This window comes from Pelecanus crispus, chromosome 7, assembly GCF_030463565.1.
Source record: "Pelecanus crispus isolate bPelCri1 chromosome 7, bPelCri1.pri, whole genome shotgun sequence".
Lineage (NCBI taxonomy): Eukaryota > Metazoa > Chordata > Aves > Pelecaniformes > Pelecanidae > Pelecanus > Pelecanus crispus.
Window position 1 is genome coordinate 31,010 of NC_134649.1, and position 121,896 is coordinate 152,905.

The following is a 121,896-nucleotide window of genomic DNA, read 5'->3' on the forward strand; positions in this document are numbered from 1 at the left end:
CAGGGAGCCAGAAAATGGGATACCGTGAACAAGAGAGGGACGGGGAACCGCACAAGAGTGTTGAGAGATAAATGGAGGGCAACGAGGAGGAGATAGAGTAGAGAGCCACAGGAACAGAGAGATGGACCAATAAATAAGAGTGTGGAAGCAAGGGAGAGAGATGGAAGGGACCGAGTGGGACAACAGGAACAGCAGAGAGGGACAAGGAGAATGAGACACGCAGGCAGGACACAGGAGATGGAGACACAGGGGGTTTAAAACAATTGGGAACTGGATAGAGGGAGCCAGAGAGAAAGCTACAAAAGGAGAACAAAGCAGAAAATTAAAAAAAAAAAGGACAGGAAGCTGGATAGAGGCAGTCATACAAAGAGAAATTTTAAAAGTAATGGGGTACAAGGTAGTGCAGAAAAACTAAAAAAATAGGGAGCGGGAGCCAGTTAGAGACACACGTAGAAAAAAATTAAAAGGCAATGAGGTACTGGGCAGAGCTGGCAGAAGAATAACAAGTTTTGGGGAGCCATACAGGTAAGTAGATGGGCAGCAAGGGAGACAGAGGAAGGGAGGCAGACATCTGGAGAAGAGTGGCAGAAATGGGCCAGGATGCAGAGGAGAGAACGTGTGACTCACTGCAGCTCCTGGTGCCAGCAGGAGACCTTCTTCGGTCTCCGAGACCCAGAGAGAAGTCCAGATGCTTCTCTCTCTGCCTCTGCCCTTTCCTCCTCTGCAGGGCCGCCTGCCTGACCCTCACCCATTCAGTAGCACGCAGTGAACACCTCGATGCTCCTCATCCGCAAGACTTCCTCGATACGTGGTAGCTTAGATCAATGGAGGCACCGAGCTCCCAGCACTGTGTGCTGGCATCTGCTCTGTTGGGAATGGCTCAGAGGGATCCTTCCTCACCACAGGGACTGGCTGTTCCTTGCTGGAGGCACCTGCCTGTGGGATTCCCTCCTCAGCCCCTTCCTCTTCATAGCCAGAGCCCCTTCGCACAGAGGGGTGGGCCACATCCTCAGCCTCACTGGCTGCACCTGGGGCAGCCCCAGGTACGGCCCCACCTGGAGGACATTGGAAACAGGTGCTGTTGCCAAAGCCTGTGCACTCCAGCCCCTCCCCTGCACCTGTCCACAGCTCCCTGCCCAGGGACAGAGAGAAGGCAGGAAAAGTTTATTCATTAATGCACCTCAGAAATCCCAGAAGTGAGTTGGCTGCAATGCTCAGTGCCCAAACACAGCAATAAAGATGACCATGATCTTTACCATAGCCTGCCCCTCCTTCTCTGCTGACCTTGGTGTCTGCAGGGCTGTTTCACACATGTTTTCTGTATCACAGCTTCTGTGCAGCACTTTTTACCCCTTCTTATATATTCATTACAGGGGCACGAGCAGCACTGCTGAGGAACTCAGCTTAGACCAGCCACAGACCCATCTTGCAGCTGGAACTGGCTGTGCCCAACACGGAGCAACTAGTGGTATGTTCTCACAGAACCCACCCCTGCAGACCTTACACACACCCCCACCCCATCTAACAAAACCTTGCCATTAAACCCAATACAACAGCCATGGGCTACAGGGCAAAGAATGAGGATGGAAAAAGAGGGACAGGGAACCACAGAGAGAGGGGCATGGGGGCGGGGGAGTAGCAATGGGCTACAGGCCAGAGAAAGAGATGAAGAGAAACAGAGAATAGTGATGGGCCACAGGGCAGAGAGATGATTTTAAAAAGACAACACTGAGGTGGACAGAGAGAAACTGAGAAATCCCAAAAAACATTGATGAGTTGAAGGGGGCGGCAGGGAGAGGAATTAAAGACTCAGCATGAGTAGCCAGACAGAGAGAGAACAGTAAATGCAAAAATGGGCTAAGGGACAGAGAGGGAAGAAATTAAAACATAGGGACAGGGACCTGGAACAAGATAACGTAAGAAAGAAAAACTATATCTAGAGCACTTGGCAGAGTGTCATGGTTTAGCCCCAGCCAGCAGCTCAGCACCACGCAGATGCTCGCTCACTCCCCCTACCCCGATGGAATGGGGGAGAGAATCGGAGGAGTAAGAGTGAGAAACACTCCTGGGGTGAGATAAGAACAGTTTAATAATTGAAATAAAGTAAAATAGTAATGATAATAATATACAAAGCAAGTGATGCACAATGCTATTGCTCACCGCCCGCTGACCGATACCCAGACAGTTCCCGAGCAGTGATCACTGCCCCCCAGCCAACCCCCCCCCCAGTTTATATACTGAGCATGATGTCATATGGTATGGAATAGCCCTTGGGTCAGCTTGGATCAACTATTCTGGATGTGCCCCCTCCCAGTTTTCTTGTGCGCCTGGCAGAGCATGGAAAGCTGAAAAGTCCTTGACTGGCATAAGCAGTACTCAGCAACAACTAAAAACATCAGTGTGTTATCAACATTCTTCTCCTACTAAATCCAAACCACAGCACTATGCCTGCTACTAGGAAGAAAATTAACTCTATCCCAGCCGAAACCAGGACACAGAGAGAGAGGAATTTAAATATAGGAACACAGAGCCAGACAGAAAGACTGGGCATGGGGGGTAATTGTAAGAGGCTAAAGGTCAGACAGGGAGTAATTTTAAAAATTGGCAGAGGAAGACAGATAAACAGAGAAACACAAAAATAGCGATAGGCTGCAAGACAGAGGATGGAAAAAAAAAGGAAGACAGGGAACAGGGCAGAAGCACATAGAGAAAAAGAAAACAGAACACCAGAGAAACAGGGGGACTCAGAGAACAAGAGAAAGAGGTAGAGGGAAGGGGGGGGGCAGGCGGGAACAGAAACACAGCAGTGCTTAGAGAAAAACAAGGGGAAGACAGGGAAGGACCGGGATGCAGAACAGGAATGACACAGTCTCAAGGATCCAGGACTCACCACAGCTCCCGCTCTCAAAGCTGGTGGAAGAATTTGACAGTTCGGACACATGTCTATCTCTGTCTCTCTCCATCTCCCTCAATCTCCCTCTCTCCTGCCCCATGCAGCTCCTGACACTTGACTGTTATCCACTTAAGATAATAGATTGCTGCCTTATAACTCTTACAATATGAGACTTCCCAAATCCATAGTGTAACATGCACCCTTGCTAAAGGGCTGCATTGTGCTTTCCAGTTACACATACAGACCCTGTGGTGCACACTGGACATCAGATCTGCTAGATGACTACACAAAGAGGGATCCTTCCTCGCCTGCAGAGGCAGACTCTCTCTTCCCTGCAGTGGGAGGCAGCTGCCAGCTGGTTCCTCTTTATTTTATTCTTCAGCTGCTTGACCTGTCTCTGGCCCCAGCACCTCCTGTCCACAGCCAGGAAGTGCTCCACCTGTCCCTTTTAGCCCCATGCCACGAGGAGACTATGCCACACTGCATGCAGTCCAGGGCAATTCGGCTGCCCTGCAGCAGTGTCTGCAAAAACTACACCACCCAGCATGCACTGGGAAACACATCATGGCCACCCGGCAGCCGACTGCAGGAACAGTACACCTCCCGGCATCCTCCAGGGACCTAACATGGATGGCCAGAAGCCCCACACCACAGAACTACAGCTGCTGGCATGCTCTGGGAAACAAACATAGATGACTGGAAGCCCTATGCCAGAGAACTACAGCACCCAGCATGCTCTGAGGGACCAACATGGATGCCTGGAAGCTCCTTGCCACAGAACTACCGCTCCCTGCGTGCTCCGAGGAACCAACATGGGCGACCGGAAGTCGTGTGCCGCGGGACTACAGCTCCCGGCATACCACGAGAGGCAGCCTTCCCCGTTTTCTCATCTTGCGGGAACACCGTTCCCCGCAACCGCCGACACGCACGGAAGCCCTACAGAGACCCCAGCACAGCCCCGTGCTCCCCAGGCCCCTCCGCCGCCAGCTCTGACGTGGCACAGCACCCTCCCAAACCCACCGCTCCATGCCTCCAACATGCACCCTGCTGGCCTGGCTGCCCCCCCCCGCAGGCACCGCAGCCCTACTCGGGCTTTGCCAGAGACCCACGAGTCAATCGCCTGTCCCCGACTCACCTTCTCCCTTGGTGCACTCCGCTCCACCCTTGGCTCACACCGGACCCTCCACTGGCAGCCACCCCTTTCCAGGGAGGGGCCCTGGCCATCAGCCTCACTGCCCGCACCTGGGGCTCCTCCAGCCCGGGCCCACAGCTGGAGCCCAGCAGGAAGGAACAGGGGGCCATCGCCTGACCCCCACAGCGTGTCACCTCCTACCCTGGGCCCTGTCACAGCCCCTTGCGTGGTGCAAAGGGAGCGCAGTCGCAGCCAGGAGGGCGAAGAAGATGGCACGTGTTTATTCAGTCACACACACGTAACAGGTCCCGGGAGCAAGTCTGCTCTGCAGCTCGGGACCCCCGACGCTCACCCTGCCCCTGGGACACCTCGGCAGTTGTTCCCAGAGCCATGCTTGCTGGTTTGGCAGGGAACAGACGGACAAGTGACTGGCTCCCAGAGCGATGGGCTGCTGGGCAGAGGTGTACACTGACAAAAATGAGAAGCGGGGCACAGGACACTAAAAGAGAAGCGAAAAGTGGCAGCTGGGGACAGCACAAGGCAGGGAATGGGACAGCAAGAGAACGACGGGGGGGGGGCCATCACCTGACCCCCACAGCGTGTCACCTCCTACCTTGGGCCCCGTCACAGCCCCTTGCCCAGTGCAAAGGGAGCGCAAATGCAGCCAGCGAGTGTTTATTCAGCACTCTTTGGTGATTCCCGCCGCCCTTCGGTGACTCCCGGCACCCTTCGGCAACTCCCCGACTCCCTTCGGCACTGCGCGCCGCCCTTCGGCGATTCCTGGCACTCTTCGGCGATTCCCACCGCCCTTCGGCCATTCCCGCCGCCCTTCGGCACTTCCATCCTGCCTTCGGCACTCTCCACCGCCCTTCGGCACTCGCCGCCGCCCTTCGGCGATTCCCGGCGCCCTTCGGCACTCGCCGGCGCCCTTCGGCACTCGCCGGCGCCCTTCGGCGATTCCCGGCACTCTTCGGCACTCGCCGCCGCCCTTCGGCGACTCCCGGCACTCTTCGGCACTCGCCGCCGCCCTTCGGCGATTCCCGGCACTCTTCGGCACTCGCCGCCGCCCTTCGGCGATTCCCGGCACTCTTCGGCACTCGCCGCCGCCCTTCGGCGATTGCCGCCGCCCTTCGGCGACTCCCGGCACTCTTCGGCGATCGAGCGGGGCTGGGGCTGCAGTACCAAATTTTGGTCACCGGGTGGCAGCACGGAGCCACGGGAAAGAGCCCCAACTGCGCATGCGCGGAACCGGAGCTCCACGACCCCATTTCGCGCGCCATGTGGCAGGACAGAGCGCGGCAAAGCGCATGCGCGGGGCTGCCGCTCCAGGACTCGGATGCGAATGAGCAACACGCTGAGGAGGTCAGGGCTCCGCTGTTCTCTTTGCACCTGTCCCCACCTCTGTGCTATCGGAACTCTGCTCTCCTCATCCCGCCTACACACAAGGAAGGCTTCCTGTGCAGGGCTTGACGATTAGCTGAGAACAGGACGTCGTGTAGTCCGGAACGGCCCTTTAGTCAGCTGGGGTCAGCTGTCCTGCCCGTGTCCCCTCCCAACCCCTCGTGCCCCTCAGCCCGCTCGGCGGCGGGGCGGTACGAGGAGCCGAAAAAGCCTCGACTCTGTGCAAACGCTGCTTGGCAGTCGCTAAAACACCAGCGTGTCATCAACGCTGTTCCCAGCACAAATCCAAAACAGTGGAGGAGGGAGACGGGGGCTGGGAGCGGGGTGCAGGGAAGTGTCTGGGGGGCCGCAAGCAGCGCCCTGAGGGCCCAGAAGCAGAGGGGTTATGGGGGGCGGTGCCCAATATGGTGGGGCAGAGGCGGGGTCACATCCCCGGGAAAAAAGAACTCACCTGGGGGAAAGCCTTATGCAGGGGGATGCTCGGGTGGAAAGCATTCGGGAGGGCAGGGAGACACACAGAGGGGGACGGGGAGGAGGACACGGACGGACAGAGGGGCACGTGCGGGTGAAAAGGTGCAGGGGGGGACACGCGTGGGGATGACCTACGCCAGGGGGTCTGCCCGGGGTAATCCACAGCAGGTAACTCCCCTGGGACAACCCGCAGCAGGCGATCCGTGCCACGTAACTGACCCACACCGGATCCATGCTGGATAACGCTCAGCGGTGCTCCTCAAACTGCCAGCGTTTCACCCCACATTTAGCCCAAATTAGGGGCTGGGGTGTCGTGGTTTAGCCCCAGCCAGCAACTAAGCACCACGCAGCCGCTCGCTCACTCCCCCTACCCCAATGGGATGGGGGAGACAATTGGAGGAGTAAGAGTGAGAAACACTCCTGGGCTGAGATAAGAACAGTTTAATAATTGAAACAAAGTAAAATAGTAATGATAATAATAACGATATCATAATAATAGTAATAATAATATCCAAAGCAAGTGATGCACAATGCAATTGCTCGCCACCCACTGACCGATACCCAGACAGTTCCCGAGCAGCGATCGCTGCTCCCTGGCCAACCCACCCCAGTTTCTATACCGCCCATGATGCCGTATGGTATGGAATAGCCCTTGGGGCAGTTTGGATCAACTTCTCTGGCTGTGCCCCCTCCCAGTTTCTTGTGCACCTGGCAGAGCATGGGAAGCTGAAAAGTCCTTGACTAGCATAAGCAGTACTCAGCAACAACTAAAAACATCAGTGTGTTATCAACATTCTTGTCCTACTAAATCCAAAACACAGCACTATGCCTGCTACTAGGAAGAAAATTAACTCTATCCCAGCCGAAACCAGGACATGGGGTTTGTTTGCGTTTTGTTGTGTTTTTTTCCTTTTTTTCTTTTTGGCATTTCCACAATAGAAAACTGGCATTTGTTTGCTTTTTCCAAACATATTCAATTCTGCGGTTTTTCAGCGCTTTCCCACAACATAAAAATTGGTGATTCTTGCTTTTGGTTTCATTCTTGAGAAAGAGGGGTTCTTTTGGGCTTTTGGTGGGGGTTCTTTTTGGTTGGGTCCCCCCCCCCCTTTCTTTCCAGCTGCACAAATCCAGGTGCCTTTGGCTTTCCCAAAAGCAGCAACAGCTTCACAAATATTTAGACCCAGAACAAGGGAGAAAAATAAAACAGCTTCATCTCACGCACAGGAAAGCGGCAGACAAAGGGTGGGCATTTAGAGCCTTTACAGAAAACAGGCATTCTCCTTCCATTCCTCAACCCATCTGTTAGGTCGAAATATTGCAACACTACTATGGCAGTATTGATCAGGGAACAACGGCCCCGCCACCGCACAGCCTATCCTCTGATGCTAGGGGACCTATTTTTCCACACACGACCCTGGCTTTCCCAAAAAATTTATGCTTACCAAAAATAGCCATTTGGAAAATATTGCCAAACAACAGTTGGCAATAAAACTTCAATGTTTGACACACGCAAATTTTTGGTAATTTGCTATTTGCTTCTTGTTTACTGCTGTTCTTCCTTCAGAAATTCTACCTGTAGCCAAGTGACTCGCTACTGGTTCAAGCATTTACCTTCCTGGTATTACTTGCCTGTGTCCATGTGGTGGTAACTTCACTGCTCTTCTAAAATGATCCAAATTAAAATTAGAGCCATGAACGAGGAGGGAAAGAGAAGAAAAGTAGAGGTCAGGCAGCAACAGAGCCCTGCAGGCTGCCACCGGTCAACACTGCACTCTTTTTAAAACAAATAAACCAACCAACCAACAAAAAACCAAAAACCCCCCAAACATCAAAACCCAACACACCAAAACCAAGCAACAACAAACCAAAACCATGACGATGTATCTTTTTTTCCTTTCGGAGCTCCTCCCTGTCTCACCATGCTGTCTTGTCAGAGCATGAAGCGCAGGCGATCTGTTTCCCCGATGACATTTGCATGTGACGAATACACATTCACAAGTAGCCCAGATCTCTATGACTGGTATCATCCTTATGGTTTTAATAACCATAATTCAGTTTTATTGACTGACGTGTTTGTGAGGACGCTAATTAACTTTCAAACGTAGCCTCTCCTGGGGTGGGGGGGAAGGGGGAACCCAAATGTCTTAGAGACTGAAAAAAAATGACGATTCAGAGCTCCCAACCATGAGGGAGCGGTGAGGAAATTCATGAAAGTGAAGACAAACAGCAGCAACATTAAGTGAAATTTGGATTCAATTCTAATCATGTACTTAAGAGACTCCCCAGGTCTACACCTGAATCCTATGAATGACCAGTCCTTTGTTGGAAGGGCAAACTTTTTTTACTTCAAAGTCCTAGATCGAAGGTTCCATGGAACAGAATGCGGATTGAGCCACAGGACAACACCCCACCAACATTCTAATGAAAGCAAACAAAGAAACAAAAAAAATTATATCAAAATCAAGTTTAAGCACCGGTTTCCATCACGTGTCATTCATTATGCTTCTACTGGCATCTAGCTGCTCAAAAATTAGCTACGGCGACACCACATATTACTAAAAATTTAGCGACGCACAGAAAAATAAAAGGCTATTGCCAACTTGCCCATAAAACTAGTATGAAGAAACAGAAGAGAAGCACTTGACCCTAATGAAAGTTACAGGCAGCTCTTAATTTATCCTAGACGAAAGTTTGTTCTTTTACCTGACAGGAAAACATTCGTGACTCCCAAGGGACCGATGCAGGAACGAGGCATGCTCCGGTAACTGCAATTTTTCATCAGCTTTTCGGCACTGGCAGCAGATTTGCCTTTTCTCTGGGTTTGATCACAGAATCATAGAATGCTTTGGGTTGGAAGGGACCTTTAAGAGGTCATCTAGCCCAACCCCCCTGCAGCGAGCAGGGACAGCTTTAACCAGATCAGGTTGCTCAGAGCCCCGTCCAACCTGACCTTGAATGTTGCCAGGGATGGGGCCTCTACCACCTCTCCGGGCAACCTCTTCCAGCGCTTCACCACCCTCATTGTAAAAAATTTCTTTCTTATGTCTAGTCTAACTCTGTTCTTCTTTAGTTTAAATCCATTATTCCTGGTCCTGTCACAACAGGCCTTGTTAAAAAGATTCTCCCCATTTTTCCTGTAGGCCCCCTTTAAGTACTGGAAGGTCGCGATAAGGTCTCCTCGCAGCCTTCTCTTCTCCAGGCTGAACAACCCCAACTCTCTCAGCCTGGCCTCATAGGAGAGGTGCTCCAGCCCTCGGATCATTTTGGTGGCCCTCTTCTGGACCCGCTCCAGCAGGTCCATGTCCTTCCTGTGCTGAGTACACTTGTGCGGAGTATCTGTAGTGTCCTCAAACTCACAAAGGTTTCTCAGCCCGACTCGCACCAAGAGCAGCAGAGGCCGCCCAGCCCCAGCGAGGAGCAGCCGGGGATGGGATGGGACCGGGCTGCCTCTACTCGCCCCAGCCGGGCAGGGGCTTGGCCCCAAAACCCCTCACCGACCCCGCTGCAGCGTTTGTCCCAGGGCTGCTTCCGCCCCCGCCAGCCCTGCAGAGAGATGGAGCAAGAAAACGTTCAGACCGTGAGCAGGACAGAGGGAGACAGAGATGGGGGGGAGTGGAGGAGAGGAAGAAGAAAGGAGGGACAAAGACAGTGACAGAGAGAAAGAAGCATTGGGGCAAAAGGAGAGACGAAGAAAAAAAGACAGACAGGAAGAAAGCTAGGAGATGGGGAGCGTGGGGAAGAAGGACAAGGAGCAGGACACAGCTTGTCCGAGAAAGACATGGAGCAAGACAAGGTGATCCAGAGAGAGAAAAAAGGGAGAGGAAGGCAGGACAAAGTGCAAGACAGGCAAAAATTAGAGCCAGGAAGCAGGACAGAGATGGAGGGAAAAAAGGCCTAGGATGGGTAGCAGGACAGAGACAGGGAGGGGGGGAAAAAAACCAGCACCGGGCTGCAGGACAGAGATGGAAAAATTAAAAATAGAGACACAGGGAGCACGACAGAATGACAGAGAGAGAAAAAAGGGACAGAGAGCTGGACAGCATTGGAGGGAAAAACACAACTGTGATGAGCAGTGGGACAGAGAGATATGGAGATCCAAAAGAGAGAAAGGAAAGAAGGGACAGCCAGCTGGACAGGGGGACACAGTTAGAAAGAAGGGAAGAGGGAACGGGGCACAGGGAAAGACAGACAGAAAAGATAGTGAGAGAAAGCAGGGCAGAGGGACAGCAAGAGGAAAAAAAGAAAGGGACAGAGCGCTGGACAGAGATGGAGAAAAAAGCAGCAGGGACAGAGGACAAGGTGCAGAAAGAGCAACAGAGAGCAGGGCAGATGGGGGGGGAGGCGGGGGTGGAACCCAGGGCAGCAGCAGGATGGAGATGGAGGAGAAAAAAACACCTGGGATGGTCAACAGGACAGAGATGAACATGAATACGGGCAGGGAGTGGGACAAAGGAAAATAGCGAGAAACGACGGGATAAGCAGCGAGACAGAGCAACAGACAAGAATAATGACAATGAGAGAGAAAGACGAAGACCTTGAGAAGCACAGGGGGTTGGAGAAAGAAAGGGAGGTATTAGGAGCCCTGCAGAGAGACAGAGGACAACAAAAACTAGAACAGGAAGCAGACGGTGAGCTACAGAATGAAAAAAAGCAGCCACAGTGAGCAAGACAAAGGGACAGAGAGAGAGAAGGAGAAGGAAGGAAGGAGGGAGGGAGATAGCAAGGCAGGGACACGGAGCAGCACGTACAGGCGCAGAGAGGAAAAGAACACTAGGGAACAGGTCAGAGCAATTGTGGGGAAAAAGGGATAGATGCAGATCAGGAGAAAGAGATGGAATAGGAAAAAAAAACAGTGGCTGCAGGACAGAGACAGAGGATGAAAAAAAACAGGGAGAGGGAGCAGGAGAGAAGAACAGAGAGGCAAGGAGAGGTAAAAGGACTGGGACATGCAAGAGGGGAGGCTGGGCCCCGAGGGCCCGGACTCACCGCAGCTCTCGCTCTCAACACTGCCGGGAGAATTTGCCCATTCGGACACTTCCCTCTCCTTCTCTCCTCCCTTCCTCTTCTGTAACTCTGGCGGCTCAGCTGTCCTCCAACTAAGAGGATACACAGGTCTCTTACAGCTCTCATGAGGCAAGACTGCCTAGACGCGTAGCCTCGCTCGCTCGTGCGCTCTGCGACTACAAGGAGGGATCCTTCCTTGCCTGGAGAGGCAGAGGCTCTCTTGCCTGCAGCGGGAGGCAGCTGCCGGCTGCACCCTCTTTAGTGTATTCTTCAGCTGCTTTACCTTTTTCTGGCCTCACCAGCTTCAGCCGCGGCAGCTCTCCTCCACAGCCAGCAAGCACTCCGCCCGTCTCCTTTTGCCCCCACACCGCTAGGAGAGCGAGGCCAGGCACAGACAACCCACGCCAGCCTGAAGCTGGGGCAGTCAACGGCATCTCCAGGGGAAGAACGGGCAACCGTGTCCTCAGCGTGGCCTCTGGAAGGGGGAAAGAGCAACCAGTGGCCATTATTACCAGAGCTTGCCCCCGGCCACAGCCCCTCCTTATGCAGGGGCTTCTGCAGACACCGCTCCTTCCCTGCACTGCTGCTATCGGTACCGCATTAAAGGAGAATCCAGCGCGTTCGAGGGCCAGCTTCCAGCCTTCACGACAGGCCTTGGGGGTGATCTAGGGCTACAGGACAGGCTTCAGGGCAGGTGCTGGAGCTGGGGGCAGCTGCATGGGCTCAGTGGGCCCGGGGGGGGGGGGGCCACTCAGGGCGAGCTCTGGCGAGTTGGGGATGTGCCCGGCGCCTGCGGCATGTCCTCCTCCTTCCCTCCTACCGCCGCTCTCTCTCGGGGAACTCCCCGGGGCTGCCCCGACCCCGCTCGCCCCCAGCTGCCCGGCAGCCTGCCGCAGCGGCAGCTTTGGAGCTTCCCCTCCCGACACCCCCGGGTGCCCGGCGGGCAGCAGACACCCCTGCACCCACCAAAGGGGCTCGCTCACATCACATCATATCATATCGCCGCTGCTCCCGGCCCTCGCCCGCCACCGGCAATCGCGCCCGCCGCGCCGCCATGCCGCTCCCGGCCACCGCGCATGCGCCTGACACCGACGGCGCGCCGGAGGGGCCACACCCGGCGCGCGAACGCCGGGACGCAGCACCGCGCTTCGGCCGCCAGGCTGCCGCGTGACTGGGCCGTGCCGCAAAAACTACAGCTCCCGGCATGCCCCGCGCAGGCAACATGGCCGACCGCAAGCTCCGTGCCCAGCACCGAAGCTGCCGGCACGCCGCGAGAGGCAGCCGGCCCCGCTTCCTCCCTTGCGGGGACGCCGCCGTTCCCCCCGCTCGCCGGCGCCCCCGGGAGCCCTGCCGAGCCCTCGGCGCAGCCCCGCGCTCCTCAGGCAGCCCCCGCCTCCCGGCTCCGGCACACGGCGCGGCACTCCCCCTGCGCCCGGGCTCCCCTCGCTGCTACCTCCGACACGACACGGCGCGGCACGGCACGGCAGCCCCGCACTCCCCCGCAGGCACCGTCGCCCTCCCGGTCCATCGCTCGGCCCCTGCTAACCTTCTCCCTCGGTGCAGGTGCAGCCACAGCCCGGCGACCACTCCACTCCTCCCTTGCCTCACACCGGCCCCTCCACGGCCCCCCGGGGCAGGGCAGCACCGGCAGCACCAGCCCCTCCACCAGCAGCCACCCCTTTACAAGGAGGGGCCCTGGCCATCAGCCTCACTGCCCGCACCTGGGGCTCCTCCAGCCCCGGCCCACAGCTGGAGCCCAGCAGGAAGGAACAGGGGGCCATCGCCTGACCCCCACAGCGTGTCACCTCCTACCCTGGGCCCCGTCACAGCCCCTTGCCCGGTGCAAAGGGAGCGCAAATGCAGCTGGCGAGTGTTTATTCAGTCACGCATGTGACAAGTCCCTGGAGCAAGTCTGCTCCGGGGCTCGGGGCCCCTGACACTCCCCCTGCCCCTGGGACACCCTGGCAGTGGTTCCGGGAGCCACGCTCGTCAGTTCGGCGGGGAACAGACAGAGGTGGAGGATGCCAAAAATGAGGAGCGGGGCGCTGGACAGGGGGGTGTAGAGAGAAAGCACGAGGCAGGGAACGGGACAGCGAGAGAAGGACGGGGACAAGGGAGCCCGACAGAAAGAAGCAGCAGGGAGGAAGAGACGCCGCAGAAAGGGGGAGAGGGAGCAGGACAGACACTGACAAAGAGGGACAGGGAGCAGGATGGAGATGCAGGAGAAACCTGGGATGGGCAGCAAGACAGAGAGGGAGGAGAGAAGAACAGGTGCAGGAAGCTGGACCGAGAGACATGGGGAAAGACAAAAAAGCAGCGGCAAGAGCAGGGCAGAGAGGGAGGAATGAAACAACAGGGACAGGGTGCCAGGACAGTGAACAACGGAGGGAAGGGGCCGGTAGGGTGTGTGGGATGACAACACAAACCAAACCCTGCAGCTACACGCTGCAGGGCGGAGAGGGAAGACTAAAGAAATAGGGACAGGGAGCCAGAAAAAAAGAGAGCGGGAGAGCAAAAAGGGTAGCAATGTGTACAGAAAGAAGAGGCAGGGGTGCAATTCTAAAATAGGGTCCTCGGGGAGCCAGAGACAGCAAGATGGACGAAGGACAAAAGCGACAGGCTACAGGGCGGAGAGCGAGGAATTCACGATCAGGGGCAGAGCGATGGCACCAGAGAGAGACGGAGAAAGGCAAGCAAATAGTGTGGAGCTACAGGACAGAAAACGTGGAATGAAAGAACAAAGAGAGGGAGCCCGGCAGAGAGGGACTGAGGGAAAAATCCAGACCGCAACCCCCATTCCCCAGTTCCCCTGCTCCGCTCGGGGGGGAGGAGGTTGAGAAATCGGGAGTGAAGTTGAGCCCGGGAAGAAGGGAGGGGGTGGGGGGAAGGTGTTTTAAGATTTTGTTCTTATTTCTCATTATCCTACCCCAATTTGACTGGTAATCAATTAGACTGGTTTCCCCAAGTCGAGCCTGAGTTTTGCCTGTGACAGTAATTGCTGAGCGATCTCTCCCTGTCCTTATCTCAACCCACGAGCTTTTCATTCTATTTTTTCTCTCCGCTGTCCAGCTGAAGAGGGGAGCGACAGAGCACCCTTGGTGGGCGCCTGGCATCCAGCCGCGGGGGCACCGTGACGGACACAGAGAGATGGAGAAAAGGAAAAAGTGAAGGGCTATGCAGCAGAGAGGAAGGATTTAAAAACCAGGAATGGGAAGCAAAAAAAGAGCGAGATGGAGAAGGGGGTGGGGGGGAGCCAGCGACGGCAAAAATAATGACGGGCTACAGGACACAGAGGGAGGAATGCAAAAGTAGCGGCCGGGTGCCGGGCAGAGAGAGACACAGAAGGAAAAAACTAGCCATGGGCTACAGGGCAGAGAGAGGGAGGACCTAAAAGATGGGGACAGGCAGATGCTCAGAGCGAGATGCAGAAAGGAGGTACAGGGGAGAAGGGGGCGGGGGGGGGGCGGAAATTAACCCCCACAAAAAATTGCAGCGGCGTGGGAAAGTGAGGGGGCCAGGGGCGGGGCAAGGAGGCAACCGGAGGCACGGGAGGGGAGACAGGGCCTCGAGGGCCCAGGACTCACCGCAGCCTTCGCTCTCGGGAGAATTTGCCAGCTCGGACGCTTCCTTCTCCCTTCCTCTTCTGTAACTCCGGTCGCTTGGCTGTCCTCCACCTAAGAGGATACGGGGCTGTCTTACAGCTCTCACGAGACAAGGCTTCCTAGACGTGGCCTTGCTTGCTTCCTTGCTTGCTCGCTCGCTCACGCGCTACACGACTACAAAGCGGGATCCTTCCTCACCCGCAGAGGCAGGCACTCTCTTGCCTGCAGCGGGAGGCAGCTGCCAGTTGCACCCTCTTTATTTTATTCTTCGGCTGCTTTACCTGTCTCCGGCCTCCCCAGATTCAGCCGCGGCAGCTCCCGGCCACAGCCAGGAAGCGCTCCGCCTGCCCCTTTTCACCCGTGCCGCCAGGAGAACGGGGCCAAAGGCGAAAACCACGCAAGTCCGAGCCAGGGGCAGTCAAAAACGTCCCCGGAGACGAACCAACAACTGAGTCCTCAGCACCGCCCCTGCAAGACAGAAAGAAAAAGCCCCCATTTATCCACAGCGATGACTGACCGACTCTAGCTGCACATGGGGATGCGATGGGGAGCAGGACAGAGCAACGGAAAGGAAAAATAAGACGAGGGAGAAAGACAGAGGGGCAGAGAAAGAAAGGCACAGGGAAAAGGACAGCCAGATGCACGCATCACTAAAAAAAAGGCACGAGGAGCCCCGCAGGGACACGGCAGAAGAACAAACAGGGTCGGGGAGCAGGCCAGAGGGAGAGAAAGTGACGAGCGGGGAGCCCAACAGCCAGATCGAGAGAGAACCCGCATGAGAGGAATAAGGGAGGGAGAAAGAGAAAAAGATAGCAAACGAGCCAGAGGGATTGAGGGGGAAAAGAGAGGCGTGGATCAGGACAAAGAGAGGGAGAAAGACAAACCAGCGCTGGGCTGCAGGATGAGAAGAAAGGGAGTGGGACGGGGGGAATAATGGGACGGCAAGCTGGGCAGGGGGATGTAGTGAGAAACAATGGGACAGGCAGCGGTGCGGAGATATACAGGCAAAAAGTTAGGGCGAGGATGGAGGGCAGAGAGAAGAAGAGGGACAGGGAGCGGGGCACAGATGGAGAAAGAAACATTAGAGAGAGGAGAAAAGGCACAGGACCAAGGCAGACAGATGGAGAAGGGAGGAAGGGAGGGACGAAAAAAACAGTGATGGGCAGCGGGCCAGAGGGACAACGAAAGAGAGGATGAAGGACAGAGCAATACAGAAACTAGGTGAGGGACAGGGAGCCAGGAAGCAGGATACTGCGGAAGAAAGAGGGACAGGGAGCAGGATGCCGAGACAGGGAGCAACCAAGAGAATGACGGACAGGTGGAGCACGAGGAAAACACAGGGCACAGAGGCGAATCCGTAAATAACAGGGGCAGGGAGCAGCGCAAAGGCTCAGTGAGAGTAAGAGATGAACAGGAAGGGGAACACGGACAGCAAAATACAGAATGAAAAACCCAGCAACAGCGAGCAAGACAAAGGGATCAAGAGAGAAAGAGAAAGAAGGAAGGAAGGAAGGAAGGAAGGAAGGAAGGAAGGAAGGAAGGAAGGAAGGAAGGAAGGAAGGAAGGAAGGAAGGAAGGAAGGAAGGAAGGAAGGAAGGAAGGAAGGAAGGAAGGAAGGAAGGAGAGCGATAGGAAGGCAGGGACACGGAGCGGCACGTACAGGCGCAGAGAGGAAGAGAACGCCAGGGAACAGGCCAGAGAAAGGCGGGGGGGGGGGGGGGGGGGCGGGGAGCGGATAAAGAGACGGACACAGATCAGGACAAAGAGACGGCAAAGGGAAAAAACAGCGATGGGCTGCAGGACTGAGACGGAGAATGGGGGGGGGGGAAGAGGGAGACGGAGCAGGACAAAAGTGCAGAGAGAAAAAGAAAAGGGAGCAGCAGAACAAGTGAGATGAAGAAGGAAGAGAGGGAGTGGGAGAGAAGAAGAGAAAGGAGAAGAGAGGTGCAGGGTAGGGGCGGGGGGGGGGTGGAAATCGCAGCAGCGTGGGAAAGCGAGGGGGCCAGGGGCGGGGCAGGGAGGCAACCGGACCCTCGGGAGGGGAGACAGGGCCCCGAGGGCCCGGGACTCACCGCAGCTCTCGCCCTCGGGAGAATTTGCCAGCTCGGACGCTGCTTTCAGCCTCTCTCCTCCCTTCCTCCGCTGTAACTCCGCTCGCTCGGCGGCCTCCCCCTGAGAGAACACACGGGGCTCTCCCGGCTCTCCCGAGAGCACGGGGCCAGCGGGCAGGCGACACCCCCGCACCCCCCAAAGGGGCTCGCTCGCCTCACCGGGGCTCCTGCCCGCCACCGCTCATCACGCCCAGCACCCTGCCGCGCTGCAGCGGCAGCCAAGGCTGCGGCGGGGCTGCTGCCGACCCGCGCGGTGCCGGCGCTGCGGGAACCGCGCTCGCCTAGGGGCGGCACCGGCGCTGCTGTTCCGCCTCGTGCGCGCCGAGGGCGGCAGCGGCGTTTCCTTACCGGCGGGCAGCGCCGAGCACGGCGGCACCGCGTGGCTGGTACCGACGGGCGGCCCCCTGGATCCCGTGGCGGCAGCAATGCGCATGGGCGGCTGCCGGGCTGCAGTACCGGAGTTTGGTCACAGGGCGGCAGCAGCGAGCCCGGGGAAAGCGCCCCACGGCACTTTGCGCGGGGCTGGAGCTGCAGTACCGGAGTTTGGTCACACGGTGGCAGCACCGAGCCCGGGAAAGCGAACAACGGAGGGAAGGGGCCGGGGCCGGGGAAAACCACGCAAACCAAACCCCGCAGCTACACGCTGCAGGGCAGAGATGCAGGAATTAAGAAATAGGGACAGGGAGCCGGAAAAAAGAGAGCGGGAGGGCACAAAAGGTAGCAAAGCGTACAGAAAGAAGGGGGGAGGGCAATTCTAAACTAGGGTCCTCGGGGAGCCAGAGACAGCGAGATGGACGAAGGACAAAAGCGACAGGCTACAGGGCGGAGAGCGAGGAATTCACGAACAGGGGCAGAGCGCTGGCCAGAGAGAGACGGAGAAAGGCTGGGGCTGCAGTACCCGTTTTTTGGTCACGGGGTGGCAGCAGCGAGCGCGGCAAAGCTCGCCCCCGCGCATGGAGCGGGGCTGGAGTTGCAGTACCGCATTTTTCTCACCGGGTGGCAGCACTGAGGGCTGGAAAAGAGCCTCGCTGCGCATGCGCGGGGCTGGAGCTGCAGTACCCACTTTTGTTCACCAGGCAGCAGCACTGAGCGCTGGAAAGCGCGCTACTGCGCATGCGCGGAGCCGGAGCTGCAGTGCCCCATTTCGGTCAACAGGGGGCAGCACTGAGCGCGGAAAATCCGCCCCACTACGCATGCGCAGGGCAACAGCGCCGGCTGCCCAGAGCATCTTCAAAATTCTTTTCTGATTATTCCGCAGAATGAGAAATGGCTGCTACCTCAGCCCCGTTTAGACCACCCAAAGGCGGCAACTACTGACTGCGGGGGGGGTCCAAGAGCAGGGCTTGTATTGCTCTGCCCGCTTCCCACTCGCAGCCCATGCGGCACGGTGTACGCTGCTTCCGCTGCCAGAAGGCTCCCAGCGGCTCGACTATGTCGGGGGGGGGGGGGGGCGTACAGCGGCATCACCCTCGCAAAGGGGGGGGGGGGGGTTGGGTGCCCCGCTGGGACCCGGGGGAGCCCCCCTGAGGGACCCATGGGTCTGGGTGGCCCCCGAGGGCAATTCCCGCCTCCCTTCGGCGATTCCCGGCACTCTTCGGCGATTCCCGACTCCCTTCGGCACTTCCCGCCTCCCTTCGTCAATTCCCAGCACTCTTCGGCACTCCCCGCGTCCCTTCGGCGATTGCCGCCTCTCTTCGGCACTCCCCGGCACTCTTCGGCGATTCCCGCCGCCCTTCGGCGATTCCCGCCCTCCTTCGGCGATTCCCGGCGCCCTTCGGCCATTCCCGGGACTCTTCGGCCATTCCCGCCCCCCTTCGGCACTCCCCGCCTCCCTTCGGCACTCCCCGCCCCCCTTCGGCGATTCCCGGCACTCTTCGGCGATTCCCGACTCCCTTCGGCCCTTCCCGACTCCCTTCGGCACTTCCCGCCTCCCTTCGTCAATTCCCGGCACTCTTCGGCAATTCCCGGCACTCTTCGGCACTCCCCGGCACTCTTCGGCGATTCCCGGCGCCCTTCGGCCATTCCCGCCCCCCTTCGGCACTCCCCGCCTCCCTTCGGCACTCCCCGCCCCCCTTCGGCGATTCCCGCCCCCCTTCGGCGATTCCCGCCCCCCTTCGGCGATTCCCGGCGCTCTTCGGCACTCGTAGCCGCCCTTCGGCAATTCCCTGCGCTCTTCGGCAATTCCCGGCACTCTTCGGCACTCCCCGCCTCTCTTCGGCAATTCCCGCCTCCCTTCGGCACTTTCCGGCGCTCTTCGGCACTCCCCGCCCCCCTTCGGCAATTCCCGGCACTCTTCGGCACTCGCCGCCTCCCTTCGGCGATTCCCGGCACTCTTCGGCCATTCCCGACTCCCTTCGGCGGTCGAGCGGGGCTGGGGCTGCAGTACCAAATTTTGGTCACCGGGTGGCAGCACCGAGCCACGGGAAAGAGCCCCACTGCGCATGCGCGGAGCCGGAGCTCCACGACCGCATTCGCACACCACGTGGCAGCACAGAGCGCGGCAAAGCGCATGCGCGGGGCTGCCGCTGCAGGACCCGCTTTGGAGCGCCGGGCGGCCGCAGCGTCTTCAAAATTCTTTTCCGATTATTCCGCAGAATGACACATAGCTGCTACCTCAGCCCCGTTTAGACCACCCAAAGGCGGCAGCTACTGCCTGCGGGGGGGGGTCCAAGAGCAGGGCTTGTATTGCTCTGCCCGCTTCCCACTCGCAGCCCACGCAGCACGGCGTGCGCTGCTTCCGCTGCCAGAAGCATCCCAGGGCTCGACCATGGCAGCCCCGAGCAGCATCCCGCTGCTCCGAAAGCCTGGGTGCTCTTTCTGCCCGTGCCCCCTACACCCCATTACCTTGGAAGCAGAAGCAGCACAAGGAACCGCTAATGGGTTTTCTTTTTTCCCTTTGCAGTAAGCTCCCGGCATCGCTCTATTGCTCTGCATGTACAAGCCGTGTCGCGAGAGCGGCAGCAGCGAGTCAACAAATGCTGCGGAAAGGTTAAAGCAAAACGAAACAAAGCAGCAACACACATGGCATCCTCAAGGCAGGCGAGAAGAGACGAAACCTGCTTTGTGTCAGAGGGGCAGATACGTTCATCAGGAAACAGCACGCCCAAGCAGACCGGATGCGAATGAGCAACATGCTGGGGAGGCCTGGGCTTTGCTGTTGTTTGCACCTGTCCCCACCTCTGCGCTGTCGGAACTCTGCTCTCCTCATCCCGCCTACACACGAGGAAGGCTTCCTGTGCAGGGCTTCTCGATTAGCTGAGAACACGATGTCGTGTAGTCCGGAACGGCCCTTTAGTCAGCTGGGGTCAGCTGTCCCGCCCGTGTCCCCTCCCAACCCCTCGTGCCCCCCAGCCCGCTCAGCAGCGGGGCGGTACGAGGAGCCGGAAAAGCCTCGACTCTGTGCAAACGCTGCTCGGCAGTTGCTAGAACACCAGCGTGTCATCAACGCTGTTCCCAGCACAAATCCAAAACAGTGGAGGAGGGAGACGGGGCTGGGAGCGGGGTGCAGGGAAGTGTCTGGGGGGCCACAAGCAGCGCCCTGAGGGCCCAGAAGCAGAGGGGTTATGGGGGGCGGTGCCCAATATGGTGGGGCAGAGGCGGGGTCACGTCCCCGGGAAAAAAGAACTCACCTGGCAGAAAACCTCGTGCAGGGGGACGCTCGGGTGGAAAGCATTTGGGAGGGCAGGGAGACACACAGAGAGGGACGGGGAGGAGGAGGAGGACACGGACGGACAGAGGGGTATGTGTGGGGGAAAAGGTGCACGGGGGGACACGCGTGGGGATGACCTATGCCAGGGGGTCCGCCCAGGGTAATCCACAGCAGGTAACTCCCCTGGGACAACCTGCAGCAGCCGATCCGCTCCGCAAAACTGACCCACACCGGATACACACTGGATAATGCTCAGCGGTGCTCCTCAAACTGCCAGCGTTTCACCCCACATTTAGCCCAAATTAGGGGTTGGGATTTGTTTGGGTTTTGTTGTGGTTTTTTTCCTTTTTTTCTTTTTGACTTTTCCACAATGGAAAACTGGCATTTGTTTGCTTTTTCCAAACATATTCAATTCTGGGGTTTTTCAGCGCTTTTCCACAACATAAAAAGTGGTGATTCTTGCTTTTGGTTTCGTTCTTTTGGGCTTTTGGTGGGGTTTTTGGGGTGGGGTGTTTTTTTGTTGGGGTTTCCCCCCCTCCCCTTTCTTTCCAGCTGCACAAATCCAGGTGCCTTTGGCTGTCCCGAGAGCAGCAACAGCTTCAGGAATATTTAGACCCGGAACAAGGGAGAAAAATAAACCAGCTTCATCTCACGCACAGGAAAGCAGCAGACAAAGGGTCGGCATTTAGAGCCCTTACAGAAAAGAGGCATTCTCGTTCCATTCCTCAACCCATCTGTTAGGTCAAAATATTGCAACACTACTATGGCAGTATTGGGAGCAGGGAACAACGGCCCCGCCACTGCACAGCCTATCCTCCCATGCTATTTACGTAGCAGGACGCATAGACAGAGGGACCTATTTTTGCACACACGACCCTGGGTTTCCCAAAAAATTTATGCTTACCAAAAATGGCCATTTGCAACATACCGCCAAACAACATTTGGCAATAAAACTTCGATGTCTTTGACACACGCACATTTCTGGTGACTTGCTATTTGCTTCTTGTTACTGCTGTTCTTCCTTCAGAAATTCTACTTGTAGCCAAGTTACTCGCTACTGGTTCAAGCATTTACCTTCCTGGTATTACTACCACATGGACACGGGCAAGTAACTTAACCGCTCTTCTAAAACGATCCAAATTAAAATTGCTACCACAAAAGAGGAAGGAAAGAGAAGAAAAGGAGAGGTCAGGCGGCAACAGAACCCTGCAGCCTGCCACCAGTCAACACTGCACTCTTTTTAAAACAAACCAACCAACCAACAAACAACCCAAAACCCCCCAAACATCAAAACCCAACACACAAAAAACAAGCAACAACAAACCAAAACCACGACGATGTATCTTTTTTTCTTTCAGAGCTCCTCCCTGTCTCACCATGCTGTATTGTCAGAGCATGAGGCGCAGGCGATCTGTGTCCCGATGATGTTTGCATGCAACAAATACACATTCAGAAGTAGCCCAGATCTCTATGACTGGTATCATCCTTATGGTTTTAATAACCATAATTCAGTTTTATTGACTGACGCATTTGTGAGGACACTAATTAACTTTTACACGTAGCCTCTCCTTGGCGGGGGTTGGGGGTGTGTGTGTGTGGGGGGGGGGGGTGTGTGTGTGTGAGACAGGGGATGGGGCACACGACACCCAAATGTGTTACAGACTGAAAAAAAATGACGATTCAGAGCTCCCAACCATGAGGGAGCGGTGAGGAAATTCATGAAAGTGAAGACAAACAGCAGCAACATTAAGTGAAATTTGGATTCAATTCTAATCATGTACTTAAGAGACTCCCCAGGTCTACACCTGAATCCTATGAATGACCAGTCCTTTGTTGGAAGGGCAAACTTTTTTTACTTCAAAGTCCTAGATCGAAGGTTCCATGGAACAGAATGCGGATTGAGCCACAGGACAACACGCCACCAACATTCTAATGAAAGCAAACAAAGAAACAAAAAAAATTATATCAAAATCAAGTTTAAGCATCGGTTTCCATCACGTGTCATTCATTATGCTTCTACTGGCATCTAGCTGCTCAAAAATTAGCTACGGCGACACCACATATTACTAAAAATTTAGCGACGCACAGAAAAATAAAAGGCTATTGCCAACTTGCCCATAAAACTAGTATGAACAAACAGAAGAGAAGCACTTGACCCTAATGAAAGTTACAGGCAGCTCTTAATTTATCCTAGACGAAAGTTTGTTCTTTTACCTGAAAGGAAAACATTCGTGACTCCCAAGGGACCAATGCAGGAACGAGGCATGCTCCGGTAACTGCAATTTTTCATCAGCTTTTCGGCACTGGCAGCAGATTTGCCTTTTCTCGGGGTTTGATGCGGAGTATCTGTAGCGTCCTCGAACTCACAAAGGTTTCTCAGCCCGACTCGCACCAAGAGCAGCAGAGGCCGCCCAGCCCCAGCGAGGAGCAGCCGGGGATGGGATGGGACCGGGCTGCCTCTACTCGCCCCAGCCGGGCAGGGGCTTGGCCCCAAAACCCCTCACCGACCCCGCTGCAGCGTTTGTCCCAGGGCTGCTTCCGCCCCCGCCAGCCCTGCAGAGAGATGGAGCAAGAAAACGTTCAGACCGTGAGCAGGACAGAGGGAGACAGAGATGGGGGGGAGTGGAGGAGAGGAAGAAGAAAGGAGGGACAAAGACAGTGACAGAGAGAAAGAAGCATTGGGGCAGAAGGAGAGACGAAGAAAAAAAGACAGACAGGAAGAAAGCTAGGAGATGGGGAGCGTGGGGAAGAAGGACAAGGAGCAGGACACAGCTTGTCCGAGAAAGACATGGAGCAAGACAAGGTGATCCAGAGAGAGAAAAAAGGGAGAGGAAGGCAGGACAAAGTGCAAGACAGGCAAAAATTAGAGCCAGGAAGCAGGACAGAGATGGAGGGAAAAAAGGCCTAGGATGGGTAGCAGGACAGAGACAGGGAGGGGGGGAAAAAAACCAGCACCGGGCTGCAGGACAGAGATGGAAAAATTAAAAATAGAGACACAGGGAGCACGACAGAATGACAGAGAGAGAAAAAAGGGACAGAGAGCTGGACAGCATTGGAGGGAAAAACACAACTGTGATGAGCAGTGGGACAGAGAGATATGGAGATCCAAAAGAGAGAAAGGAAAGAAGGGACAGCCAGCTGGACAGGGGGACACAGTTAGAAAGAAGGGAAGAGGGAACGGGGCACAGGGAAAGACAGACAGAAAAGATAGTGAGAGAAAGCAGGGCAGAGGGACAGCAAGAGGAAAAAAAGAAAGGGACAGAGCGCTGGACAGAGATGGAGAAAAAAGCAGCAGGGACAGAGGACAAGGTGCAGAAAGAGCAACAGAGAGCAGGGCAGATGGGGGGGGAGGCGGGGGTGGAACCCAGGGCAGCAGCAGGATGGAGATGGAGGAGAAAAAAACACCTGGGATGGTCAACAGGACAGAGATGAACATGAATACGGGCAGGGAGTGGGACAAAGGAAAATAGCGAGAAACGACGGGATAAGCAGCGAGACAGAGCAACAGACAAGAATAATGACAATGAGAGAGAAAGACGAAGACCTTGAGAAGCACAGGGGGTTGGAGAAAGAAAGGGAGGTATTAGGAGCCCTGCAGAGAGACAGAGGACAACAAAAACTAGAACAGGAAGCAGACGGTGAGCTACAGAATGAAAAAAAGCAGCCACAGTGAGCAAGACAAAGGGACAGAGAGAGAGAAGGAGAAGGAAGGAAGGAGGGAGGGAGATAGCAAGGCAGGGACACGGAGCAGCACGTACAGGCGCAGAGAGGAAAAGAACACTAGGGAACAGGTCAGAGCAATTGTGGGGAAAAAGGGATAGATGCAGATCAGGAGAAAGAGATGGAATAGGAAAAAAAAACAGTGGCTGCAGGACAGAGACAGAGGATGAAAAAAAACAGGGAGAGGGAGCAGGAGAGAAGAACAGAGAGGCAAGGAGAGGTAAAAGGACTGGGACATGCAAGAGGGGAGGCTGGGCCCCGAGGGCCCGGACTCACCGCAGCTCTCGCTCTCAACACTGCCGGGAGAATTTGCCCATTCGGACACTTCCCTCTCCTTCTCTCCTCCCTTCCTCTTCTGTAACTCTGGCGGCTCAGCTGTCCTCCAACTAAGAGGATACACAGGTCTCTTACAGCTCTCATGAGGCAAGACTGCCTAGACGCGTAGCCTCGCTCGCTCGTGCGCTCTGCGACTACAAGGAGGGATCCTTCCTTGCCTGGAGAGGCAGAGGCTCTCTTGCCTGCAGCGGGAGGCAGCTGCCGGCTGCACCCTCTTTAGTGTATTCTTCAGCTGCTTTACCTTTTTCTGGCCTCACCAGCTTCAGCCGCGGCAGCTCTCCTCCACAGCCAGCAAGCACTCCGCCCGTCTCCTTTTGCCCCCACACCGCTAGGAGAGCGAGGCCAGGCACAGACAACCCACGCCAGCCTGAAGCTGGGGCAGTCAACGGCATCTCCAGGGGAAGAACGGGCAACCGTGTCCTCAGCGTGGCCTCTGGAAGGGGGAAAGAGCAACCAGTGGCCATTATTACCAGAGCCTGCCCCCGGCCACAGCCCCTCCTTATGCAGGGGCTTCTGCAGACACCGCTCCTTCCCTGCACTGCTGCTATCGGTACCGCATTAAAGGAGAATCCAGCGCGTTCGAGGGCCAGCTTCCAGCCTTCACGACAGGCCTTGGGGGTGATCTAGGGCTACAGGACAGGCTTCAGGGCAGGTGCTGGAGCTGGGGGCAGCTGCATGGGCTCAGTGGGCCCGGGGGGGGCGCTCAGGGCGAGCTCTGGCGAGTTGGGGATGTGCCCGGCGCCTGCGGCATATCCTCCTCCTTCCCTCCTACCGCCGCTCTCTCTCGGGGAACTCCCCGGGGCTGCTCCGACCCCGCTCGCCCCCAGCTGCCCGGCAGCCTGCCGCAGCGGCAGCTTTGGAGCTTCCCCTCCCGACACCCCCGGGTGCCCGGCGGGCAGCAGACACCCCTGCACCCACCAAAGGGGCTCACTCATCCTCGCTGCTCCTGGCCCTCGCCCGCCCCCGGCAATCGCGCCCGCCGCGCCGCCATGCCGCTCCCGGCCACCGCGCGTGCGCCGACCACCGACGGCGCGCCGGAGGGGCCACACCCGGCGCGCGAACGCCGGGACACAGGACCGTGATTCGGCCACCAGGCGGCAGCAGCGAAGCCGGCGGCAGCGCCGCGAAAACCACAGCTCCCGGCATGCCCCGCGCAGCAACATGGCCGACCGCATGCTCCGTGCCCAGCACCGCAGCTGCCGGCACGCCGCCAGAGGCAGCCGGCCCCGCTCTCTCCCTTGCGGGGACGCCGCCGTTCCGCCCGCCCGCCCGCGCCCCCGGGAGCCCTGCCGAGCCCTCGGCGCAGCCCCGCGCTCCTCAGGCAGCCCCCGCCGCCCGGCTCCGGCACACGGCGCGGCACCCCCCCATCCCCGCCGCCCTTCGGCAATCCTCGGCACTCTTCGGCGATTCCCGCCTGCCTTCGGCAATTCCCGCCACTGTTCGGCACTCCCCGCCTCCCTTCGGCGATTCCCGCCGCCCTTCGGCACTGAGGGAGAGGGAGCCGGACGAAAGTGCAGAGAGAAAAAGGGAGCGGTAGAACAAGCGAGATGAAGGAAGAGAGGAAGAGGGAGTGGGAGAGAAGAATAGAAAGGAGAAGAGAGGTGCAGGGAAGGGGCGGAAATCGCAGCAGCGTGGGAAAGTTGTCTTTCCCTGGTGCTGGCGCAGCCTAACCGTGCCCACCCATGGCAGCGCCCGGTGCTGCAACGCTGAGCCGAGGCGCAGCTGCACGCTCAGGACTGCTGCCTGCAGTCAGGAGTTCACACAACACCGTGGGAACAAATAACTTTTTACTTAGATGTGAGTTACAAAGGCAAGTTCTACCAGAAAAGAAAGACAACACGCTCTGTACTTGTAGCTACACCCATGGTAAATACAGTGGTGTAATGCAGTAAGCAAAGCTAACCCACCAGTAAATTATAAAATACATAATAATTAAGTGCTGAGATTAGATCTTTTAATAGAGCTTTTCCTTAAAAAAAAAAACAAAAACCAACCCAACTCTCCACAGTTCCATAGTGTTGCTCAGCTAAAATGAGTAGACTTTCCCCCTTTTTAAGATTATTTTCAGACAACCCATTTGTTGGGTTTTTTGTGGTTTGTTTGTTGGGTGTTGGTTTTTTTTTTTCTCCCAATAGGTGTAGAAGGGTAGTACTGTAAATCACACAGTAAGGATGCTTTCCCCATGGGTACTACACAGGCCTTTAACACCTCATTATCTTGACCCTGAATCCCAGCTGGGTTATAGTTGAAATTTATTTGGCAGACATTGAAAAGTATGAAAAGTATTTATAAAAAAAAAAAAGGGGGGGTGGGGGGTGGGTGATCAATCCCTGTGGCTCGAGAGCTTGCAGAGTACAACTGCATTTTCCTAACAATCATTTTATAATGTTCTACCATTATTCTCATTATCCCCAAATCAAAGGAATTAATTTTTAAAGTCCTTCTACGATACAGCAAATTCAGAGGCAGGGAAAAAAGCAACCAAAACAACACCCAAAAAAACCCCCAAACATAAAAAAACAAGCGAAGACCTGTATCCCAATTCAGACCTCGTTGTCAGATGTCAGTGGAAATCCAGTTCTGAGATATCTCTGTTTCAGATGATCTGGACCATAAAAGATCTTTCTTGGGTTTGACAAGTAATTTTTCTTACTGGGTTGGACCATGCATGCACCAACATTAAACTATGTTTAAATACAGTCTAGACAGCAGCTGGTTGAAATAAATACTTGCTTCTGAGAGGACTGCAGAATCCTCAGGGATGTAGCCATTTCAAATATTACAAGTGTCTTGGGGGGGGTGAGGGGGAGATCTAAGCTGAAATAACTAGCTCAGCATAGATCAGAGACAAAGCGGTTCAATTAAATGCAGTAATCTGAATGAACAACACGAGTGACCTATGAATAACTTGAAATTTGCAAATAAGAGATATGTCCCTCTTTTAAAAAAATAAAAATGTTAAGAAAATTTGGGGGGGAGAGCTGGAGCAACCGATGAATTTAAAGGTCAGATTTTTTTTTTTTTAAGAGTGTTTCTGAATTTTTATTGGATATAGCAGAACAGCCAGCACCACCACCATGGTGAAAAAAAAAAAAACCAAAACCAAACAAACCCCAAAGTAGTAAACAAAACAGGAACTTGAGTATAGCTAGAAAAATTTAACTTTTTAAAAGCTAACCTATTTAAGATAGTCTTCTTCCTTTCACAAGTCTGCAGGTAGAGCCTAACTTTTATTGCATCAGATACAGATATATAGAACATTGCTCTAAACAAACAAAAAGTTATTTTTACATTTCAAATGCTTTGCAAGCAACATTAAAAGTTAACATGTCTCAAGAAATTTTTTAAAGTTTCCCTCCTCTTCCCCAAAAGGCTTCTCTTCATCTGTAAGCACTAGTAAATACATTCCACAGTCCCTCTATTTAAGGGGCCATTTGTAAATTATTACAGTGTGATAAACAGAAACAAATCAAGAAAAATGAGACACTAAAGCTGCTCTATGTCCATTTATGATGCTTACTGATTCCCCAGACCATAGTAGATCTATCTTGGGAATTGGCTGCCGCCACCACTGTAAGCTTGCAAACAAATGGGTAACCTGGACCTTGACCATTTCTTATTTTGGTCATTGCTGTTAGAAAATCATTGGAGTCCAGATACAATCTGCAACTCTTTTTTGCTTTCAGGAAGAGGCAAACCGACCACTGTACAGTGCCAGCTTTCTCTTCACGCAGGCAACAAGAATTCAAGCCTCACGAAGCACACAATTAGGCAAATAAAGCATCCAGATGCCCTAAGTAGACTCTAATATTAGTTTAATCCCCAGCGCCATGTAAAAATACATTCTAAATTAACTGTTTTTCCGGGGACCTTCAAAGTTGAAGATCATAAATAAACAAGAAACCAACTCCCTGCAGACTCAATCAGGGTCATCAATTCATAAGAGGTACTTAGTCCTGCCTTCATGATACATTTGATATATTTTAGCACAGCATGGGCATATACTGATACATAGCTATGTCATTAAACGTTGTACGTGCAGGTTTCTATTCATCTCCCCTTTTACAGGCTTGCTGGCAGAGGTCAGTTACTTCCCATAAAATTTCTTATTCAGAAGAAAGATCAGAAGATTGACATTCACTTTCGCTCTGTCGAACAGCTTCATGACCGCAACACCTTCATACTGCAGCTGCAAAAGATCCTGCCAAAGAGAATACCTTTATGAGCAAGGAATCCTCAAGAGGTCGTAGAGAATATGGTACAGTAGGTTTTTGAGGAATATCTGTCACAAAGTACATGGCATAAGATAGAAAAATGAGACACGTTAAAGATCCGCTTGTACTGCATGAAAAACCAAGTCACTCTAAGGCATTTAAGATCTTAAATTTTTTAATCTGTGTTTATTAAAAAAAAAAAAAAAAAAAAAGATGAACGAGGGCAGACATAGAAGACCATTCTAAGAAAGCCAAAGTTCAGATCTAGCCAACTCCAGGCTTTTCATTTGCACAGTAGCCATAAAGTTGTAACATTTAGAAAGGGTCTCCTGCGTGCCCAATTATATTATGTACCCACGAAACATTACAGCATTCCACAGCATCACTTTCTAAACATCTTAGTTGCCACAGGTCTTAGTGAGGTGGTTTAGAACACTGCGATCCAGGGCAGAGAAAGAAATGGCATCTCTGTTAGGACTATGTACACGATGCCAATTCAGTCTCTCGGGTGTTTAAGTAGGCAGTATTTCGAGTTACACTTTCCTCTTGCCAGTGATGCACCTGACAGAGCAATAGGACTCCATGCACCGACTCATCTCAGCAATGAATTTCTTTCAGCAAGCCTGCTCTTGACAATACATACTGGAGAAGGTGTTCAGGTAGCACTACCGCAGGGATGCATTGTGTGCGTACCAAAATCCCAATCTAGCTCCTGCAGCTGTCCAGCTTGGGTGACACCGGAGTAATCGATCATAAAGCTATTTCTGCTGCTTTCTGTAAAAATTTTGGCAACGCAAGTCTTTTTAACCAATGCCACTGTTAACGCTATACTTGGATGACCAACGGCAGTTCCCTTGTTGCTGTCCTCTCAGAACATCTGCTTTTTCTGCAAAGCAGCACTACAAAGGCATAGTGGCATAGCAACACGTGTGCCTGAGGAGCGAGTGACCTCGGGTAGCCCCATGAACCAAGAAGTTTGTGACGAGCTCCGATGGATTAGGACCGGCATGAACTAGGGGAGTCCTCAGAGCACAGGAATGGCACGTGCGAGGCATCCGTCCCTCCCAGCAGCCAGTTAGGTGGCATGGACTTATCGCAAGGCATGGACTTACCGCGACGCAAGGTGCTCCTGCACCCCTGAGGCATCCATGGTTAACAAACCTAACGATGCCCAAGTTGGGTGGGTGCCAGGCAGGGACAGAAGTACAAGGGGACAGAGACACCAGGCATAACACTACCGGTGTGGGAGGAAGAGCAGGGCGACCGGTTGGGAAAAGGTCAGTCAGCATGCCTGTTCGGGTAGCCTGGACTAAGTAAAGGTCGAGGACTCCTAAGAACTCTATGGCTACAGAAACCGGTAAGCGTAGGGTGGCAGAAAGAACACCAATACAGGATGACTGGCTGAAACCACCACACCCAAGCCCAGCTGACCACTGCCACAGACTCCTGATCTCTCTGCTGTAGCAGGAAGTTGTTGAAAATGCATGCGTTTTGCGTGTGTACATGTAAGTGTAACTAAGAAAACAGGCTGCCATCAGGCTTTCAGTAGTAAAGAAACAAAAGTAGCGGGAATCCTCCATTTGCATTGCATCTGTTTTGCCTGCAACAAATGGGTTGGTTTTGAGAGCATTTTTCAGACTGTTCAGGCAGGTAACATGTCATTGGTCTTTTCCAACCTAAACGATTCTATGATTATTTTGATGAAGAGTCTGGCAAGGAGAACTTACATGGCACTATTAAATAGGGCAGTTCTTACCTGATAATGCAACATAAAGGTTTCCATCTGTACCCCCATGAATTTTGCTTTTACCTCGAAATCTCCTACTTCTTCTGTTGGACTGATTTCAAATATCACATTTTTAAACCTATGAAAATGGAGAAATGAAAAGCCACAGTTCATTACTGAACATGTAAATTCCTACTGAAACGGGGAGAGAATATACGAGATTAAATCTGAAGATAAATTTCTAAGTATTCTTTTCTTAACTCTTTATTCTACATCCCCATTTAGAATGAGACTGTAAAAGCCAACCAGACTCAATGCAACAATGAATGGAAGCCTAACAGATTCTACGTCCGGTAGATCACACCTTCCTTCACACAAGCACAGTAGGAAATACAATAGTTTAGCCCATGCAGCCTAAACGGTCTACTTTAGTACTGCACATCCACGCCTCATTTAGTGCACAAAGAACAAAATATGATACAGGGTTGAAAAAAAATTTCTAGTAACAGGCAGCTTCTCTATATTACACAGAAGATACACCAAGTTCTCAAGGCTAGCAAACTGCAGCTGGACAAACTCAAGCTAGCATTAAGTTGATTTTTCAGTGAGAGCTAATAACCATAGTAGCAATTCACTCGAGGAGGCACCCTTCCACGATTGTGAGGGTGACAGGGAAGAGGCGGGTGGGAAAAGGATGTCATGTTTAAACCCCGTTACACTTCTCAGCCAAAGACCTGCTTCGCCTTCAACCAAAAAGAGAGAACTGAAAAGCGATCACTATGCAGGGTTTCTTGGTGCCAGGGATGCCAGCCTAGATTGCCAAACCAATTTCTTTGGTTTTAACAGCTACATTGTCTACCAACAATGCTAAATTCCAAGAACAACATGGCAAGACTATCTGTCACGATCTCAAACATATCTCAGAGCTTCTGTTCCTCCACTGCCAGCACCTAGACCAGTTTGAAGAAAGAGACAAGAACTCAACATACCTGTTTTCTTCTGAGAAGGTTATTTAGCTCTGAAGAGTTTTAAAAAGATACTCACTGGTTACCTTGGAGGTCCTCAATCTCTAAAAGCACTCCCTTCTCATGAAGTCGAGCTGCTGTATATTTTAGAGAAATCTTTTTACTGTTTTTGCCTTTCATCTCCCGAGGTTTCTTAGAGACTCTGAAAAAAAAAAAAAAACCCAATCAAACAAAACAAACAAGATGATCAGTCAAATGAGTAAAGAGATTTTGGACAGCAAACATTTAATCCTATTTGGATGAAGGGACAGAACCAGTATAGCTAATCAATTGCGACTAACGCAGCTGATAGATGATGTATTTCTACTAGTGAGTTTATCTACAAAGCACTTGTAGCTCAGATGAGATCTTTGATTTTCTACTATTTACCAATAACTCTTACGCTGCAGGAGATTAAAAAAAGAAAACGACAAAAAACACCCCAAAACATAACCACATGGTACTTCATAGAAAGCAGTACCATCTATCATTAGGCAAAAGGGGATCTAGTGACAACTGACGTGGAGAAGGCTGAGATTACTCAACTTTCTCGCCTCAGTTTTCACTGGCAGCTGCTCTTCCCGTATCTCCCTGGGGAGGAAGACACTTTTTTTTTTTTCCCAGGAAAATCTGAAATGTCTTGCACTACCAACAACCGACTCCATTTGGGATAAAAAGAAGGTAATTCACGATCAATGCTTTCCTTGTAGGTAACTATGTTATTTTCATTCTCTGCTCCTAGGAAGGATAACAGGACAGACTGACCGAGCAGCACGTGCACTGTCTCGGCAACCTGCTTCATTCCCATCGGACTCTTTACGCTCCCCTCTCCTAGAGGGACCAAAATTCTTTCAGGTATGTCTTTCTGACCCCATTCGGGGCACTGCCCTCTCCCCATATTTTCCCACCCCTGCTGAGACCCTTTCCCTAGACCTATCGCTGTGGTAAAGAGCATGGCCGAAGAGCTTTGAGCAGACGGCATTATGATTCTTTTTAGCAACAACGTACACGTGCTTCCTGTAAGAAGCACTTCTAGGGTCATGGCATGGTTCCGAGGTACGTACTTGCCCTTGCTGGCCAGGTTATCCAAGCAGGTTTTGATGTAGCTTTTGTAATAATCCACTTGTTCCCCGTAAAAAGTAGCTTTGGAGTTCAAGGCACTGTAAGTCTGCTGCAGCTTCACCAGCTCCGCCTTTCTTCTCTGACGGTATCTGCGTTGATTTCTGATATCCTACACGGCAGAGAAAAACAGGCAGAGACTTAACAGTCATTTGAGCTCTCCAGTTGCCCAAGCACAGAGTATTTGAAACGCACCATTTGATTTTGCTTAGTCTTGCTTCATGCTACAAGGTGGAGCCCTCAGTTGCACTTGCCCCAGTTTAAGCGTCACCACTTCTTCTCCAAGTTGACTATTTTTGGAACTAACCAACTCTACACAGCAGTTCATTGAACCTTTTGTTGCTTTCTCAAATTTCAATGCTGTTCTAGTTGCAATGACTAGAGTGGGCACCAACAGTATGCGATCTAAAGGAAGGCAGCGATTTTTGCCGCTGCTGGGTACAAAAGCCATCTTACAAATCAAGCGCTATAACCACAGCAGTGCACAGACTTCCTCATCTTTCTGTGTTAGTCAGCCATCTTTAAGCATGTTACCTTAATACCTGAACAAAAAAATGTTGCATGTTCAAGTCTACTTCTATTTTCATTTTTGATCCATATTAATGACAGTACGATTTACTCTAACTGGATCCCTAAAGGCAGTTATTTATTCACTTTACGTACATAACATTTCCCAAATAGTTTTTTTGTAAACATGTGATATAAAATACACTGTCACTGCAGCAGCGTACAACGATATAAGATCACTTTTGCAAATTTTTCTCAGCTCCCCCCTTTATTGTTTAGGTATTCTCAAATAGGTACATTTAAATAAAAATAACGGTTAGGATGTCTTTAAGTTATGGGCAAAACTTCCTCGTGTGAATACGTTTGTAGAGGTGCTACTTGAATTAGTGAAAAGGAGCAGACAAAAAGATCACACATCAGGACTTTCCCTCCAAGCCATAACGCTTTTCCTTAAAATGCCTGAGATTTTGGCAACACGGTCATTTGAGAAAACATAAACGTCCTGTAAAAATAAAGGACTTCCCAAATGCCAAGAGGTGGAAACGCTGCAGCAAAAGGTAGGCCACGTGTCTGCAAATTAGCTACTACAAAATTTATTCCTTCCGAAAACTCATGCCAGTTTCACAACGCCGCAAACTGTGGGAAAACTCCACTATGATTACTAGGAAACCACCGACTGGCATACCTTTGCAATGTCATTGATTAGTTCCTGGTATTTATTTTTTGCATTCACCGTCCCCAGTTCTGTCAACTTCTTCAGGCCTGTTTTGATTTTATCTTTTTTTCCTTGAAGATTTAAGTTGCCATCTTCCTTTACAGACACGGATTTTTTCATCTTATCGGGAGTTTTAGCATCACGAATGGCCCGTTTCTGCATAGCTCTTTGATGTTCTGCTTCCTAGAAAAAGAAAACAAAAAACGACAAGTTCATATTCAATTTTAAGGTGACAAAGAACCAGAAACAGATTGTCTGACCCCTGGCATACCACAGGATAAAGAGTTTTGCTTGGTCATTCCCATACTGACTCCAGTAAATCCACGTTTGGTAAACACATTCCACGTACGGGAACCAGCAGAAGCCTACCTGCTGTTTAAATCTGTGTCCTGGTTTCGGCTGGGACAGAGTTAGTTTTCTTCCTAGTAGCAGGCACAGTGCTGTGTTTTGGATTTAGTAGGAGAAGAATGTTGATAACACGCTGACGTTTTTAGTTGTTGCTAAGTACTGCTTATGCTAGTCAAGGACTTTTCAGCTTCCCATGCTCTGCCAGGTGCACAAGAAACTGGGAGGGGGCACAGCCAGAGAAGTTGATCCAAACTGCCCCAAGGGCCATTCCATACCATACGGCGTCATGCTCAGTATAGAAACTGGGGGGGGGAGGGTTGGCCGGGGAGCAGCGATCGCCACTCGGGAACTGTCTGGGTATCGGTCGGTGGGTGGTGAGCAATTGCATTGTGCATCACTTGCTTTATTTATTCACTTATCATTATTATATTGTTATTATTATTATAATTACTATTTTACTTTATTTCAATGATTAAACTGTTCTTATCTCACCCCAGGAGTGTTTCTCACTCTTACTCCTCCGATTCTCTCCCCCATCCCATCGGGGTAGGGGGAGTGAGCAAGCGGCTGCGTGGTGCTTAGTTGCTGGCTGGGGCTAAACCACGACAAACTGTCTTCTAGATAAAGAGTTTCTAGCAACTACCAGAGGAGTCAGATTCACACATACAATTTATTTCCGTTATATTCCCTCCTTATTAGTGTTACACGCTGCTCCAACATCAGCGGAGACGGCTTCACTGCAATACATAAATGCAGATTCCCAAGTATACCCACATATACCTAGATAAATGACAATTTCCTAGTCTAAAAAGAACGCAGGTAAACAACTTCGTACTTGCTCTGAGGTAGCTGGAGTTTCCAAGATTTCGGTCAGCGTCTCCCCTGGTTGGAAGCGGATTACATCAACAATTAAACGTTTTGTGCTGCAAAGAAATCAAGGAGCATAGGAGAAAAAACTTTAAACAGAAAGACCTTCAATACTGTTCTATTCTGCAATAACACCAGCATTAATGATTTACCTAAAGTCAGATCATCGGCAGATACGCGCTTACGTAGTCATAGGCTAGACAAGACTAGAGAGGCACTTTACTTTTTTGACAGTGTGCTGTCAGAAACTGGTTCCGTGAAAGGTTCATCTATGTAGTACATCAGGTTTGCTCCCCAGTACCCCCTCAAACAGCAAGGATGTTACCCCATATATTCCAAGGCAGCCCCAGTACTGCCATGTGGACCACAGAAGCTGCAATTCCAAGGTGAAAGGTAGAGCAGGTAGCAGCAACAGCGAATTTGTGCAGCCAGAAAGTCTGTATTATTATCCATCCATAAGTACACTTCAGTGCTTTGTAACAGGTATCAAAAAAGTCCACAGGACTATTTTCTTATGTGTACGGTAACTTAGCCAAAGCAAATCCCCGACTCCCATCTGGTGACAGACAGGGTCGTTCCTTGATCTCGGCTGTGATTTAACTGCAGCCAGTGCCCACTCTGAGGCAATTCTGTCCTTGAGTCACACAATGAAACCAAATAGCACCTTCAGGACTTCGCAGTCAGCCTGGAATTATTTCTGGCATCACACAAAGCGCATCACACGCACACCACCTTTATCATCCACAACTTAGATGACTACCAGCACATCTGGTAAATCTTCACTTTTTAAATCAATGTCACCATCTTCTGGCGGGTAGGGAAATACTGGTATATCTTTTGAGAATCCCAGTTAATTTAAAGCTATTTTTGGAGACAAGATTTTCTTCTGTGAGATCACTGGTCTGTCTAGGCGAAATGTAAGCTGACCCGAAGAATTCGCAGTTAAATTATTTAGCGTCTGAGCAGGAATGCATCAGAGCGGGTAAATACGCATCTGAATGTCGGGTAGCTGCTCTATACATCTCGGCAACAGGGATTTGCTTAAAACTGGCCAAGAGTCAATGTTAGTACTAAGTCCTCTGGAATAAAGAGTCCAGCAATAATGAAATCCCCGTCAGTCCATTGCTCTCTTTCCATTAAACACCTTTACTTCCCAAAAAGGCTATTTTCTTCATCTATCAAGAGTCAGATTTGGGAGACAGCGAGTGCACAGAGAAGGGGACCGCACCATAAACCAAAAGCGGAGAGCAGCAACAGCAAAACTATCCTAAGGAGGTATTTTCCATAGACAGGGGAAAGCTGCAGGGAGAGTATCGTAAGTTACCATCATCTCCTGCTTTGCTAACAGGATACAAACGTAATCCGCTCAAAGGCTGTGTAAAAAAGCTATTTCTGCAGAAACTAGCAAACTTAGCAACAGAGCGTTATTCGCACATACTAGACATTTAGTTACCCTTAAAATTTCCATGTGTCACACGTATTCCATTGAAAATATTTGCACGGGACATTATACAGGCAAATATTGATTCATCAAACCTTTACATTAATAGACTTCAGAGTTAAAACTCAATTGTGATGATCGCTATGGATTTTTTAAGATGATTTTTACAAATTATTCACACGCAGGCAAATCCAACTGCTGCTGTCACACTCGCTCACATCTAGAAAGTTTTGTTTTCTGGTAGTTTTCCCCCCCAGAACCGTCCAAGATAGACTTTTAAAGAATGACAAATTCAACAGTGACAAAGAACTAACAGGAACAAATTTAAGAGCCGCAACATTGAAAGGACAAGGCTACAAGCTCAGTGTATTTGGAGTAACAGTCCCATGTTTGTTTACATTACACTTCGATGTTCTCATTTTCGCGTGCAGATTAACTGTGAAAATTCAGGTTCCTCGTTCTCTTGAGAAACACACCAGGTAGTTACCCCTCACTTACTTCAACAGAATTGTCCTCGCATCCATCTCCGCATTCTCATCACCAGGAACGTCAAATTTATTAGTGAGTGTGAGAGAAACCTCAGTCTTTGCTAGCATTTCCTTGTTGGGGTCATTAACATTGCCAGACCCTTCCCCTGCCAAGCAGAAAGAGTTTACAGATTAAACCATATTCTCATGTTCCTGACTGCTAGAGCTTTGTAATTTTTCCCTATGAAATAGACCACAGAAAAACTACACTGTTTCCTGTGCTGTCAAAAGGACACTTCATAAACCAAAAGCAGCGTTAAAAAAACATCATCTTGAATATGTTACAGATCTTTTCTTCACAAAACTCAGAGAATGCACTGGCCAGAAAGGCACCACAAAATCACTAGTTAGTATGCCTTCAAGATGTATGTGTATTCCACGCTGTATCTCAACATCTCACTCTACTGAGAAGAGTAGCTGACCTGCCAAAAATACTTCCTAAATAAAAATACGACCCTGCCTCTATGTCCGTGTCCTCATCAGAATGAATCTTCCAAGCTAAGAGCAAAGCCCTTGCTGGCAACCGAGCTTGTAATCTTCTACTAAACAAAGTAAGCCATCCTGTCAAAAGGAAATTTTCTCGCTCTAATTGCATCTGAACTTTCATCAGAACAGTTGTTAGGATGCTTCTCCTCCCGCGCCCCTTTTTAAAAGGGCTGCAGAAAGATTAAACTCTGACATATTAACCGCACCGATACGATGCACGCAGGAGAAATGAAATGGGAAAGGCGGGTAAGTTCTAGTTAAACGCAAGGTCCAGGTTCACTCAGATAACACTTCGGGTATTTGCCAGTGCTTGGAAGACAATGTGCTAGCAATCATTCCTTTAAAAGGTTCCAACCTTTCTCATCAAGTGACTTCAAGATAAGCATTTTGCTGTCAAAGCAGCCTCCCCAAACACTGTGTCCGCTTGCCCCCCCCACCCCACACACTAGATTTCACACTTCAAATAGCTGCAACATAGAAACCAAGGAAGCAGAGAGGCCTGTGCAACTTTCCAGTGTTTGTTATATCCCAAAGCAGTGAACCGTGGCTCAGGTTTTTGAAAAACTTTCACAGATTAGTAAAGTCAGTTCCTTCCTCCCCCAGCCAGAAGAAAGAGGATAAAATTCTTAACATATAGAAAAAACTCTAAAGGAGGGAAAAAAGTTATTTGTCCATATGCCAAAGATCCCTATAGGGACACATGTCAATTTAATGCACTTATTACCACACTCTGAAAAGAATGCATACAGATCTCCAGAACGGAGGACAGATCTTTGCAAACAAGCTGGGATGGGCAGACACACACACGGCTCCAGAGTAACTGAATGAAGAAAACATGTCAAAATATCTGTCTGTCTTCTAGAAACTTCTGGAGTGGGGTGAGATGAGTGGGGTGGGGAGGAGAAGAGAAAGAACCCCCTTTTTTTTCAGGGTAACAAATTCTGCAGTCAGAGAATACACCAGAACAAATCTGCTGCTGCTTTTTAGAGCGCATCCTCCCAAGTGACCTGTGACGATTCATTAGACAGCTTCTTTACCGCATTTCAAATCATTTAAGGTAATATCACATATTTCTTAAGTACAATAAACTAGACCACCTATCAAGGACTCAATTGTAGGAACCTCTCCGAGATCGTCCAGCAGCTCATGAATTGGATCATTGTGCTCAGGAGCAATTGCATCTTGATGGTCTAAGAGCAACTAGATGAACAGAAAGAACATTTATGTTGTTAATCGTACATCCTTTTCTAGACAGTAAAATCACATTACTTTGAGCTGGTATGTTTTAGAAAAAGATCTTATTTCACTGAACTCCAAAGCAGCAATTATCAACATTCAAAGCTGTGCCATTATCACATACTCGACTACTTTCAAAAGAAACTTAGAGAAGCCACAAGCAAATTACTTAATTCTATAAACCGACCAGCTCTTGCACGCTACAAAAGCCAACTTTTAGCCTTGTATTTGGTAACGTTGCGTCTCAGCCAGAAGCAGCATTTTCTTTGTAAGCACTGCTTATAAGGAGCAACTGTGACCGATGTATACTTACAGTGTGCGTATTGATGATTTCACCAATAGAAATATAAATAATTGGTTTAGTGAGAGTCACCAAGTCAGAATACTCATCAATATTAAATTTATCCTGCAATTCAGGAACCTCACAGGCAGCCTGAAAAAAACGTCTTCAGAAAAAAGAAGAAAAGAAGAATCAGTATGACTCAGGGTCACGTGATGTATCAAAAGCATTAACTCCCCGTGACAATCACAAGCATAGTCGCTCTTCTTGAAACTATGGTACATTACGGCATACTACCATTTGTCAGCTTTAGTTTCACACATCAGAAGTAACCTAGTAAATTCAATTATTGGCCATGTTGACATTGGCCCATTTTCCGCATTCACAGGACTGGTCTGCGGCTCTGGTGACCTCGTTCGCACATCCTCCTGCCTCCACCGCAGTAACACCCCTTGCTCCCAGCAATCTCTGGTTTTCTTTGTTCCAAAACACGAGAGGCATAAGATGACGATTCTTGAACAAAGCTTACTTCAACTGTATGAACAGCTAAATGCCAACCTGCTTTATTCCTGAGCACCACTGGGATTTCACGTGGAGCCAGGGTTCATATGGGACAGAAGAATGTATGTCCATTCTAGTTGTCCACGTCCAAAGTATCACAATAAACACGTGCAAAAGCAACCTTTATTCTGGAGACTCCTAAGTCAAAAATATTTGACTTTGCAATCTCATTCACATACCATGTATCAATCAAATTCCAGGCACACATTGTCATTGATGCTAATGGCAGTCTGGCGTGCAATCTCTTATTTTCAACAGACCACATATTTGACAGAGATAGAATTTATCGTATTTAAAATTTATCATTATCCCTTTTTACCTGCAATGTTACCCTTCGCCAAACTTCACAACTTAATTAGCTAAGGTCTTCTCACCTGAATTTCTGGTATGACTGTGATAGGTATTCATTAATAATGCTTAGGTGCGCATTGTCTCCCATGAACATCTTATTTGATGCAGCATGCTGCAACATCTTTGCAATGGAACCGAGGTTTCTGCGTTGATCCGTGGTCAGCTGACCTCCAGCTGAAAGATCAATGATGTCAAACGCATCTGGTGCAACAATGGCTGGATTCATGTAGCGATAATAGAGTAAGTTGCCAACAATCTGAGAAAAGTTGAGTAGAGAAGAAACGCGTCAAGAAACAAATGTATAGGACTCAACTGAATTTTATTGAAACTACTCTGACTGTGCTTTAATAAATTATTTTCTTGTAAGCCAGAGGCCCCTTCCAAGATAAAGGTTCTGATGTGCTGCTGTATACAGACACATACTATCCCAAAGAATCTACAGCGGTTAAAAAAAAAAAAAAAAAAAAAATCATTAAGTGACAATAGGACGGTCAACGCAAAGAGGGAAGACAGAGCACTACTAGTCACAGGACAATACAGCAGCAGGTACTCCTATGCATAAAAATTTAAAACTAACTTATAGAAATGTACAGACAGGAGATACTAAAAGTTACCAACGGACTACTCACATGAGCATGAGACAATCTATCAGGAGAATTAAACGTAATTGAGTTAGTCTAACACAGGCAGAACAATCACGGTATAGAGGAACCCGGTAATGCAGTTTCAATATGGAACAAGAGCTAATTCTTAGAGAAGCGTGCAGAATCGGCCACCGTCTCCGACAAAGCAAAAATGGTGAGGAAGCATGGCACACCAAGGACCTAAACTGGAGGACACTACTTTCCATTCCTTCTCCAAAGCCCTTTTCTCTTTCAGAATAATTCTTCGATTAGCCAGCAACATTTTCAGGCGGAGACCCCCCGTTAAAAGTTAGTGAGGGTAACTGAGAGACCATTTAATCCAGAGGTATGAAAATCAGAAGTACAGATGACAAATGGCATTTGATGCTTCAAAATCCAATTTACCTAGTCAAACGTGAGCAGCAATAAACTTAAAGGAACCAAAAATAAAGATGTCACGTTATCCTTATGCTCACAAATATACTTCTAACCTGTATTTGATCAATTTTGCCAAAAGTAATTCCAGCAACGAAAAGGAATTAACCCAACATGCTGACGTAAAGCAACAGTTCTCACACCGCATGCTCTAGTATTTTCTGGTGTTTCACAGAACTTTGCAGAGGGCCAGGTCACTGAACCTTGGCTTCACCTGCCTGCCACGTGACATAAATGCACGGAAGAAATCGGGATCTGAACAAACAGCTGAAAACAGAGAGAAAAAATCTAGCCATTGCTGATCTAGCCCCAGAAATTATTAACTGCTTTCAGTGAGGTAACATTTTTGACAACTGTTTCATGCAAGCCCCTGCTGTACTCTCACAGATTATGTCATGGGATGACAATAGTCAAAGCTGTTTACTAGCAGTAATAAGAAAACGCATCTGTGAAAGAAACTGTATTAATAACTTTCAAACTCACAGGGGGAGAAGAACAGTTTATTATATGGGTAGCTTTGGTTGCTTAAAAAAAAAAAAAAAATCTGCGAGTAGTCATTGCATGCAACTGCAGTTTTGACTTTCGTGTGGACAGTTACATTGTTTCCACAAGGATTAACAAAAACTGCAGTTTTCCACCTAAATTTACAGATGGAAGAAATTAATTCACCTGCATAGAAAGAATCGATGTCTCAGAATGGGAAAGCACAGAACTAGAAGAGAGAAGAAAACAGCATTCAGATTGGTAATTATTTTGTAATGAAGCAGAGGCAGAGAAGTTTTAAGAGATGTTGTCAAGTATTCTAAGATCCAAACCTTGTTTTATTAACAAGCAAAGCATTCATGGACATAAAGGCCTTCGCAATTACCAAAAGCCACAAAACCAAAGACATTTCAATGAAAACCCCAAACCTGTGCTCATCTGAGAGTGCCTACTATTTGGATCCTTTTAGTTCTCCAAATCTACTGAAATGCAAAATACAAAACTGACTAGACATCATGGAAAGCGACTCTCTGCATGTTGCTGTCAAAATATCCTAAAGTGTTACAGATAGGGGAATTAGGAGTATCAGAATTTTGCATACAGACTTTTTAACTTGACATTGTCTCTTTAAGAAAGGAGCAGCTGGCTGTGATCATACCAGCAAAACCAAGGTTTACTTTCTAGGAGCACAAGTACCCCAAGTCAAGAAACCTAAAGGACCAAATGCCCAAGACATTAAAGGCAAAGCAGAAGCAGCAGGATACCTCCTTCTGAACAACGTATTGCATCTCAGGTGATGCATATGAAGCTAACAATCAAAAGCCCAAGGTGAAACATTTTCTATCCGTAGAAGTAAATAAATAAGCTTTATATAGGCTTACGTGCACTCCTCTCCACACATACACCCAAAGGAGAAGAATGAGATGTGCTTGCCACAGCCAATTTAGCTGACAATTATTCGCAAAGGTGTTCAGATCCTCACCTTCAGCAGCTCATCCTCGCCAGCATCAGGAAACTTCTCATGCAGGGAGTCTTTTAATACCTTGGCAATGAAACGCATTCCATAACTTCAAGAGAAAGAAAAGGGCAAATAAGACTGCTGCAAGCATAAACCCACCACCAGCTTCTCAGGGTGATACTGTGGTACACCAGACTCACGGGATTTTGTCCACTGAACTAACAATGGCAGACAGGAACTTGTCTGTCACTGTCCTCATGTTTCTGATTGAGGCATCCAGGCGCGTCCTCACCTCTTCGTGACTTAGAGCTTGTTCGGGTGTAACATCGTACGGCAATTTGCTATTTGAAAAAGTCAAATATGTTAAGGTGAGTATTCCTCAGGCTAGCATATTTCAAGAATTTCTAGCTTGACACGGAAACAAGCTTATATTCGCTTGGCTACCAAGAGCTGTGCATTGCCTTCAATTAACCTTTTAGGCACTGGAAGAGCTGAAGACTTCTTGCTTTTACTTCCTCTACTCTCCCTTGCAGTGGCCCCTATGAGAAAAGGCCCAGCTAACCCAAAACTACCTTTTTTACAGCAGGCACACTAGGCAAAAAAATGCCATCTGTGACATGCAGCGGTGCTTCAGGCTGCAAATAAATTGGTGAAAAAGCAAGCTTCACATTTGCACATTAAGATGATAAAAGCTTGGGCACAAGCCAGAAGCTAGAACAGCATCCATAAAATCGATTTAACACAATAGAAACCTCAAGTTCTAGCAAGTCACATGCACTGAAAGAAAAAGAAACCAGGATGACACAAAACCATCTAGTACGATCAAATTGCCATCAGTGGCCAATATTAATTAGAAAGACGTTAGGACTAAAAGAACTGCAATGTCGTGCTTCTGCTGCAGCAAAAGGGGTTTTGTTGGCTTGCAAATAGTACCCAAGTTTGCACAGGCTATATACAACATGAACAGAGACTGACATGGAACCAATTCCCAAATACTTTTTCTTACCATGATTTCTGTTAGGTTAGGGGGCATCTCATAGCTAACTATCAAGTCAACATAGGCAAACACCAAAGGGCATTTCTTCTTCCATCTCCTAATGAGATTCCCTTTCAACATCCTCAGCACCATGACCAGAACACAGTCTTTAGAACTCTCGGATGAAAGCCATCTTGAGGAGATGGAGAAGCCGGTATCAGTTGGACCAGATGCATACAGTGAAGCCGAGGATGGTTTGAAATGATTAACCGAGCAGTGCAAAGCGACCGAGGAATGTTTAGAAAAACACAGTAGTAAACAGTTCCCATACCTGGCCTCACCAGTTTGAGACTCCATCTGGTTAACCCAAGACTTGTAAATATCCACCGGATCAGTTTTGATATTGAGCGATTTGTCATCGATGATTTCCTTCACAACCGGTGCCAGGATCTGCCTCAGGGCATTCTGACCGCGGGCACCACGGTTGAAACTTACCACCATTTTAATAACAGTAGGATTCCCAGTCACAATTTCATGTATTTGGTCCACTTTTGATCTGAAGAAGAAAGAATCTATATGAAATATGAGGTATGTGTAATTCTGTCAGCTTTAGATACGTTTCTCGGTATAAAACACTTAAAGAGCATCACCCTCAGGGAACAGACAATGGATCTGTACTAAAATCTTGATACAGCAATAAACTACAAGACTGTATAAGAACAAAACTGGAACACTTCAAGAAGATGAGGCAAGAAACTTATGACCCGTGTTTGGCAATTCCAATGCAACTTGCCAGTAGCCATCTCAACAACAATTAATGCAAATCCAACTGTACATTCTATTTGAGAGCACAATTCAAAAATACAAAGGAAACGGAGCATGCTTTATGTAGAGAAGAAAAAGAACAGTGGGATTCTTCCAGTATTTAAAATAAGAAAACAAGCAAATCGACAACAAAAGCCACTCCTACTATACCGCTATGTCAAATACAGCAGCAGAGGACAAAGTATCTACATTTCCCTGGACTACTATTTCAAGCATGAATTTAAGGGGGGAGGAAATCTCTTTTAGAAGTTGTTGTTTGTTTCAGGGCGTATACCATCTTCATGCTTAAAATGCATCCCAAAGAACGCTTAAAGAGTAGTTCCTCAAAAATTTTATTGTGCCTTCTTCTTCACAGCAAGTTGTGCAGCTCTGCATTGTAAGGAACTGAAGTCACGTAACACCGAGCTCCTAAGGCCCAACAGATCAAACAAAACATGCCTGAGGACAGCCAGAGTCCCTAACACTGACAGTAAAGAGAAATGCCAAACAATAAAGCCTCATGGTTTCAGCCTCTTCATCAGCTTTTGGAAATCCAGAGAGCTTAGTGCTAGCTCTCTCCCTGGCTTGTAAAGCCTGAGTTTGCAGTTTGTTGGAGGTGTTTACAACCAGACATTGGAGAATTGAGATTAGACTGAATTTTAGGATGACTTTGCATCAGATCACAAGCAGCTGCCGTGTTGAGCAGTGAAATCTTGACTGAAGTAAAAAGACCTCATCCTCAATGGACATACCTGACTCTTCCTTTATAGACTACGTTAAGAACAGATATGAAATAGGAAGGGGACAATGAAGGGACAGTTTAGCATCATCTGCGTATCAGCATGATATATAACATGAAAACTGCCTCAATTTGAGAAACTACCAAAACAGATTCAACAGCAAGAATGAGCTGTATGCTGCCACGTACTTGATCTCCTCCTGCAACGCTGTTTGAAAAAGCCGCAACAACAGGTATTCCTCTCTTTGATTGGATGCATAGTTATACAGTGTGAAGATGACAGAATCCATGAACTTTGTGGATTTGTTCTGAGGCATCTGAAAAATCAGCTTGGCCAAGTAGGTTGGGTTAGTCTACAACAACAAGAAAAATTACTTAGCGTGCATGTCCACACAGGCCAGTATCACTAAGAACTATGGTGGCTCAAAACTACAGTGCATAAGCAAAGACTGTGCCAAGACATATAAGCATCTATGACAACAGGTAACTGAGCAGTGTTAGAAGCTGCTTACCTGAAGTAAGTAGAACAGATGCTGATAGGCCTCCAGCTTTTCTCTCTTCTCTTTGCTCAAAGCTTTCAAACCTCCCCTTTGTTTGTTCAGCATCATCATGTCAGAGAGCTGTTCCTTGTTCTTCTTGGTAAGCTTTTTGCTATGAGAAACAACATCCTGGAAAGAAAGAACAGGGACAGATTCCACTCTTAAGTATTTTATAAAAGGCAATATTGGAAAACAGTTGCATCTGAGAGTCGACTTCTCTTGTACATGGAAAGGCAGGTATGCCTTTCCATGTCAAGGTATGCCTGGGGCTATTAAAGTGAAGCATTTCTTGCTTTGGCAGCAGTTTCTGTGACTGTAAGTACATGTTCTGCTTTGTCTCCGACTTCCTGAATTTGTCCAAAACCCTAGAAGCGTTAGTCACTCTTGGCAGCGATTATTATCGGAGCTGGTAGCATACTGAAGATGCTTGAAAATGTTTTCCTTTTTAAATTGGGCTTAAAACCTAAAAATCCTGTGTCATACTCAGCTAGCTCACTACCTCTACATACCCTGACAGCAACGGCACTTGTTGCTGCAGGTACCAGCCCAAAAGCTGCAGCCTCCTTCCAAGGTTAATTTCACTACACCAATCGAGATTGTACACTGGGAGGAGCCTAGTGTCCCGCCACCCAGGACCAAATGAAAAGCTGACCAGAACTTCAGCTCGAAGAAAAGGCAACACTGTATCATCAAGAGCTCTTTTTTTTTTTGTGTGAGAGAGAGAGAGAGAGAAATTAATCACATCAGCCAAGTGATAGAGGGGGCCTCCTTTAACCAACAAACACCAAGTGCCACGAGCGTGTCTCCTGTGCCCGAAATCACACCCCTCGCTGCAAGCTTGTGGCATGTCACTTGTTTAACCACAAAGCAGCAACAAAACAGAGTTATCCAAGCCTTCAAACACACAATCTGTCGCATTCATTAGGTCAAGATAGTCTGGTGTGTGTTTGTCTCTTTCAGCTTCAGGTCTTGCTGCTTCTCCTCCGACAGTTTTCTTTCGAGGGATACATACTAAATTAGCGGAACGGAGTAAGAACGTACCGGGAGTAAAATCTGCAAGTCTGGGGCAACATTTTCTGCTGGGCCTGAGCAACTGACATCCAAGGCCAGGAGCTCTCCGTGCTAACTACCACTGGGCTCAGTTCAACTTGTAGTTGGTCTCCCATCAGCACATTTCCTACCTGCAATGTAATTTTGTTTTTCACTAGCAGCCCAATTTTGATGTCCATGAGATTGAGGTCATTTTCCAGCTGCTGATTGGATCGGATCAAGGTTACAACTTCCTCACGCAGTTTCATTAGCTCAAGCTCCTCTTGAAAATCTTGGTCACTCTGATCGAGCAAGTGGACAAATTTCCGAACCACAGCCATAGGTGGGTTTTCAGCATTAACTAAAAATAAGCAAGAAAACATCAGGGGACGGGAAACAGAAGTAAATCTATGCCTTATCTATGTTTAAACAGCACGTTAAGGAGCAGCCAGAATAAAATTAGCACCACCACGTCTAAACAGCTTCTGACATTTTGAATTTCTTGTTTTGAGTAAATCATGAGAGAAGCAAACAGTAAAGAACAAAGTCAGTATCAGCCTAGGGTAGTCCACACTGCCAAAGTTAACTGCAAAGCTACAGTTCTATTTTTCAGCAGCAAAAGTGACAGCTGGAATCAAGTTTTTCTTCAGCCTCAAGAACCGCCTACTCTCCACACTGCCCTGCCAACTTCACCCCAATTGCTCTTCAAAACTGTCTCGATGTTATAGATCACACTAGCAACATCCCTTGCAAATAGAGACTCAAGGCACATCGGTTTTATCCTCTTGGCAATACTTACTGAGGGTTTTGTAGTCTTCTCGCGCTTTGTTTGCTCGGATAAAGGCTTGAATTTTTATAACATCATTTATCTAGGATTTTTAAAAAAAAAAAAAAAAAAAAAAAGCACTTGACCTCATTCTGGAAAGAGTACAAAAGGCAGGTACTGAATTTATTTAACAAGATAGCCTCTTACGTGGTCTCTGAAATACTGCAGACGATCTCTGTAACGTCTTCTGGCTTGATACATCCTGGTCATTGATTGAATCTATAGAAGGGTAATCAAAACACTCAGATAAAACACTTTCCTACAAAGTTCACTACCCAAAAGGTTTACCAAAAAAAGTCAGCAGGAAGCCTTCATTACCTTCACTACTTGGTCCTTTTGTGCTCGCAGGTAATCCAAACGGATTTGATATGCCTTCCTCTGCTTGTAGCCACGCCACTGGGACTGAAAACAGAAAACAGGCACACTGACTTTACTTCTCTAATTAAAGAGAAGTAATTAGAAGTCTGAGCCTCTTTCTGCTCCTCGGCTTCCAACTTCCCTTTTGGCTAAGTAAAATGTGAGGGAGACATGCTTATCTTATCAAGAGATATACAGTGTGAAGCATTAACTATTTCACCAACTGTAATCGCGAGACTTGAAATCACCCCACAAAGAGCCTGTGCCTTCTGAATCATAGAACGCTTTGGGTTGGAAGGGACCTTTAGAGGTCATCTAGCCCAATCCCCCTGCAGCGAGCAGGGACAGCTTTAACCAGATCAGGGTGCTCAGAGCCCCGTCCAACCTGGCCTTGAATGTTTCTAGGGATGGGGCCTCTGCTACCTCTCTGGGCAACCTGTTCCAGAAGCAAAGTTAGAGATCAAGGATATAGCTAAACAATCAAGTTGACAGAAACCGTTCTACATGAAGATCATGCGTTACATGCTGCTGCTGGTGAGAACAGTGATGTAACATTGTAAGCCTTCAGAGCAGACTCAGTGCTACTGATACCTGGAACAGAAGTTAGGCAAGGGGCTGGACTACACTTAAAGGGGGAGAGCGTTATTTTAATAAGCTGGGAGCGGTTTTGGAAGTTTTGTTGTGCATTTTTTTCAAATATGCACGCAGAGCGCGCGCTACTTAGGCAGAAACAAACACACATAGAGTGCTCAAAGATTAAAGCGGTAATAGGGCGCAAAGCATCTATTTCATTTGCACACATTTCAGTTACACCACCAGAGAAAGATTTTTTTCATTGTTCTCCTGTAAATGTGCCCAACCTCATACTGAATTATCCCACCGTGTCTTTCAGGTCCTCAATCCTCCAAATCCCTGGACAAATTTGAAGAGAAGAATCATCTCACTCAGGAATACTGAAAACCATGTTGTTTCTCTTCAATTCATAAGGAATCACAGTAGTAATTCATCACATAGTATTATCACCATAAAGACATACGACACACTTCATATTGCCCTATTCCCAGAACACTGAATCTGATAATAAAATGATAGGTAAAGCTTCCTCAAATAAGTTTTTCTCTCTCCAATTCTGCCCGAGAAGACTTTACTGATTATATACGACACAGAAAAGTAAATAATATACCAAAACTCTTTGGGAGAAGGAAATGCCTTTACATAATTTGCAAAATGAGGCAAAGACAATTGTGTGCTGTAACTGTTTAAATTGAACAAAACCAGTCAATAAGCCTGCGTATAGAAAACAAGCACAGAGTACAAGTTTCAAACATAATTAAAGGGTACCATTACCTGAATGCAAGTGATTGCTGGGACTTGTTTCTTCAAAAAATTCATTCTTGCGTTGAATTCCTGGCGAACAAGATATCCTCGACAGCAAGCCTGAAGTTTCGTAATCAGGTTCTCATTAGCCAGCCACAACTGCTCTCGGTTGTATGCCGCAGTGACTCCAGATATGGTGCTCTGGATTAATGTTACGGTAGGGAGAAGAGTCAGAAAAACAGAATGGAGATACAAGAAACATGATGTTACATCAGCTTTCCGTATTGTGCTTATGAGAAACTTCCAAGTTGCCTTTCAATAAACAGCAACACCATGGTCCTGTACCCTTTTACTGACAGGACGAATTTTTCTGAAATGGGACAAGGAGTTTTGACGCACGCAATCTGATGATGCCCAGTGAAATAAATGAGTTACTAAGCTTGTTAACATGACTATGGCGTCGAAGCATTCTCTCTCAGAGCTGCATTAAGGATGGGAATGGCAGGAATGTCAACTTTTCAGAGAAAGAGCATGTGTTATCTACCCTACCTGTATCTCCTCCCGTGACAGCTGTGTGTCATTTTGCACAAATTCTGCTGGTTCATCCCATTCTCCCTCTTTGGTCCGCAGGTTATGATAATAATGGTAGCCTCCTCTCACCCAGTGTTTCACCCATTCACTGCCATTGCCCCCTAAGAGCAGAAACTGCAGTGTAAGTCTCAAAAACAGACAAGTGTCTTACCTTTCATATCCTTCATGCATACAAATGTTATAATTAGGAAATCCACATATACAGATGCTCCTTCGTCCAAGCAAGAGAAGGAATGTTTCAGAGTTCCTAATGACCCCCATATGAGAACTACCTAAACACAACACATTCTACAAGTGGAGAACGTTCTACTATTCACATTTCCTTTTTTTTTTTTTTTTTTTTTTTTTTTTTTTTTTTTTTTTTTAAAACCAACAAACAAAAAACTTAGTTCACAAAGCATCCGCAACCGCCACCTGCAACACAAGACTTCTCCCCAGAGGCTTTTTTACCTCTGGTTCTGAATCCACATGCAACTATCTTGAATTTATTTCACTAACAGCTAGCTACTTGAGGTTCACCTGCTACCATTTTTCTTCTCTTGGCTTCCGACAGCTCTCGCTGGTATGTCTCAGCACATTCTGGAGTGACTCCGTACAGCCCAACATCTGGTGAACGTAAGGCACTCAGGGTCTGGCTAACATCACCACGGTCTACTGCTTCATTAATGGCCAGAATTCCTAAGGAGACTTTGATAACACAAGGATGCAAGTTATCTTAGCGTTCAGGGGCTCAGTGACTCACAGTAAACACAGAATGACAGAATAGAGCAAGGCAACATGAACACACACTTACAGTGGGGGTCTGTGTATACACACAAATATTTAAGTGTATATAAATACAAAATATGAATAAAAACCAATCAGACAACTTGCAGTAGAGAGGCCCCTTTGGTACGGAGTGTCCAACCATACATACGCGGTACTGCACCTGACAGCACATAATTTGTGTGCTGCGAGTGCCAGTATGGTCCCGATTTACCACCAGTATTTCTCAACAGTACACAACATTTTAGCTCTACTCTGACATCCATTTTAGTTAAGGCAGTTTCTTCTGGCAGAGCCAGTCACAACTCAAAAGGGCCTTTTTCAACAACTAGTACCACCCATCCCTAGTGAAAAAAGGATGGAGTAGTCTGTAAACAAGTCAAAAACCTGACTGGGGAAAGACAGGGGGCAGAGGAAGAGAGAAACAACAACGCATCAATCCAGAGCTACTCAAGAACTGCAACTCAAATACAGACATATTCACAAGAGCACAGGAATCGCACTGAAACAGCAAACACAAAATACAGTAATCTTCAACACTAGGTAAGACTGCAAAAATGTCTGTTCATACATGGATAGATAAGAGTATCTGAAGATCTTATTCAGGCTTAAGGGCACATACTTTAATCCTGCTTTTGACCAAATGTTCCTTGGCATGACATTCAAGCTGCTGCCTTGCCAAAGTGCTCGGTGGGTGGGGAAAATGGTGAAAAACTTGCACTGGTACTTGCTGGGAACAAGCAATAAGATGAACAGGTAAAGCTCTGCCTTACTCCCCCCCCGCTCCCCGACAGCTGACAGGGGAATTCACTGACCAAAGAATGTCATTAAAAACAACTGAACTAGGCCACGGACAAACTCAGAGTGTCTTTCGTTAGATAGCTTTTTGTGAACCTGTTGATTTTTCTCTCTTCTAAAATATCTACACATAAAGAATACGAATGGACAAAGCACAAATACAAAAACAAGCTCATTTCTGCGCCAACAGAGCGAGGACGAGAGGAATCAACCGTGCCAGAAACTCTACATATCCGATACACGGATTCATTAAGAACTCATGTGGGAGGGCAATCTAGTCCAATCCCATTCTCAAAGCTGGACTAAGTTCAGGGCCTTGTCTGACTGAGTTTGGAAAAATCTCGAAGGACAGAGATTCCACAGTGTCTTTGGACAACCTGTTTCAGAAGGCACCAGAGAGATTCTAGACTCAGACTGAACTTTTCAGTTTCCAGTAAGGTTGCTTATTCAAAGCCAAATCAGAAGGGACTGACTGTGCATCTTTGGATAACTTTAAGTATCAGCCTAGCATTGAATTAGAAGTTTTGGAAGTGGCAAGAAAGACGTTTTGTCAGCACACCAGAGATGAAGAAACAGAATCGAGAAACATACAAGGTGACTATGAAGAGAGAAAACCATCAGTTTACTAATACTGTACAAATAAAGCAGAACAAGCAGACAGGTGCAAATGTTGAATGCAATGGAAAATTAGAGATTTAGAGTAAGTGCAAATAGAACAATATCATATTTTTTAAAAGTATAAAAACAAGCTCTCTGAAGCATACGGTACCAAGCAAACAAACAGCATATACAGAGAACAGGCCATTAGAATATATCACAAGACTTTAAAAACCCTAATGTTTTGTTAAAGAGAAAGTTTCTTCAGGAACAACAACAACAACAAACCCCAGAAAAACAACCCACGTTAAGCAAAGAGTATTAATTACTTCATTGTTTCTGGAGACAGAAAAGACATCAATATAAAGACTGGGATGTAATGACAGGTGGGCCAGTCCACCTGCAAACTGCGCTAAGGAGCAAAGGTGGATATCACTGAGGTGTATTATTGTCTGTATTTGAAAAAGATGCGAGGTAGTCTAGAAATACTTAATAGAACTGAGACAAGACAACAGTACGCTACGCAAACAAAAAGGTAACGTGCACCGGAAAACACCATTTAAATTGTGCATGTGAACGTTCTCATACATAACCAACCACCCACAGACACGCACAACTAGTTGCAAGTGACAAACTATTTGATAGAGACTTGCCCAATGATGCAACATGGTCACATGCAAAACTGGAAAAAGGACATCTCCCAAAAGATAAGGAACTTAACATTTGAAGAATCTGACATTCATTCTTCAAAGAAAAATTACTACACCAGAAGCATCTAAGTGTATTTGGTTTCCTTTGTCACATTTACATGACATTTCTAGCCCCCAACCTTTCCTTAAGTAACCAGTACTCGGTTGATAATGCGGATTAATTGCAATACCGTACGACAATACTTACATTTCTCAGACTCCTCTGTGTCCTTGTTAGCCCTATGAATCCCATCCTGAATTTCATCCAGCCAAAGTACAGCTGTTTCATCCTGTGTGTCCTGAAGAGAGCACGATGAGAAAAATACACACAGCGTGAGGAGAAAAGTATCACTATTTTTGCAAAGTAAAATAACCCGTACTCAACAATAGCCAATATAGTAGTTTTCCATATCAGAGGGAATAAGCAGCATTTCAGCCTTTCTAATTGACTCCAGCACAAAGACATCACGTGCATTTGTGACTAGCAGAGACTACTATGGTATTACCGGACTCAATACCTCCTCCCAGTCAAAAACTCTTTTCAGGAGACTGAATGAAGAAAAAATTCTGTCAATGGGAATCACTCTGATAAGCAAAGACAACACAAGGCCAAGGACTCAGTACCAGTTAGTCCTAAAGCCATACTTGCTAAGAGAACACGACTTTCCAGGAATTCAAGTTAGTCCTTCGACAGAACATGGCTACAAAGAGTTCTTAGAACAAAAAGCTGCCGATGCAGGTCTGCGTGCAGAAGCTAAAAACTCTCGGGTAACTAATGCCACATCAGGCTGTTCTTGTCCCCGTCCATAAAAGTTCACAAGCCTGTACAAACTAGCAAACCAAAAAGCATTGTACATATCGTGGCTGAGCGTACACGCACAAGTCAAAGCCACGTTTTAAGTCTTTGTTTTAACAGATTGCTTGTCAAGGAGCAGCGACCGCACAGTAACACGTATTTTGGCTGGGATTTGAAGAAATCAAATCAACTCATGTGACATGCAGAAATTTGAGAAGAGGAAAAGAGACAAGTGTTTAGCAAGTCCCAAAATACACATAAAGAACAATGATCCAGCAGTTGCCAAGCTCAGCTTCTCCCCACCCACTGTCGCTTCCTGTAGGTAACTACTGAAAGAAATTCTAAGACACAACTGCCACTGCTCTGACAACTCTGGTAGTATGACCAGAACACAGGAAATATTTACTTCGGGTATGGAATAATCATCGCATTGCACAAAAGAGTCACTATTTGCAGTGTTCAAGAGCTTTAGGGCCAGACTGAAAATTAACATTTCCTTACACGGCCTCCACATTTTTCCCACTGTTTTGGTGGGTCTGAAACTGACATACTCAATGATACTTCCTTCAAGAGACTAACGTGTCTTTCACAGGCAGATTTCATCTGAAAGCCCAGATAGTCCCACGAGAGTACCAGCAACAGCAAAATTCCTGTCCACGGAGTGGGGGAGAATAATCAAAAAAAAAAACCTTCCTCTACTGTAATCTCTACCAGCAGAAGTCAACCCAAAGACTACAAAAACCATCCCATGCTTTTTTATGGATTTACTGTTGCAGGCTTTCCGGAAGGTACACACAGTGTAACATACTACAGGGTCTACCGTTTTTCTCTCTCTCTACTCATCACATGAGAAACACGCATCATACAGCGCTCCCCATTCACATATGCAACTGAACAAGGTCTTACGGTGAACTACAATCCCTCTCAGCCCCAAGGTACAGAAATCACTAGTTAGTAAGTAACAGCTGACTTCAGATAGTGACTATTTTCCCCACAATGCTACTTTATAATATGATCTCTCAATTTCTGAAATTACTGCCATGCTGCTGGGAGGAGCCCTGAACCGAACATATGCCTAAATAAGGTCATTTCACACCAACTGAGAAGTTACCAGCAGGGCCTGGCACAAGCTTAAGCACACACTAAAAAGAGTTCATTATTTCATTCTGACTCAGCAGGAGGAAATGCTTCAGCACAAAATGGGTTCCTGACGAACATTAACCCTTTCAGGGCCCCTGGGGAAGCTGCCTAATGATTTTCGTCAGAAATGCGTACGGTTTTCAGCTATTGCCATCACATGGGTTTACCTTTAGGAAAGAAAGAAGAAAAAAAACCAAAAGCAGTGTTCAACACAATCTAGATCTTAGTCTCTATGCAAAATTCTGCATTGGTATTACAGCAATGAGCTCCACAGCAGGGGGAAAAAAAAAAACAAACCAAAACAACAAACCAAAACACAACCCAAACCACTCTCAAGCCACTGAAAGCAGAGACATCTGCTACTTCTTTGTAAACAGAAAAAATCAGTATCCCATCCACTGTATTGAAAAATCAGTTGTGTACATGCACACACTCTCATCCTCTTTCCTAAACCCGTAAGATGAGACTTGCTCTTCCTCTCCCCATCTCCACTTTCACATTTAATCAGTTAGTGAAAGTGGCAACTATGAACAAGTAGGTAGAAGTCCTTGGCCAATAAGACAGACAAGTACCGCTCAAAAAATCATTAGCAGTAAAAGTGTCACCGGGTGAAGAACGGGCATCAGTATACATTTTGCTAATAGCATGTATTTTGCTTCATTTCTTTTTTCTAATTTATGACTTAAAAGAATTTTCCACTTTCAGAAACTTTCTTTTTGGCATATATAACTAAGCCTATGACTACATTTAACAAAGAACACTAAAAAAAAAAAAATACCTAAGCTTTCAGGAAACTTGCATTCAGAAGTTCAGAACTCCTAGAATGAACACGGTCTCCTTGCAAAAACCGATGAGGCATATTATTTCTCTGCAAACAAGATACACATCTCGTTCTGGACCCGGGATTAGCTGTAGCAAGCCATCCCGTGCAGTTAATATCCTTATACCCATCTCTGTAGTTCATGAAGATTCATATGGTCTGGCTGCAAACCTCTTTCTCTAGTACAGAAAGATCCAAACTGACCGGGTAAGGTCAGTTGATGGCATGCAGAATGCCCAGCTCTCCACTTCCAGTTTCGATTCCTGGCTTTCTGAACCAGCAATAAGCCCATTACACAGATGTAAAGGTTTTTCCAAGAGGTGCATTTAATTGCACTCACCTGTGCTTTCTCTCTCTTGGCTCGAAGTAGCGTATCCTGGTAATGCTGCGCTACCTTTGGGGCTACACCCTCCAATTTTGCTGCAGGAATCTGTAAGGCTTGAATAGTCTTTTTGGTGTCCCCTTCATCCAGAGCTTCATTGATAAGACCAATTGCCAAAATCCCTAGGGAAGAAGGCGTAGGGGGAGAAATACTGAGTTCCATTTTTGGTCAACAATAATCATAAGCATTGCTTCAGAAGAAAAGCGCAGTTAGTCCTTCCTAAACCAGGTACTGGCTGAGAACTGTAATATTTTTAACAGAAAACTTTATTTACTAGTAAAGAAAGCAAGGCTATTTCTCCACCTTAAAGTAGTCATAATGCCTGGGCGCTGCAATTATTAATTAAGAAGGGGGGTGGGGGAGAATCACTCAGGGAGACCACATGCAGGGACTGAACTGAGTCCTGAGACATCCAGCTCAGAGCCACTAGAAGAGAATTATCAAAGTCCAAATGGCCAGAGTTCATAGGTTACAGTTTTCCAAGGTTCTGGCTCTCTAGAAAGAAATCTTCACATGAAGCTAAAGATTTGCATGGAATACCATTTAATAATACAGTAACTTTGTATTTTAGAAAACTCTTTTATTAAACATATGCAGTATTAGCTGTATTATCAGAGATGCGGACGCTATTCAAGTACAGTGAAATTTACCATTCAGCTAAATAAACAAAAATAAGTATCTTACAGTTAGCTAAATGCAAACAGAGTCTACATCATACATGCCCTACCTACAGCAGCCATCTCCTGTGAATCGCAAAATAACTTAGGTTGTGATGGACCCTAGAGGTCATCTGACTCCATTCCCTGCTTAAAGAAGGATCAATTCAAATCATGGTTTGATCAGTGCAGGACAAAGAGATCTTTTAGACAAAAGAAAGTAAGGAGATCAGTGCGGGGATTTCCAACTTGGGTTAACGTACCCGAAGATTGCAACTTTTTCTTCTACGCAGGAAAGAAAAATCACAAAACAAAAGTTTATATGAAAAGCAGAATATCTTAGGGAAGAGGTGGTGTTTGGATGGAGTAGATATTAAGGAAAAATTATATGTTGAGGACACTGCAACAACCAGGATCACTAAAATGATGGCATGGCTTCTGTCAAAAAGCAGATACGATAACTGTTTGACTTAGGAAAGGGCACAGAACGTAAGTAGTAATTTCCTCTGATTAGTTTGCTTATATGGACATGACAAGACTACTCCATGGAACAGCAATATGTTGCAGCTCCTCACTAGAAAGCGTTTTTTAATTTGAAACTATTTACAAGGATAGTGGAAATGAAAAATAAATGCTCATATGCCTTGAGGACCTCCTCAGACTAATTTAACTTATTCATAGACAGGAGATAAAAAGTGTCCTTGCATAAGGGCATATATGAAGCAGACCAAAGAATTAGGAAATTCCCTGTAAGAACAGCTTATCTCAGTACAGGATTTTCTGCACCTTTTTTTTACAGGATAAGGAGTGTTACAAGAAACAGGGTGTTGGGACTACAAGAACTGTGTGACCTCTTACATAGAAAAGATACTACGAAACCAGCATCTCGGTGTGTACACGCACCAGTGCGGGTCTGCGTTTGTGTGGTTTCAACAAATCTGCTCATGTGACCCAAACAGGAAACCCAGTGTCTATTTGGAGATCCAGGAAACAAGTTAATCAAGACAGCAGGCTCTTAAATTAAAATTTAACCCGCTCTAGAGTATAAAGTTTTTTTCAAGGTGAAACACAACTCACCAACTAGGCAACAAGAAATGGCAGAAGACACCCGTTGTCTGAGCGTACAATATAAACTTTATCATCACCTCCACATTTGCGTTAAATCTCTCCCCTCTTACAATGCAAGGCTTTGAGCTGAATTTTACAAAGTGACTCGAAAGTAAGTGTCATGCCATTTGCATATGCAGGAGGTTTTCAGTACTGGCCATAACAAAATATTACAGTCCCTTAATGAAACTCAAAAAAAATTAATAGAAAATTAAACCACCTGATACAGAACCTCACAAGGATCTACCTAAGAATAAGTTTGCTTAATTGTGTTATTTTCAAGGACTCCTCTATCTCCACTCTGGATTTTAAGTCAACTAATACTGTCTTAGAGAAAAAAGAATTACTCCAATTTCCTGTTTTGCTGAAATTTTCATCATTACGCTCAATCCCAGTCTTTTATCACTGCTAAAAGACACTTATTAACATAAACACTACTAAAAAATAAAAATGAAAAAGAAAAATGCAGAACTAGAAGAAGCACAGAACTTAGGTTAACACCCATTCACATTTCTCAGCTTGCATCAGGAATTTTTTCCTTCGTGAGTATTTAAGTTTTGGTACTTGCACTTGCTGCATACACTTACAGCTTCTATGGATTTTTGCATGTTTTCCAATTGGGGATTTTTTTCTTTGCACTTTACCAATATTTTGTATTAAAAGGCAACAGCTGTACAGGCATATTCTTCTTCTACTGGTCAGAAGGTCAGTTATCAGCCATTTCAGCCTTTATAGATGCTGGTTTTAACAACTAGTGGTCATATGCAGTGTTAAAACAGAAAATAAAAGCTCCTAATTTCCTGACAGAACTATCAACAAAGCAATTAACCTCTTAAAAGATCAGCACTTTCCATTTCAACTCTAGATAGAGGGGGATCCTGGGCTGAGTCTGTGAAACTTCCACTAAATACTGGGCAGGTAAAAAGGCCAAAGTACATTCAAAAGAAGGACTAAAAGGGAAAAGAGGAAAACCTGAACAGGGCAGAGATTGCAGCCAAAGAGAGAACAAGACTTCAAGAAAAGTAACTTCTACTGAACACAGCAAATTAGGAAGGAGGACAGAGTACTCCAAGACTGGGCCACAATTAACTCGGAGATTTTAGTAATACTAGTTTTCATTAAATTTGAGGGATTGAAGCAAAATCAGAAAAGATTCTAGACTAATCCTAGACACTGACAGCAGACAATGCATTCTGTTACCCAAAAAAGGTTGAAATTTGCATTGGAAGGATTAATAAACTGTTTGGAGATACCACAAACACTCCTGATTGCCCGATCTCTACCTGCTATCAAGCCTTTCATATTACTCTGGTGGTGCAGCGCCGCATGTGATCTATCTCAAAAATATTAATAAATCTTAAATTGCTGCTACACCAAAGCCGTGTAAAAAAATCACATTCGTGACAATTACAGACCACCAAGTCTTGCTCGCAACTAAGATCTTCCTAGAGAGCTAACGTATGACACAAGTACAAGTCAATCAATAACTTTTTGTATTGACATGCACCTAGTTTTAGCACTCCTTATGAGCTAGGATCATAAGCATGAACATGAATTGGGCAGAAAAACTTACTTTCATGTTCTTCATGCACAGCTATGTTCACACGATCAACACATGACTGAATATCATTCCATGTGATAAATTCATTTCCTTCTGCACGTGTCTGAGCTTTCAGCTTCATCAGATCATCGATGTATCTGTCAAAGAACAAAATCCAGAACCAACAAACATCTCATCACAACAAGCTGGCCAGGGAACACAAAACACAGCATGAGAATCGCACACAAAGCGGAAGAGGTAACATGAGGGTTGAAACTGGAACAAATATAAGAAGGGGGAAGAAGAGAAAGAGGAAAGCTGCATGCAGGATGGTCAGCCCAAATGCGAAATAATCGACGAAAGCACTAAAACACGGCCGAGTGGGGTCCAGGGCAAAGAACACGGTGGGCGAGTTGACGTAGTATTAGTGACAACCTAATGGTACCACAAGTTGGCTTTAACGTGAAATCTGCGAGAAAGTACTGAGAGACGGCACAGAAATCAGACCAGTAAGAAACAGTAATTGTAAAAACAAGATGCAAGAACCACCAGAGATTAAATCAATACTGTAAATAAATAACGTCGAAAGAACATAAAGTGTAAGGCGGGGCAGGGGGGGATTCAGAAAGTCACAGAATACAAGCAACGTCAAGGACAGACGTGATTCCTTGAAATATCCACCTCTGAGAGTTCTCATCCTCAATGTTTGTAAGCCCTGTGACAGGACTGCTCAGTTGTTTCCAGACTGTATTCACATCCCCTGAATCCAAAGCCCTATTAATCAGGGCCACAGAAGACAGCATCTCTACAGCAACAGATAATTCTGGATGGGTGAGGTTACCCTGCATACAAAGAGGACAACAAATTAATTCCACTCACTCTTCACAAACTATTACTGCCCATAGAACACAGAATAGAGTAGTTGTCAGAATAGACATGTAACAAAGCAAAGGGACAACCTTTATGACACAAGTAGAAAGATGAGTATCATAAACAAAGCTAGGACACCAAGTAAGAGATCAAAGTAGAATCTTACAGGGCCAAGTAGCTCAAGATTTAGGGATTAAACTTCACATCAGAACAGACTGAACACCAAAGCAGTTCTATGAAGACTCAAGACAGGTTTGCTCCAGAGAACGCATTTAACGAAACAGACAAGGTAGACGCGGTGATCCATTCCAACTTCCAGAAAAAAGAGAGAACGCGGTACTTACTTCAGGGCTCTGTTGCTGCAAGGTGGCCAGCTCCCTTTGGTAAAGATCTGCAGCAAATGCATAAACATCTGGTAACTGGGCCTCTGGATTCATCATTTCTGCCACAGTCTTCTCAGCATCACCCATCCGAATTGCGGAATTAATTTTGGCTACTGCTGCCAGCCCTAGAAGTTCAAAGAGGTAGCATAAAGAATGAGGAAGGCAAACAGTTGAGCCCCGAGTAATAAGAGCCCTTTCATTCTACTCAATAATCAGATTTCTAATAAGAAAAAGAATAATTCCCTTAGCTGCAGGAAATGAGTGAAGCTTTCTGATCCATACTTTCCTAGTTAGTCTTCCATTACAGCAGACAACTAAAATAGATAATGCCTTCTTTAAAATAAAGCTCGTGTTTAAAACCAGTTCACCTTTTTGCCTGGTTATAAAAGGATTGTTTCACCATTTCAGTCTTCGGATGGTAAGAAGCCTCAGAATTGCAAGTTTTTGGATGGATGAGTAGTAACAACTTTTTCTTCCTGTCTACGTCTATCCTGCATCTATCTTGCTCAAGGCAGTAACAGGCACTCTGCAGTGGGTACATGTCAGCTAACTTTAAAATAGCGCAAGTAGGTAAACAAATGCCGAGCTCCATGCTGAAGGAGTAAGGTACTTTGAAGGTAGCCTCCTAGTTATTAGGCATTCACTATTTTCCTCTTGTGTTCTAAACCCTCTCTCCACAGACCTCTAGTAGTCTCCTTTCTACCTATCACAAATTCTACTAATTGCTCCTGCACAGCCAGAACTGAACATTCTTCTCCACAAAAGAGCTCTGCATGGTGTCAGAAGCATCAATCAAAAAACAATCAGCCATTGTGATCTGCATTTTATTTGCTACCTGATATTTAAAAACAGTCAAATGTTCTGTAGCTCAAACCAAGTAAGATTTATGTCGATGGTCAGCAGGTAATCTAGCTTTCACACCTCATGGAGCAATCCTTCACCGATCCATAGCACAAAAACTCATACAAGCATTCTAGAAAGAAAGGTTATTTAAGGTGGATGCAGAAGTTCCATGTTTCTCGAGATTTCAAATTATATGCTGTTATCTCCAGCAGTATTGTAAGAGCTGGATTAAAGATACTACAAATAATCAGGGCAACCATCTCTCTCTCTGATGTTCTTGGCAGCTGTGAAGTACTTAAAGAACATTCATAACGGTTTGAGAGAGACCTCATGTATCCCCACATAGACCCAAATATTGTGTTGTCTCATCCTTTTGATCACATCCATAGTCACTTTGCTGCAGTAATTTCTGATGACCCTTACTTTGCTGATACTGTTGTGCTGCCCTGTTAGCAGCATCCACTCCCAACTGCAACTCTTCCTTCTGCAGAGGGCCTGTAAGGCCAGCCTGAGGGGAAAAAAAAAAAAAAAAAAAGAAACCAGGAGGGTGAAACGATGTTAGCTTAGTCACTTCAAATAGCTCAATAAGAAGAAAAAAACCCGAGCTTTTCCTTAAAACACTCTAATGACACATAGCTTCTGCAAACAAAGAATACCACATATAAGAGGAAGACAGAAATTACTCACCAGATTCTCAGCTCATATGCTGAAAGACCATACGTGTACAAACTGATCCCTTTTACAGTATTAGAAGTGCAGTCCCACAAACACAGCAATTAAAGGCAAGACCCAGCTTCCAAAATTATTTTAAGACAAAGGGAACAATTTTGTGGGAAAAGACTCCCTGTACCTGAGCTGCGTGCTGGAGCGAAATTAGTACTTAGTTAATTTGCCATGAAGGGACACATTAATGTTCCATTTTACCTCTGAGCAATGAAAGAGTTAGCAAAACATCACAAATGGACAACATGCAGTTTTGGCTTATACGCACATGCTTCTTGGACTATACGGTACTATATGAATACAAATACAAAATGTGACTGAGTGACTATGGAGCAGGAGGGCTTGAATAACTTGGGTAGTAGCCATACAGGTCACGACCCTTTGTATAGTTCACACATTAAAGATGATAATTCTCCAAAAGCACCAACAGACCACATTTACATAACAAGACCTTTCAATTACATTCTGGAAGAACATGCAACCTGACTTTGCAGGTTGGCTACTAAAAAACTTGGTAAAAATCTTGCCAGTCCTATTTCACCCCTAGAAATGTCTTTGGACAGCTATGGAGAGTTTCTGCCACACCAAAGCTTGGTAGCCCCCATTTTTCCTATTTTATCTTAATTGTAGGCCCCAAGAAACATAGCTTGTGAAGATCTTTCTTCAGAGACAAGTGACAAATCTTCTGAATAGCAACAGTGGCAGGGCTAAGTCTGTGCCGTAGAAGCCCTCATACCCCTACAGAATGTTACAACAGCAACACACACATCCTTCAGCTCCATCATTCATGCAGAATCCCAGGTAAGGAACACTCACAAAGTATAGCAGTATGCTGGCTGATGAAAAGAGTATCCCAAAACAATACATTCACTGTAAGGAATTATTCTCTAAAGGAACATAATTGACTTATTGACCAAACAAATCTTGCATCACACAGCACCTTCCCCGCCTGCCCCCCAAAAAAACCCCAAACCCCAAAACCAAATGAAACAATCAAGAGCGGTTCTGAGTTACTGCTGTATGCCTTTCAGACTGAGGGATCCTTCCAAATACAAAAAAGCTGCAATCCAGCAGAAAAAGCTGTAACAGTCTACAAAAGAAAGGTATTATATACCTATCTCTCTCTCTCTCAACATCTATTGAGGCAGATAGATTTTGAGGGGGTTCAGGGAAGAAGACATGTTAAGTTAATAGAAATGTAGGTCCTAATGAGCCCTAAGCATAGACTGTCCAAAGTGGGGAAATATATCAGGTCACATGAGACGGGTATAGTCACACAGCTGGGCAGCTCCCATTGCAACTGCATTCAGTTCTGCTTCATAATAAATTATATAGCAATTGAGGAGTTGAATGAGCTGCGCTCAAGTCTGACAACAAAAGCATATGGACCCTGTTTGAACTTTCCTAGTTAGGTAGTACAACTGAGTCCCAGAAACTTAAAGGCAGAGAGTTTCTTCAGCCCCGGAAAGGTGTAAGTTCTAAGCGAGACTGCTTAAAATGACAGAATCACAGAATAGTGCATGGTAGAAGGAATCTCTGGAAATAGTCTAGTCCAAACCTCTGCTCTAGAGCAGGTTGCCCAGAACCTCTGCAGAAAAGGACCTGAGGTGGACACCAAGTTGAATACGAGCGAGCAAAATGCCCTGGCAGCAAAGAGGGCTTATGGCAGTGCAGGCTCCATGAGGAGGAGTGTTGCCAGCAGGTCAAGGGAGGCGATCCTTCCCCTCTACTCAGCACCGGTGAGGCCACACCTGCAGTACTGTGTCCAGTTCTGGGCTCCCCAGCGCGAGAGAGACGCGGACATACTGGAGAGACTTGAAGGAAGGGTCGCCAAGATCATTAATGGACTAGAACACTTCGCCTACGAGGAAAGGCTGAGAGAGCTGCGACCGTTCCGCCTAGCAAAGAGAAGGCTCTGGGGGAATCTCAGCAACGCGCGCAGCTGTCTGCAGGGAGGGTGCCAAGAAAATGAAGCCAGGCTCTTTTCAGTGGTGCCCCGTGACAGGGCAAGAGGCAACTGGCACAAACTGAACCACAGGAGGGTCCCTCTGAACATCAGGAAACACTTTTATTTACTGTGGGGGTGACCGAGGAGTGGCACGAGTTGCCCAGAGAAGTTGTGCAGTCTCCACCCTTGGAGATATTCAAAAGCCATCCGGACATGATCCTGGGCAACCAGCTCTAGGGGGCCCTGCTTGAGCAAGCGGGTCGGACAAGATGAGCTAACTCGAGAGATCCCTTCTAGCCTCAACCGTTCTGTGATTCTGTGTTCAGTTGAGCTGTGAGTATATCCAAGGATAAAGACTCCACAAGCTCTCTGGTCAACTTGTTCCAGTGTTTGATCACCCTCAGTAAAAATTTTTTTCTTATGCTTAAATAGAATTTCCTGAATTTCAACTTGTGCCCATTGCATTTTATACTGTCACTGTGCACCACTGAGAAGCATCTGGCTCAGCCTTCTTTATTCCGCCCGATCAATTGAGAGCCGCCTTCTCCCAAGGCTTAGTAATCCCAGCTTTCTCAGCCCCTCCTAGTATGTCAGATGCTCTGGGCCCTTAATTGGTTTCTCAGCCCTCACTAGACTTGCTGCAGTATGCCCATGTCTCTTGTCCTGCAGAGCCTCAGAGCTGGACGCAGTACTCCAGCTGTGGTCTTCACCAGCATCGAGTAGAGGGGGAAGGATCACCTCCTTCAGCCTGCTGACAATGTTCTTCCTAATGCATCCCAGGACACTGCTGACTTCCTCTGCCACGAGGGTATAATCCCGGCTCTTGGTCAAGTCACTGTCCACTGGGACCCCATATCCTTCTTTGCAAAGCTGCTTTCTGACCAATCTATTCACAGTCTATTAGGAGGTTATTCCTCCGCCAGGTATAAGGCTTAGCATTTGTATTTGTTGAGCTTCATATTCTTAATGGCCTATTTCTCCAGCCTGTTGAGGTCCCTCTGAATAGCAGCACAACCATCTGGCGTATCATTTGCAAACTTATAAAGGGTGCAGTCTGTCCCATTTTACAGGTCATTAGTGAGTATGTTAACTAGTACTGGCCCCAGTACCAATCCTTTGGGGTACACCACTAGCGACTGGCCTCCAGCTGGACATCATGCTGCTGATCACAAACCTTTGAGCCTGGCTGTTCAGCTACTTTTCTGTCTACCTCGCTGTCCACTTACTTAGCCCATGCCTCAGCAGTTTGTCTGAGGATACCATGGGATACAGTGTCAAAAGCCTTGCTGAAGTCAAGATAAACATCCGTTGCTTTCCTGTCATCCACCAAGCCAGCCATCTCATTGTAGAAGGCTGTTAGATTGGCCAAGCATGATTTCCCCTTCAAAAATCAAGACTGACCACTTCTAACCACTTTCCCATCCTTCATATATTTGGTAATTGTTTCCAGGATTATTTGCTCCGTCATCCTCCCAGAGATCGAGGCAAGCCTGACAGACCTGTAATTCCCTAGATTCTCCTTCTTGCCCTTCTTCAAGATAGGAACGACATTCACTCTCTAGTCCCCAGGAAACTCCCCTCATCTCCCTCAACTTTTAGAGACTGTCTAGAGTGGCTTCACAATCACACAGGCCAGCTCCCTCAGCGCTCACAAATGCGGCCCACCAGCTCCCTTGTCCAAGTTGTTTAAACGGTCCCTAATTTGATCCTCCTCTACTGTGGGCTAAGTCTTCCCTGTTCTATACTTTCCCACTGGCCTCAGAGGCCTGGAATTCCCAAGGGAAAAATCTTATTAGTAAAGAGGCAAGGAAGGTATTCAATATCACAGCCTTTGTGTTCCCTGTCATCTGCTCCCCTGCCCCATTCACCAGCAGCCCCAAATTTTCCCTAGTCTTCCTTTTGCTGCTGATATATCTATGTCTAAGTCATTCTTGTTGCCCTTCACATTCCCTGTCAGATTCACATCCAATTGGGCCCAGGCTTTCTTAACCCCACCCTACACGCTCAGATCCCTCTATATTCCTCCTGAGTCACCTGACCCTGCTTCCATCCACCTCTTGTACGCTTCCTTTTTCCGTTTCAGCTTTGTGGGAAGTTCTTTGGTTCATCCATGAAGGCCTCCTGCCACTTTTGCCTGACTTTCTGCTCATCAGGATAGGCCATTCTCAAGCTTGGAGGAGGTGACCCTTGAAAAGTCAACGAGCTCTCCTGGACCTCTCTTCCAGAATCCCATCCGCGGGATTTTGCCAAACAGATCCGCAAACAGGTCTTCGGGCTCTCTTGAAGGCCAGGGCTGTGATCCCACTTTTCACCTAGGTCCCTTCTCTCAGGATCCTCAACTCTATCATCACACTGTCTCATAGTCACTGTACCCAAGGCTGCCCCTGACCTTCCCATCTCCAACCACTTCTTCCTTGTCTGCATTAGGTCCAGCAAAGGACCTTCCCTCATCAACTCCTTAGTGACGTATGCCAAGAAGTTATCTAGTTAAAGCTGTCCCTGCTCACTGCAGGGGGGTTGGGCTAGATGACCTCTAAAGGTCCCTTCCAACCCAAAGCATTCTATGATTCTATGATCACCAGCACACTTCAGAAGTGTCCTGGATTGCTTGTGTCCTGCTGCGTAGCCCTTACAGTAGATGAGGCAGTTCGAGTACCCCGGGAGGACTGAGGCCTGTGAACACAAGGCACCTTCCACTTTTCTGAAGAAGGCCTCATCTACTACTTCTGCCTGACTAGGCAGTCTGCAGCAGACACCCACCACAGTGTTGCACACACTGGTCTGCCTGCTAATTCTGACCCATAAGCTCTCAACTGGTTCATCATACATCTCATTGCAGAGCACCGAGCATTCCAGCTGCTCTCTCAGACAAAGGGCTACTTCCCCTCATCGCCACCCCGGCCTGTCCTTCCTAACAGGCCTGTACCCAACCCACGGCAGCACTCCAGTTCCGGCAGCTGTCCCACCATATCTCTGTGATCCCAGTGATACCACAGTTCTGCCACTGCACACAGACCTCTAATCATGCCTCCTGTTCATTCCCCGCGCTGCATGCATTAGCGTACATACACTTCAGAGCCACCCGGACTTCTCAGGAAAAGGCTAAGAGATTCCCTTGTAACACTGCTCTCTGTACATATGCTAGAGGTAGGCCCCCTTCAGCCCTATCTTGTTGATTTCAGGGTGTCTCTCATCCACATCGCTCCATACCCTTCGCTTGCCAACCCAGCCGACCATTTCCTCACTTGGGAGACACGATCACCCTGCCCTGTTGATTCCTATGAAAGATTAGACCAGATACCTCCAACAATGTGGGAACAAACATGGTATGGGGTTTGATCACCACCTTCATTCTGTAGCGTACTGTGTAAGAAAGGTCAGGCCAGAAGCTTGACGCTCGCTGACCTAACAGAAAACCAAAAGGGCAGTTTTGTGAGCAGAGAGTAAATGGCATTCTGAAGCTTGCTTCAGGTTTGTCAGTACTGAGAACACACTCTGATTTGTTCTTGTGCCTTTAACTGCTGTCATTAAATATGCTGAACAATGCAAGGCTCAGCTAAGCAGTGGCTTGCAACAGTGAATTACGTATGATTACTTGGTGCCTGACACTGGGTGTCTGTTTCCCACCTGCCAGCTCCAGCAATTTAAGACTTCTACTATCAATGAGGTTTGCTCCAGTACCTGATGATTTAACAGTGGTAAGACTTAAAAGCCTTAATGCACGGCTACCCTCTCCAAAAATAAACAGAAATTCAAACTTGACATTTATTCAGGACCTCAATTTAAACTGCCAGGCCTTACTACAGATTCAGTGCTCTGATTGCTTGTCATATACTACTTCTACTCCAAACTGTGTTTTAAAGGCCCGAAGAACAAATATGTTTCTTCAGCCTGTTACTGTAATTATGCAGTCTGAACTTTTCTAGGTCTTTCTGCACTCCCTACAGTGCAAAAGACATCTCACCGCCTCCTCCTCGACAGGTCTTCCAGCAGGCACTGCTGGGTCACGTCACTGCATTTTCTGCTTATGACATACAAGCAGCTATGCATCCACCACAGTGCCCAAGATCTAGTTTGTTGTAACTGTATAACTGACTTGTCTGCATTGGTCCTGGATCCAAATGCATCCAATATCTTACTTGCCTACCTTGCTGCAGCTTTTAAAAAAGATCATTCATTAAAGAGATGCAATAGTAACAACCATCTTCGTATCAGCATATTTTTCCCTTATTAACATACATGACATTGTGATAATTGAGACATTGTTGGTTTTAAAAACTATTCTGCACATTTTATAAGCAGCCTGCACATAAAATCCACTGAAGAGCTGGCTTGAAATGAGAAACTAAGGTTAACCTTAGCTATAGAATCATAGAATCATTTAGGTTGGAAAAGACCCTTAAGATCATCAAGTTCAACCGTAAACCTAACACTGCCAAGTCCACCACTAAACCATGTCCCTAAGCGCCAGGTCTACAAATGGCGTATGGTGGGATTCTCCACAGTGAAAGTGGTATATACTTACCTGATAGGTATTTATAAAACAGAAATATCCACATTATATGGGCACTGACAATAGTAAAGTGAGAGGGAAGATGCACCTATACTATAACGGTTCTATATGCACATATGAGTTAGTATTTTAAGGTTTGGTGAAAGTATTTTAATTACATATACATACAAACAAGCACTATACTGGCCTTTCATATGCAGAGATGAAAACTAAATGATAAATATGCTTACTGTATGCTTCTGTCTCAGTGTTAACCTTTTCAAACCAACACTAAACTGTAATGCGGGTATATAGCAAGCGATTAGCATGCAGTGGTACAATGAAAGGCGGGGCAGGGGGAAAACCTCATGATTCGGGTAATCTAGACTTATCCATACCTCCCGTTTCTGTTGTCTATCACTCAGAAACTGTTTGAAATACCAGTCACAATTTTCTCGCAGCAATCCGTGGAGTCCCAAGGATGGTGTTGCCAAAGCTTCATACAGCGCTAATGCGTCTCCTCGTTCCAAAGCCAAGTCAATCTTTGATATGGCTGCATGTGCTAGGAACAGTAAAGCAGAGTTTTGAGAGAAACATTAAATGAGGAAGTCCCATGGTTTATATAACCTACTACTCAGAAAGAAATATTCTTAGACCTGATGGACAGCAAGTTAGGTATGTAATCCAAGTGGAAGACTTCCAAAGTCAATTGCAAAGTAGTACTCGAAAAAGGGGCTGAAGGTTAGAAATAGCACGCATTACTTGAGATGAAGAATTGGGGCGGGGGGGGGGGGGGGGGGGAGCAACGTGGACAATCCATTTTCTAAAGGAAGGACAACAGAAGCCAAAATGAATTCAGCTTACGACTATGTACTAATAATGAGAGAGTGTGTACGTGTGGGGAACCACCACCAAAAAAACCCACAAAACCGGGGAGCTGCCTTCCACTTTTGTTAGTATTACAGAAAGCAAGAAGGACCACAGGTATCGTTTTGAAGTACTCTTTTAATTAAGACTATTACTTTAGCACGATACCTACTGTTCACTTTATTGATGTTTCCCTGAATCTCAGCTTGAGTCAGAAGTTCTTCATACACATCTCTCTCTCTTTCTGAATTTTCTGAGGCAATCTGAAAATGAAATAAAAACTAATCAGTGTTTCTACAGTTTCCTTTACCCTCATAGATCTTCTCATTGAAGAGGTCAGGGAGGATAACTGTGTATCTATATAGAGCTGTGACAGGCCATAGGTCAGCTACCTCCACACATGCAAAAAGAAGCCCTAGAAGTAAATACATATAAAGTAAGTACACACACACTCATATACAGCCAGCCTAGAAACACCTTCTTTCAATGTAATGGCTCTGTATGAATACACAGTAGAGCTCCAGAACATAGAAAGCAGTACACAAAAGCTAGGTATTTGATATACAGAGTTCTAAAACAACACTGACCCCTTCTGAGAGCATCGGTCAGATTTACTCGTCATTTCATTGTTAGGAAAACGTATCTATATTGTATGAAACCAGAGGAATAGCATTCCCAACGTATAAAGGCCGACATGAATCCTGTATCTATGCAGCCCACGCTTCAGACAGCTAAACAGAGTAACACAGCTAACTGCTGCCTGTCTTCTACAATAGGAAGACAGGTTACTGGGGAACGTATTAGAATACCACCAGGAGTAAATCCATCTAACACTATACATACAGGACCGTAACGCACATTCTGTGAATTCCCCACAGTTTACACTGCAATACAAATTGCGATGCATGCAAACAGATGCTTTGAAAGGGGAATTGATCTACCCTATTTTTAGCATTCGCCATCTTGTCTTGCTTTGCTCTGTAGAGTGTGTCTTGGTAAGTGGATTCCAGCTGATCATCAAGGTTTATTAGCATGGCATTAGGGTTCTTCATTGCCATAAGTGTCCCAGCTGGAACCTGATGGTCGATTGCTTCATTAATGGCAATGACAGCAGCATGTACTGAAAAACAATTCACAGTCTGACAGTTAGTCCCAAACACAAAACAGCTCTGTGAAAACTCGAGAACTTAACTGGAAAGACCAGAAGAATTATCTGGAAATTAACTAGAAAGCAAAAGAATTATCAAAGTAGCTCTCATTCCATCATGGCTTTGTGTTGTTGACAAAAAATGGCAGCCAACTTCCTAGTACAATATTCTAGCTAGTCAAATCATCATATTCCAAAAAGAAAAAAAAAAAAAATACACAAGAGAAAGACGACAACCCTCTTCCCAGTATTCCAAAAGGCCTATCAAAAAGGACTGTACTGTCTTACAACAGCAGGCATTAAAACCAACACTTTAAAAAAAAAAAAAATCTAATCTGCCAGTTTGAATAATCAGTAAAACGAAACTCTTTTTTTCCTTACATGCTGCTTCATCCACAGAAAGTTCATTTGCAAGAATTCCTCCAATCTTGCTGAAGGCAGGCATCTGAATACCATACTTTTCCAGTTCAAGCCTCATATTACTGATTTCCTCCTCTGAAACATACATAAAAACAGTGTTATGCAGGCTTAAACACATTAGGAATCAGCACTGCTATACCAATTGCTGCTACAAAAAAAAAATTTAGGATAACTACAATATATCACAACTACTCTTTAAATAATACTTTGAATAAAACTCAGTAAGTGAAACAAAATAAATGAAAACTGATACACATTTTGCACACTTTCCTAAAAATCTACATTTCTCCCAGAAACTCATATGGGAATATTCTGTAGTCTTTCACTAGAAAACACCACACGACCCTCATGAGGAGCTGGAACCAGACTCCATCATTCTGAGGTTCTTCGACTACAGCTGCCAACAGGCCAGGAAAATGCACAGGCAGTATTTTAGCATTCTTTTTTCCCTGCAGAGAGACTATGGTGAGAAAAGCGAATGGAGCATATAGAGACAGGCTGTTGCTAAATACCATACAACTCAAAAAGAGAGTTGATAGTTTAGCATTTTATAGGTACAATCAACAACTGTTTTGCAGGAAAACAAAGCTTATACATGCGTCTCCTGCAGCAGATCAGCTGCCAAACTCTTCTTCAGCTGATGGCACCTCTACTTTAAACCATCAAGAGAGGTCAGAACCATTTACCTAGTTCCACGTTGAAACCTCTGCCAAGGGGACGGAGGCAAGGTTTAAGCATCTTATAACAGTGGCAAAAAAAAAAAAGGAGCTGTTATTTGTGAAAGTAAAGATTAGCAAACCAATGACTATTTAACAGCCTGGCTCAGAAGCACTCAAATCAAACCTTTTTCTTAAATTACTACAACTCCTCACAGCCATTAATTTTGAATTTAATTTGCATTTAGGATATCAACAGTAATAATCCTTTAATTGATCTATACAATGTGTAGTAAAGTATGAGATAAAGGCAGCACACATCAGCACCTTTTTTTTTTTTTTTTTTTTTACCTGTGAAGTCCACCTTCCCATATAAATCCTGAATCTGGGGGGCAAGACCCAGTTTGAACAGGTACAGGCTAGAAAAGAAAATAAGCAAGTAATTAGAAGTAGTAATTTTTCCTTGTGGTTCTGACAATGACAGAGATATTTTTAGGAGATACAGATTCAAGGAGCCACTCAGGTAAGCCAATGTAATAGCTCATAATCACCAAGAGGGCGAGCTGATTCTTTCTCTTCCCCCCTCAGCTGCACATAAGTGGTCCACCACTCTGAAGTCTTCATAGAATCACAGAACGGTTGAGGCTAGAAGGGATCTCTCGAGTTAGCTCATCTTGTCCGACCCGCTTGCTCAAGCAGGGCCCCCTAGAGCTGGTTGCCCAGGATCATGTCCGGATGGCTTTTGAATATCTCCAAGGGTGGAGACTGCACAACTTCTCTGGGCAACTCGTGCCACTCCTCGGTCACCCCCACAGTAAATAAAAGTGTTTCCTGATGTTCAGAGGGACCCTCCTGTGGTTCAGTTTGTGCCAGTTGCCTCTTGCCCTGTCACGGGGCACCACTGAAAAGAGCCTGGCTTCATTTTCTTGGCACCCTCCCTGCAGACAGCTGCGCGCGTTGCTGAGATTCCCCCAGAGCCTTCTCTTTGCTAGGCGGAACGGTCGCAGCTCTCTCAGCCTTTCCTCGTAGGCGAAGTGTTCTAGTCCATTAATGATCTTGGCGACCCTTCCTTCAAGTCTCTCCAGTATGTCCGCGTCTCTCTCGCGCTGGGGAGCCCTGTACTGTAGTGCTGTGTACCGTACTACTGTGTACTCCCTGGTGCCAAGTAGGGGGGAAGTATTCACTGAGCTGATTTGACTTACTAAAATGATGTTAATGTATTCACTTGGAGCCTGAGAAGAAATGGAACTGCCACAAAGCAGGGATGAATCCATACATCTAAGGACAAATGGGACTGGGGAAAGAGAAACAACTCATCTCCTTTTTGCCTGTTGTGCCAGCTCAGCACAGATCATGGAAATGTACCCTCTATTAAAATATCGATTTATGCAGGAACATTAAAAATAAACTATTAATAAAGTAAATATCCATTCCTCTGGTAAACTCAGTTTTAATGTGATTGGAAAATAGAGGGCAAGCAATTCCACCTTTTTCACATGACCTCAACAAGTCAAATCTAAATCTCCAATCTTTATAAATCTAAGTAGATTCTTTTTTACAAAACGGAACACAAACACCAGGCAGGAACATTTCTGACCTATGGACTGTCAACAAAACTGAATTCTAGATTTTTTTTTCTTAACTGGAATATACTTCGGCACTAAGCCTGAAAAAAGAACAAGTTTTTATAAAAACATCCTTTTCCATATTTATATTTACATGTCAGAATTCCTCTTCTTTCCTTGATAAGTAAAATTATTTACATGACAAAATCTTAAGGAGGCTGCCTTTGCAGAGAAATTGGCTACAGAATATTTCGGCCAAAAAGGTTAACAATTGGAAAAAAACGTAGTAGTACAGAAAAGGTATAAAGATTATAACTTCTACAGCCTTAACTACTGGGACTGTTTGCATCTGTTAATGTTGCTCCCTGAATTAATTTTCTTTTCCTAATGTATGATCTAGAAAGAGTACACCAACAGCAAACTCCAATTTTCTTGGGAAGCTTGGTAATTGTCCACAATGCAGACTATTGTGGTGGGGCACGGGGTGGGAACGAAGATTGTTCGGCTAGAAAATTTGTCTTCACCCAGCTTTCGGTTCAGCTCTTTCCCCTCGCGCTTTTCAGCTTTGCAGAAATATTTCAGAAGCAATTAGATTTCTGGCTAGCACGCCTTACCTGAGCGCATGAATACAATAGATACAGCGCGGCATGTTCTTGCGGTCATAGATATCCGTAGTTTCTGGGTAGAATATCTAAAAATAAAACAAAGTTAGCAGTCTGAATTATACTCACTCTATATAGCCAAATCACATAACTGTCATAAGCCAAATTCTTCTGCAGTACACTAATGAAATAGCCCACAGAACAAAACTCTTTGAGCTTGTCTGCCCTGGCCCAACATTTCTCCTACTCGAAGCACCAATCCTTCCTTTTGTTTCTGCCACAAAAACTACGGGTCCCCTTTTCCTGCCCACATTCTACACACATGGATGAGTACACCCTTTCTTTTGCGTGCCCACCAAGATACTGGATCATGAGGTATTAGCGAGGACTTTGGTGAAAGCCAAAAGCTGAAAAAAATACTTACAACAGAAGACAGAAGAGAGGATTTTGTTTGGATTAAATGAGGTTGAGAAGCAAGAGAAGAGAGAGCGACAAAGGGAAACCGAGACCAGCACTGAGGTGCTCTGCATACTACATTTTCAGTTAGCTGGACCCAAAAGCTTTCAGACAGGCTCAGGTGCAAAGCTCTTCAAAGTTTAACACAAGGGCCTCATACCGGAAGTGGCAGTTTATTCAGAAGCGCTGACAAGGTACATTACTTTCTAGTTATTGGAAGGTTCCTTGCTGTTGCCTATGAGCACAAAATAGCATTGCTCTTTCTGTAAAGGCAAGAACAACTGAAGGACCCTCACAATTCCACAGCATCAGTTCCCTAGCTCTTCCGCATGGGAAAATATACTTAAAGTACCAGTATCTCTTTGTCAATGTACTGGACCCCAGCTCGGTTTCTTTAACATCTCCTCACACATCTATTTTCCCCCCAAAACCCACTTAACACCTGAAAATCTTGCCTCATACCTGGCACTTCACTTCTCTCTGCCTAGCTCCCTCCTCGTTTATTTTCACCTAACAAACCTTAACAGCATATGTCAGTATTTCCTAATCCCAATTTTGTTCCTGTAAGATCATCGTAAGTCCTGGCAAGGCTCAACTAATAAATCTCAGTAAGTTATTTGAAAAACTTTGCCAAAAATAAAGTGATCAATTTGCAAGCACGTGTGCAAACAAAACACACATCAGATTAAACTACCCAATGCTGACTTTGGTGAGACTAAGCATAACATGGCTCAAAAAAAAAAAACCCCAACCAAACCACCCACATTAAAAAAAATTTACTTACTATCCATGCATGCAACTTGACTATCAGCACAACACTACCACAGTTCCATATATTTTTCAGGCAACAGTGTTTATTAGCTCAGAGGCGTTTATCTGGCCATTCCCCTAGTGAAGCCAATAATTTATATTTGGTTAAGCTACACCAGGAACATTTCTACTTGATGTGAAAATTTTGTAGGGAAATCTGAAGAAATGGAGAACATAGTATCTTCTGTTGCGCTGCTGCTTTTAGTACAGATTTCTAAAAAAACTTCCACAATCAAACTGTAGCTCAGATGTTGCTCAAAAGAATGCACGGCAAGAACAGTGTAATGCGGATGTTATGCAAGATAGTTAGTGATTGTTGATCTTAAGGATATGGTACAGAAGGAGGAATTATTTTGCTCCTAATACATACACATAGCAGACCAAAATTTCCAGCAAGTTTTAGGAGAGAATTTCTATAGGGATACAAATCTAGAAAATGGAGAATTAACTAGATGAAGTCTGCTGACTTTCGTACAACAGCAAATGCTTTCACAGAATGTAAAGCTTTTCTGAGATTATTGATTCAGCTGCACATACAACACAGGAATTACCTTGGGGAGACCAATCTCAGCCATGGCATTCAGCCACTGGATTACATTATCTGTGTGCCGGAAGTGGAGACCAGTTGCCTGAAATAAAAATAGGCAGGAACAAGGGGGAGGGCAGTAAGAAACAAAATATCACAGATGCCAAGAACAGCAGGGAGGTTCATTAAAAAGGATAGTGAAAACAGTGCTCTTGCAGAAACAAAGTCAGAAGTCTTCTATATACGATTACATTAACTGCTTATGACAAGTTCTTTCACATGAGTGCAAGCTCCGATATAAAGCTGAGAGTCCACCTCCCCTCACTTACCGATGTTCCAGAGTGAAGGTGGAGTTTCTCAGGTAATACTGATAGAAACTAACTTTCTGCTTATTTGCTCACAGTACCTCCATGTGCACATTTTCCTATTTTAGATGTCTACCTAAAGCAGTATCTATGGCCAAAAGCTCTCACCTTATATCTAGTCTGTTCCCTATCGTAGATTTTCTTCACAGAAACCACTTTAGGGGAGAAGAAGTTTCCAAGTTTGGCCAGGTAGACTCCATTTCTTAATCCTTCCTCCAGCTCTGTTGTGGGAGGCAGCTCCTCATTCAGACAGGCCTCCATCCATCTGGAAGTGCAAGAACAGAGTTGGTCACATCAGTATATTTCCAATTTATGAACACAACCCCATGCTAAACAAGTTTCACGCTGCTACTGCTGTCATACTCTAGCATACTATTTACTTAGCATTAGGAGTTGAAAGTGGGTATAGCACTACCACACAATCTGTGTCATTAAAATGCTAGCCAGTAACACTTCAGACAAAATATTAAGGAGTAATACGGAGTCCAGTAGCCAGAGTTTCACAGGTAATTAAGATACCATCTCACCATGCTGTTTCTCCTTCAGCCTATGTTTTAGCTGGTACTGGTCTAGACATAGTGGCCAACCTGTCCTTAATTCTTCCTCTTGAGTACAGGCTTATCTCCCGAGCACTTCTTTACTCTACTTTCATTAAGCATCCACTAGTTGTTTCATGACTTTGTACCACTTACTCAAGCTCTTTTAGCTGATCTCGTAGAGAGGCCCTACAATGCTGTCATCAAGTCTACCTTCCTGACCTATATATTTTTTCCCACCCATTTCAAAAACAGGGGAAAAAACAAAAACCGGAACAGGCATTCCTCTCCTCATAACAACTGATTTTCCCTTATCTTGTTTCCTTCCATCTCATTTAACTGTGTCACAGATCCTCATGACAAAAACAAAGATTATAACCGCAAATAATTTGAAGTCACTGTTCTCAAAACAGAGATGCACCTTGATATTTCTTCTGTACAGAGCTACCAGAGGCTGTATACTGCAAGCTCAGCTACACCGTTTCTTCCGAAGACGATGAGCTCCCTGGCTGTTCTGTTCTCTGAAAAAAAGAGCTGCACAGCCATGGGCCACTTTCTAAAGCGCTTTCCTTAGATCACGCCTCACTCGCGCCTAAACTCTAAAGCTCTCACAGGATGGACGAGCCTTGGATCAATAAAGATCACAGAAAAGTGGCTTTCAAGACAATAATGGCCCAGAATAGCAGTAGCCCATATTATAAAACAGAGCTGACAGTGTAACATAAGCAAGGTTAATAATTGGGCTCACGGGGATGATAAGTCCACGTTACTGGGAATGATCTTAAAGACAGGAAAGTAGACGATCCTGCTTGAACCCAATGAACAGAATTTTAATATTCTAAATACTATTTCAGATGCATACATAACTGTAAACTATTTAGCTCCATATTACTGCAGGCAAAATAACAGGAAAACACCGTACTGGATGCAAGCGATAACAGATTAAATGAGTAACTGTAGTAAATTAACAGAATTTCACGGAACTCAGTCCTGTAAAACACACCTGGGAAGACTATGTGGCTCTGTTGACCAACTAAATCTGCAGACATTTCACATCTGTGAGGTGTGAGGCTTCATGCCTCATAACATTCTGATTAAAAATCAAGGACTGTACATACATACAAAAAATAGCTCGTATATACTAAGAATTAACAGACGTCTCCAAGCAGTGTTTTCATGGTGATTCATTGAACGGTGCTGCTTCTAACACATTTTGGCATAGACGCTACTATGCCCCCCTCCTTCAGTTTTCCTCGAAGTAAACATGAAAATTGAGGCTGACAAAATTAGAGAATTAGAGGATGTCATGGTTTAACCCGAGCAGTCGACTGAGCACCACACAGCTGCTTGCTCACTCCCCCGCCCCGCAACGGGATGGGGGAGAGAATCAGAAGAGTAAAAGTGATAAAACTTGTGGATGGAGATAAGAACAGTTTAATAATTGAAATAAAATAAAATAGTAGTAATAATAATAATAATAATATACAGTGCAAGTGATGCACAATGTAATTGCTCACCACCCACCGACCGATGCCCAGCCGGTCGCCGAGCAGCAGCCCCCCTGCCAGCTTTGCCCTAGTTTATATACCAAGCATGACATCATATGGTATAAATATCCCTTTGGTCAGTTTGGGTCAGCTGTCCCAGCTGTGCCCCCTCCCAGCTTCTTGTGCATCTCCAGCCTTCTCAGTCGGTAGAGCATGAGAAGCTAACAAGTCCTTCATTTAGTGTAGGCACTACTTAGCAACAACTAAAACATCAGTGTGTTATCAACACGTTTCTCATGCTAAATCCAAAGCACAGCACTATAAGAGCTACTAGGAAGGAAATTAACTCTATCCCAGCCAAAACCAGGACAGAGGACACCACCATTATTAGCATAACTGTAACCTTAGCACACAGGTAGTCACAGCTTAAGTAAGAACAGGACTGTTTAAATAACCTAGGCTTTAGATATGGTTAAGTATTAAATCATTGATCTAGCTTATCTACAGACTGAGGATTGTATCCTAAAAGACACCTGTGACGCTGAAAAATGTGTATTGAGTACAGCAGACATAATGAATTCAAAGTTTAAAGCTGTAAGACCTAATGTTATTGTGGGGTGTACATAAAGGGGAACAGTAAAGTTAGGCACTACCATTCTTTTGTATACGACACTGATGAGACTAACCTTGTCACTGTGGCCTGAATTTTTTTCAAACTGGAGAGCAGGAATAAGATAGGAAAGAAGCTTTTGATTAGCTAAGGTAATACTTCACAGTGAGAAGCCTGAACAATGTTGTGCATTCAGTTTGTTAAAATAAAGTCTGAGAAGCAGCTTGGTGCTCTGACAGTCCTTTGGTAGCAGACTGAAATCAGATGACTGAAATTGTAGTCACTGACATCAGCCTGCTCCACCTTTTCTAATAAACAGCACCAAATCTAAGGCAGGAGCATATGAACTGCACATGAATCAGCTTCTGAACCACCACTTTTCAGCCCAGCATGCAAGGCTCAATGGAAAGAGCTACAAATTATTTAACCTGCGATGTCTGAGAAGATGACAGAATAAGTGACTGTTCTTTCTGACCTTAATGAGAAAATAATACGTGACGATTTCTTTACATTAATTTAGAAAAGAAGTATTATAAACACAAAATTTTAATTTGCATTTTAGGGACATTTTTGCACAGTTTACTCTTGATCTCAAATACAGAGCACTGTAGCAGTACACAACAGAGATGACATGCATCGAAATTCACCATGGCCAGTTTTTCAACTCTCCTGAGGAGGCAGTAAACTGCATTTCTAATTACAAAAGACAGGTAGCTGTTAGTGAAAATGAAAAATCTCACAGGCTGCAATATTTTAACAGTCAAAGGAAAGATAACTTGGACTACTGCAGACGTGCAGTCTTAGACAGTCGTCTTAATTGTCTTGCCTGTATTCAGTTTCAACTCTCTCCAGGGTTTACTTTTTTTTACCTACCACAGAGCTAGTCCATTACTCTACCACAGCTCCTCCATTTTCATATCTGTTAGCATAAACAGAATGCTTGCTAAAACATACATTTCAGATCGATGTACATCTTCACTACTCAAACTCAAGGGGAATGCCAGTCAAGTTCTCGTGTCTGAATCTACTACTTCTCCATCTCTCTCTGCTTGAAATGTGAGTATACAATGAGGTCTCACAGTACATAAAGTGGCCATCTGCCTTTTAAGATAAACAAGCCAGTGTTCTTAAAACAACAAAAAAAGGCATAACACTAGTGCTTTGTTCTTTGCTCTAAGGTACAATTCAAACATATCTATTTAGCTCAGCTGCCACCAAGCCTCAGATGGCCTTTTCTATTAAGACAAGTTAAAATCAGCTGTAGCGATTCTGATGCCCACACCCAAGAGCATCTAAAAACTGACCATAGAGCAAATACCGCATAGAGTCCTCAAATTGTTAATTCATCCCTCTTGCACTTCTGTGAGTTTTTTTTAAAGATCCAATCCCTGATGCTGTTTTCCCATTTGTGGATTCTGGAGCAGACAGTTCTGCTTACAGCCTCACTGTTGAAAGAATACTCATGATTCAACAGAGGTTTTACAAACAGCTTGATTTCACCGCTGTTTCTTTGGTTGTTCAGATTGTTTTCAGTAACTGCATTCCTCTCCGGATAACACAGAAAAATCTGAAGTTATTTCAAAAGAAAAAACTCACTAACATTCCATAGCTGCTCATCATGAAGTACCTACAATCAGCCACTATTACAGCCCCCAAATCTCAGTTCTACTGATTCTTCCATCTGAATGCAAACAACTACTCAATTTTAAGACCCATCCCCTTTGCCCAGGAAAGCCTTTTCCTCACACTTGGCTTCTCTACAGCTCCAAGCAGCAGAGGTGACACCTTCAAAAAGCTAACACAAGCAAGAAAAAGGTGCCAGGAAGCTTTTCAATGAGGTTGCTGAAGTAACCAATCATAGAAACAGGTCAGCAAACAGGTGTCTCCAACAGACACAGCGGTGGAGATTTGATTCAAGAGAGCCTGGAAAGAGGGACATGAGAAAAGGGGAACTACACTTTTCTCTGGAACTAGTGCTCACCAAAAAACAACCAAAAAAACCCAAAACAACCAACCACCAAAAACAAGCAAGAAATAGTTTTATGTTCCTGCTGACAGCCCTCCCACAACAGGGAGTGGTTTTCTGCAGGAAACGGGCAACATACCAGATTCTTTCAGCTTCTCCTGGCTTCTCGTTGTCCAGCCATCTCGCCCACTTCTAGTCTTTCCCAACCCCCAAGACTAGAATAAATTTCCTAATTAATGTCTCGCAGAACTCTTCATAAAATGTACAACATGACAATTGCAGCCTCCGCTCTGAATGTCCAGATTACAGAGGCTCTGTGTGCAGAAACTCTCAATTGACAAACAAGTAGCCGGTTGGAATGGCTGGGACGAACTTTACACAAAATTGACTGGGCCCTAGCAGTACTGAAGAAAGCGTGACTTGAAATGGGACACCGAAACATTACAGAAAAATGCGCTCCCCCCACCGCTCTAGAGTGGATACTCTACAGAAATCAAGAAGTATCCTTTCATATATTGGAGAAGCACCTAAAACAGTATTTGGAAAGGTATATAAAAATGACATTTCCAAGCCTCAAGTCTCACACACTCTTTGTGGATTCTACTCACTTTCTTAAAAAGCTGTGAGAAGTCAGAGGACTGATTTATGTGCCCTTTGATAGCACCTGACTAACTGGAAATGATAATTAGTCTCACTGCCTGGTTTATTCACAGAATCACAGAACAGCCCAAGTTGGAAGGGACCTCAAAAAAATCATCCGGTCCAACCTCCCGTGGGAAGGGGAGCCTAGATGAAATTATCTAGCACCCTGTCCAGTCGTGTCTTGAAAACCTCCAGCGATGGGGACTCTACCGCATCCTTGCAGAGGTTGTTACAGCGGTTGAGATTGTTCTCACTGCAAAAAATTTCTTTCTTGATACAAGATGAAACCTCTCCTGGTGCAGCTTGCACCCATTGCCCCTCATTCTCTCCATGTGGCTCTCTGTGAAGAGAGAGCCTCTGTCCTCTTTGTAGCCACCCTTTGAGTACTGGAAACTGTGATGAGGTCCCCCCTGAGCCTTCTCTTCTCCAAGGTCAAAAGACCTAACTCCCTCAGTGTTTCATTCATAGGGCAGGCTCTCCAGCAGTTTGATCATCTCTGTGGCCCTCCTTTAGACCCTCTATTCACGTATGAGAAAGTCACCAGTTAGCCACCAAACACCAGATGATGCGCAGCCATATTCTCTCCCATCTTGACTTTGAGCTCCTTGCCATCTAACTCGGGAAAACAATAGGAAGACTGTTTATGCAAAGCCTGTAAGGTACAGAAAACAAATACAACCCGAAGGACATGTTAAGGGAGTAAGGAACTCAGTCAAAGTACAAGTTACGGAAAGCAAACCAGTTCAACAAGTTTTGACAGGAGTTCAGTATTCAATATGAACAGCTTACAAATTTTATGCGGTAAAGGGATGGGAGCGCAGAAGGCATCAACTCAGGACATATACAAGTCATAGATGGCAGGGGCTACATGTCAGAAGAGTTCCAAATAAGATATAAATCAAAATACCCCATACTAGAGAAGCTTCCGCAAGGCAAAGGAAGTTCAGTCCCCTCTAGTCCAAGTGAAAACAGTATTAATTACCTCAGAAAGTCTCATGGACCTTACATTTAGTACTTCAGGTATAGTGCATTTAAACGGTAAGTAACAATTTTGAAGTGGAAAAAGTGTATATAGAAAGTTGCTAATTTAGGCCTAGTTTAGCCTGGAAAGCATTAGCTTTCCCGCAAGCATCTCAACAGTCTCCTATAGCAAGACACTCAGTACCACACTTTCTATTGTGACATAAATACAGCATTTTGTGACTTAGACTGTCGTATTCCCTCAGGTTAATTTTATAAATAGGAATGCAAACACTGTCCTAAAGGACAGCGGTGGCTGGTTGCCATAGCTTCTTGAACAGAAGGTTCTCAAAGAAGCCTCTACTGCAAATGAAGAATTGTGGATTGTCAACAGTTAAACTGGGAGCACTTCAAATCCCAAATGATACACCATTACACTGTGGAGTGTAGCCTGAGCCCAAGAAAAGGGAGGCTTGCAACCCAAAGCGGGATGGTGAGCCCAGAAAAGCAACAAGGCGTAGTGTTTACCAGGTAGAAAAGGTTTCTGGGAACACCTGGCCAACTTCTGTACATGAGCTACAAAAAGAAACTAGTTCTTCTGCAAACTACTATCTTCCTGGATTTTGCTGCTTTCCTCTCAAAAACACCTCAGTTCTTCTTGAACTTTAAGTTTGAGAAAAATGCAGATAGCAACTGAATGAGGGACAGAGAAAACATGACATAAGTTTAAAATTTCTGGACCATTATCCAAAGGATACTGTAAAGCAAGTCAAACACTATCATTCAGACCATGCTCTCCCCCTATCCCACATGGCTGCATTTCCTGTGCCGCTTCAACCCAACCTTCACAGAATCTCCGAGGCTGGAAGGGACCTCTTGAGATCTAGTCCAACTCTTCCCCACCCCCCCAAGCAACCCTCTTCCCCATTCCTTCCAAGTGGGCCAAGAACTTTCTTTAATGTCACTTGCATGCCTTAGATCATTACAACCAAAGACTCCTTCCTGAGAGGACACAGCGCCACTCAAACCCTGGAAGAGTCCAAATGCTAGCAACAGGGTTCATAATACCCTCCCAAGAACCTTACTGGGGCAACAAAAAACCCCACCCACTTTGTTCAACCTAGGAAGACCTAAAATGAAAGCAGAAGGGCCATGCAACCAAGTCATTTCATGCCTTACCAAAGGACATGAAATTGGTACTATAGCCTTAACTGGTTTAGCGGTGGACTTGGTAATGTTAGGTTAATGGTTGGACTGGATGATCTTAAAGGTCTTTTCCAACCTAAACAATTCTATGATTCTATGACATAAAGGCAGTGAGTTCTGTTTAAGCATCTCCATAAAGTAAGATAAATAGCCCATAATTAGAACATAAGCTGTCTCAATGTACTCATACCTGTTTCAACAGGTTCCTAAGTGGGTGTTAATATAACTACAAAACTAGGGCAATTTACATACAATAACGCTCCCCTAACGTTCCCCCTTGGTGTGGCATTGCTTAACCATTTGCTAGGCCAGAGGACAAAGCGATGTTTTCAGAAAGCATTACGCAGTACCTTTTACATTTAAAAGCTCACATACTAGTATTAAAATTAACACCTGTCATCCTTAAAAGGCAGAAATAAATGCAGAATTTCCAGACGAACAACAGGAAAGCCTTTCCCAAGTCTCACGGGGTGGGAGGGGTCGGGGGGAACCTGGCTGATGGGCAGCAACCTCTCCTTCCTTTAGACTTTAGAGCAATAAGCCATCAATAAGCTTTCCACAGAAACCTTGAATTCTTTTTTGCTACTTTGGCAGTTTCCACTATGCTCCCTCCCTTTCACCAGCACAAAAAAAAGATAATTTTTAACCCAGAATTAAGTCTCCCATCAAACTGCATCACATGACTGCACAGGTAATGTTGGACTCTCCAATTTTACTGAAGCTACCTCAAATTAAAGTAGTAATTGCACTTTTCTAATCAGTCAGTCCTACTACTATGAAATGCAGATCCCCCTCCTAGAAAAAGATCCTTGAATATCTACGTGCAGCTACTACCATCAGCTGCAATCTAGAGCCAGGCCTTCCTTGAAAAGGCAGGACAATAAAAACGTAAGATCAGGTATTGTCATCGGCCAGTCTTTCAAGTAATGCTGTCTTCAAACTTTTAAAGGAAACATTGCTCCAGTAGCAAGGATTGGAAAAAATTAACATCAGTCACCTCAACCTCCAACTTGTTTACAATGCCCCAATACAGCTTTATCAAGGGTTGTGACAAAGTTACACAAAGGTGTCGTATTTTTCAACAGTATCATGGGCCAATTTTAACCAGAACTGGAGTTTAGACACAGCAGAAACTTAACATTGATCACACGGCACACATTTTGCTCTTACACTTGCCAAAATGCCAAAGTCAGGCTAACCCTGAGACAAGGGAAAAAATCAGGAAAAGTAGGAAAAAGTCACTCTCTTCCTCTCAGACTGCTTATAGAGAAGCCTGAGGAAGAACAACTAGCAACCCATCCCTCCAGAAACTGTTGCAATAATACCCAATTTAATAAACAAAAATAGTAAAGCAGACAAAAAAGCTGGACAAAACCTGTAAGGAACACTGCTCATTTCATGACAGGACTACGATGCAGTACGTCACAAAAAGAAAACAGAACATGGCATAGAAAACACAGAAGGCATTAACAATAAAAAAAGTGATCTTTATCAACCAGTGAGGAAAGCTCACTTCTTAGTCATCACGAAGTAGCAGTAATTTCAAGGTAAAAGTAATTATTTGCAGAGGCCAGAAATAACTTTTTCTAACCTTCAGCTGGCCTAGAATTTCAAGACAATGGCTCTTCCTTTTGTACACAGACCTAGCCAGTGACGTTTTTCAACTCTGAGACCAGACAGCGGCCCAGCACACCATACCATCTGGGTCTGCAACCTGGTGGTCACTTCCACTGCGCTGCCCTCAAGAGCAACACTTCAATACTTCTAGCCATTAAGAACTCTAAGAAGATAAAGTACATAACACTAACGCATCATGCTAAAGGATAACCGATACCACTCATATCAGAGTCTGGTACCAATGCTAAGTGTTGGTTGACGCTCAGTTGTACGCAGGATCACATCACATTCTGCTTATTGCACATGTCACCGATTTCATTAGCAGGAAAGCTGCAAACAGAACCTCAATGCAAACTTCTAAGCCTCTAGTTTGGGAGCACTAGCCACAGAGTTCTTGATCACGGGTCAGAATCATGGGAGTCTTCTCTTTGTAAGCATGTCGGTGCTACAGCACTCCTTGCTTGCTTCTAGCGGTCCCCTACCAACTATGTTTCAGAAGGGTGTAGTCTCCTTCAAGAAGGCTGAATATGCTTTATTTCCTCCTGAAGGAGGTCTAGGGGTGGACTGGAGGGGCACAGAGCTCGATTCTCTTTCCAGGTGCATATAATATTATCCTCCAGTCTTCGTAACGCTGTCTGTACACTATACCAATACATTTTAGTTAGCAAAATAAGCCCGCCTAAACCTGTGCTCTGCTAACACAGTTAGACTGTCTTACACATCTCCTTGTCATAACCATGAAACAGGCAGACTATTTGCCCAATATCAAGTTCCTCAAACACATCTTCAAGATGTGATCTCCCTGTGCATGCTCACACTGTGGGTACAAATTATTGAAAAGAGGTGACCTGTTTGCACTTTCAAAGTAGTCCTATGGGTGTTCACCCATTGCCTATTGCTATATCCATATACAGACAAAAAGTGCATCATACACTCTTAATTTCTTCAAATTTCACAATACCCAGAATTAAATGGAAGAGAAAAGGTGCAATTTGAATGGATGTACTGAAAATGCCATGAAGAACTTGAGAGTTCTTTCCAGTTGCTCCCCCTTCTGAGTGTTCACCCCCTAACATTTAAAATGTAGGCAACTCCAAGCAGCACTGTTCAGCCTACACAAGGATCTGGAGAGGTACCTGGGTAGTTTAGAAGAGTGACTGAAGAGCTGCTCAACCATTAACTACGGTTGGAACTTGGAAGCTATGCAAAAGCTACGTGTAGCGCTTGGTGAAACTGCTGACAAAGCTTCTGAGATCTTTCTCAAAACCACCAAAGTCATCTGTACTCTTAGAAGGTATTCACAGCCCAATGAATACTGGCACTCTTGTAGAAGGTTCTTAGGAGTCCAATACTGAGTGCAACAAACACCTGTGTGTCAACATAAACAGTATAGGTGCCCTCTGCTACGAAAACAAAGAGGCAAGAGATCACACTGGAGTCCTTCAGCCTGTTGAAGATAAAGCATTCATGGTGTCCAAGACTACATGAACTTATTTATAAATCCCGAATGCGTATCGCTCAAGAAAGAGTAACTAACAGTACTTCATGCTAAAAAACACAGCTCAGAAAAAAAAAAAAAATTCTAAGTTATGACAGCCTTACAACTCATCCCACTGTCAAAGTGACATCCTGTTGACCTCAGAGAGAGGCTCCTACTCCAAATGAGCCCAGCACTCAGTCAGCTAAGGGACTGCCAACATATTCCCTAAGGAAGTAACTATTGATTTTAAGTAGAGGCAAGTCGCTAGGAAGGGCATGGAACCGTGATACACCAACACCAGGATCCTTTCACCTAATGCTGCACATCACGCTGGTATTTTACATTTAGCTCTTGCGAGAGCATGACTTCAAGTGACGGTTAAATAAGCTAATCCCAGAACAATAAGGCTGAGATCACTGGGGATATTGTTACCTCACAGGGAACTTACACAGTTCTTTAAACACAGTCATCTATAGAAAGACTGCAAAGTCCATCCCTCAAACTATTACAGTACACCATGCCTTAAAATAAACCCCTGTATTTTCAAGCTCTGCACTGGACCTACAGCACTGCCTTCTCCCACCTCATTTATCAGAATAAGAAATCTTTTTGCTTACCACTCTTGAAGGAAAAGGTTCCTGCAAGAGTTTATCGCTTACCTCTCCAAACTAGCTAGTAAAGATTACCAAAGTTTAACTTCATCCAAACAGTACAGCTACCACCATGTAACAAATAGGCTTACTGTTGGCTCCCTGCTCTTCTCTCGCACCGAAATACACCAGACAGGCAGCCAAAACTAGCAAAGCAGTCAGGCGGCATGTCCAAGCCACCTTAGTACAACTTAACACTGGCCTGCCCATGGAGAATTTCAGGGGGATATCTCCTTAGTCACACCGCATTCCCAAGTACACAACAGAAGTTACAAAACAGAGGTGAAAGCATACCAAATTCCAGAAAGGGGCGGGGACAAATACCTGTAGAAAATTCAAGCCTCCCAAACTGCTGCAGGATCACCTGCATTTCCCCTAGGCAACTGCTCTCTGCTTACTTCTGTTCTCTTTGTATTTTTTGATAGTATCTGCCTGCACTTTATGACTATCCAGTCTAGCAATCTGGTGAGCACAGTTGCTGACAATGCCTTCCCGCTACCTCAACCATATTGAATCCGGGAAGCTATCTCCAAGGAAGGCACAGATGACAACAGCAGCCTCTATGCCTGTTCATCATGTCAGATCAAGAGTTCCTGCCCCACATAGCCCAATGCCCTGTCTCTGACAAAGGCCGGTAAGAGGGATGCAAATAAACATAGCCTTTTATTAAATTAGTTAATTGATTGCTGTATTAAATATGCTGTATCTATTCATACTTACCTAAATTATTGTACATAGCATATGTTTAATTGATGAAACTTTTCAACAGAAGTTTATGAATGTCACATTTGTGAGTTTATCTGGTGTGCAAAAATGTATTTGGGAATTGCAGAACTATTAAAATGCGTAAAAATGGGCTTTAGATTTGCTTTCACTAGTTGTGACACACACAGAAAGTACATAGGACTTAAGAAATACATTTTGCTTTAACATTCAGGCAAAAGTACTATTAACTATAATTAATAAATATATTGGTTTTAGTCACCCTAAATCAGACTTTTAACTGTATTCACATAACCAGAGACATCTACAGATATCTAGCAAACCCTTCAGAAGCACTTACGAACACCAATTTCTACCTCCTGCAGTGAAATCAATGAAGATCAGCTGTTAACCTGCAAGAACATTTCTTAAGTAACTTTAGACCTTTTTAGATCTTTGAAGCTGTTGCTCTGTGTCAGCTTTTTTTTTTTTTTTTTTTTTTTTCAAACTGAAGAATCCGCAGTCTGCTCCTGGACTTAACTAAAATAAGCTTTCTTGTGTTTTTTCCCCACGTCTCCCTACCATTTACCCGAGACCGAACAAAACTTTCCAAACTAAGATAGTATTCTATATACTGCAATAAATTACAAAACAGAAGGTAGTTTTGAAAAGGTCTTTAAAAATGTCTTCTGTAAACATACTAATTTCTTTCTTTTGACCATTAGTCACATAGTCTTAGACCTCACCCAGAAACTGACAGCCAGCACACAGGATGCAAAGCTTGAAGTTGCAACCTCACTTGAAGTACACTGCAGTAATTCAGAAGAGGAACAGCAGAGTTCCTGCGTTGCTCCAGACACAGACAACACACAACAAACAGAATCCAACTTTGCTTCTCCATTTTGCCTTTAGCGTTCCATACCAAGGCGAGATAACCCCTGCGTATCCAAGGAGGGCATCGCTGCATAAGCACACCACATATCAAGAATACATGCAAACAATTTATTTAGCTTTGAGAAAGATTGTCTTAATCAGTACAGGTGTGCTTAGTACAAACCTTAATCTTCCCTCCAGCCAGGAAAAACCTAAGTATCCTCACATGACATGCTTATGTCTTATGTATTGGATTTGCATCTCAAGCTTTTGGGAGCCGGGGAGCTACAGGGGTGGCTTCTGTGAGAAGATGCCAGAAGCTTCCCTGTCCGATAGAGCCAATGCCAGCCGGCTCCAACAGGGACCTGCCACTGGCCAAGGCTGAGCCCATCAGCGATGGTGGTAGCACCTCTGGGGTAACATATTTAAGAACGGGGGAAAAAACTGCTGCGCAACAGCAGCCGGGAGAGAGGAGCAAGAGTAGGTGACAGACATAGCTCTGCAGACACGACGGTCAGTGAAGAAGGAGGGAGAGAAGGTGCTCCACGCCTCGGAGCAGAGATTCCCCCACAGCCCGTGGTGAAGACCATGGTGAGGCAGGCTGTCCCCCTGCAGCCCATGGAGGTTAATGGTGGAGCAGATATCCACCTGCAGCCCGTGGAGGACCCCATGCCTAGGCAGCTCGACGTGCCCGAAGGAAACTGTGGCCCCATGGGGACCTTGCACTGAAGCAGGCTACTGGCAGGACCCGCGGCCCCATAGAGAGGAGCCCATGCTGGAGCAGGTTTTCTGGCAGGACCTGCGGCTCTGCAGGGGATCCGTGCTGGAGCAGTCTGTTCCTGAAGGACTGCACCCTGTGGGAAGAACCCATGCTGCAGCAGTTCGTGAAGAACTGCAGCCCATGGAAAGGACCCACGCTGCAGAAGTTCGTGAAGAACTGTCTCCTGTGGGAGGGACCCCACACTGGAGCAGAACAAGAGCGTGAGGAGGAAGGAGCTGCAGAGACAATGCATGATGAACTGACCGCTACCCCCATTCCCCATCCCCCTGCGCCGCTCGGGGGAGGAGATAGAGAACTTGGGAGTGAAGCTGAGCCCAGGGAAGAAGGGAAGGATGAAGGGAAGGTGATTTAAGATTTAGTTTTTATTTCTTATTATCCTACTCTGATCTGATTGGGAATAAGTTAAATTAATTTTCCTAAGTCCGTTTTGCCCGTGACTGTAACCGCTGAGTGGTCTCTCCCCGTCCTTATCCCAACCCACGAGTCTTTCATCTTATTGTCTCTTCCCCCGCCCAGTTGAGGAGAGGGAGTGAGAGAGCAGCTTGGTGGGCACCTGGCAGCCAGCCCAGGCCAACCCACCACAACAGGAAAAGAATCCTCTCTGAAACCCCTCCCATCCACCAGACATAAACTGGTCCTCCAGAGCAGCCAGACAAGGAGATTATTATTTACTGCGTACCATAGAAACCCCAATTACGCACAAGCCATTCATTGTGCTTCAGCATGTTATTGTCCAAGCCAGTCCTTGCCCCAGACAGCCCACAACGTGCCATAAAACGTGCAACACAACAAAAAACCAAAGGTGAGTGCTGGACAAAGAAAGCACACTCCAAAAAGAAAAAAAAAAAAAAAACCACAAAACAAACAACAACAAAAAACCCCACAAACCCCTACCTTGGCACTCTCAAATCCAGTAAAGAATGGTGGACGCTGCATTAAATAGAGGAAAAGGCAGAAGCTTTACACCAGCTAGGGGTAGAAGAAATCATCTTCAGGAGAGACCTTATTTGAGGAAGATATGGAACAGGAATTGATCAAAGCTACTATCCTTGGCCAAGTGAAAGTAGTGATCAGCAAGCGAAAAAATTATTACTCATGACAAAGCTAAATAACATGCACTGAAAACAAAAACAAGCTTGAATTTGATCTAATGGATAAAGGAGACTAGAGAGGGGAAACCGAAGAGAGACAGCCACGTGACCAGAGTAACAAGCTAGCAGGAAGCAAGAACAGGCATAACTGTCTAGGCACAGATGATAAATTTAAAAGTGCATGGAGAAAAGAGTGGCAATATCAGGGTAATCTCTTTGTCCGACTACAGCAACAGACTCCAGCTGCTTCCCTTGCATTCTGGAGGCCCATGTGTCTCAGCAAGCAGATTCAGCCCAGTTGCCTGACAGAGAATGTCCCCACCCTCCATCCCAAGGAAAAAAAAAAAAAATATTATTTTTGCCAGGTCAGCAAACTGGCTATTAGAGAATATTTAATCGCTCTTAACCAGTACCAATATAAATAGAGTATTTGCAAGAGCAGGAGTCTCAACTAGACAAAGACAATAAGAGTTTTTCCTGTTTCATCTTCCAGCTGTTGTTTCTTATTGGAAAACGCACATAAATTTTAATCCACCAGAATGATCCACCTAGATATTGGCTGACCTCTCACTACCTGGAGCCTCAAAAAATTAACATTGGATACCTTTATGGTCTAACTCCGTCAAATGTCATAACAAAGTTGTCTAGTCTGGGTTAAAAAAAAAAAAAAAAAAGCTGTCACAGCATGTATTGCTGATGTACAGGCTTGTTTAATACTTTTAAAAGAGTGCCTGGGGAAAGACTGAAAAAGTTTCTCTCTTCTCCTTTCAGTAGTTTGGAGGGCAAATGAAAGGTAAAATAACAGTTTTGCCCACAAGAAAATAAATGGAAAATTTGCACCTGAGCTATTGAAGCCAAAATGAAAAAGAGGCTGCAGCAGCAAACACCAAAAAATTTCATATGCTTCAGGTTTTGGCAGTCAATTAGCTAGTTTCACAATTCCTGGATATCTACATTTTGAAAAACAAGGACCCGTAACATAACATATCTGTCCCTGTGTTGAAAAGGACTTTTATTTGAGCGGACAGTAGTTTGTTTCAAAGGATTTCTGACATACAGTAAATGATATCATCTTCCTCAAGCAATAGAGGTTGCGGTAACATCTTATTCATGCAGCTGCTGTAACAGGAAAATTTGGCAAGAATCTGGCAGATGGTAGAAAAACTTCAAGGAGAAGAGGGCAGAACCCTCTGTCAAACCGAGTTTCAGTGATCGCAGTATAATCGCCAGTCAGAAGCTGGAAACGGGCCAGTGAACACTGCTAACCAGCCATTCAATTCATACTACAAAAATGACAAATTACATCACATGAAGACTTTCAGAATACCAAGCATTCCACTCAGAACAACAAAATCTCAAAAAAGAAAAACCATCTCCCTTTCCCTAACTCCCCACCAGGTCTGCTCACCCTCGGGGTCAATATTTGCGTAACATATCATTAGCTTTCCTCCATCTTGTCTAGTATCCTGCACTGACACATAGAATTTCAAACATTACCATCTTTTGCCTGACAACTCATCCTACAGAAATAAGGCTCAGAAAAGCGGACTGAGGGACACCAGCACATTCCAGACAGCAGGTGTTGAAGCTAAAGGCAGGCGCCAACAATACTTATTTAGAATTCCACTCTTCAAAGAATATATTGAAATCCACGGCAGGGGAGGAGGCAAGTTGACTTCCACAGTGGTGTAACAATCACCATCCTGGGAAACAAGATCACCATCAAGAGATACAGTGTTCAAGATCAGCCCCTTAAAGTCTTCCAAGGCAGGTAAATCTGAAATCACACCTGTAAACACACAGGGCTTTGCTCCAATCATTATGACATATTAAGTCAGGTACCTTTACAACTATTAAAGTTACTCCAGTAATTACCACAAAACAATCAGAATTGTAATTTGAAATATTCTACTGAACAAGATCTGTTTCCTAAAGTGTATTTTGACTGTCCATTGGTTTATAATTTTCTTCTCTAGTTCTCTATCAAAAGCAGCATTCTTAATTTCAATTCAACTCGAATAGTTTTGAGAAATCTAACAAGCTGAAATAGAAATTTAAATCTTTGTCACCTGCCCGAGAAAAAAAAAAAGCTCTTGCATTCAACTTAGGTCTAAAGCCAGTGTCTATTGAACCTGTATGGTGGCAGATGCAGAGGAAATGCAGTTACACTCTTGTACCAACAACGTAGCAAAATACACCAGGCCCTACAGAAGGGGGAAGCCGATTGTATTTGACATAAAAACTGAGAACAGAACAGATTTTACTCGATCTCCTACTCACAAGCACCAGAAAGCATTTGGTGCCTAGTAACTGTCTAACAATCGGGCAACCAGGAGAAGGACGTTCAAGCTGTCCACCCAGCAGTGGGCCATTACACCTGGCCCAACAACAAGCATTAGGAGGTCCAGGATCTGTTGCCCTGACATGGAGAGCAAGGGACACCAGCTGTCAAGTTCTCCTCACATCTCCTGGGCTCTTCCTCAGTTGGCAACCACATGCAGATTTTACGGATTACAGATAGGCCTTTTCATATCCTTTTGTAGCTGACAGTGATGACTATCTCTGTCCTGTGCCACCTCCGTGACTCCTCACGATTTGTTCACTGTGCTCTGCCTCCAAAGGGGGTCTCGTAAAACTGATCGCAAACATGCCGGGGTCTTGATGACTAGCTGCTAACCTGGGCGTTTTTAAACACAGGTCATTCCAACAGCCCTTTCCCTGTTGCGTGTGTGGCTCCACATCTAGATGCTTCCATTCACATCCATTTAGCCCTTCCATTGCAATTTCCTAGAGGTGTGCCAAGGAAAACAAGCATGGCTGCAGCAGCATCACAGCAGAGGAAAAAGTGGCCAGAGCAAAGGGCAGCACTTCCCCCCCCCAAAAAGCGTTTGCATAAGCCATCTGAAAGAACGTACCAAGCTATGGCTTAAAGGCTTTTGCACTGCTCAGTATTGTCAACACCACAGGTATGGCATTTTTTGGACAAATCATACTATTCATTTTATTGAAAAAAAGAGGGATCTTGTACTCCAGCAGATCATTGCCTCTATGTATCAAACATTTTTAGTTCAGTTACAATCGCAGACTTGGCACACATTCTGACAGAGGATCAGAAGAGAAAACCTGCAGACAGCCTCAGCTCTTTGTCCAGTTCACCTGAGCAAGGGCATTAGAGAGCCATGTAAAAATCCTGACTAAAAACTTCACTCTAAAATAAATGATTCTACCAACTCTGAATAAATCAAGGAATCACCCGAGAAGATGAAAGAAGATCTCTCAGAGAGGTAACAACAACAAAGTAAAATAAATTTATCACATCAGGAGTGTTATCTTCTAGAGAAGTAGGTGGAAATTTAAATGTGTTTCAGTACAGTTTGTGTAGGAAAAGAGACGGCCTCTCAAATGAAGAGCCAGGGAAACAAGTGCTGCCCACAGCTAAAAGGTCCCAGAACATTCTCATTATCCACAGAGACATTTTCAGTTCAAAGACACCAAAAAGCAAAGGATTAGCAAGTAATGTAGGCCAAATTTTTCCCAACGATTGATGTACCCTCCCTGGCCACATGCAGTTGAACCAAAGACCATATTAATATTCTGGCATTTAAATCCTTTTTTCCCCCCCTGTAAAAGTAAATACGAGGTTCCTCTTTGTTCCATCGCAAACACTGCCAACAACTGGTAAAAATTACCTTAGCATGCTCTTGCTGATGGGGATCCTATCACATTTGCCATGTTTGCCAAAAAGATTAGTCCTGAAGAGCTAAGTACCAAGCACATAGTCATGAGGAACTTAATTATCACATATGCAAGTCTTTTTCAAGGCACATTCAACCATTCTGTTGCCAAAGCTAATTACGTTGATCACTTACCATTAGCAACTAAATATGCTTAAATGCTTGTAAGGTATAGCATCACTGAAGTTATCATACCTCAAAACTTCAAGTTGATTTCTTGCAAATAAGGGTTATAAGAAGCACTCCATAGTACCTGATAGTCAAGAACTGTTATGTGACAACTACTCGCTTTGGTTATTTTGGGCTGCTCTCTTCTTCCATTACATATAATATTCCTTCAGAAGCCACCATCCAAACAGCAAAACCTTGGTCTCTGAATTGAATTCTGTGCAGACAACTGTTTCTCTCCTCCTGGCCTGCCTTTCATTACTATTTCCAGTGAGTCATAAAAAAAGTATTCAGAGTGAGGCAAAGATGGTGGTACTCCAGCACTGTCCTCCCCCCACCCCTCTCCACCCACGTCTCAGAAAAATATAGTTCTGAAGACGCTTCCAGTCCAGACAGCCACTCCCTGCCAGCTGCATGAGGTCATCAATGAAACAGTACGGGAACTGTAGAGAAATTTCTCCTCAAGTCCAAACAGGAGCTGATAAGAAGCCCCAGATGAAGTGGCGAGAGCTAAACAGCAGCTACTTCAACTTACGACTACTGATAATAAAACATTATCTACGGATATTCATGGATTACAATCTAACACGGGACTTGCATTGTATCCGACAGAAGCAGAAACAAACAAACAAACAAATGCCACACGTACAAAAAAACCCCAAACACCACCAACAACCCCCAAAAAATAGTACCTGACCCAATTTACAAGTGGGAATAAAATGGAAATACAAGGAAATAAAGAAAAAATTCTTGCTTAGCCTGTAATAAAAAGAGGAACCCTGTTTATACCACATAAGAGTAAGTTCTGCTATGCCAATTAGTGCCACTCACCTGATCTAGAGGGGGCACTTTTGGTGGGAATTATAGAAGTCATTTTCAGCCAAACGCCAGTTCCTGTAATTTTGTGACTTGCATTACACATGAAGATATCAGGACTCCTCACATACAAATACGTGACTTTATGAATCAGCTTATTTCTCTCTTGACTCTGCAACTGTACAAACCCAATTGTACTTCAATATTACAAATAGTTTAAAAAAAAAAAAAGGCCTCATTCTAAAGTTAGAAAATAAAAAAAACAGTCCAAAAAGGAGTTATACATTTGAAATAAAACATGGGCAAACCAGACAGATATCATTCAGAAGTCTCAGACTGCCTCCCATCTAAGTCTGAAGGCCTCATCAATAAGAGGAACACTTTCTTAAGTTCTACATTACAGGCTACTGACTAAATTACTGCGGATGTTTTCTAAACATAACTAATTCCATCTTTAGACCTTCTCCAGCATGCAATACGGACCAGCAATTATTAAAGAGGGGACCATTATGATCTGATGGATTAAATATAGACTCAGGCTGACCTGCATAAGGCAAAATAGCTTTCACATATCATAACTACAGAATATGTTTCATATCTAGTCTGTGAACAGTGTTGAGATCCACTGCGTTACCTTCTCCTGTTATCTGCAAAGTTGCAATAATTTCCTCTGCTTCTGAGGTAACACAATTAATTGCTCATAAATCACTGAAGGACACTAAACTGTAGCTGGGCTGCATACACTCTGGACATTAGAATATGAATGCAAATAGAAATATCTTCAAAAGCTAAAAGAAGCCCCATGCTACAAAGTCAAGTTTGCCTAAGTTGGGGGCGGGGGGAGAATGAGCTCGGAGATAAACCCAAAACAATCCTCACGTTTCTTTTTATTTGAGGGACTCCAGAGTTACATTACGATTCCCACTGTCTTGAGGTTTACAGTAACACCCGGGGCAGGGGGAGGAAGATTGAAATTCTTCAGCTGCAGCTTTTGTTCACACCACCAGGACTGTGGCACTCAAGGCTGTACTCCAGGGAGTGCTATTACCACTTCATCCTCAGAATACCCCAACAGGTAGTGCACTAACTCAACAGGTTCAAAACCCACGGGAAACTTGCAGATTAATTTAAGCAGGATTTAAATAAAATATTCTGCACACGACTTGCTTATCTGAGGCACACTGAGAACTGTACAAAAGTAAGTGAGAAAGCCTAATCCTGCTTTTCTCAAACTGCCTTACTGGTACCTAGCCCTCTATCATAGCCCTGTTCTTAATAGAGGCTCATAAGACATATATTTTAACTAAACTACCTCAATTTTTCCAAGTTCAGGTTATCAAGAGAACGGAACCAATACAATTTATCACCTTTCTGAATAAATCTCTGATTTGCAATGAAGAAGCCTCTTGAGACTAATTCTGTGTAAAAGAGCAACTATCACATTTCCTTCACAAGCTATTATAAATATTTTATCTTCAAACAAGAGCTCCTTCAACAACTGATATCTACACCTTTACAGACACTGATGAACCAGCTTTACAAAGTTACTCACAGAATAAGCTTTATAGAGCTTCCCATCTAGCACTAACTCTAGATGTGTTCAATCTGTCCAGAAAGCGGCGTTCTCCCTAATTCTTCCTCTTCGTTCTTCTGGGCACCCTACACCTCTGAAGAACCCTGTTTAAGCGGATCTTGGATGACTACGCCAAATTTCAAGAGACAATGATATCCATCCAAAGACTTTCAAACTAAAAGTGGAAAACACAAAAAGATGAAGACCAGATTTTTTCTTTCAACATTAGATTTCTTCTGGGAAACAAAATTTAACTGTGTCACCTGGGAAACAATTTAGGTTTATTTTTTGCTTAAAGACACAGAAAAGTCATCCCAGTCAGAAAAATTGCTCCCCACTTTAAACAGAGAGAGAGCATACATGAGGGAGAGAGGAAAGTAATTCTTACAGAAAAGCAATCAATGGGAAAGACCCTTCATACGTTACCACACAGGCACAAAATATTAATTTCTCTCAGTGGTATCATCAGTTTACGCTAAACCATGTTCCAATCTGTCAGAAAGCAGGGGATTACCACAAGATCACAGGCAGTAGACTTCAATCCTGAACAGAATAAATCAGCAATGAAGAGCAAGCAGCATCCTTGTCTTGCTCAATAGGGAACATCTACAATAAACCCCAAAAAGGAGAAAAAACACACATGGTCAGATTCCATCCTGATGCATACAAGAAGAAACACACTGCTCGGGCACAATGGAATTTATACAGTTATTGGAAGCCACATAATCTGGGCACTAAAATGCTTACACCATGCTAGGGCACAACCCAGAATGAAAATATTTCCTACTGTGCTAGGGGAAAAGCACGGTACCATCACCCAGCAAGCCAGATAAGGAAACAAGAGAGCCAACAACATTCTAATTTCCAACTTGGAGAACCTAAAATATTCCACAGCGAAAAGACGAAGCTTGAAAAAGCCTTTGCCAAATTGCTAAGTGCTAATTTCACCATGAAAATGCCACAATACCCCAACAAGTAACCCACATAGGAAAAAAGGCTATCACACAGCACAAATGAAGGATATTATAGTGCACCAGCCTGACTTCTAGATAAGGACCACAAACAGAAGTTCTCTCAGGTTGCTTCTATTCCAGATAAGTATACCCTTACCCTTCTGTGAGCGCAAGCTGCCATGCTGCAACAGAACAGAGTACTACTAACAGTTTTATCTGCACTGCCACAGCTTTTCTGTATAGACTACTGTGATTTGGAGACAGAAGAAAACCCAAACCAAACAAAAAAACCCAAAACAACAACAAAAAAACCTCAACCACCCAAACACAAAACACTAAATTTGAAGTATTAAACAACACTTATTCATAAAGCCATTTCTACTCAAGAAAGAGGTTATCTTTTACAAGCATAGTACAGGAATCCCTCTATTCACAACCTTCACGTTAGCTTCAATTTTCATTCCAATGTCTTTCACAATCTTGAGCAAGTTAGTTGCACACTCTGCCTCCCTTTCTCCAACTAGCAAGAGTAATGCCTGTTGCACAAGACTGTTGCACATCAGTAGCTGAAGTAAAAAACTGCTAAATAACAACAGAACTACAGTGACAGCTCAAGAAAAAACAAAACAGGCTGGAATACCATTAAATAAGTACAAGTTATTGATATTCCCCTGACTGCCACTGATGCATGCTTCTTAGCAGACAGGTACTCCAAACAACTTCACGGAGTACTCAAAGCTACTGCATATGTGCTGTTACATCAGACAGTTCAGAAATCCATACTTTTCTTGGTTTTTCATTTCTGTATGAAATTAGGTGCTAGCCAATTTTCATCTTACCTCCTTTTTTTAACATTTACAAAAAAAAGTCACTTCTGCTTCTAGATTCTGTATTTGTTGCTTGGTTAAAAGGATAGCAAGCCTCTGACAATGCTGATGCGATGCAAATCAGCATGATATTATTCACATCATTTTTTCAGAAAACCTGAATATGAACTACAATGTCTGAATGCGATATTATAATGTAATATGATAATACGATTACAGGGGGAGGTGGGGGACCACTAAGAATTGTTCTTCAGCCACCTCCCACCCTGCCCCAGCTGCCATCAACTTCACAATGTTCAGCTTTTCAGCTTCTGAGTGTGAGACACAGCGAGCACCAGATACCTTCCTCTGCTATTAGGTCCTCCTCTTCCCCTTACAGATATAACTTCCAATCTGAAAATCTCTCACTATGAAGAAAGATCACAAACCCTCCTATCCATACCCATAGCTCTGAAGCACTGTAATCAATAGCACAAGCAAAATGCTAGAGTACCCAATTCACACATTATGTCTCAGTTACACTACTGGCAAAGACGTCAAATACAGAAAATCCCAGACCAAGGACATTAATTTCAAATATAATGATCTCTTACAGTTCTGGTTTAGTTGTTTTTAAACAAACTGCTTTCCAACAACGCAGCCAAGATCCCTCTTTTAGGCTGAACTCATAGTAATAAAAAAAATTCAAAGGACAATTTACAAAAAGACTGCTCGGTGAGGAAAAAAAAATTCTCGGGAGTAGACCATGAACTCAAACCTTCCTGCTCTCACTTGTGTATCTTAATTATTAAACTAAGGAGTCTGCTCCCCTCCTTCTGGTCATTTAATCTTTAACTCGTATGCAAAGTGGCATGGCTTCAGCTACACGAGTCAGGAATTCCCACTCACTTATGCACGAACAGCCTGTAGGACACTAAGCCAATATGGGTTGAGGGTTGGAAAAGGGGTATTTGAAGCTCTCCAAGCAGACCTTCCGCTGAACAAATAAGCGCTGTGACTGCCAAGGCGGATACAAGGAAGGCTGTAACACCACTGCTTGCATTTTGAGCGACACAGCTGTTGCTTCATTCTTCGCAAAACCTACTGGCAACCACTAGGCATTATTTGAAACATCTGAAGGTTTGTCCTGAGACAAAACGGTGAAAACGTCTTGTTTCTGACAAGGTGCAGCAAAATCAAATGCCCAGCCACTCAGCCTCATCGATACCAAGGCAATACTCAGAAGCAGAGGTAAGATGTCCAAGAAATTTTAGAGTCAAAGATGATTTATCTAAAGAGTACATCCCCATGATTAAGCAAGAGCTCAATGAAAACATTAAAGCTGTTGCTGCGTTAGGTATTTTTGCCTTAATTTTTTGGGCAAATCAGACATGAAATTGAACAGACAACAAGGACCTCAAAAAGCATTTACTCTGAGGCCAAGAAAGAGTCCACAAGTGATGGACCTAGGGCTCCTTCAAGCACTGACAGTGACTACAGCGTAACTCATCCCTCCCTATCGCCCAGCATTTGATCCTAAAGATTTTGGATTGAAAGGGAAGGATATTTTGACATATAGTCAGATCTTTCTCACTACTTCAAACCTCATCCAAATCTGTATGGACAGAGAATTATTATCTGCTAGTAACTAAGCAGCCTCTGTGAATCTATAGTAGTGACAACTGTTATGAAGCACCTAAAGGACTACAGCATAAAGCGAGTGCTCCCTGCCCCTTCAAAAATATACTATATGTTCTTGGTAAGGCAGCGTAAACTATTAAAATCCTGGAATGAAGTATTTCTTTATACTCTCCCAGCACTGAACTTGTACAAACTCAGCATTTCCTCCCCAATAAAATCACTACAGCAGAACATGTCTGTCTTGCTGGGGAAGACTTACACAGATTTATCCAAAATTCATCACCCAGCCAGCGGAAGAGAAAGTTTTCTGACTCTTAATCCATGTCATCTTTTGAAGGACAAAGGCAGACTGAAGTATTCAGTGAGCCGTGACAAAACATGCTGTTGACTATTTAGAACATGTTTTTATGCACGCTTTTCTTACTGCTCCAGAAGTTATTTTCTGTGGCATCCACATTGGCTAGTTTGCCTAGATCTTTGTGGGAACAAGGAAAGTCTAAGCTCACAATCCATTTCCTGACTAATTGCAAAATGCTCACAATCCATTTCCTGACTAATTACAAAATGCAAACTGAAAAACTAGCCTTACTTTCAAAAGTGTTGGGGGCAGGGGGAGTCACCAATACAAACATTACCTCACCTCTTTTCCTTTAATCTTGTTCTTGAAAAACCTGTCTTTGGTCTCAATCTCAGCTTAAAAAAAAAAAAAAATTAAAATTTCAAGTAAAAAATTCAATTTATACAATGGCATGAAAAGACCCAACTGCCATGAAGGGAAGCAGTCGACAAACTGGTCTGTCTCATTCCTATTCTCCACGTACAGCATATAGGATTGAATGTTTGCAAGAAGATTTTAAAAAATACCAACAGTAAAACTTCATGCATTCATTTTTAGTATTGGCTCTTTTTCCTTTAATAGCAAATATATAGCATCTACTGTGTTCTGATCATACTATCATTAATTGTCTGAATGAACAAATACAGCATGCTTACATGCTTATTAAACAAGGAGATGACACAAAAGCTACACACACGCTGGAGGACAGGAGTAAGATCAAAATTATTTCAACATATTAAACAAAGATCAGGAAAAATCAAATTCTGCAGGACCAAGTGAAAGGTAACGCACTCAGGAAAACACAATAGACCATATGAACACGGGATGAGGAACAAGTTTCAGCAGCACACCTTCAAGGAAAAGGGTGGCAACTCAGCAAAACTCTACTACGTGATACCATTATGAAAATGTAGATGCCATGCCATAATATACGGTACTAGCATATCTGTCAGGGTACACAAAATAATTCTTGTGCTCTTGTAAGCGTGCCTGTTAAGGCCCTTGTTGGAAAAACCTTTCTCTGTTTTGGTAGCGCACTTCCAGAGAGAGTGGAGTGAGCGTAGAGAAGTCAGAACAATCCAGGGAAAAGTACAACAGATCTATTAAATAGGACCCACAGAGAAATATGCAAGAACTGGGTTTTCAGTCTAAGAGGAGATAAGTGCAAGGGAAATACACTGTTACAATTTAAATTTGTAAAAGGTTGCAGCTAAGAGTAAGAGAATAACCTGTTCTTCATGTCCATTGATAAGTAGCGAGGTAATATTGAACCACGACATATCCAAGTTAGGTAACAGGGAGAACCCATCCAGTGCTAGGAATACTGGAGCACTAGAGCTACGCAGTCCTTGTCACAAAAAGTCTTTAAGAACATGTTAGATAAGCACATCAGGAGTTGGTTGGTTTTGGGGTGGTTTTTTTGTTCATTTTTTAAAATGAATCTATATAGCCACTAAGAAACACAGACAAGAGGTAAGCTGAATCCAAATTATTCCCCTTACCAAATGTCACAACTTCTTTTAAAGCACCAGCAGTTTCAAAGCCACTTGCTCTTACCTCTTTGCTTCCTCCAGATGACAAAGGTATTCATAGGCTACGTTCTGACGCCGTCTTTCGTCCATTTCCTCTGCTGTTAACCTCTCATTATCCAAGACAGCTGCAAATAGTCAGAACACATTCTCAGGTGGTTGAAGACTGAATGTAACTGAACAGGCACACCAAAACTCAGATCCAACTTTCCCCACAGAAACTCATCACAGGTTTTATTCAATTCAGAAAAATGAAGGACCAAATATATCTGTTCTTTACAAGCAACAGAAGAGACCCTGTTTCCTTATCCTTCCTCATCACATAAACTTGCCATCTTCCCTCTTTCTGCTTTCTCAATTTGACTGTGATCCAACTTTTTCCATCTTCCAATTTCTTAGAAACAGTCCTTCATTTTCTTGTTTTCTTCTAGCTTTGCCTTTCTCTTCCTCAAAAGCACATCAGTGACCACATGCCCCTCCACCTATCGTCCGATTTTAGTAGTCAAAAATTAAGGAAGGACAACAATATATATTCATATCGTATAACCCCTTCTGTATCTTTATAGTCCATCTCTAAAGAAGATGGAAATGCTACTCACAGTCCTCATCTGGAAGGGAATCATTCAGATCCACAACCTGCGTATCACCTTCAGATCAAGCTGAGGACCTACATAGGGGTATATGCCTAAATCTTCCAGATTCTGTGTGTTTAAAGCCTCAGTCATAAAGCCTGCTCTTTCCACTCTTACAGCTAAATACCTCATCCATGCCCTCATGTCAAAAAAAAAAAAAAAAACCCCAAAACCCAAACCCCACAACTTTTTACGTTTTATGGACCAACTTCACAAATAGGAAACGTGTCATACCATTATTCATCGAAGGTTAGCTTACACCTAAAATGCCCTCAACAAATACAGGCAAGTGATGAGGTATCAGCTACAGCACTTGGGATCAAACAAGCTCTTGGTTCAAACTACAAAGGGTCTCTTAGAAACCACTTTGGAGTACCCCGAGAGCATCCATCTTTCTGATTACTCCATCCTCACCCAAGTTACAAGAGCTGAAAACCGTCCCAAACCACCGGGTAACGCCTACCAGTAAGGAAAAATTCCCTCCCGACTCCCCAGCTCAATCCTTCCTTCCCACCTCAAACCGAGTGGAGCCCGCAGCCCCTCCTCCGGCACTCCACCTGCTGCCGCCCCGGCCGACTGTCGCTTACGGCACCTCCCACCCGCTGCACCGCATTTTCCCCCGACTTCGTTCATTTTTGACGCGGTATCGCAGCACAAGCGAGCGTGTATCTCGGACACCTTAAACTAAAGCCTCCCCCTCCGCAGCCAGCGTATGACAAGGAGGTGCAGGCGTCCGACAGGACCGCGCGTTTCGCCCAATAAGTCAGATGCCGCCGCCGAAACACACGGGAAGGAAGAAGGCAGGGACCGCGGCGGCGGCGGCCCGCGCCCCTCTCCTGCCGGGGCGCCCCCGCCCCGCGCTCCCCCCCCGCCCCCGCCCGCGGCGGACATCTTGGGCGAGGCACGGAGCCCGCCCGCGGGAGGCGACGGCCGGAGAGCTGGAGGACGCCCCGGCGCTGCCCTTCCACTGCCTTCTCCCGGCGCTCTTCTCTACCGCCCGCGGAGGGACGTCGAGCTTGGACGAGCTCTCGCGCCCCACGGCGCCCACCACGGCGGGCGGCACGGCGGGCCGCGCCCCGGGGAGCCGGCCGAGAGCCGGCGGGGCCCGCCGCGCCCGCGGGCCAGTCCCAGAGCCAAGGCCCCGCGGCCGCCCCCCGCGCCTGCGGCGCTCCAGCCGCCACTCCCAGCACCGGCCCCTGGAAGGGACGGACAGCGTGGGCCGGGCCGGGCGCCCCCGGGCAGGGCGCTGCTTGGCGGCCGCGCGGATCCCCGTGCGCCCCCGTACTCACAGCCATAGTGGGGCCGGGCCATGGCCATCCCGTCCACCTCCTCCGCCGCCATGGCGCTGCGCTGGGCCGGGGCCGGCCGGGAGCTGGGCGCGGCTGTTCCTCTTCCTGCGGCACCGGGTTTGGCGGGGGAGGAGCCGCCGCTCCGCGCCCGCTCCCTCTCCCCGCCCCGGCCGCGCCCTGGCCGCCTCCGCCACCTTCGCTGCTGCAGCGGGGCGGCAACTTGCCCTGCCCCGCCAGCGCGGCGGCCGGACCCGGCGCCCGGCCTAGCCCGGCCCCGTCCCGCAACCCTCGGCCCCGACGGACCCCGGCCTGCCCGCGCTGCCGCACGCAGGTCCCTGCGTCCCTGCCCGGGTCCCCTCACGGGCCCGCCGCCCTGCCCCCTGTAGACCCGAGCTTTCCTGTCAGCCCCGGGCGTAACACCCAGCTAAGCCGCGGCCTGAGCTCTCCAGCCCTGTTACATGGGACGCAGCCCAGTCACGACCCTACATCTACCCTCTCAACTCTACAGCCTCCGTACGCGCACAGCCCCGCCATGCCGGCCCCCGCGCGTGGAGTGCAGCCGGAGCGGCTCAGCCTTGGCAGTGCGGCCCCCTTCCGCGCACCCTGCTAGGCCAAGCTTGCGTCGGCCCTCCTGCCAGGCTTCGCAGCTGCATCAGGCCTCCTCAGCAGCAAAACCTGGCCTTGCCAGACACAGTTGTGCCCTTCCATCTCAACAGCTCTGCTGAACGCACCACGGTAACTCACCTGAAACCTCAGCCACGGTTTGAAGCAGGGTGCCCCAAAACATCAGCATGCAACAAGAGCAACATTCAGCAGCACTGCCGCAGGAGACAATCAGGCCCTGAAAGTTCCTTTCCTTTCCCTTCAGTGCATGTTAAGCTCATCTATTACTGTTGCGTTGCCTAGTTCTTGCTCAAGAGTCAGAGTACTGAAGATACCACCATGTGTCCATTTTAATTAGTCCCATTAAATTCGCTGCCAGGGCATAAGCTTACTACTTAAGCACAAATTAAGTAATTCGGTAGACCAATAGCCTCTATTAGGAAAAGCTAAGGGTCAGTATGAAAGGGAGACTAAGTGAAAGCTGGTTTTGTTGATTTAAGGGTTACACGTCACAGTTCAACAGTTACAGAAAAAACTACCTAGCTGAATGCCAGGTGTAAATTACAAAACAAAAGGGTTTGTAAGAAACAGTTATAGTTCTAATTATTAATATGTATTTGCATTACTTCATGTGTGGCCACTTTGCAGTTATACAATGAGAAGACATTTAAAATAATGTTTATATGTAGACTGTGGAGTGCAGAACTGGTTTTGTGCCCCCTACAAATCCTGTAATATTTTTTGCACAGTCCCACAATCCTCCCTCAAAAAAATCTCATAAACTTACTCTGTCCTATAAGAGCCATTCTGATAAGAAAAATAAAACATGATTGTCACACATCATCAAAGAATCTGGCTGAACCTTTTCAAGGCTGTATTTCAGTGGCTCCTGTAATAGCTCCCGATTTAAGATTTCTGGTCTTTGTTACTCTCTCTGCTAACTGTTGGTTGTTAGGGTTTGTGTACCTGTGTTTAATTTACTACCTCTCCTGTTTCTTGTCTTTTTTTTTTTTAAATGGTGAATAGGCACTAGTCAGATAGCTTTACAAATAGCATTACAGAGGTATCTGTTTTTCTCTAGTTTCAAAATTTGAGTGATCAATTCTGTAAAAAAAAATTCTTTAAGTATTTGGCCTTAATGCCTAATCACTAGGCTTCCTAGGGGAAACAAGAACTCCAAAATTCAGTTCTTTATTTAAACTACTGTTATCTGTTCTTTTGCAGGTATTTATTGGCCACTTCCTTTATGAGAAAGATTATTTCTGTGAATGGTGCTGAAAAAAATACACATTTAGAACACCTGAAGACTCTGAAGCTGTGATTCTATAGTCACTTAAAGATAAGCTAGCTGCAGGCTACCACTGAAACATAAGGAATCTCTAACCTCTTCAAATCCTCCTCCAGACCAGATAGTATACAGTTATCACACCTGCCTTTCCAAAGTATTACAGTCTTGCAGTCCGAAAAAGATTGGGAAATAATAGCACATTCAAACAACCGTCCACTGAATAATTGTTCACATGTATCCTCATTTCTGGCGAAACAAAGCCTGAAGATGGACTAGGATCTGCTCTAGCTCCCATTTAGCACTAAGAATTCCAAGCCATCACTTATTCTCTCTATAGCACACAGGAAACTCAGACAGCTGGAATAACATACGTCTATTGCCACTCTACATCTTAGCATCCTTCATTCTCATGATCCATCTCATCCTTATTAATCGTTTTTTTCCTTAATACTGGTTTTTTGTACTTCAGTCATATACTGCCAATCATGACCTTTCCCTTTAGACCCCATTTACCCTGGGTAAGTTTAACTCTTATCCTCTAACATCTGTAATAACGTTTAGATCCCTATTGATTTTCACCGTCTTCTCTAATTACCCGGCCTCAACTACATGTTTTGTGCCTACAGGGTCAGAATGCCCTGTAGGAATTCAGATGGAGCTGTCTCAATTGAGTGAGTACATATATTTTACATACATATATTTTGGAAAATATATGTGTGTGTGTGTGTGTGTATACATATATATATAAAAGACTCCTACTCCTCATATACTTGATGATACCCTTTTGTATATGGTTGCATGTTAGGCTATGGATTGCCAACAGCAAAAGTTGCCTTTTGGCTCCCAGCATCAGACCAAAATCACAGTGGTCAAATGAGACAAGTTACTGACCTGGTCTTAAAAGAAACAAACACACAGACATACACAGACATCCCCTCCCACTCCCCCAGCACTAGTTCACAACTGCGCTCTCAGTGCTAGCCCAGATCACTCCCACAGCCCCAATCCGCCCATGTTTGTGGCAGGGAACTTTGCATGAAGCTCTGGAGAAACTGCAAGGGAAGCAGCTGCATACTTGGGGCAAAAGAATGCAGACCACCCCATCCCATGTCTCCACTGCACTCAGACAAGCCAGCGACAAAAAAGGGACGTCTGGCTTTCAAAATGGGTCTCCTCAATCCCCTCTGCTTCCAGACTCTGCTTTTGCATCCTGACCTCACTTCAAATGGCTCAGCAGCTGCCTGGGATACAGCCTTGCATGCACACTACCTGCAGGACTCCCCATGGAAGACTGAGAGCAAGCGACAGAAAAAGCGTGGAGCCCAAATCCTGCCCAGTTCTGCCGATAGTCATGACATGATGCTAGGGCACAGCAACAGGCTGCTGGAACAGCAGAGGAGTCCTTACTCTTCGGAGGCAAGCTAGCAATCTCCCCACTCTGAGCGCCCATGATAAAATCCTCTCCTTCCCCCTCATGACAGTGCAACATGGGCAAGCTCTGTACTGGCAAAAATGCTTCTTGAACTGGAAAACTGTGCACTTGTCCCCACGCACCAGGTACAGTTTCTCTTGGAGGACCTGTAAGGTCCAAGGAAGCCCCACAGCTACCTGGAAAAACAGAACAAAACAAAACAAAAATTGGGTAATTCAAGACTGATTTTGCCTGTGGTACATACTCCCTGTCTTTTTATCGGCTTGGTAATGCTGTTTTGTTTCCTCTCTATTTGTTCTCATGTAGGCTACCTAAAAAGACACTTGGGGAACCAGTAAAGTAATTTAAGTCCTGAGCAGACCACAAGATTTAGCTGGAAGCAAGCGAGTGGGCATGAGACAGATTTCCAGATTGTAAAGACAAGACAAAATGAGACATCTAGCCTCACCAATTCTGCAACACTGGCCACATACCAAACACTCTGCATCAAACCCATAACTTTCACCATCAAAGGAGGACTCCAAGGATGAAAAAGCCACCATATCTCTATTCAAATTGCTTTCATGGTTAATGATAGTCTTATCCCTAGTATGAGTCGCTTGCAACAATTCACTACCTTCCACAAAAATTAGCTCCCCCCACAACCCCCACCCCTGATAAAGAAGTTCCTTCTGCTCTAGTAAATTTTACACCCTGTTTACTCCTGCCCTGTTCTCAAGGAAGACGCCTGGGATTTTCATTTTTTGTGAAGAAATGCTCCTGTAAGCTTAGTTTCTGGCTGCAGAAGATGACTGTTTATGTTCAAGATTTCTCTAACAGATTAAATATGTAGTATGTATTTATGTTAATAAAAGCATTACATTAATAGTACTGTACAAGGATACCACTAAATTACATATTTAGTCTTTACAACCTAAATATTTTCTTTGTCAATTACTGAGCCATCACTACATATCTAACTACTTATAAGCTACCTATGGCATGCTTAGCTTTATAATCTACTGAAAATAGTATTTACGTTCAGCATTAATCAAAGCCCACCTGTTAGCACAGAACTTTTCATCAGCAGCACGGGATTGAACCAAAGCCTTTTACGAACAAGGAAGAATTGCCGCTAACTCCAGCACTGCAAGACTGAGGCCAACAGTGCTAAACCTCACATACAGCTTCCTAAAAGCAGGAATGGCACATAGCTTTCCTGGTCCAATTGTATACTGTGGTATTTATGTCAATGATGAACAACAAATGCCTAGCCAAATTTCTCAGTCTTTATTCAGACGATAGAAACTTTGTCAATATAAAGAGGATAGTTTTAGTATACTGATACATGGTAGAATGATACTGTTGGGGCTCCCAAGTTACACATAAAGATAGCTATAGAAAGCAAATGCATACATGCCAGAGAGACCGTACTGAAAGAAAAAATTCTTTAGTAAATGAGGCAATGTACTAGGAACTTATTAATCCCTGTAAAAATGTAACAGAAAAAGTTCTTCTTCCTGCATTTCAGACCTCATTGGGACAAGCTGATCATGAACCAAACACACGTTTAAAATGCACAGACACATCTGTTATATGACACTTAACACTAATTTCTTCTAAATGAAGAAGACTAAAAATAGATGTGAAGAAACACACTGCCAAAAGCAGAAAAAAGAACATGAAAAGGATTGCTAAAAACCAGTTTATTAGAAAACTCCACAACTTTGAAAGTGGGCAGCTTTGATGAAAAGACTATCTGGGTTAAGAGACAAAGCGAAGAAAAGCGATGTATAACAAATGGAGAAAGGTGAAACTGGCATTGACAGAACACTGACAAATGAGAAACTGATAAAGAAACCTGGTAAGGGATACGAAAACCGAAAGTCAACCTAGAAGGGTGTGGATTTGCTGCTGCCCTGGAAGGGGCCTTCTGGGCCAGCACTTGCCACCGCAGCCCGTTACTCAACCGTGCTCCTGCAGCACGCAAACACCGACGCGCCCCAACGGCGGCGAGGGGCGAGGGGCGAAGGGCGAGGGGCCCCTCTCCGGGCCTCCCGCCGCGCCCGCCCTCGCGTGGCCGCTGCCTCTCGGGGCGCGCCGCGGCACCGCGCGCCGCCGCACAACCGCGGGCCCCGCCCTTCCCGGCGGCCTTCGCGCGCTCCCCGGCAGCCCGCGCGGCAGGATGATCCACGAGCTGCTGCTGGCGCTCAGCGGCTACCCGGGGGCGGCCTTCACCTGGAGCAAGCGCGGCGGCCTGCAGGTACGGCCCGGCCCGCCCGCCCGCCGCCGCCGCCGCCGCCGCCGCCCGTCCTCACCGCTCTTTCCCCCCCTCAGGTGTCTCAGGAGCTGCCCTTCCTGCACCCCAGCGAGACCAGCGTCCTGAACCGGCTCTGCCGCCTCGGCACCGACTACATCCGCTTCGCCGAATTCGTGGAGCAGTACACGGGACACGTACAGCAGCAGGTGGGGCCGCCGTACCGCTGCGCTGCATTTCCCGGGCAGAGCGGCGCGTATTTGTGCTAGCACGAACAAATGCATTTCCCGGGCGCTGCTCCGGAAAGCGCTGTGCCATGCAAGTAAGGGAGGGTGCAGAACAGTGAGAGATGGACCAAATGTAAACTCTCATTCCTGGGGAAGCATACTGTAATAATTTCTGGTGACTGCAGGCTGGCCAGGGTTTGTGAACTGTACAGGATGCTCATCCCTGCGTTGTCGTGAGCCCTCCTCGTGGTTTGTGAACAGCTTTGAGATCCCAGAGGCATGCACAAGTACAAAGCACCACTGAAGTTACCAGTGGTTCCCAGCACTTGCATATGTCCACAGCTAAATATAACTGCTCAATTAACTCTTGTGATAAACTTATGTTTTTTTTTTTTTTCTGGGCACTTTCTGGTGGGCCTTTAAGGTGCATTTCAACATGTTTGGACCACTGGCTGCTGGTGTAACACTGCACAGAAACTCCATTACTCTTTAGACGTGCACTGGGGAGCTGATGCAGATTTTATTGTTTGGTTTCAGGACCATCATCCATCTCAGCAAAACCAGAGTGGATTACATGGCATTTATTTGCGAGCCTTCTGCACAGGTCTTGATTCAGTGCTGCAGCCATATCGACAGGCACTACTTGACCTAGAACAAGAGGTAAAGGAGAGAGACTTGGAACAAGAGGCTGTCCTGCTGCTGACGGATTGTGGAGAGTTGTCATTTCTGCAATTAATATGCTAAGTAGTAGTAGCTAAAGAGGAGACAAGGTATCTTCCACATCAGGGATGTCTTCCAAATTATTCCTGTGAGGTGCCATTGTAAATGACTCTTCATTCTAATAAGTATTAAGTCCCCTCTACCTTTAGTTCAGTAAGTGCCCCGTCTGCCTCAGAGCCCAGTGCTGTCTCAGACTATTGTGACTTCTGTTTTCAGCCGTAAAGGTTTTGATTAATCTCCACTAGATTAGCAGCTGTCATATCTTGGGTACTGTCACAATCCAGTGGTTGTTACAGCCTAAAATGGGACACAGCCCAAAAATGGGGGGGGAGCTGTGGGAACTAAAGGTTTGGAATATACAGCCAAGTGTGCTTTTTTACTTATCCATACTTTATTTTAATTTTCATTAATTGCTTTCTTGTTCTTACAGTTTCTGGCCGACCCGCATCTTTCCATCTCACATGTTAATTATTCCTTGGACCAGGTATGTCATGTTAATAAACAGGTAGTGCTCTTTGGTTACTCTTATCGCTCCTTGAGTCTAATAAGAGAGTGGGTGGGATAAATAAGGCTTAGCCTGTCATGTCATGCCATTTCTTTTTAACACCTCTACATTTGTAGTCCTTTAATCATGCTCAGAGGATCACTTGCACTTTGACACAAAGCTTAGGTCCTCCACCTTGACCTTTGCATATTCCTCACTGCCTGTGTTTAGCCTGAACTGCAGCTGGAATATAGTAACTTCACGCATCTTGGTCCAGTGGAGGGAGGACATTCTTCCTAGAGATTTTCATGTCAGGATTCTAATTTGTGGGGAAAGCCAGATGATAGTTTCATTAAATTATTGTAATCAGCTGCTGTCCACACTTACTCAAGTATAGTTTTTCTCTCTCCCTTGCGTAGCAACCTAATTCAATATTTTGCTCCTTGTTCTGCAGTTTCAGTTACTCTTCCCCTCTGTGATGGTCATGGTGGAACAGATCAAGACTCAGAAGGTACAGTAAATTGTAGCTAGTTTCTCTTAACAAGTTTCCTCTTTAGCTGATAAAGTTATTTCTGCCCTCATCCCAAACCTTTAACACTAGGAAAGAATGCGGTTTTGGTAATGGGTGCCCTATTCCAAGTACTACTGTAAGTACTGAATAACTATTTTGCAAATCCATTTACACTGGATTTGATTTTTTCATTATCAGTATGCTCTTTGATGACTTGCATTTTATAATCACAGTACATTTCATAGTACAAGATGCTGCTGGTTGGAATTTCTTCTTTTCTGAGTCTGTTTTCTCCCACCATCCCCTGGGAAAAAAAAAAAAAAAAGGCAGAAGCTACTGTTTTCAGAATCCAGAGATGCTTACTTTTTGTCAAGGGAAATTTTTGAGAGAAGGTTGGGTGTAGAGTCACACACAGAAGGCCTCTTTCTTCACTACATGGAGTATGTTACATCTTTCTTTCTGTAAGACTTGAGCAGCCTTTTAAGGCATTTGCTTGTTAGCTGAAAGCATAGTGTTTAAATGTCTAAAAAGGTTAATACAGATCCAGATAACAGACCTAGTCTTACCATGTTTTCTTTCTGCAGATTCATGGATGTCAGATACTGGAGACAGTCCACAAACATAGCTGTGGGGGGTTGCCTCCTGTTCGCAGTGCTCTTGAAAAGTATGTAGATACAGTAAAGCTATTACTTTATACTTCTGTAGTAACTGGAATCAGTGTCAAAGTGTTTATCTTACCTTTGAAAACAGTACATGCAAAACAGGCTTGCATGATGTAAAAGTAGGAGTAGCATGCAGGGAAAACTGCCGCAGTCCCCATTATTTATCTAAAGCAGACTTAATGGCAGGAATTAAGGCTTTCTCCATACTTTGGACTTAGGGCTGAGGAGAGTTCAGACCCTATGTTTTTTCTTCTTCTGAGGTCTACACGAACTGTTCTGCATATGGTAGACCTGTTACTGTTTTTTGATCCTTCAAAAGGATAAATGTGACTGGGTGAGTGTTACTAGGTTTGTGTATCCTTGGGGAGATAATTTGCGTTCATGCTGAAATGGTAATTGAGTAGGAACAGCAGGACTGGGAAGCCACTGGAAAGTTATTTATACTTGTGGTATACTAGCAGATCTCTGTGGAGAAGCCACATATTCAGAGGATATGTTAGTTCAGTTTTGCAAGTGATCAGTCCACCTTTTTTCTGTTTTAAAAGGAAAAAAATTCCACATCAGCCATTTAGCACTTGCCACGTTGCCTGACCAACTAACTGGACTTTCCAGAGTGATGTACAATGAGGTTTTGATTACTGCGTGCAAAGGCCCCACTGTCTGTTTCTCTTGACCTCAGGATTCTGGCTGTGTGTCATGGCGTCATGTATAAGCAGCTCTCTGCCTGGATGCTGCATGGATTGCTACTAGACCAACATGAAGAGTTCTTTATCAAACAGGGCCCCTCTTCTGGGAATGTCCCTAGCCAACCCGAAGAAGATGACGACGACCTAGGAATTGGGGGACTTACAGGAAAACAGCTACGAGAACTGCAGGACCTGGTAAGACTGCAAGTCATAGCTTGGCATCCATCGGTCTTTAGGGAACTAAAGAAGAAATATATTGTCTTCTGCTTCAGTGCGAGCTACGCTAGACTGGACGTGTATTGAGACCTGGCAGGATGGCAAATCAACAGAATATTGTAATAGGCTGCAGCTAGGCATATAGAACAGAGACATACCGTTTGGCACAGCTGGATAATCTCGGGGCAGAAAGCCCTATGGATGGAATCTGTAGACGCTGATGTCAAGTAATTGGAACTGCTATACTCACCCTGCTCTTGACTGGGTCTTTTCTGATTCCTTACGGTCAACTCTGTGATCTGCTCAACACAGGCACTGGCAGTAGTATGAGCAATTGCAAGGGAAAGGGTGTGGGGAGCTTGGGTGTTGAGTTGATTTGCATCCTTTCTGTTGGCAGCTGGCTCAGGTACCTTTCTTGCACAACAGTTTGTTGTGCAAATGTTACCTAACAGAGTAATACTACTGACATTACTGGGGAAAAATATGCTATATGCAAGAGTCAAGAGGCTGCTCAGAACATGTCCAGGGTGCTAAGTTAAGCAAGGGAGCAGCAACCTGCCAGTATACTGGTGAAACATGGTAACTCCTCGTATAGATGGCATACCATTAGAGCGCCCTTGTGCAAAGCAGCTTTCTCAATGGAATAATCTTCCACGCTTCGTGCATCTGAATAGCGTTTGCATCAGGGACCAGCGAGGAGCAAGTGCAACCCTGTAAATTCACACTCTAGTTTACTGTGAGAAAGCAATTCAGGGGCACCCGTGGTGTTAGTGTGCTGTATGCAATTTGGCTGTGAACATGCAGAAGATTTGCCCCTGAAACACCCTGCGTTGTATACTAATTAAGTGCCCTGTACAAACAGTCTCTGCTGAGGGCAGACTATACACAGACAAAAAGAAGGGAAAACTTTAAAAGGCAATTAGTGAAAAATCTATTATTTCACTATATTGGATATAGGAAGAATGTGAAAATTGGTGAGTCTTCTAGATCCGTAGTGGAAAACGTAGGCATTAAGAAGATGACGCCAAGAGAGCCTAATTAACTCTCTTCTTCAGTATTACTGACTAACAATGTTGGCAATTCTTCAGTCAGAGAGTAAAATAAGAAATCCTGAGTGTTGGTGGGAGAGACTGGTAAAATACTTGTGTATTTCCTCATCTAAAAGTGTCAGAAGAATCTTAAGGAAAGAATTGCTAAGTTGTTAACATCAGTATACAAACTTGTACTGAACTCTCCTATTAAAATGAAGAATTCTGTAGATGGCAAATGTTCTCAAAAATTTGTTAGCATGGTGCTTTTTGGATTATGGACTAATGAGCCTAATTCTCCAATAACAAGAAAACCAAATGAAATGATCAGTATGGCTTCTCTGAAGGAAAATCTTGTCTCTGTACTTGGAGTTCTTTATTAATACATTCAGAAGAAAGTTAATAACTTACTGTATTGTTTTAAACACATATCACAGGAACTGAGAAAATTGCCTAATTTATGCTAGCAAGGCTTCAGATCTTTAACCTATCTGCTCACTGGTGGAGGTGTTTACATTTGGCCCATATCACCAGTGTTCTAGCAGTGTTAAAACATACAGTAATGGGTGTAAGAGGGGATTATTTTTTGTAATGCCAATTAACATTGTTATGGATGCAAAAAAAAAAAATGTAGTGCAGTTGAAACAAAAATTCTTTTTGCTGATGTAACATTATCCTTTGGGAGAGCCAGTTTGCTGCTATTCCACAAAGGTTTAGCTTCTCCTTTTCCCGCTTCTGCTCCCCTCTCTGATGAAAGCAAGATCTTCTCCAGGGAGATCTGTTAGCGTACCAGAAGCATCAAGAAGTTTGCAGGCTTACTTTAATCAGGTTTGCCACCTTTCTGCTTACTTCCAATGTACTTGGATTCCTCCTCCCACACACATATGCACCTTTTCTGTCTGGTTTTCTCACACTTTTTTTTCTCGGTTTCTTTTCCCTGGGGTCTCTGACAGCGCTTGATTGAGGAGGAGAACATGTTAGCTCCATCTCTAAAACAGTTTTCTCTGCGGGTAGAAATGCTGCCTTCATACATTCCTGTGCGGGTTGCTGAGAAAATCCTCTTTGTGGGAGAATCTGTACAGATGTTTGAGAATCAAAATGTTAACCTGACCAGAAAAGGTAAGGAACATCTTTCTTGTGGCCTTTGCTCAGTTATGAGTGACTGACAAGTATCTTCCAAAATGCTGTATTAACGAATTCCTGAACAGTCACTGACTAATGGCTGATATTCTTCAACCATATGGATGGTTGTGCCAGGACAGAGCAGTGGTCCCAGTGTTCTGCTTCTGATTGATGCCAAAGGAGCGGTATTAAGAACAGGATGAGTAAATAATAACACTTTCCAAACATAGTCTCCAAGTTTCCAGCAACAAGTCACCGTGTGATTTGCTCTGGATAAATAAAGAGATTGCAAAGGTCGTGTTTTCTTTTCAGCTTGTAACCCTGTCCCTGAAGGGAGCAGACGGACACAAGGGCACATCTTGCTCTGAGTCTATATATTGCAGAATGGTGTCATAGGATTAAAATGCATCTACAAACATAAGAGATTCATTGCAAGGTTGTCCCAAAGGTCGCTGTGGAAGACAAATGATCAAGATGGAGCCTTTAAGACAGCAAGAGAGAGACAATTCCAGCTGATGGTTCTCTCTGAGAGACTGATAAGTTAATATTGGAGATGGTTTTGGAAATATATTCCTACACCAACTGGGGAGAACTGCTGTGGAGGCTCTACCTTGAGCTTGTCTGTGCAGAAGTAGGCAAATGACTTGAGCGACATTGCAGAGAACAAAGGACCAATTAAGTTGGACTGTTTTCTTGCCTTAGGAGAAGCGAGGTGAAAAGAAATTGGTCTTCTAGCTTAGTTGGTTAAAAAAAAAAAAAATCCCCAAGTTCAAGCAGTAGGATAGATTTGAAAGGGGTGGGGGTAGGTGTAGAACCAAACCAAGTGGTTAATGTGGCAGAAAAGTTGTGGGTTCAAAGATCTAGCTCAGTCCTAGGAAAAGGGCTGTTAGTGACAGTCATTTACATAGCAAGTACTTCTGGTTTTCACTGATACCACAGCACTATCATATCAAGTGTTTATGCTGTAACTGTACTTGCAATAGTAATCCTGTACCTTGGTACTTGTACTTTGAGACCTCCTCAACTTCACATTCCTTGCCAGACCCGAGATGGCACTGCCTGGACAGCCCTTCTGCCCCACTGTACTGGAAGGGGTCTGCACTTCTCCAAATGGTATTCCTGTTTATTGTCCAAAACACACTTCTCATTGCTGCACAGGCTCCATCCTAAAAAACCAGGAGGACACTTTTGCAGCAGAGCTACATCGACTCAAGCAACAACCACTCTTTAGTTTGGTGGACTTTGAATCAGTGGTTGACTGGATACGGAGCACTGTTGCTGAGGTAAGGATCCTAGGAAGGATAACTGCTATACAGGCTGAGGAGCTCTTCAGTTTTGTGAATGACTGGGAAAAGAAGGGGGGGTCATTAGAACCAGCGATTGAACAAGCATGTGAAGACAGGTGGCTTTCATGTTATTACGGGGCTCAGAGCTTCACGTTACCCCAACTTCTAATGACAAAAGGACATTAACAAATACTATTCACTTTCATGGGGGAAAGAAGGGAATTTTTTTTTCTTTTTAAATTTATTTTTTATTTCACTTGAAACATGTCAGAACTTTTCATCTTGCTTTCGGCATAATAGATAGCACCTCACTGGACACATTCTTTGCTTTGGCGATTTTTAATCTTCTTTTTTAATTTCGGGTGTGGGGGAACCTGCGAAGATGGGGAGGTTAGAGAAGTGAAGGGTGCTAGGGTGGAACCGATTTCATAAGAATTTGCTTATTTTTTGTCATGTGTCTTCATGTTTCTTGGGCAGAGTTTCTTGCTGTATACATCAAGAGTGTTCTGACTAGTAGCATGGGCTGCCCTCACACAGGATTCTTGGTGTGTTCTCTTGTGCTTTATATAGCATTTTACATAGATGCTTTTTTGTATGCATCGCAAGTATTTCAAGACAGCTACTGGTCTCATTGAATGGGTTTAGATAAATCTGAGGGGAGGTTTCTTTTGTTTTGTTTGTTTTTTGTTTCCTCACTAGCATCTTTGGAAACTGATGGTGGAGGAATCAGATTTACTAGGACAACTGAAGGTAATGTAGCTGCTAGCTTGTTTTTGCTAAAGCAGCTTAAATTTTTTTCTTTCTTTCTTTCTTTCTTTTTTGATGGCTCTTTCCCCTTAAATACTTTACTGTCTTAGATTCCGTGCTTTCTTCTTTTAGGTAAAGCTGGTTTCGTTTTCCAGGTGTGAAGAACGGGCACAGAGTGATAGAACTTGGTCAGAGACAGAGTTAGAGGGGTTATGGGATTTGCATCTTGAAGCAAAGGCAGTGTAGACCTTTTGGGCACTGGATGAAATTCATAGCTCTCCAGCTGTGTTTTGAAATGGCAGAAGTTGTCCAAGCAATAATAAAAATGGATGCTTTTAGCTAGGATGCTTAAAATTTCTGCTCATTTTTTGATACACTTATAACACAAAAAATTTATCTCCACAGATTATAAAAGACTTTTATCTTTTGGGAAGAGGTGAGCTGTTTCAGGCCTTCATTGACACTGCACAGCACATGTTAAAAACACCACCTACGGCTGTAACTGAACATGGTGAGTGTTGCATGTTCACTTACCAAACTGTCCTTGATGTGGTATAGCAGGAAATGGTTAACCACATCCAGTGCAGAAGAGCTCTATCTTATCCTCTAGATGATGATGTTAGTTTTGAAAGAACAGCACTTGTGAGTTAGAATGTCTTCATGGAGTGAGACTTTCAGATGGCAGGTTTCTCTCCTTATTTGAAACTGGAATTAAATGAAAATAGTGGAAATAGCGTTAGTGTTGTCTTTTATGGTCGAGCGTAAATAGTTAATGGATGCAAAACTAGGACTAGCTGTATCATCTTGTGTTAATATCTGTGCTCTCTTGTTGTCAGATGTCAACGTTGCATTTCAGCAGTCTGCTCATAAGGTACTGTTAGATGATGACAACCTTCTTCCTCTGCTTCACTTAACCATTGAGTATCATGGAAAGGAGCATAAAGGTATCAACTTGCATTTTTAGTAGTGAGTTAAGAGGGGAGATGATGACCTGTTTTCAAGACCTATTACTTAGCCTTCTCTGAAGTTAAAGAAATACTAGCTTTGTTCCCTTTGCAGCCCTGTGTGATTGGCCTAGCCTGCTTTGGCTCTTCTTACTCTGTTCTTTCCCCTTTTCTTCCTTGCCATGGTTGTCTTGACTGAGAAGATGACTTAATTCAGCACCTCATTTGCTTTCAGATACTTCTCAGACTCGTGAAGGGCCTTCCCGGGAGTTATCGCCACGTGAAGCCCCCGCATCTGGATGGGCAGCTCTGGGCCTTTCTTACAAAGTTCAATGGCCACTGCACATTCTCTTTACTCCTGCTGTTCTGGAGAAGTAAGTACTAGGTATGGTCTGTGTATATTCATCTATAGGTTCCTTTATCTCAGGCACTCACTAATATTTGGGGTTTTTTTTCCTCTCTGTGGAGAGAAAGGTAGAGCTATAATACTTTAGCTTGCTCCTTGAACCTTAAAATTACTTTTTCCACTTACTCATATTGAGTGTATTTGTAATGACAGCACGACCCGCAAAATGCGGACAGATCTGCACTGTTTAACGAACAGGGCTACTTTGACAAAACATTGTCAGCTCTTCCCTCCTTACGGTAAAATTAACTTTGTATTTTTTAGGTCAGTAACCAATACAAGCAGAAATCTGCTACTCCGAGATGGGCCATCACCTGACCTACCCTGTCTGTTGGCAGGCAGCCACCTCCTGTTTCTTTTTCCAGTCTTGCGTTGTTATGTATGTTCTCCAGTACCTGCACCCAAGGAAGATTTTCATCTTAAACAATTTTGTATTTTTTTTGGCTGTAGGTACAATGTTGTGTTCAAATACCTGCTGAGTGTGCGACGAGTCCAGGCTGAGCTACAGCACTGCTGGGCTCTCCAGATGCAACGCAAACACCTGAAATCTAACAGAACTGATGCCATCAAGTGGCGTCTGAGGGATCACATGGCTTTCCTTGTGGACAATCTTCAGTATTATCTGCAGGTCAGGATTACAGAGAAAGGTAAACTGTATCAGTTAATCAGGAACTGGCAGAAATTCACGGAGGGAGCACTGAAGTCCTCTCTCTCAGGGTTCAGATTCTTTGTACCATAAGGAAATCGAGATTTCCTTTGGAACAAGTCCAGAACTTTCTTTGAGTTCCCAGACTTAGTGCTACAATTATAAAGTTTCCAGACTTTTGAATCAGTGAGTGTTACTGGCAGTGCAGTAGTTTTGGCTCTCTAATGCTACTAAGCATTTGTGAGAAGCCACAGTCATCTCTGAAGTAGCATCATTAAGATACCATCCTGGCTTCTTCCCTTGCCCGTTTAAGTGAACTCCAGTTTGAGTTAAGTGACAAGTTGTTGTTTTGGGTTTTTGTTGGTTTTGTTTGGGTTTGGTTTTTTTTTAAGAATTGAAAGAAGCCATATTCTGACCAAGTAAAAAAGACTTTTCAAATGTAAATACCAGTTACTAGTAGCATGATTTTGTGAGAATTACGTATCATTTTGTTAATAGCCATAACAGCGGAATTGAGGGGGACTGGCTTTCTAGCTTCTCCAGAGTATCTGGCTGAGCTTTTGCACTGCAGCTTTTGCCGTGACATTCGAGATAGTATCTCCCAGTGTAAAATTCAGAGATGACTACAATCAAATACCTTTGTTTACATGCTAGCTATACACTTTTTTCAGTAGTTAATGTTAAAGAAAGTGAACATTTCCCTTTCTACTTAGGTAATACTTAGGCATCAAAAATTGTTTCCCCCCCCATTACGTACTACTGTTGTGTATAATTACCCATTCAGGAGGCAGAGAGAAGGTGATCCTCAGCCTCTAAGCTAAGAGTAGCAAGAAGGAAAAGTAAGTTTCTTACACAAAACTTGTGGCTAGTCTGAAGTACTGCCATTCCTCAAGATACTAATGAGATTTCTTTACCTATCCATCAGGTGGATGTACTGGAATCTCAGTTCTCACAGCTTCTGCAGCAGATAAATGCCACACGAGATTTTGAGAGTATACGATTGGCTCATGATCATTTCTTAAGTAATCTGTTGGCTCAGTCTTTCATCCTCCTAAAACCTGTAAGTAGGTCTTGTTTTCACCTTTTCCTCCAAATTCTCCAACTGCCCTTTTTGAACAGGTATGACAAACCATATCTTAAAACAAATTGGTCATAATATCCTGCAGAGTACAGACTACAATTCTAGGAATAAAGCAGGTATAAACTAGAACAGATAATTGAATTAAGATCGCTTAATTTACAGTTGGTGAGTGTGGATGCTGCATTCCTGGCAATTTTAAATCAAGATTATTCCAGTGTTCAGTTAACCTTATTAACTTAAATTTTGTTGCTCACAGGCAATTTTATTAAAGAAGTACTAATTAGTGTAGTGCTGGGAACTGTATTCCTGGGGACTCATTCTGAAATGCATTAGATTAGGAAAAATTCCCTCTCTTACATACACTTAGAGGATAAAAATAGTTGAGATGTTACTGACTGGACTTTAAGGGTGTTTTTTGTTGTTGTTGTTTTAGTCAAAAATATGTTACAGTGTTGTGGGTGTTTTTATTAAACATGTAGCCTCACAAAAACATTCCCAAAGAAGGTTGGTGTCAATGAAACACGGTGATACCACAGGTCTTGTCTGTTTCACTATTTTTCTCAGTCTATGAGGCTATAGCATAAAGGTGGCAGAATACTAATTACCCCATATGGAACTTTTAAGTGTTCCAGTAGTTATGTCTGTGAGGCATTTGGGCTTTCCTAACACTCCTAAATGCAAGTTACCTTGACCAAAATTCCAAGTTTTGTGAACAGTGAAACCAAGGCCTTGAACCACAGGTCTTGCTGTTCTTTATTCTTCCTTCTCAATCCCAAAGCTGCAATGATGGCCTGCTGGTTGCATAGGGAAGCCGATGCTCAACTTCTGTGCCTATGTGGATGGCTCGTGCCAGTCGCCATTTCCCCACTAATGTCTGCAAAAGGTTGGGGGTGGGGGGAAAAGATGCGGCATCATAACGTTTAAGTCCTTTTTCTGTAGAAAACCTTATGAAAATGCTACAGGTGCTTTAATGTCTTCCCTACTAATTGAAAAACATGGTATCGGCAACATCTTGATTATGAATGCTGCAACTTTTCAGGTACTAAGAACAGCTTTCTCTGGGTTTGAGCTCTGTTTAAACTACTATCTTGTACTTCTATCCCATGCAGGTTTTCCACTGCTTAAATGAAATTCTGGATCTTTGTCACAGTTTTTGTTCTCTGGTCAGTCAGAACCTGGGCCCATTAGATGAACGGGGAGCTGCACAACTCAGTATTTTGGTGAAGGTGAATCTGTGTTTATATGGACCTATTCTTCTCCCATGCAAACATTTGCTTAAGCAGTCATCGTGGCTTTAACAGCTATAGAGCAGGAGTGAGTTTAAGCTGAGACCTTCTATATGAGTGCTTGCAATGATTTTAATTAATCAACTGTTCCGAGTCAGAAATTCTATGTGCACAGAGAGAAGGAATGTGGGCAGATATGCAGAAATTACCCTATTGGAATAGAAAGGAGGTGGATATCAGCTTGTGCCTCTACCCCTCCTTTTGGATACCTAACACCTAATAATTCTCGTGGCTGACAGCTTACCTTATACTGGACCACACGCGTCACTTCTGTTGCAGTGATTCTTTTCTTCAGGCTGTTAAAGGATTGTTTAGGCAGGAACAGAGATGAAAAGCTTGCTTTCGCTCTTGAGAGTGCCAGAACTGACTTCTTCTAATTTGTAGGGATTCAGTCGTCAATCATCACTTCTCTTCAAGATTCTCTCTAGCGTTCGCAACCATCAGATAAACTCTGACTTAGCTCAACTGCTGCTACGCTTGGATTATAACAAATACTACACCCAGGCTGGAGGAACTTTAGGCAGGTAGGAATATCTTCAGGTTGCTTGTAGCGCTATCCTGAGGTAACTTTAAGTACAAAGTGATCTAAATGATCGTAAGTAATTTTTATTGATTGCGTAAGCCAAAATAATTAGAAGTAAAGTCTTGCTAAATACCATGACAGAAAAGTAACAAACCAGCATGAGTTAATTTTTGGTTTTCATACGCTTTCTCCTCTTCAGGTTTGTTTTGCATGAAGTTGAACTAGCTGCTAGCTCATATTGGCTGAAAAATGCTGATGTGGGTTGATAAAGGGCGTTCCTTTCAACATGTAGTTAATATTGTACCCTTTTCTTGCAGTTTTGGGGTTTAAGCACTAAGACCT

The 121,896-nt window shown here is 45.3% G+C and overlaps 2 protein-coding genes across 2 annotated transcripts; one reads left to right on the plus strand and one right to left on the minus strand.

Moving 5' to 3' along the window:
• Nucleotides 1-27,507: 27,507 nt before the first annotated feature.
• Nucleotides 27,508-103,472, minus strand: IQGAP1 (IQ motif containing GTPase activating protein 1). Its single transcript, XM_075713600.1, has 38 exons — nucleotides 103,421-103,472; nucleotides 101,528-101,627; nucleotides 75,450-75,606; nucleotides 75,002-75,079; nucleotides 73,197-73,273; nucleotides 71,369-71,436; nucleotides 70,323-70,436; nucleotides 69,736-69,914; nucleotides 68,967-69,057; nucleotides 68,326-68,489; nucleotides 61,188-61,272; nucleotides 59,883-60,046; nucleotides 59,350-59,510; nucleotides 58,702-58,826; nucleotides 55,324-55,487; nucleotides 52,436-52,526; nucleotides 49,898-50,065; nucleotides 49,337-49,479; nucleotides 48,818-48,988; nucleotides 47,432-47,515; nucleotides 47,261-47,332; nucleotides 47,087-47,156; nucleotides 46,440-46,648; nucleotides 45,232-45,387; nucleotides 44,909-45,072; nucleotides 43,508-43,732; nucleotides 42,401-42,541; nucleotides 42,225-42,309; nucleotides 39,725-39,957; nucleotides 38,823-38,955; nucleotides 38,371-38,473; nucleotides 36,759-36,894; nucleotides 34,788-34,875; nucleotides 33,575-33,787; nucleotides 32,328-32,494; nucleotides 31,304-31,426; nucleotides 30,290-30,398; nucleotides 27,508-28,520 (listed from the first exon to the last, which is right to left on the minus strand). The coding sequence occupies exons 1-38, from the start codon at nucleotides 103,470-103,472 to the stop codon at nucleotides 28,407-28,409; spliced, it is 4,977 nt and encodes a 1,658-aa protein (XP_075569715.1). The 3' UTR covers nucleotides 27,508-28,406.
• Nucleotides 103,473-108,907: 5,435 nt separating this feature from the next.
• On the plus strand, nucleotides 108,908-121,559 carry TUBGCP4 (tubulin gamma complex component 4). The gene is made up of 17 exons (XM_075714175.1): nucleotides 108,908-108,985; nucleotides 109,060-109,188; nucleotides 109,744-109,866; nucleotides 110,357-110,410; nucleotides 110,865-110,921; nucleotides 111,506-111,585; nucleotides 112,263-112,464; nucleotides 114,467-114,632; nucleotides 115,794-115,918; nucleotides 116,621-116,671; nucleotides 117,074-117,179; nucleotides 117,505-117,612; nucleotides 117,830-117,986; nucleotides 118,469-118,646; nucleotides 119,590-119,724; nucleotides 120,855-120,971; nucleotides 121,416-121,559. The coding sequence occupies exons 1-17, from the start codon at nucleotides 108,908-108,910 to the stop codon at nucleotides 121,557-121,559; spliced, it is 2,010 nt and encodes a 669-aa protein (XP_075570290.1).
• Nucleotides 121,560-121,896: the final 337 nt, after the last annotated feature.

What these genes read in the sequence shown, in the direction of transcription:
- TUBGCP4 (XM_075714175.1), top strand. Translation starts at nt 108,908, where the DNA reads ATGATCCACGAGCTGCTGCTGGCGCTCAGCGGCTACCCGGGGGCGGCC. An exon ending in TACTTGACCTAGAACAAGAG is followed by an intron (nt 109,867 to 110,356) that starts GTAAAGGAGAGA and finishes TTGTTCTTACAG; the next exon opens with TTTCTGGCCGACCCGCATCT. An exon ending in TACGAGAACTGCAGGACCTG is followed by an intron (nt 112,465 to 114,466) that starts GTAAGACTGCAA and finishes GGTCTCTGACAG; the next exon opens with CGCTTGATTGAGGAGGAGAA.
- IQGAP1 (XM_075713600.1), bottom strand. Translation starts at nt 103,472, where the DNA reads ATGGCGGCGGAGGAGGTGGACGGGATGGCCATGGCCCGGCCCCACTAT. An exon ending in TCTCAAACTGGTGAGGCCAG is followed by an intron (nt 42,542 to 43,507) that starts GTATGGGAACTG and finishes TTTTTCAAATAG; the next exon opens with CAAATTGCCGTACGATGTTA. An exon ending in GCGAGGATGAGCTGCTGAAG is followed by an intron (nt 39,958 to 42,224) that starts GTGAGGATCTGA and finishes AACTTTTCTCAG; the next exon opens with ATTGTTGGCAACTTACTCTA.